A 144,179-nucleotide genomic window follows, 5' to 3' on the forward strand; every position below is an offset into this window, starting at 1 on the left:
TTCTACACTTTTCACAAAGGCTGTATATGCCGCATCGTAAGGTTACAACCATCATATAATCCCTCTTCGCGGACGGCGATGTGCGGGCTTCTCTATGTGGCCCATTGATGGCCTCTCTGGCAGCTTGTCAGCTCAAGTGACACCAAAATTCCAAACTGAACTGCAGATGGCAATCCTATTCAGAACCTTCGATGAAGGAAACACGACACAAAGTGCCTTCCTTTTGAAGCTATGTAGAGTTTAACGAAAACCTTTTCATAAGTAACCTTTGCTTCTGCATAGATGGCTTGCTGGAGCATAACAGAAACAGATTCACTCCCGAAAAATGTGTAGCAGTCCCACCCAAATTTTATTTTTAGACGTTTGCTATGATTACATAAAACAAAGAAAACTAACGAGCTTTGCTGCCTTATCCTGTTACGACCAGGATTCGAGGCGCAGTGCTAGAGAGAAGAGGAGGAGGAGGAACCAGAAACCTCAAGAATTGCGAAGAGGAATAAGCCGCAATAATTCGGTGAGAACTCTAAAAAGCCGTACCGAAAAAGTAAGACTCTTAAAATAGTGGCTGACAACATGGAATTTTGTGGCGGCTTTTCCAGTCGCGATGCCAAGCTGCATCGAGAGCTCCAAAAATGTCGTAGTACTCGTTTCTTCTCGGATGTAGTTTTGACACTTCTAGAAATGGGGTTGTTGACGGATTTTTTTAGCAATGCTCGTAAATTTCTTCAATTTCTTTACTTTCCGAAAAATATTTGGATTTGTTTTTGAACTCCTTCTATTCTATTCAACTTGCAAAATTAAAGTAGGTGCAGTAATTTCTTGCCAGGAACTCCCATTTTAAACGCGGGGGTATAGGGTTGTCCACTTATAGCTATAACACGCTCACTGCTTTTGAACCAGCATTGCGTCCGACGCAGGCCAATATCGAAGTAATGCCATACAACAATAGGGGGACCGGGACTGGAGCTTCGAACTGTCGGCTACTTAGCTTCATTGCGTGACTGGGTCCGACGCAATGACACTTTGGAAGGATTCACCGTATTTAGTTAGAAGTGGACGACCCTGTACAATGGTTTTTCCGTACCTTGCGCCAGAAGCAACAAAGCCTTGCCTCGTACGGTGTCAAGGGGTTTTACATGAATACTGGCTTCAGGAGGATGAGAAGAGGACAATAAGAACGCTATGAATGGACCGTTGGTTTTTTCAGTTGCTAGTCACCAAACAAGTTTTCCCTGTATTTTCACGTTTGGATTCGGGCAAAGATATGATGTGGAAATGGGCAAAAAATCTTTACACATCTGACACAACATCCTGGTGAAGGTTAGCATCATAATGTTGCTACGAAATAAATAATTATTTTCGCTTACCAAGGTGTTTTTTGAGCATGATCAAAAAATATATTACTTTCTTCAACCAAGGCAGCAAAGTATGTAGGGGCGCCAAGGGTTCCACATAGGCATATGGAGCTGGAGCAGCAATCATATTACCTGCACCTGTTCCGGGTGCTGCAGAATCGTGTTGTAGACCAACCTAAATATGGACTCAGTGGGGAAAATTCCTCATCTGGCTTAAATGAGGCCACATCCCCATTTCATCATCAGGCGCCACAGCCTTTAGCCTCTGCCCCTGCAGAAGATGCTGTATTTGCTCTGCTGGAATAACAATAAAAACAATAAAAAGAAGTCTCTCTTCTCGGTTTTCGGGAGTTCAATCGATGATTAGCTCTGTCAGCTTCATTTTCTAGCGAAAATCTACACGATGCCGGGCAGAGCCAAGTTTCACGTGAATCTTGGAGGCGAGATATGCACATGCGCGAAACCCTAATGACGTCACGCAAAGCTCAGGTGCGTCGCATCTTCGCCACAGCCGATCGCCGCTACTGCCGGCGCGCGCGCGCCTCTCTGGCGCGTGACTTTCAGCCGGAGCCGTGTTTACGACAGCGGCTTCGCGCGCTACTGGGCATGCGCGAGGACGGTGCGCCGCTTGTATATAATGCGCTCGACGGTGAACAGACAGACGCGCTCGATATGGAAGCCAAGGAAACTTTATCTGCTGCCGAACGACGCAAAAGACTGGAGAAATTAACTTCTGATACCGAGCGCCTGGCAGCTGAGCAGGTGAAGAGAGATCGAGCCAAGGCAAAACGTGCAGCAGAAACGCCAGAACAACGTGAGGAACGGCTAGAAAAAGACGTCGCCAAGAAGCTGAACGACGTGCTATGGCCGCCGCTGCAACCGCTAGTCAACAGCAGCAGCTTGTCGCTACGTATATCCAGGCATAGCAAAGCTAAGCCATCAGCCAAATGTTTTTCCTTCGTGCTGCTTCTTCCCGGCTAGCGATGTCGACAGGATGAGAACATTCGGCTTGTCGGCGAGAGTAGAGAGCGCTTGCACTAAGCGTTGCTGCCTCATCCATGGAATAGTACTACAGAATCGCCGCAATTTTTAGCGTATATATAAGCCTTCGCAAGCAAGCGTCTGCTCCACGGGTTATGCCCCATTCTACGTCGCTGCAGCTCAAGAACAGAGCAGCACAGCGCATGTGCAGTGAGGCATGTAGCTAAATTTTAATGACATGCGCGGCGCTCCGGGAATACCGGCTATATGTGTAAGGGAGTAATTGTTATTAATCAATGGAGATGACACGAAGGCCTATTCAAAGAGCAGGGTTACTAGAATCAGGGAGGTCACATTTTAGCGTGAATGCCTGCCTCACTCGCAAACTTCGAGAGAGGCAGCACCGTGGGTCGGGCCTGAGCGCCGTCGTTGATCAAGCCCTGAATGGGGTGATGTAGGCTCGAAGTTGGGTTCTTCTGATGCTCCGTAACCAAGGGCAGTCCCACAACATACGTTGCACTATCGGGCGGGCGTCCATGTTGCATTTTCTGCCTATAACTGCGACCACGTGTTCATCGTCATATTCTTGCCGACCTTCTGGCTTAGTTACAAGGTCATTGTGCCTGGACATTGAATTCGACAGCCATTGGCAATAACATCTGTGATGAGTGTGTAGCCCGTGCGCGCCCTATGTATGAGAATTTGGGCACCGCCTTGAAGCCCAGGTGGTAGGTGGTCGGGATTAACAGGAGTTTCACCTCGACGGCACGCGCCTTTCTTGTCCAGCCGCTTTGACACATGAAATCGGGTGCAGGCTGGACCGAGTGTGACGGGAACGAGTGGTAGTGTCTATAATTACGACGTAGTGGTGTCTATAATCTCGCTCTCCAACTCGTGCGCATCTCCACTGCCGCGCCGCCCGCGTCTCACGCTACCCAGTCACGGTCTCAGTCCACTCCAAGGAATAGTCTAAGAGTACGTAGCGCTATCTTTTGCTGTTGTCCATAGTTGTGCCGATTCTGAGTGTATCTCCAAGGCGTTTGAGGGCTTCTCGTATTTCGGAATATATAACTTCTTGGCCTGCGGATCGTCGCAGTCCACTGAATGCTTCCCCAATTATTTTCTGAATTTAGGCCAAGATCGCTGAAAGCTCAATTTCAACGGAGGTGGAAGCTTTGCCGTAATGATGCGGAATTTCGCGGTCACCTTGAGGCAGCACCACAGGAAATGTTGCGCGATTGGTCGACGGGTCCAGGCCGAATCTGTAAACACTGTTCTTTTTTTTTCTGGGCCCGCGGCCGCCAGTTCGCATTCGTTCCGATGATCTTGTGTGTTGCATCTCCGAGTCACCGGTTTGGGAAGCCTCACCAACACGTCCAACAATGCTAAACAGTCTTGGGATTGGTGGCTCATCTAGTTTATGCAGTGTTGATGCATCCGGTAGGGAATCTTTAATGAGCAGTTTAGAGCAATTTACGCCCCGCCACTGTGTTTCGTCACCGCATTTATTGGCCCTTATTACGCGACTAGATGGCGCCTCAATTGTAGCCTTCAATGGTGTCAGGCCAACTTACCGATGGCGTTCGCTCATTTGTGTCTGTCGCAGCAGTCTTGTGATTGCAAGCAGTACACTCCAAATGATGGGTCTCCAGTTGAAAGTATTGTGCTTTGTTCAGATAGAAGCATGTTGCTCCGTGCACGCCTCAAAAGTGAGGGTGGTCAGGCACAGTGTCTTGATACTGCGGACAGCGGCGCCTCCAAAGCGTCTGGCGATGCGCTTAATCAAATGAAGCTATACCGCCGCCAGACTGGTCGGAGCTGGCTCAGCCACTTCTTTGGCCCTCCGGTCTCTCTCAACGGCAACCCCAATATTCTCTGACTGGACAGGGTGAGAGAAACGTTGTGTCCTTCCGAATCTTCACTACCCACTAGAAGGAGTTATATCTTGTCCGGCAAAAGTTGCATACCGCGGACCATGAGGTGTATTTGCAGGGCGTCGAGTGCTTGCTGCATAGTATGGCGTACTTCTTCTCTGGTGAGATGAGTAATCTTGGGGTCTACCCTCACCGCGATGTCATCTGCGTAGAATGCCAATCCGAGGTTCGGTATGAGGAGCAGTTTCACCGCCAGGTTCCGCCTCACCAGATTAAACAGGATTGGGGACAGAATTGTTCCTTAGAGCACACCACTCGCGTTCTTGAAAACTGTGGGGTCTCGCTGCCGGTTGAACGTCGGTTCACCAGGAACGACTAAACGAAGTTCACAATGCATGTACCCGCCCCGGCTTCTTGCAGAGCAACAAGTATTGTTTGGCGCTTAAATGTGTCAAATTCTTTTGTAATGTTCACTGCAACCAATTTACCGGAAGTCTCATCGAATGCCACCGACGATAGTTACGGGTACGAATCAAGTTTGTGAAATGTGCGAAGAAGGAAAAGCAAGCGTGTGATCAAGAAGAAGCAAATTAGCAGCAGGAGGTGAATTTAGCGCCGCCTGCCTCGTGCACCTCACTTGTGAAGAAGCGGACGGCCTGCTGCTATAGGCACGCGGCTTAAGGTCGGCTGACGATCAAACAGCGGCGTACGCGAAACGCGCCGCAGTTAGCATAGTGAAGCTTTGCTCCAAAAACCAGGCGTACCCGCATGCTGACCTCTCTGTAGATTCTTGCGCACTTGAGGGCACGAGGAATATAAACAAGAGCTCAATATGGGCAAGCCCTTATGAAGCCTAAATACGGCCGCACACGCTCAGAATTCCCGACCACACACACAACCAACCATTATTCTCACTTCGGGTTATTGATAAATTCGCTATCGCCCTACCATCTGCTCTGCTGACCATTCTGGTTAACGTAGCTGGTAGAGCGACTTCCCGGAAAGGTGGTGGCTCCAGGGTCGATCACCGGAGCAGGACGAAGTTTTCTTAACTACGAAGTTTTTGTAGCCTTATGGCTGCGTTTGGGTAGATCGGCTGTAATGAGCCGGAAGGCGTGTGTGCCCAGATATTAACAAAATTATTCCCGTGTAGGAAGTTTGATGATGTGCCATGACAAGGTCGGCTTAGGTGCGAATAACACCTAGCCCAATTGGAACTGCCCAGACATAGCCGCTGTAGGTTCTTTTCGAAACAGTAGCGCTAGCCCTAATCGAGCAGCCCACCCCTGTAGGACTTAATTGGCCGTAGCGGAGCTGAACACACCGAAGTTCGAAGTGTCTGTGTGCGCTTTTATTCCATCCCCTATTTGTTTAGATTTAACCATAAATTACGATTACAGATGATTTGCATAATAATTGTAAGCATCCTCAGTCGATTAAAAATTATCGCAGGTTTGTTTCACGTGCTCACCTGAATTGCGTTAAAATAACTGGACGACACAAACGCGGTGGCTCATTAAGTCGCAACAATTGGACAGCCTGCAACTTTCTGTACATTATTACCTCTCAGAACACAAACCTCGATGGCCTGAATTAGAGCAGATGAAAGTCGGACTATATCGATCATATAAAGTTGTGAAATTTCATCTAGTCCGCACACAAAGGACGCATATGTGAAAATAAGAGCTTAGTTATGACCACAAGGGTTCAGTGCGATGATTTCTTCTGGACCCCAACCCGACCGGCTCAGCCCTCACAGCCAATCCTTTTCCCAAGGTTACGAATCCGTTTTGCCGACTTCCCTTCCCTACATTGGTCTAGAGACTAGAGGCTGTTCACCTTGGAGACCTGCTGCGGATATGGGTACGGTCCGGCACGAACATCACACTCCCTCACTCGGATTTTCAAGGGCCGACAGGAGCGCACCGGACAGCACAGAAGAAACAGAACAAGCAATTGACCAATTACCTCTCTTCAAAACACCTGACACTGATGGCATCTCATGTTTGCTCTACAAAGCTTTTAAATATTTCGTGAGCCCTGTCCTGCTTCATATTTTCACTTTAGGTTTTGATCTAGCGGTCTTTCCTCAGTCGTTTACTAGGAATCACACAGTCTTAATTCCAAACAGCACGGATAACGAAAGGTTGCGCTCAGTCGATAGCTACAGGCCAATCAAGTTGGCAAATGTAGACTACTATATTTTCGCTATAACTCTATCAAATCGTCTACAGCATGCAATGGCTGTTCTCATTTGCTCTCATCAGACGTGTGGTTTGAGGTGCCACTCCATACAAAGTAACATACATATTGCACGTACAATTCTCGAATATTGCTCTGGCTGTTTTAAACATATCTTGCTCTACTACAGATTGACCTTGCGAAGGCATATGAGCATGTCCGGTATTCGTTTCTGTTTTCACTTCTAGGGCACGCCAATGTTGGATCACGAACGCTGAAAGTGGCGAAACTTTGTTACGGCAACTGTTGTTATACTCGCTTGATTGTTAACGGTCACCGCTCAGAGCCTGTCCCCGCTACGCTTTGCTCTCTGCGTACAGCCACTTTGAGTGTAGAGCAAAACAATAATATGCGTGATTATGTTGTCTTTAGTAATGAAGTAAAAGTACTTGCGTACGACGATGATTTGGCATTCTTCTTCACTAATAAACCCAGTATCGACTAAACTATAACCACTATTGAGCTGTTTGACATTTTCTCTGGAGCTCAAATGAGTAGCTGTGTCGTTCGGGTCTGTGATTGAGTTCATAGGGACCTATGCCACCTCATTATGCTGGAATTGAATGGTGTCGTGTTCCCTATAAATACCTTGGAGTTTCCTTTCATGTATTCAACTCTAGTGGGCGCTACTGGAAAGAGCGGGTTCCGGCCCTCTAATGCTATGCTTTGGCTTTTATTCCGCACCGTATATCAATTTTGCTGGAGCACAGGCCGTCAGCATCTGGCGACAAAAATGTATTATGTTTTGCAGGTACTCAACTGCGCGAGGCACTATATCCAAAGATTTCACCGAAGGTTTGCGACATTCATATGGTCCTCCAGTTTTGAGCCGATGCGGCGCGATAATCTATTCAGGCCTGTTTCGGCTGGTGGACTAGGTCTGACACATCTCTATGTCAGACAGTTAGTTGCTTGTTTCTTCTTCTTGCATAAGAGCAGCCATCGAAATAACAGAGCATATCTCTGCAAACTAACTTTGTGAACCTTCTTCCCAACTTAGTGGTTTGTGAATCTTCTTCCAAACATAGTGGTCCCGGCAAAAACGAACACAGCATTACCAAGCTGAGCAGGCGGATCCCAACGATTGCACTTGCTGACTCGTTGCTAATGGGTCAGCTAGACTTCAACATCGTCATCATATTCACCCGTAAACGTGCGGGGTTTACAATGGGGCGGCCAACACCTGGGTTGATCGGAAGATTGTGTCTGAGCCTCTTGAGCTGATATGATGATGACGTTGGTTTCCGACTGGAGAGGTGGCAAAGCAGCTAAGCGGCGGCTACGACGAATGGCCAGGGGATCCAGAGCGATGTACCCAGCCGACTTCCACCAAATATTGTTACGGATGGGATGCGCTTATTCACAGATGAATGTTGATGATGGGCGGTGAACTCGAGGCAGAACAGGTAGGCAGACCAACGGCCCTCGCACATCATCAGCCTCCTCTTCTCACCCCCGTCGCTTTCATTTCTTTCCATCAGTCGCAGCGAGCGTGTGACAATATGATTGAAACCGCATCTTGGCCAAATTTGTTCGAAACTCGTTCGACCAATTGGCTTGACGTCTGACTGCAGTTTCCTTTGCCTCATAACATTACCGTGTTACTCTGTAATTCATTTTTCTACACTGATTTACTGTGTGCTCATGTCGAGCGCAACTACGCAAACTGATATTAAGAATAAGAATATTTGGAGGCTACAGAAAAGGTAATACATATCATCAGCAATGTTCAATTTGACACCCGTTCCAGAGCAATCTTTAATCAGCTAAAACTTTTGCCTCTGAGCACCTTGCACAATTTCAATATTCAGTCACGCTACAGCAATGACATAATAATACATATCTGAAAGACTTTCCCTCATTAGCATTACGAACAAAAGCACACAATGCACGTAGCTCTAACCATTGGATACAGCCTCACTCCCGAAGAAATTACGGATGAAGAATGGTAAAATACTGTTTACCAACCTCTCTTAATTGAGAATGTATCTTCTCAATCTGACAGCGGATTGCATCAGTTGGCCACGTTTTCTTTATTTCTAGTTTTTTTTTTAAGTTTTTCTCAATATATTGTGTTCTTACCCAATACAGTGATCATCACAGCTGCTTCTGCCACTTGTCTCGCAACAGGGTATACAGGTCCTGTTACGCATTCGGAAAGCTTTTTGCCTGCACCTTCAGCATTGCGTTTGGGGTGCTTAAATAAAATTTATTGAAAAAAAATCGTGATTTATTTCGCCCTGTACGATCAGTACAGTACCCCTTACAGTTGCATAGTGCTATAATACTTGTCCAAAACTCAGGAAATGAAGAAGAGTTGGGAGATGCGCAACCCTATCAAAGTCTCGCTACACATCTCCGCAGTGGTATTGCATCGGGCATGGGTTTTAAGGGGCAACAGTAGACGTCAGACCACCCAGGAAGGACGCCAGGCAATGGAACTTTGTAAGGGGCTTTTGCGGTTTCCAGTAAGTAATAGTTACATGGGCTGTTAGATGGAAATTAAAACGAGCGGGCAGCACAGACACCCTCACAGATACCCTACGCAGTAGACCAAACGATGCAGCCTTTAGCCCACTCTGGGCTCATAGCTGCACGTGTAGACAAGCGAGTACAGCTGCGGTAAAAAGTTGAGCAAATTTGCACACGCTGGTCGGGTCCTCCGCGGAGCTGGCCAGCAGCGCAGTGATAGAGAATTGGGAATGCAGCCGCTGAGAGCAGGGTGCAGCAAACATATGTTGAAGGACAATCGCCAGCGAAAACTGCTCAGCGGAAGTGAGGCGGAGGAAGATTGCTGCGTCTCAGAAGAGTGGTGTCATGGCTATTATTGCAAGCCGTAAAGCATGCCCGGGCAGCGAAAGAACCGTTCGTACGTCAGTGGGAACCCGACGAGCCCGCTGGGAGAAAATCCCGCCTCCGTAGTGTGCCCCGAACAATGTTTTGACCGACACTTTACCCGATGCACCGCTCCTGCAATCGCGGTTCCAAAACGCTTAGAGCTCCCATAAAACCACATTAACCTTTAGCTTACAAGTAAATAGCGCTGTTATTCCAGCCCCTCGAGTGCCATGCGCATAGGCTATACCTGCCTCTTTGATTTTATATACTACACTCAAAGCTACTTTGTGACTCTACCGGCTTCCTTGCATTTAATGACAATACCCACACGGCGCTTCACGTCGTCGCATGACGCGTAATAGAAAATGGCCGCACAAATAACTGCACAGTCGCAGGTGCGAGCAACCAGATCGGCACATTGGGGTCGTTTTTATTTGTTTCTATAATCTCCAGACTTTTTATTGTAAGGCCGATTAGTTTCTGCACAATAGATGAAAATTTATGTCAAGATAAGAATAACGGCTTGCAAAATGTAGATGAAGCTGGGGATATGTAGCCAAGCAATGTGCCATATTTTACGAACAGTGATAAAATCCGTGCAATAAGAAGAAATCGGTGACTTGCCCCAAGGAAATGAACCGACCTGCCTAATATGAGGACATCTGGCTATCACAAATGTTCTTGACGTTGAACGAGGGCAACATTAATCCGGGCAGCCGATCGTCGATTTTAAAACGATTCTTGTCGCAGTGCCAATACGAGAGAGGTTATTGATTTCTCAGTTTTTCTGTGCATACCAATTAGTGAAAAAATGCGACAGTAATGATTTCTTCGACTCTCTGTTGCTAGGGATTGTTCGTTGGTTGTTTAGTTATTAATCGTGAAAGAAGGTGAAATGTTAGACAATAAATGGGCCACCTTTGCCGTATTCTCATAGCTTTATTTCTACCATGGTTGCCTGAAGAAGGCTAATTTAAAGCAGTTTAAGCATATTCCAACTGACATGAGGCCTGTCATCGGTATAATAGCCGATTTGATTTGGAGTTGTGGAAAAAATTGCTTGAACATGGGAACTGAAGCTGTATGCATCCAATTGAAGCCACCGTTTCGGTACATATATCTGTGCTTAATGTACAGTCAGGGACAAACGTCTTGCGGATGCGGATTTGTCGAAAAACATTTATTTTTTCGTTGCTTCGCTAGTTGCTCTTTGGTATTTTTTTTTTCTGAATGACACACGCATATCCCTTCGTGATTCAGTCTATTTCATTCACGGGAACTTCACGCAATGCAGGTAATTATACAAAGTGAAGAATATGAAAGGACTTATTCAGAACGTTAATATTTCAAATATCGTTTCATTCATGCAATCCTACTAGAATTGTGCAACAACATTTTGTGTGTGTGAAGGCGGCTAAACAGTTACAGGCACTATGCTTTTTATGCGTTGAGCATTCCGTAGATGCGGTCCTCTTGTCTTCACCATGATCTCTTATATTCTTCACTTCACTGCACTTTATTACCTTGAAGACGCCCCAGTTCTGGTGTACTAATAAGAGGTATAAATATATTGCATACAAAAGAACTTTTTATTGGTTAAAAGTCGCATTTATACACTTGCAAAATGTGGATGGGCAGGTGATTGCACAAATACTGTGTTGAAAGTCACTTAGTCTACGGCTGAGTAAGGGAAGACTGATGTAGAAATATAAACCAGTAATTGCTCTGCAAATAAAAGTAATAAGAGTCCTGAACGTCAATGTGCACAGAACTTAATTACATTTCAACGGCGCCCCTCAATCTGTGGCTCGTACAGATGCACAGTTCATGAAACTTCCCAAGCAACATCAGTATAACATATACAGTTTTATAGATTAGGAAAAAAGAAACCGTCCATGTATAAAAGAATTTATTGGGTACATACATACATACAAAAACGCACAATACTTACACACCGAAGGTATATACAAGGGTTACACATCACACTGTTCATAAAAAGTTTTATTAGACATTCACATGAGCAGCGACCAATGATCAAAACAGGAAATACACATGATTAACAACAAAGTGCACATAACATACATCCTAAGAAACAAATGCATCACAAGTCAGTACTTACATACAGAATAAAACTTGGCAGTTTGTGATGATGATATTGTAAGGCAACGCGAAGGTCGGACTTGGGGAATCAGGCTTTATTACAGACCTGAAGCCTTGGTCGCACACTGCAGCCAAACACACTCCGCGATGACGATGGGTATCTACAAGAGGGAGCAGGATGAAGATGAAGCAGCACGTTCAGCAGTGTGGAAGATGAAGCGCCACACAGTGCTCACACTATTTCGCCCGCGCAGTTCAAGCGGCCAACCTGGCCGCAATTAGTCCGCAGGATTGCGCCGAATAAAAGGTTTCATACGTGAAACGTGGACAACTTCAGTGCCACGGTAACGACAGTCCGGAGGAGGGTAAACAGGGGAGACGCGATAGTTGACCGGGGAGGTTTTTGCAACAACTGTGTAAGGACCAATGTAACGGTGCTGTAACTTGTCACAAAGGCCAGGAGTGCGTAATGGGGTCCAAAGTAACACCTCGTCGCCGGGACGGAACGAAACTTGGCGATGGGTTGCATCATAGCGGTACTTGCGGTCTTCCTGGCTAGCTTCCGTGTTGACGCGAGCAAGCCGGCGTGATTTGGCCACTCGGGAAAGGAACTGGTCAGGAAGAGAGGATGAGGAACTGGCATGTGTAGAAAGAAAAGAGGCGTCAAGAAAGGTAGCGGGAGAACGGCCGTAGACGAGGAAAAACGGGGTGTAACCTGTGGTCCGCTGTACAGCCGTATTGTAGGCGAACGTAACAAAAGGAAGTATTACGTCCCAGTTTCGGTGGTCCTGGTCGACATACATAGACAACATGTCAGAAAGCGTGCGGTGGAACCGCTCAGTCAACCCATTGGTCTGCGGGTGATAGCTGGAGGTCAATTTGTGATGTGTGGTTGAGGCCTCAATAACTTCGGCTACAATCTTCGACAGAAATGTCCGACCACGATCGCTGAGAAGCACTTGAGGGGCCCCATGGCGCAGTACGAGCGATTCCAAAAAGAAGGTCGCGACCTCATGTGCTGAGCCATTAGGCAGGGAAGCGGTCTCAGCGTAGCGTGTTAGGTGGTCGACGGCGGTGACGATCCAGCGATTACCTCGTGCGGACAATGGAAGTGGCCCGTATAAGTCTATGCCAACAACGGTAAAGGGAGTAGCAGGGCAAGGTAGCGGCTGTAGTAGGCCAGCAGGAGGAGAAGTGGGCCGTTTGCGGCGCTGACATGGCAGACAAGAGGCGACGTATTTTGCCACACTTGAGGCGAGGCCTGGCCAGAAGAAACGGGCTTTCACGCGGTGGTAAGTTTTATGAAAGCCTAAGTGACTGGCTGTAGCATCATCGTGGAAAGCCGCCAGGATACGGATGCGAAGCGCTTTCGGAATAACGGGGACCCAACGGGTGCCTTCGGAGCAATAAATATAACGGGAGAGCACGCCGTTGTCAAGTTTGAACTTTTGGAGTTGCCTGCGCATCCTAGCGGTAGGAGGGTGAGAAGCACCGGTGAGAAGGTCGATTAGGGAAATACAGTAGGGATCTGCTCGCTGGTTTGAAATAATGGCGTAGCGATCTGGAGCAGCGGCAAGAGTAGCACAGGTTAAGGTTGGGGCTCTGGAAGACATTGGGACGTCGAGGGTGCACACAGGAAGGCTCGAGGAAGCACTAGGTGGTGAATCTGAGAGCGGGCAGCGGGAAAGAGCATCGGCATCTCGATGTTTGCGTCCCGATTTGAATATGACATCAAAGTGGTACTCCTGCAAACGCAGAATCCAACGGCCCAGGCGTCCAGTCAAATTTTTGAGGGTTGATAACCAGCACAGAGCGTGGTGATCGGTAACGATCGTGAAATGGCGGCCGTAAAGGTAGGGGCGGAATTTCTGAACTGCCCAAACGACGGCTAGGCACTCTTGCTCAGTGATGGTGTAGTTGCGTTCCGCTATTGTTAGAGTTCGACTGGCAAACGCAATTACCTTTTCCCGAGAAGCTGTATCACGTTGCAGAAGTACGGCGCCGATACCGAGGCTGCTGGCATCGGTGTGAAGAATGGTGGCAGCAGTGTCGTCGAAGTGAGCGAGAACAGGGTCCGAAGTGAGGGCATTCTTTAGGGTTTGGAAAGCTTTTTCGCATTCTTCGGACCAATTGAAAGTAGTACGGTCTGTAAGGAGGCGGTGGAGCGGTGCAGCAATGGTAGCGAAATTTGGAATGAAACGGCGAAAGTACGAAGACAGGCCCAAGGAAACTGCGTAGTTCCTTAGTGCGCTGAGGGCGTGCAAAGTTCAAAACTGCAGCAAGCTTGTCAGGGTCGGGTCGAATGCCATCGCGGCTGACGAGGTGGCCCAGGATCTTGATTTCTTTCTTGGCGAAATTACACTTTTTTGTGTTCAGCTGGAGACCGGCGGATGCCAGGCACGTTAATACTTGATCAAGGCGGCATAAATGATCAGAAAAAGTCGCAGAGAAAATAACTATGTCGTCTAGGTAGCACAAGCATGTTTTCCACTTAAGTCCTCTAAGAACAGTGTCAATCATGCGCTCAAACGTAGCGGGGGCATTACAAAGTCCAAAAGGCATGACATTGAATTCGTAAAGCCCATCGGGAGTAGCGAATGCGGTTTTTTCTTTGTCGGCTTCGTGCATCGGTATCTGCCAGTAACCGGAACGCAAATCCAAAGTGGAGAAATATTCGGCGCCCTGAAGACAGTCGAGGGAGTCGTCAATTCGTGGCATAGGGTAAACATCTTTTCGAGTGACTTTGTTAAGTGCGCGGTAATCAACGCAAAAACGCACGGACCCATCCTTTTTTTTGACCAAGACGACCGGAGATGACCAGGGGCTAGCTGATGGCCGAATAATGTCTCGCCGGAGCATATCATTCACATTATCTTCTATGATTTTACGTTCTGATAAGGAAACACGGTAAGGGCGGCGGCTAACAATAGAAGTACCTTCTGTAATAATGCGGTGCTGTGCAGAAGACGTTCGGCCCAAGGTCGGAGAAGTGACATCAAAGGAGGCTTGGTGTTTTCGAAGTAATTCCTGCAAAGCTTGGCGGTGAGTCGCAGGAAGGTCAGGATTGATGGTGCCAAAGAGAACACAGAGAGAAGCATCGGAAGAAGCTGCTGGTGAGGAAGAGGGGGCGGTAAGGGTGGTGAGGGACACCGGGTGAATGTCCAGGACACAAGGAAAACATGTCCCTTTAGTCAGCACAATGGGCTCTGGGGAAGTGTTCGAAGCAGCGACAAGCGCTGTGCCATGCTCAAACCGAACAAGACTTGGTGGTAGCGCGATTCCGCGGGTCAGATGGCGATCAGAAGGCACGATTAGCACATCTCCGTTATCAATGTCAGTAGAAGTAAGCGCGACAAGTTGTTCGCATCCAGGGGGCAACACTGAGTTAGTAGCGGCAAGCAGGCGATAACGGGGCTCGGGAGGTTCAGAAGACGGATCGCTCTCGTTCATGTAAATGACCCTGTCGCGACACGAAATGCTGGCTGATGTGGCAGACAGAAAATCCCAGCCTAAAATAATTGGGTGAGCGCACGGTGACATCACGGCAAATTGTACATGGTGGCGGACACCATCAACAAAAACTCGCACAGTACACTTTGCAGAAGGCCGAATTATTGCACCATTAGCTCCGCGGAGTTCAGGTCCATCATAAGGCGTTTTCACTTTTCGCAAGCGGGAGCACAAGTCAGTGTGTATCACAGAAACAGCGGCGCCCGTGTCAACCAAAGCCTCAACAGATAATCCTTCAACCCGCACTAAAATAATATTCCAGGGACGTTCCGGAGGATTTTTGGGATGGCCGAAGAGTGCAGTTTTCCCTCCTAAAACTGCAGTGGTCAGTTTTCCGACAGGCGGGGAGTCGTCAGAGAAGCTTGACGGAGAGGCGAGGTGGAGCGGCGAAAAGGCGAAAGAGAACGGCGTCTTGAAGGCCTGTAACCAGCAGGCGGAGCGGGGCTTTCTGGCGGGGGTGATGAACGTCGGGGATAATCAGGGAATGAACGGTGGTTAGAGCCGGAAAAGCGAGGAGGGTAGTCTGCTTCAAATGATTCGTAGCCGCGGCGTTCATTCTGGAGCCTGCGACGACAGAAGCGGGAAATATGGCCTCGGTACCCGCAGTAATAACACACAAGGCGGGCTGGGCGCCAGTTGGGGTAGTATGTCGGCGCGGCGGCAGGTGGTGCCAATGCAGCGACATGAGCAGTGGTAGGCGCCGGTGGCGTAGGTGCTCCAACTGCGGGCGGCAAGGACGTGATCTGGGCGTACGTTGGCACCTGACAGATGGTAGGAGCGACCGATGTTGGCGGGGAATGGGTCATTGAGGCCAGCTCTTCTTTAACAATGCTACGCAGGCCGGCACTTGAATTATGTGGCTCAGATGCAGGGCGGCACAAATTACCTTGAGCCGAGAGCTCTTCACGAATTAATTCGCGAATAAGCACACGGAGGTCAGCTTCGGCAGTGAAACCAAATGAAGTGGGATCAGGCTGCAGGCGTATTGACTGTAGTTCTTCAAGGCGTTGACAAGTCGATATGATGGCGTCAATTGTGGTTGGGTTCTGCACGGCCAGGGCGTTATAGGCGAGTGGACCAATACCTTTAAGGACGTGCCGAACCCGCTCGGCCTCTGGCATGGTGTCATTTATGCGCCGACAAAGTGCGAGAACGTCTTCGATATAAGAGGTATAGGTCTCATTGGACCGCTGAAGTCGGGCTTCTAGCTTCTTCTTGGCGGACTCCGTGCGAACAGTAGGAGCGCAGAAAATCTGGCGTAACTTTTGTTTAAAGGTAGCCCAATCCGGAATCGTCGACTCATGATTTAGAAACCACGTTTTGGCCACATCCGTCAAATAAAAGGACACATTAATTAATTTAAGAGAATCGTCCCATCGGTTGAAAGCACTGACCCGGTCGTAGCTGTCGAGCCAGTCATCAGCGTCGTCGCCGCGGAGACCGGCGAACATCTGAGGGTCGCGCTGACGGCTACTGACAGTCCAAGTGGCAAGGGGAGCTGGAGTCGAGTTGGTAGCAGCCGGAATAGCGGAGTGGCCCTCTTGTGTCATGACGATGGTGGTCGGGATCAAACGGCGGCCAGAGCGAAGCTCCAGGTGGATGCAGGTGACGAAGCAGCGGGGAAATCAAGGCGCACCTCCACCACGTGTAAGGCAACGCGAAGGTCGGACTTGGGGAATCAGGCTTTATTACAGACCTGAAGCCTTGGTCGCACACTGCAGCCAAACACACTCCGCGATGACGATGGGTATCTACAAGAGGGAGCAGGATGAAGATGAAGCAGCACGTTCAGCAGTGTGGAAGGTGAAGCGCCACACAGTGCTCACAATATATGTAATTTTGAATGGCAATTTGTACATATGGTATAAACAGTGTATTCCAAATAAAATAGATATAGCATATACAGCAATCGCATCTACAGCATGTATTGCACATGTGGGTTGCGATGTGAACATAAACACGGCCGCTCGATGGAAGCGCACTAGGTGCGGCCTGCTACGTCGCCCGAGACCGGCGGGAGGCGCCTACTTCCAGTCGCCACCGCCGCCGCGCCACCGTTCGGGGACAGCCGCGCGCGGAGAGCTGCGCCTGGCTGCGCTTTGAGGGAGGCGTCGGCGTGGTAGAAGCCTTTTATTTTAAGGATATAAGAGCTCCGCTTCACACAATTTGGCAACAAGAATTAGTATATACTGTCATGTCTAGTGTGACCATGTCAGCACTTAGCACTTGCTCGGCAAGGGTGTATACTGGAGTGTACCCCGAAAAACATATAGTGACGGTGGTTCAAGGCCACTCGATCGGACAGCTCGCAATAGCGTGATGTTGCATTCGGATCCAGTTGTGCGTCACATTAAAATGTGACCCAGCTGTGAACAATTCGAAGTTGTTCAGCTGCCATGGTAGCCTAATGCATAACCACTTAATTAACTATGTCGCGAATTCCGTGTGTCATTTTCATACCATTTACTCATTCCTGCATGCAGCTTTTATACACAAATTGATGTCAACCTGTTCTAAGCTGCCAGCGCTATCCAATAAAAAAATGTCCTATTATGAGCAACCTCTGTGAAAGCGTGACATGAAACCAACCTTTCTATCTCATTGTGACAAATGTTACGGTGGAAATATGAAGACGATTATTAGGTTAAATCTAGATGAAAACATTGGATCTTCGACTCAGTTGGAGACCTTAAACTTTGTACGCCAGAACACTATCCGTCATGGCTTCCCGCATTTTGCATGACCGGACAAAGTAAGCGCGCTTGATAGAGCCGGTCTGCCTCAAGGTGCTACGTATATGCGCCGAAAGGTTTTATTACTATTTTTATTGGCTGGCCGCAAGCCCATACAATTTTGCTGGTTCCTAATTTTCAGTGGAAGAACGCGCATCGAGTGTTGCTGTTGTGAACCTCTTAGCTTTGATCACAAGAATGTTCACGCTTCAGAGTGCAACTGCAGCCGAGATTCAGCGAACAGCCGAGTACGCTTATTTAATGGCCACACAAAAAAAGGAAGAAAATTAACAATTGCAGACGGAAAACCTTTCTTGAGAGAAGTTTATCCCATACCCATAAACATCGCTCCACTGTTGACATTTCCAGCCCAGCTCGCTATCAGTGGGGGCAGCAACTTAACGATATCTTGCATAGCGCCTCAGCATGGGCACGATCATTGTTTTTATAGATTAGCTGCAGGTACTCTGTACAGTGAGAAAACAATGATGAAACCAAAAATTTACACAGCTTGCTACTTCGCCGGACCTCTTCAGACTTTATCACCCTGCTAATGAAGGTGCTCGTAAGCTAACAAAGCTTGATTGCTTTCTTTGAGGGGTACATCAAGCCTCCATTGTCCTTGATTTTCATTAACCTGTAACTAGTCCAGTTGACTCATATTTCCTGCAACAGGCTCTTGCTCGACTGACATTTCGCCTCAAAACTATTACTAAATGTCGCATAAATTAAGCAACAACCTGGCAGGGATAAACTAAACTTGGGGTTCTTAAGTTTTCTTGAGGAGCATCGTTAGAGTGCCCGCACTTTGCTACCTGCTTATTCACCGTATCCCGTAATTACTGCCTCTGTCGCATATCATTAGAATGCAGCCTCGCATTATATGAAATAGCACCCTACACATAGTATGTAAAGCCCCTGTTTACCGAAGCCGTACGAACGTGCCCTATAGGAGTATAGTGTGCCTGACTTGGGATCTAAGGGTCCTGCATTCAATAATTCCCATTTCACCCTTACATCTTATTGACTCTCTCTGGTTTAGCAGCTCCTGCCACATTGAACATGTCATGTGTTCTCATTGCGTCAAAGGTGTCTGGCCATATCACGAAATAAAGTGCCTCTTACCAGAGAGGTTTTTTTCCGACTTTCCACAACAGAGCGGGCGCTGGAGTTTCTTGGAGCGTGGATTTTCATTTTATCGCATCGGCTCAAACAGTCTCAACAGTATAAACAAATGTTGTATGCACAGGCTCCTTTACTTGCAAGGCCACGCAGACTAGCGCGGCAAAATTGCATGCTTATATAAAAAAAAACCTTCGTAGCTTTTTCTTATATGTTCTCACAACATAACATGCGAGAAAAGCTTCTGGTGCTACCTCATCATGTTCATCTGCTTCACAACAGATTGTTAAAAATCGTTGTTCACTGGCCAGCTCCCTGATAACTAAATAGGTTAAACAGCGTGACGGGAACACAGGAAAAGAGGCCGACACAACTAGCGCGGTTGTGCCGTCTTCTTCTCCTGTGTTCCCGTCACGTTGTTTGCACGATTAACCTATAAATAATCACCAACAAGTCCAATCTGCTGTCCCTTGTAGCAAATTCAAAGGCAGCTGAGAGGGCATTATGCTTCAGATTCTGGACTTTTTAATCTCAGCGCCGCTTTCATTTCAGAGGAAGCGAGTGCATTTCCACTCCTCGCTGCTGTCTTTGCCTGAAGCGAGCTCAGCAGATTATATTAGAGGGTCTCTCAGATGTGTCTTAAGCGGAAGACGGCGAAAACCTACTCTTCTCCTATCATTTGCCTCTCATCGTTTGCCACAGTTCGTCATTTCAAGTCGTCGTTTGATATACTGGTCGTTTCTAAGTCATGATGAGTCTGCCTGCGTAGTCATTGTAGCCCTTATCACACATAACTAAGCAGGTTACTTATTTAGAAACAACAGTGGTCATTTCATGTCGTCGTTTCATATATTGGTCATTTCGTAGTCATTAACAGTAATAATGAGTCATGCCTAGCTATTATAGTCATTACCACACATCGCTAAAAAATTTTACTTATTTCTAATCAGTTGCGGTCATTACATGTCGTAGTTTGATATACTGGTCATTACAAATCATTTATCTTTATTATCCATTATTAGTCATTAGCATTAGTCATTACCTCTATCAATGTCCATTTATAACTTTTATTGATTACCTATCACCATCAATCATTTTCATTCTTAATCTCCCTCTTTGCACGTCCGCTTTTGCGACTGGCACACCAGTGCACAGATGCAATGCACAGATAACAGGCACAGCTTCTGCGCATAGATTTTCGCTCCATGAGCCTAGAACGGCTTTCGCCTTAAAATCCAAACGCATCCAGTCTCAACGTTAACGTGCTTGCACACGCGCACACAAAAGTTTGCGTTTACCACGCAGACGCGAGGCGAACCCGCCCAGAAAGGAAGCAAACCGCTCGCTCAGAGCCGGCGACCCCGGCGGCGACGTGTCCCCGAACAGTGGCGCCCTCAGCAGAAATAGCGGGCGCAACTGTAAGCTCCCCAAGGACGCGCTTGCCCATTGACAGCGGCGCGACGCAGCAGGCCGCGGCATAAATATTTACATTATATTACAGGTCTCCCCAAGGACGCGCTTGCCCATTGACAGCGGCGCGACGCAGCAGGCCGCACCCAGTGCGCTTCCATCGAGCGGTCGTGGCATAAATATTTACATTATATTACAGGTACCAAGGTGGGTTAAAACCACCCGGAAGCCATCTAAAAGAGACCACAGCACTGCTCACACCAACGAGTGAGGACCAATGGCTCCTTCTTATTCCCTAAAGAGCGCACAATTTGCTTCCCAAAAATTTCACAAATATGTAAAGTGCACTGACATCGCTCATTTCTTAATTTTCAAGCAGCTTAAACTCTCGTAGTTCTGCACATGGCATTCGTCTATTAACATTGCGCAGAGCGACAATCTGCATATTGGCCTTCCCAACAGCAAATCAGGAGAGAAAAAATGAAGCCGACGATTACGTTACTTCCTAATGCGAAATATGAGCGCAGCTAATCAGCTATTTCACCTTTCCGATAGATTGAGGCAAGACGTTGAGCAAGACATGTATGTGCAATTACAGAAAACATTTTTTCCCACGCATTCCTTCAAGAAACACTCCACTAACAGTTCTTAAAAATCAAAAAGGAATGAAGGCACCTTCGTGATCGTCCGAAGCCTTCCACTACCCCGACACCTCTTCCTCTCTTTTTTTTTTTCCACAGCCATCTTTCTCCTATTTTTACAGCTCGGTTAAGGCGTTCGCGCAGAATTGTGACATGCGGCAGCGGCGTTTCGATGGAGGCAGAATGAAGAGGCGTCCGTGTGTTGTGCGATGTCAGCGCACACGTTAATTGTTCCCAGGTAGTCGAAATTACTCCGTAGCCCTCACTACGGCTTCTATTTCAATCTTTCCACTTTCACTCTCACCTTCCTCTCTTCCCTTATGACGCGCTATAGGTGTCCACAGAAACAAGTGAGACAGATACTGCTCCCTTCTCCTCCTGTGAACCAATTATTATTAATTATTATTGTGACAGATACTGCACCTTTTTTTAAACACCCCTACGCGTACACCGTTTACAAAGACCGTCGATGCGAATCGCGCTATAACGCCGTCCCAGTTTACACCCGCATCTAGACCGTCCTCTCCACTATGGAGCCTGCATAAACCAGACGTGCTTCTTTCATTACCCGGGATCAGGAAGAAGGTCGAGCTATCGACGACAAAACTGAAACAAATCACTCTTGAGTACTTCCATGAGTACCATGCAAATCGTTTGCACGTCTACACCGATGGTTCAGTGAATGCCGTGAGTTCTTCAGGCTCCATGGTCATACCCTTACTTAATACAGAAATAAAAGCTAGGACAATTCACCAGACTTCTTCAACAGCTGCAGAGCTAACCGCTCTTCGTGTCGCAATTAGGCATATCAGTCAGCTGAGCCCCCAGTGGTGGTCTATTTTCACTGATTCAAAAGCAGCCCTGCAAGAATTAAAAGCGGCTCTTCGCCGTGGAGCTCATGAACAACTCGTGGCGGAAATACGACAAATTCCTCACTGCTCAATTAATGGAGGACATGGCATCATCTTCCAGTGGCTTCCAGGACACGGCGGCATAGCGGGCAATCTTCGAGCGGACGAAGTCGCACCAACAGCCCACCAAGACGGCGATTGTGTGTTGATTCCAATTTCCAGGGCAGACACAGCGGGCAGGCTTCGCGCACTTGCGCGGGAACACACACTCTCGTGTAATTCTGGCCAGTTTGCGAAATGCTGCCTAAAATCCCTGGGACCTGACCTGAAGCTCCGCCTTCCACCTGGCCCACCCCGACGCGAAGAAACTTTGCTGTGCCGCCTGTGGGTTGGTGTAGAATTCACAAACTGTATTCTACATGTACAAACTGTGGATACGACAAGTCTATAGGACACATTCTTTGTGAGTGCCCAATATACAGTGAGGAAAGGCAGTGTCTGTGCCGTTCGCTGGAGCATCTAGATGGACGCCCATTGAGTGAAACTGAGATTTTAGGTCCCTGGCCACGGCTATCGTCTGCGGCGAAGGCCTCCCAGACACTGCTCCGCTTTATGAGAAGCACAGGCCTATCGAAAGACTATAAGTTTGCTATGACATGACTGTAACGTGACGTGATGTGACGTGTCTGTTATGTGACTGTATTAACTTCTACTATCCCTCTCTCACAACTTTTATATCCACTCATCCCCTTCCCCCAGTGCAGGGTAGCAAACCGGTTGCTTTTACTGGTTAACCTCTCTGCCTTTCCTGCTCATCTTCCTCCTCCTCCTGATGCCTGCTGTACTGCGTCTATTTCTATATGCTCTGAAACGAAGAGGCGTAGTGTGCTGTGCGATGTCAGCGCACGTTAAGGATCCCCAGGTGGTCGAAATTACTCCGTAGCCCTCCACTACGGCTCCTCTTTCTCTCTTTTCACTTTCACATCTTCCTCCCTTCCCTTACGGCGCGGTTGCGGTGTCCACAGAAAGCAAGTGAGACAGTTACCACGCCTTTCCCTTCCTATAAATATAAATAAATAAATCAGTTCTATATGCTCTGTGGCGCGGCGTTTGAGGAAGCGCAAAATGAAAGGCGCCCCATAAAGATCGACGCCTGGATCGAACGCCTGGCAGGGTCCTGAGTACGTCATCACCAGCCGTGACGTCATGACCAGATGTGACGTTAATCGCTTGCGGTTATTAGATATGGCCTGATGATGACGTCACATCCTGTCATGACGTCACCCTGTGATGGCGTCATAGCCATGTCATTACTCATGAATATTTAGTCATGACTGATGACTAATTACAAGTGGTTAATGAGGAGTTCATCATTTTCAGCATTGGTTGTGACTGGTTAGTCAGTATTAGTTAATGCCATGGAGGAAGAGGGGGGCTGCGTGGCTGAGCTGGGGGGCTGAAAGGGGGTGGAGCTGAATACGAGGCCGACGCCGACGCCGCGAAACCCAGGAACGGGCGCCAAAGAGCTGCGCTATCAAAGCACTAAACCCGGTCTGGAGACGGTTCGCAAGGAATGTCAGCGTGGTAGCGAGGAGACCGCCTCACGCAAGGAGCTGCAACACAAAGCGAAGCCACTTAAGGAAAGGGAGATTCCAAAATGTCTGTATAATGAAAATACGAATTAGCTGGAGCAATTAGCTTTGGTTAAGCCTGGTAAGTTGCGAAAGCAATGCAGGGACCTGGAGTAATCTTTCTTTCTCCTTGTCCATAAAGTCTGTCTAACGAGTTGTTGTTGTGGCTGTAGGAATAAGGAAAAGAAAATGCATGGACCTGCTACTGGCTCTGTAGCTAGCCACCTCCGCTGCCTCGTGCGGACAGAAGAGGGAAAGTAGAGAAGGAAAATAAGAAGAGGGAGAGAAATACGCGCACCGCAACAGCCGTCGTCCACCACCTAAGCGGTGACCGGCGCAATGACGGCCTACAACAGATAAAAATTCGATGGCAGGCTAGCCCCCGCCGCAAGCGGTGTTGACTTATCTATCCCAGCCCCATCAGGGCTAGGAACAGCCACCCTCCGTGCTGTTGTTGTGGCTGTAAGAAGAAGGAAAAGAAAATGCACGGGCCTGCTACTGGCTCTGTAGCTGAGCCACCTACGCTGTCTCGTGCAGACAGAAGAGAAAATAGAGAAGAAAAAAACAACCGTCATCCACCACCGAAGCGGTGGCGGGTGCAATGACGGCCTACAACAGATGAAAATTCGGTGGCAGGCTAGCCCCCGCCGCAAGTGGCGGCGACCTACCTGCACAGCCCCAACAGGGCCAGGATCAGCCTAACTAGGCTGCTAGCATCAGCTAGCACCCTTCGTGCTAGCAGCGCGCTTGTTTCATACTCTCATTCAAAGTGGTAGCGCAGCAAGCGCAGCATGCCACAAACGAACTACCAAGCGACCGCTGTTGGGTTTTCCTGTCTGACGCTCTTGAGGCCCTCATGAAAGAATTCATCATTCACCGCAAAGCTACTGCTAACTGCGCCTAGACGAATGGCTTGACAGAACGTTTCAACCGTACTCTGAATCATAGGCGGACCATGTATTTGAACGATGCTCATTCCAGCTGGGTCCAGGTTCTTCCTTTGTCCCCTAAGCGCATAACACTGCGACATAGACCACCTTTGGATTCTCTCCTTTCTTCCTTATTTACGGGCGCGAACTAACCATAACAATAAACATGCTTCTTCCTTACCACCCTCGCGTTTCTGAATAGACGTCAGTGTCGCACGCCGCCAAGTACTCAGAAAATGCCGTCAGCTCACCCGCTCGCTTACAACGGAAAACGTGTGGCCGCAAAAACACCACCGGCACACCGGCGCGGGTCGTTCATTTTTCCCGAACTCTCTGGTGTGGCTCTGGGTGCCTTCAACAGCCCCTGGCATTTCAAAGAAGCTGCTTGCTCGATATTAAGGTTCACACCGGGTCCCTCAACAAACATCTGTTGTCAGTTACACAGTTCAGCCCGTTGTGCCTTATGCGGACTTGCGTCGCAGCGGCCGCGGAACGGTCCAAGTCCGCCGACTGTAGCCCTACTACGACCCTTCTGTCCTTTCGTCCCCATAAGTCGCCAGAATGGCTTATTCTCTAACGGGGGGGCTTTAGTGCGCTAATCATCATCGATACAGCCAGCGGCCTGCACCAGAGCGCTGGCGTGCCCGAAGACGAAGATGTTGGTCGCTATCTTGGTGGTCCTCTATGCCTGACGCTCCACTGCAAGTTCCTCCTGGGCCGCTCGCTCCATATGTATTTTCTTAATAAACGCACCCCACCCCTACGGTGTATACTTCTTTTTATGCGAAGTATGCTAGCCGCACAACCGAGCTCTTCCTTGCTGCGCCGCGCGCGGCCGCGTAGCTACCACTTGACCTACATCGGCGCACCACGTGATATGACGTCAGAACAGCTGTGAAAGCTGGGGCTCAACTCGTGCGCTCGATTGCGGACGCGCAGCCTCCGCCGGCGGCCTAACTCCCGCTCCTACCGATAGGAGATACTGACGTCACGCAATTGTATAAAAGGCGAAGCACTCGTTGAGTCAGTTGAGCAGCGAGGTGTCGGCCAGCTAGAGGGCGGCTCGCCAGACCGCAAAGCGCAAGTTACAAACAGCCACGGAAACGGGAGAAGAACGAGAAGTACGGCTTGCCAAGCGACGTGCACAGTATTCAGCTAGACGGCAGCGTTCGACAACCGATGCCGAGGTGAAGGATGAAGCTTCGAGTACTTCTACTCGGTTTGAGCGGCGAAATGCTACCAAACGGAAAATGCGTGCTGAAGACTGATCATCATAGTGCATTTATTGGTTTGAGAAAAATAAAGGAAGAAGCAGAGTAACACATGAGTTGTTCTTGTCTATGAAATGGCTAACCAGGTATATTCAGGTAATGTCTTGTCTATGAATGGCTAACCAGGTATAGCCAGGTAATGTTTAATTTTTTAGGCTAGTATGCTTCGCATCCTAGGCTTAACCATAAGCTAAGCCAGACCAATTTTTTATCCTGAAGTTTTCTACCTTCATCCACGAAATTGTGTTTGGATAATCACCTTTCTCGTATCTAAGTCGTCATGTTAGCAGACGCGATAGGTTTTTTATACCTGTAAACGGTATGTAAATACGGCAATGACAAGAATTTGCAAATGCTTAATTTATTTTGCACTTACTATCAGTCCATCTGGACTAAGATAGGAGTGGGTTTGACATCAAAATTTATAAACGCAGGCCAGTACGATAAAACAGCAATTACAGTCAATAAACCACAGTTCATAAAATACAGTCAATGTAATGTACAAATTATGTGCACTCCTGCGTTAAATATGTGCATATAAGGGTAGCAAATTGCTCTCGGGATTGAGCATTCACAACGTGGTTAGGAAGGCTGTTCCAGTCGGATTATGTGGCAGGAAAAAAAGAGTATTTAAAACAGTCCTTAAAATATTTTTCTACCTGGACGTGTTTATTATGCTTATTACGAGTGACGCGCGTCTTTGCTTCGTTTATGTATTGTTCTTTCTTAACCAGGACTAAACCATTTATTACACAATAAAACAAAGTCAGTCTTTTTTATTTTCGTCTGTGGGAAAGAAGAGACACATCGGCTTGAGCATAAAGAGGGGTCACCGAATGCAATCGTCGATACCGGGAGAAAATGAGCCGTAGCGCCCGTCTCTGTATCTGCTCAAGCTTAGTGACAGACTTTTTGTGATATGGGTCCCACATTTCGCATGCGTAATCAAGCAGTCTATGTCAATGTAGGCGGGTTTCACACGGACGTGACCTTCTCGGCGCTGTAAAAAAGAAGCTGGTTGGTATATCGGAAAAAGAATGGTGTCTTCGAATAGAGCGCCAAGGAAAGGTGTGCAAATGACAACGTGCTTTATGTGAGTTAATTAGGTAGTTTATTAGAGGCAATTAAATGTGTAATTGGGAGCCAAGATGGCCGCCAGCCAACTGCCGGTTTGAGTTCTCAGCTTTCGGTCACGTGTCTCAGAGGATTCCACGTGTGTAAGTAGAACGCTCCTTGTCGTTCCTTTGAAAGCATCAAAGTTCACCGCGTTCTATAATTGGTTTATAGGAAATGTAACGCGCAGTTTTGCTTTGTGGTTTGGTTTGTGGGGTTTAACGTCCTAAAGCTACTCAGGCTATGAGAGACGCTGTAGTGGAGGACTCCGGAAATTTGGACCACCTGGGGTTCTTTAACGTGCACTGACATCGCACAGCACACGGGCGCCTTGCTATTCGCCTCCATGGAAAAGCTGCCGCCGAGGCCGGGATTCGATCCCGCGTCCTTGGGAACAGTAGTCGAGCGCCGTAACCACTGCGCCACCCCGGCGGGGCTATTGGTCATATGTGGAATCCCGCTGACACATCTCGCTGACCACAGAGCAAAGTTCGAGCTAACGCCTTACTTCAGTGCAGTTTCTGCAGCGACCTCGGAATTTTTTTTTTATTTAAAGTGGCATTGTAATCTATAAAACCTAATAAAAGAGATACAGACAGTTGAGAGATAAGACGATTTCTGTTGTCTCTTTCAGCTGTTCCGACATTTTTTTTTCTGTTTTTGCTCGAGGTCCTTCGGGGATGCTCTGAATCTGAGCTAGTTGGGTTATAGTGCTCTAGAATATTGGGCAGTGTGACGACCGGCGCCGGAGAGCGGGCCGCTTTTGCGATGACAAGAACCGACTCCCGCGAGAGGGCGCGACGTGCAACAGGGGTGCCACGTTCGCCGCTCGGCGCGTAGCGGCCGCGGGATAGCGGGGGTACAGAGGAGGTGTGCGGTTCTCTTTGAAGCGATTTTCAGACGCTACGCAATTAGTGTGATAATTAATAAAGAGGCGACTTATTCCAGGTGCTTAAACTGATCCCTGCCGTTATCTTACGTCTATCTGGAGACATTGTGCACGCTTGGGTAGTCCTTCGGAGCAGCGCGCTATGCTTGAATCGCTATCTGAAACTCTCGACATTTCTTCCTGCGGACAGTTACAAATCGTCCAGATGAGCAATTTGTACTTAATGTTTGCAGCGAAGCATGCTGTTTTGCATTCATTTTGCCCGTAAGGGAATAAAGGCTACTGCCCATGAGCGCTATTAACACGCGGAGAAAAACAGTGCACATGCGAATCAAAGCTTGTGCTTCGTAAGGCCTCCTTAGGAACACTTATTTTTTACAAACCTTATTTACAAACACCTGCTTACATTTTGCAGCTTACGCTTATTAATACATAACAACGTTTATCTTAAATCGCCAGTAATCTGTAATATATCTCTTTATTCGGTGTTCTTTATGTGCCCTAATCACCGCTTATATAAATTACAAATACAGTGTGCGAGCAAAACACATTTATTCACTACCGTACTAATTTAAAGCACTGTGGTATTTACCGGCAAAAAATAATAAACAAGGTATACGCGACTCAAGCATTTATTCTTTGTTCGTGATTAACATATACGTATATCACGGACATTTGTTTGCGTGCCACTAACCAAAGGGTGAACCAGTTGTTTAGATGAACAAAAAAAAAAAAGTCAAATACAGCTACGGCATTACTTCAAATAAAATGTCAAAAATTAAACCTGTCACATACGTAATACGTTCATAGTGGGCACTTGAGTGCGGACGCTTTACTGGCAGCAAATGGTACAGAGCAAACAAACAAAAATAAAAGCACTGATAATTACGCGTCGATTTGGCAGGTATGATGCAGTTCTTGGCGCGCACCGAGAGAAAGCGGAAAAATGCGAAAAAGATGACGAACACCTAATACGCAAGCAATTAAAATAATGCCGAAATGAAATGCGGACATAATACGTGTTTATTATTTTAGTGTGTGGCATGAAATATGAGTAATCGACTGGATATACTTGCAACTACTGCTTACCGGACTATATATGCTACTTGCCGCGGGTGCTCTTTGCAGTACTAACCAGACTATAATTGTTAACAAGGTTGATATTACACGTGAAATACTTCCAAGGGACTTTAATTATTCTCCCTTTGGGAGCTCTTGTCGTGATTCGCTTACTTCGCAAAGAGCGAAGCCGCAAAAACACTATAAATTTCATTGATTCAAGTGGGAGCTTTTCTGGTGCTCCAAGTAGGTAAACTTTTTGAACCTTCACATTTTACAGGAAGTTTGCAAAGTGCAAAGTGCAAAGCAGTCGAAAAGGACCGTGCATCGAGCCAAATTTTTGAGTAAATTGCGACCTAGCCTCGAACCTATCGCGCTATTTTTGTTCGTGGTGAGAAACCGTGCCGGCCTCACAACCTCTCTTTCGCAGAAGGATGATCTAGCGGAAGCGAATAAGCGTATACCCTATAGCCTCTGCGTCCTCTATTTTCCGTCATTATTTCTTTTTCAAAGCTATTCATTTTTTTTTTATTTTGTATGTACATAAAACAGGACTAGAGCGATCTTCTGGAGGCAATGACTTGCATATTACTGGTGGCTTGCGTACCCTAGAATGGAAACATTTTCTTGAATAATTAAGTCATCTTTACCTCCATGCGGGGTAGTCCACATTTAATTCATTCCAACTGAATGCCGACTTCTCTTGTGGCTTCAGTGACTTACTGTAGTCGGCATAGTTGGCGTGGGAAACAACGGAATATACCATTTTGGACTGTTTTGATAATGGAGTTACTGTGATAAGTTTTAGTCAGCGCTCGAACGCACGCTTTGTACGTTTCACTTCTTCATACATCCTGCCTCCAAACTGCCCTCTTTTCAAAACGACTACATTTCTGGACGTGAATTAGGTGCTTTAGGAATGCTAAAGCAAGCTGTACGGCGAGTGAAGCGTGCTGTGCGAGTCGTACGCCGGCCCTCTCCAAGCTGTTTTCTTCGGAGCCAACTCCTGTCATGTTACTTCCCCGAGGTGTTGCCGACGGCCAAAATGGAAAATAAATTAGGTGATTGCTAACAGTACTGTGCACCGTTAACGGGCATATTTGTAAAATCTTGTTGCGAACAGCTCGAGACGACGCACAAGCAAACAAGAACGTACAGTCCGCGCGGTATCCGCCCCGCCGCACAGCGCGCATACGCGGGCGCTCGGACGGCTGACACACCAGTTGCTGGTGGCGCCCTCTGCGCTGCGGCGCCTCCGTCATCGCAAAAGCGGCCCCTCGCTCCCATGCATTTCGCGGCGCGGTCGACACACTGCCCAATCTTCTAGAGCACTATAGTTGGGTCAAGATAGTATGTAACTACAGCCTAATATGTAAAAACGCACAGAAGGGAAGACGACGCGACGCTAATAATTCAGTTAATTTGTTGAAATCCATCCTCAACAGTAGTTTTGAAACGACATTGCACTTTTTAAACCATTGTGCTGCATAGGAATGAAAAGTTGTTTAGAGACATAGGAGTGGCATGCATGCATCAATCAGATTTGATGCATTGTCAAACTGAATAAAATCACTGGTCACTTAAAGTATTTCTTTAGGTAAGTTCCCTTAGCTTCTCAATGCAATACATGTCATGGTGGATGCTGACCTGAAAGACGAAGCCATGAAATATCAGTACACTAGGCTCATATTTTAAGGATATGTGCTAAAGTTTCAGAGGTGATCAACGTGCGGCCTTCCAGTGTTATTGGCTTTACGATCGCAGTAAGTTTCTTGTGCGTCACCAAGTGGCGTTTTTGCACCAGTGTAGAACTATATGCGCGGAATTTTCATGTTTTCTGCGAAAGGTTACACACGAGTTTATGTGGAGAAAATGCGCAAGGCTGGCGCTCGAAAAAATTATGTAGTTTTGTGGAGTATACTTCTTCACGCCCACCTCTCGATGGATCGACCGACTTCAGATGGTCATGCATTTCACGCATGTGTGCTTAACCTTGCAGGAAGTTAAGGTAATTGAATTCATAAGTTTTAATCTTACTATGTCTTTATGGCAGGCACGTTCCTTCTGCTCTACCATGAAGTATTTGGCCGGAACCGAGTTCCATCAAGCTATTAGTCTCCTGTTTTTCACTTTCTTGTGCCTTCCAAGCCATAAAAGTCCGCATTGAAGTTTCTAACTTGAAAACTAGTCAAGGCTTTTCAACTTATGCGAAACACGTTGAAAGTTAAATCTCCTGAAATAGAAGCAGCCTGCAGTGCATATTCTTAAAGGGGCTCTGGAAAACTGCCTGCTTTTATGGGAAGAAGCAGTTTTTGCGTCCTTAAGAGATACGGCGTTTAGAGCGGCTGCAAAATGTGCCCACTTATATTTCCTTTAGAATCCGCTAGGGCGACAACAGCTATGAAAGTTGTTTTATGGCCTCCTCGTAATTCTTAACCGATGAAGAGACAAAACTGTATGCACTGCTACACCTGCACACGCAAGACTAGTGCAGCCTTAGGAAACAGCGGTGTTGGACCTTTATCTCAGCGGTAACGTTTGGAAAAGTGCATAACACCAAGGGTGGGGCTTCACATGTGCATCCAAGCTTGCGGGTAATTTATTAAACTCAGAAATATTACAATGGCCCAAGCAAGGCCCAAGCACATCTAAGGTGCTTATATAAATCGGTCAGTGATAACGTTTCTTGTTTGACTTCCCTCTGTTTTGTCTGTTTTGTTTACGCATGAAGTTGAAGTTAGTGACTCAAGGCGCAAAAATGGCGGCGAGTGGGCCTCCTTTTCAGCTATAGGGCCACATTTACTGCAATATAAATTGAAATCAACCATACACTATCCACCTTCGGGAGACACATAGACATAATTTATTCTCCCTAACTTTCCCTCGCAAACGTTTTTCATCTAGCTGCGCAAAGACTATATACATCGTTTTACCAGCAAAATTATTTTCAACACTATTGCGCACTCCCTTGTCGGAACAAGAAATAAAGCAAATTTGTTTTCACAACAGATGATCTAGCAAGAAGAGTAGAAATCTGACATAATTTATTGTTAATTAAGCCATGTACTATTCGGATCTTTGACTGGATCTGTACAATGTTTCTAGCGTAAAATCTCCTAATGATGTAATTATTATTTCTCTCTCACATTGTTCGCATAATTCACAATATTGTAATGTGAATACGGCATGCTTATTTTCTTCGTTAAGAATGGCAACAATGGCGCAACCATGGGCTTCCCATGCATGCAAAACGCAGAGACGGTAATCTTGTCACGTATTTCTTTTAAATTCGCTCAACTAACAGAATGAATTCCAATAAATTTTATTTGGGAAAGTTTGACACCAAGAAGATGGGAGGCACTTCCTCCCATCATCAAAAAGAAAACAATGCAGTTTCCATGCTCTATTGTCTAAGCGCTGATGCTCCTGGCCAAAGCCGCAGCAAAAATATTGCATTGGAGACACCCTTCGTCGAACGTCTGATGCGTTACATTTCAGGTAGGCCAGCAACATTTGTGGTTTGAATTTTCGCAACAGTCATCAGTAAACATTACAAAATATGCAAGATCATTATCTTTTGAAAACTTGTCACGCCCGTAACGTGACCTAGAAGACCTTCTGCCAGGTTCAACAGGCCAGGTTCCCACAGCCAGCGGGACAGTAACACAGGCACCACCAGACAAGGTCCTACGGAACGCGCACCCCTCCAACTCCTCTTCTTTCTTAATTTGCCTGCATTTACTGAACGCTTCTTCTTCGCCATAGCAATATCAACTCAAAATTATTATACCTAAAAGGACACGTAGGCTATTTTCCTCATCTGCGCGAAATCAAGCGCGCTTTGTTCCCTTCTTTGCAGGTTCTGGTTGAGTTTTGATGTCGCATTTCTCTGGTATTGGACCCTAGCTGTGGGAAGAAAAATATAGTGTATGTTTTGTATGCTGTATGCGCATCTCTAGCAGTGTGTATGCGTTTGCGCACTTCATAAACTTCCCTGGATGTTAACCCACTTCCATCAGGAAAAGTAAATTAATGCCATGATGAGTAAGCGCCTAAGTAAGCCGTTTATTCAGGCTCTCGTGGGGAATTACAACAACCGTCGGTACTTGAGGGCACTCGAGCGTGGATATGAGCGGTGCTTAGCTTCGAACTAAAGCCATGCAAATGAATTGCTCCGCATTAGTTATTTACATTAATACGCGGGAATTAGAGGGAGGACGATAATATATGCGTCTTTCTGAGTTCGCTGCTGCACGTTCTGCTGCACAGAATTCAAGTGAGAGGTGCATTGCATGTAACTGCGCTGCTATTTCATCACAGAGAAGAGCTAATTCGTCGTGCCCTGTCTCAGAACAATTAACCGAGTTAAGTACTACTGCTTTAAGAGTTCCCGTGTTAGCGCTTAGCTACTCAGCGATCATTATATGTAGTTTCTCGAAATGAGCATGTTTTCATTGGTACCTCATAGGTGCATTTATCGGGCTAGTGTGAAAATTATGGTCACTGATGACAAGTGCTCCGCAAATTATTTGGAGGTTGTAAGTGGCAGCTGCATTTGAATATTCTTGCTCGAAACGCTAGTGGTTCAGTTTGCAAGCTTGTAAATGTTCATGCATACTGTGTTGCATGGTTTGAAAAAGTTTCCAGTCGGTGTCGCAGGATACCCATTTCTATTTAACACTGCCATTCTTAGCGTTCATATCTTCAATTAAAAAAAAAGAACCTTTGCGAAACTTAATAAAGCGTAGCTCCCGTAGACATCGCAGATATGACTTGGTAGCAGCTCCTACTTTGATTTAATGAATCAATTGGAGAAGTAAGAAGACAAAGCTATCAGTACGATATGATGTAACTAATAACAAGGAATAGTATAAATCATTTCGAATTTACCCCAGTTTAAGACGCTGTGCGAAAAATGTTCTTTCTAACTGTGCATGGTGCTCCAGTGCCCTCCTTGCAAATTTCATGGGCGGTAAGGCGGATATTTTTCAAGCCACAGAGTACCATAAAAAGACTACTAGTTAACTAGGCTTTTCTGATTAGATTAGAATTACCTGGTCATAATAAAGCTTACAAGTCCATGGCTGCTAAAAAAATGCTACAAATGTTTAAAATAAATGATTTAAAATTTCTAATATTGCAACGTACATCGCAGTATCGAACTTAAATATGAGCTTTAACAATCTGAAAGATGCCCTTTCTGCGCTACATATACATAAAATGATACTGCCTAAATGAAATACAGACAGTTTCGCCATTTATGACTTCAGGGCATCTACCTTACCACTCTTATGATATCGCGCCAACGAGTCAAGCTTAACAAATTTGGCCTACGGCCAAGCCAGTTCGGCGTGCTACGAAAAGTGCATTTTTCGCAGTCGGCCTTTCGAACCACTATGCAACTAGACGCACCATCACTATTGAGTGTCTTCAATTAAGACGTATAAAATAGGGTCTTGAAGCATGAACGTAAACATGACATTAATTATTTTTCAAGCTATACAGGAGGATAGGAGTTCTAGCTAATCTCTGCAAGTTTCCACCAGTGGTGAGTTTCAGGGAACATTAATTTGACAGCAGTGAATGATGATGTAACTACAGCTCTCCAAGTTCCTTTTATTGTGAACTTCAACAGTGGTGCAAACATGCCCGTAGCATGCACGAGAATAGCTAGCAGCTTCACGTTGTACCGGCATTCCTTTAGATTAGCTTAACCGGCAGATATAGTTCTCAGTATAAGGATTGATCTCTTTCGCACCACTGATAAATCACGGGTAAACACAGATTTACGCATTTGTAAAATAAGTGAAAGAGGCTTAATTGCAGTAGTGGAGAGGCAGGGGCGACCGTAGCCACATGTATTTGAGGAGAAGCTGACGAGGCGGCGTCGGCAGCGTCCGGCCGAGGTGAAGATCCTGAGCGTTCCGGAGCTCTCGTGCCGACGCTGTTTCCTTCTCTTCGGCACGTACCGGACGCATCTTCTCAGACGCCAGCGCATGTGGTTGCTCCGGCGCCTCATAGATCCACTTCGTCTTTTGGCGTGCGGCGGACGCATGACATGCAACTCTCTACACAGTCAATGTTATTGGTTGGAGCTTGATGCCGAGTAAGAGGGAGACACTTTCTTCTATCATCAAAAGGTGCCATCGCCACGCGCCATGGTCTAGTCACTAGTGCGACTGACCATGAATGGCGCTAAAATATTGCATGTCAAATGGCTTTTTTTGAACATTTGCCGGAGTACTGTTTAACTAGCTCAGATAAAATCTAGCTCGGCATTTTGGCATTAGGTCAGCAGTAAACATTACGAGATAAATATTGTGCACGCAGTGCACGGACGTATTGCGTGTTATGCATGATGATCCAACTTCTGGGCATTTGGGAGCGGTTCGAACACTCCACCGTGCTCAAAAAAAATTTTACTGGCCCAGAATTCGGTCGACGATTGAACAATACGTTGCCAGTTGCAAGCAATGTCAACGCCACAAACGTCAACTGCAACTCCATCTGGCTTGCTGCACCCTGTGAAGACCCAGACAGCTCCGTTTGATCAAGTAGGCATTGACCTGATAGGTCCGTTTCCGAAGTCCGTGGATGGAAAACGCTGGATTGTAATCTGCATGGACTATCTCACACGTAACTGTGAAACCGCCGCTCTTACATCTGCTACGGCGCATCAGGTGTCGCTTTTCTTGCTGCACTCAGTCATCTTACGACACGGGCCGCCACGAATTGTAATCACTGATCGGGGCCGACAATTCACTGCTAATGTTGTTGAAGACCTCATGCGTTTATGCGCAGTAACTTTCCGACACTCGACGCCATACCATCCCCAGACAAATGGCTTGACTGAGCGCGTCAACAGAACGCTTATCAACATGCTAGCCATGTACGTGGACGCAGGGCATAAGAACTGGGACACCATACTACTCTTCATCACGTATGCGTTTAATACCGCCACGCATGAGACGACTGGGTACAGTCCATTTTTCCTGCTCTATGCCAGACCGCCACGCTACCTCCTGGATACTATCCTGCCCTTCACAAGCCGTGAAGACCCCTGCCTGACTGAGACCCTCTGTCTCGCCGAAGAAGCTCGGAGAATCGCCCGATTACGATCTGGTGCTTCACAAGAACGTTCTAAAGTGCGATACGATGCCAGTCACCGGCGGATCACGTACTCTGTAGGTGATTTAGTCTGCCTGTGGCGTCCAATTCGGCGCCGTGGCCTACATCAAAAACTCTTATCCCACTATGACGGCCCATATGTGGTTGTCAAACGCATCAGTGATTTAACTTATGCAATAGCCCGCCTGACAGCATCGGGTCGTCGGTCTGCCAATACCGAACTATGTCATGTTGCCCGCTTGAAGCCGTGTCAGCCTCGCACGACTCACGAACATGCCTAGAGTGGTTAGGCTGAAGAGGGGGGAAATGTCACGCCACTGACGACGAGGAAGAATTGTGCTGGTCTGGGAGAAGAAGAGGAGAAAGCGTTGGTGCCTGGGGGCTAGTAGGCTCCACCTTATCCTTGATCCAATTGCCATATCACTGTAAATAAACACCCCTTTGCTATTTCACCGTAACAATATATTTATGCAGACTGGTCACATCTTGAATACCCGAAACATGGACTCCACACCATTATATACCTAACACAGGTCTTGGACTATTTGAGCAATGTGTACAAAATATTTCGCAGTTTGTGCCATATTTGGCAGATTATGGTCAATATTTTGGGTTGCACTTGTCTGTTATTGAAGCCTAGATCTGGCTGCGGCAAGATGAATGTACAGTATTTGTCAAAAGTATACGGCTCGAGGGTTTTTCTTTCCAGGCCCGTAGCGGCGTTTGTAACGCAACTCTAGCGTTCGAAATCTCTTAGATGACAAATCTCGTCCTCATGTTTCTTTAGTTTGCATTCATATTCCAGTATTCCTGTTAGGAGCTGCGTTACGGGGCTTGGACGCGAACCCCTTTGGCTGTATACTTTTGACAAAGACTGTACCTCATGGTTTCTTTCCTGATGTACGTCCCTTGATGCATATGTATTTTGTACGTCGAGTAACCTTTCCTGGACATTAACTGAAATCCATCAAAGAAAAGTATATTCATACCTGGAGGAGTGCTAAGTAACCCATTTGTTGAGGCTCTCAGGGGGCAATTCATCAGCAACTTACCGGTACTTGAGAGCGGTTGAACGTAGTCGAAAGCGGTGGCTAACTTCAATCGAAACGCCATGAAAATAATTGTTCATTAGTTATTTATAATAATGTGCGTGGATGGACGGAGCCTGATAATGTATAGACCTTTACAAGTTTTCTGCCTCAATTTCTGCTGCCCAGAGTCCAAGTGAGAGGTGCATTGCAATTTGCAAGTAACTGAGTTGCAACAACTCGGTATAAAGAAAAGCTTTATAGCGTGCTCTGTCTGTGGACAACCAAGAAATGCTCCTATGAGAGCTCACATGTTCGCTCTTTGCTACTCAGCGCTAGTCATTTCCACTTTCCGGAAATGACATACTTCACAGCTTCATTTATCGCGAGAGTGTGAAAACAACGGTATCATATAAAAACTGAAAAGAGCGCTCCATAAATATGATGAGTTTTTGTGTGGCCGTGGTATTCTATAGTTTGCTGATCGAAACACTAACAGTTAAGCTTAAACGCGTCTTCTGCTTATACATGCATAATATGTTGTAAATTTTACAGTTTTCAATTTTCCTTCACCATTTCCTTTGCGTGGCCTTATTTTGTTCAATGAAACTACCCTTTTCTAATTTGAGCATTGATCTCGCTGATATGAGTACAAAACACGTCCTACGAGTCTTTGTTTTAAAAAATTGATCACCAAAGTGAATATAAAAAATATCAGTAGTGTCTCATGCGATGTAAGTACTTGGAACAATGCAAACAACGAACAACAAAAAATATCCCGAATTTGCCTCTGTTTGTGATGCTATGGGGCAAACATGTTTTTCTAAACTATGGAAGGTTTCTCCAGTGCACTTTTACGGGTGCCATGAACTGATAGGTGGACAGTAGTTACGTGCAAAATGTTTGTTGAAAGACAACTAATTAACTACAATTCTCTGACCGACTTTCTTATTGTCTGCAATCGAGCCCATGAAGTTTGCCAAGTCGAAGACCGCCAAATCAAAGTCGGCACATAATTTAATATATGAAAAATTCCATCTTGATTTAATGTATGGACCAGGAAAAAACACGCTCTTTAACCTCTGCATTTCGGGTTTGCTATTCTATGCATCCATAAAATGGCGCCGCTTGAATGAAATACAGAACAGTTTAAGTCATTTATTATGTTGACATTTGCGTCACCCCGTCTTGATAACGCGCCAACGTGCTGCGCTTTACCAATGAAGAAGCCAGTTCGACGTGCTACAAACAAGTTATTTTTTTAATTCGACATTTGGAATCAAGATACCGATTCAGCAAGTTTTTCAACTGGACGAACTTTCAACATTGAATGCCTTCACTTGCTCAGTATGAAAAAGAGGGCCTTGAAGCAAATTATCAAATAGGTCAATAATACCTTTCACGAACTGGAGGAAGATGGCAATTGCACTCTGTGCTAGTTTCGATGATATTTCAATTGCAGAACGTTCTATAGCTACAGTATAACTAGTACCTAAGACCAGTGGTGAGTGCGAGAGGCTAGATAATATATTTGAATAAATTCACTTATTTATCATAGGGCAAAAAAAAAAAAGCTTGTGAAACAAGAACAGGCCAGGGAATTCCCCCTATGTAAATCTGGGAAAAGGCGATTTGATTTCGGCCATTGCTATTTTTTTCGGCGCCTGTCCCCATCTATCGTATCCTTTTTTGACACCCTTAAGCGCAGTATTTAGCAAGGCTTCAATACAAGGTGAGCGGATCGTTTATGCAGCTAGATAAAATCAACAAAACATTTCTTTTAACTCTACGGATCGGCGCAAAACTGTATCATCAAAAAGAAGTAAAAGTTGCAAGACGCTAAGTGCACTTTCTAGAAGGAGAGCTCAGAAGCCAGAAAGGGGGGAGAAATAGGCGTCGGCAATCTCACAAGATATTTGCGTTATGGGATATTTCCCGACGTTTCAGTTAGTATCAATGCTATAATATTTCATTTTATTGAAATTCGAGGGACAATTTATTACGCAGGACCTTATCCAACATCTTTGAAAATAAAGGAACCGTATCGATTAATCTGGAGTCATCTTTTTTAGAAACATTATGCTCCAACTGCCTGATAGTAAAATATCGTTTTCAGAGGCTGCGTTAGAAATGGTTTATATGTTTGTTTTTAAGATCCGCAAAAATAGGGTTGGTGGCAAAATGCACAGGAAATGAAAAGAAAAGGATATACGAGAAATGGGATAATATTCGTGTATGCAAACGTTGTATGTTTTTTTTAAGAAAAACTTGTACCGAGAGCTAATAGAGATGAGACGAAAACGACAATACGAAAGCGTTCCATGAATTCTATTCGAGGAATTGCTTACCAGAGTAGTATTCTGTGTGTGTGAGGGAGGGGGGGGCAGAGGGTGAGATGGGAGAAAAGAATTGAGGTTATATTGAGTCGTCATTGTGAAGGCACTTTCCCAAGATAACAAGCTTAAACTACCAACCGAGTGACTTTCATTGGTGCAAATGATAATCCCTTGTTGTTAGCATATCAACATAGAGTATCGGGACACATGATATTTTTTATTCGAAAGTACCTGAATAACAGCTATAACAGAATCTGGAAGCGGCCTCTTATTTTTATGCCCCTCACTTTTAATACACTGCAGGCGGCTTACAATAAAATAATGGTGTTCATCCTATACCTTCATAGATCTCAGCTTAGCGTTCTTTTCGCTCAAGAGAAAAAAATCGCCGCTGTTTTTTTCCTTTAACTGTTCCATATTTCTTTTCAATTCAGCATATTCATTTAAAGCAACGGATTAATTTTTACACGCTCGTCCGATACAGTACTGATAAAAGCCTCAACTTCTTACTACACTTTTGACATGCTCTTAATCGTAAAACTCACTAAGCAAAAGGCCAGTTGCCAATTACTTATTCACGCCTTGCCTGTGAATAATTTTCTGGTCATATTTATAACCAGATCTTCTTTTTGCCCCGCGACAGAAAAAAGGACGCAATGGCAAGGCTATGGTCTGGCATGATTCCTTGTAAAACGTAACGAAACTGAATATTACTAGTCTGATGTCGACGAGCCGTGTATTATTGTTAGCTCCGTAGTAGTTTGATGGAGATTATGAGTAAAAATATAATATCAGCAGCGATGTCAGGGTACTTCACTGTAAAATGTTCTCTTTGGCCAGCCAATGGAAGAATTTCCAACAAGGACGTTTTCTTTTTTTATAATTGTGTGCTTGTGATACTGTAGCAGATGTCAGGGTTCTTCACAGCAAGATGATGTCGTTAGCCATGCCCATGCTAGGGTTGCTACAATCACGATTAAGGACGGTTTCTGTTTTAAAAATATGTGCTTGTAATATTGCAGCAGATGTCAGTAATCTTATTCACTGGCGAGGGCTTACACACTCCGCTAAGAAAAATGTGCCCAGTGTTTATTGCCCTCAGGAAGAGACTGTGAATCTCTCAATGATCTGAAAGAATGTACAAAATCTTGCCCTTCAAACTTTTAGCACTGACATCCACCTCAGACAAGGCTTTCGTTATGCAAACCAAGATTTCAGTTGTGTCTTCCCTGTTGACCATTATTTTGAGCTTTAAAATTCAAAATACTTAGTGGACCAGGGGATTAACTACTGCAGGCACCTCATCAATCTGAAAATCTGTAGTCGAAGAAAAGAAACAGCTGAGCGTAATCGTAGCTGGATCACTGAAGGAAACTGCTGCTTATTCGCATTCAGCTTCTCGCTAGTTATTATTTTTTTATTTATATTTTTAATAATTTTAATAAACGGACATTTTAACAAATTATGTACAGAAATATTTGTAATATTATTTGCAGCCACATTGCACCCTAAACAAGTATACAAAATTGAGACGCTCACGACCAAGAATTCCAAGAAATCCACATGAACTTTTCTCCTAAGGCAAAAAGTGGTTACCAGCGCTTAAGAAATACCTTTCTCGTAATCAAGCAAGGAGACATTATATTCAAACTGCTGTACTCCAAATAAGAGCTCCGAAAAGAAAAATTATGTATAGCTGTACATTTATCAATTGCTAAAGAGAACAGTGCAACGCTCAGTGCCACAAGCATTCAATCAATTGCTTTACGAACTCCAAACCCCACGAGCTTAAATGAGGAATGCCGTCCAAGAGTGGGTTTGGTTATTCAAGTTATTGTCAGCGAGTTCCATGCAGAGCGACTTAACACATCTTCTTAAGGGAGAGTTGTGGATGAAACGAAGGAATTAATCGAAACATAGACCGTGATTGTTTTCTCCTTAATAACCGTTTTTTTTAATACTAGAAGAAATAGATCGGTGCTCCCTGTGCGCGAGGGATCAGCAGCATTGCAAATCGCGGACATCATGCTCCGGATAGAGCCTAAAATTTGCAAGATATGAGTAAATAGCGTAACCTATCGAGCTTCTCATATATAATGTTATAGGAAAATGTTGCGGAATAGAAGGCGTAGACATCAACGGTCTGCCCAGTTTTCATTATTTTTGGCCCATGGTGTGGTCTGAATTACCTAACATATACACAATTTAAAAAGCATTGCGTTTTCTTTCCTACGTTGCACATTCATAAATGAGAGTTTATTTCAGCTTCTACGCAAACTATACATTGTTTGTGTCCTTGGTAAGCATGAGCGTTGACACTTGGTGACATTAGCACAGGCAATAATATTTTTTATGCAATGCCACAATGCCAACTGCGCCAGCTGTAAAGTGCCCATTTATAACATTCGATATTTTCAATAGCACTGCTGCTGAACAAAATTTATAAATAGTAATTTGCTGTTGCAGTAACGGCCTTCAATTTCACAACATATTAGAACGCTAAATATAAAGATAAAATAATGGTCGAAAGTGCAATCGGTATGTTTGGGTAATCAGTCATTTAATCAGCAATCGCTTTCACCTACATAATGTGCACTGTGCCGAAAACCGGAATATTATTCGTCATTTACAAAAAATATTGCAAAGAGATAAAATGTTATGGAGGTATACTAGGAACCAATATTACTATTGGAAAGCTGCTTCTACCGCAACGGTTGTGAAAATCACTGCGGGAATAATCGATGCATTTAGCGAGACAAGATTCGTAATGGCTCTTTTACAATTGTTAGGTCACCTTCGCCTCACTGCGCATGCCTACTATTGTTGTGGAATTTAAGGTATTTGAGCTGCTTTTATGTTCTGATTTCCTCAAGTTTGCGCACCGTAATGTACTATAGTGATTCTCGTCACGAGTTTGCAGGTACCTGAAAGGCGGTACTCGGGTTTCATAATAATATTCTTTTCGCACTTACAATCAGTGATGCCATGATTAGGCTAAAATTTGTGCAGGCAAGGTAAGGTAGTGAATTTTGAGATAGGGTTATATTAGGTAATGCGCTGCATGTAATGAAGGAAGCGTATGGCTCTCTGGATGGTGAGTTATTCTCCAAAACGTTGGATGCTTGTACTTCAGTTGACTTATCAGAAATTGCCTAAGAACATGCGTAACAGCCAACAGACTGTGTCGATACACGGTTACAAATTACAGTTAAAGTTTATAATAGCAGAAGGTCCTCTGATTCTCATCTCGCTACTTAGTCCTTTATTTATGACCACATCATTAATTTGACTGATTCTATAACCGAAGAGAATCTAGTTACCAGTCCAGAAGGCACATCTCTATTACTATAGCGCCAAAATACTAAAAATCTGGAAAAGCTCTAAGTTTATCTTTAAATTGCGACGTTGTATGGTTTAATAAAGAACGCCTTCCTTTAAACCAGAAAAGTAAATAAATTGATATACTTCACCTGAAACCTTAACCTCACCCGTCTTGGCCAAATAAATATTGTCGAAGGAACTTTCTTAACTCAGGCATTAGAAAATTAGCGCTACTAAACGCTTATAAATAATATAACGTAGCCCTGCACTTAAACCTTCCATTGCAATCTTGACAAAAATGTCTATGTAAGAGACCAACTTTCATGTGCTTCGCTGAATTTGTTTGCCTGACAACTAGTAAATTGTGCGGAAACGATGCATAATATCGCTTAATCGAAATCATTGTGTCCTAATGTATACTGCATGCCAGAGTAAGATTAGCATTTTGCTTCGTACTACAGGGCTTTCTATAATATTTATGACGAGGTCTAGAAATCAGACCAAACGTTTTTAACATAGATGCTATTTAAGCTGGAGGTTGTTCCGTGTAACAGCTGAATGTGTTCGAAGTAATGATGTCAGCATGACAAGACATGACGCAATGATTGGATGGGATGTCATCATGGTGTTACATCCGGTCATGATTGATTTGTAATTGATTGATTTATAGGAAGGGAAAGGCGTGGTAACTGTCGCACTTGTTTTCTGTGGACACCTCAACCACGCCGTAAGGGAAGGGAGGAAGGCAGGAGTGAAAGTGAAAACAGAGAAAGAGGAGCCGTAGTGGAGGGCTACGGAGTAATTTCGACCACCTGGGGATCTTTAACGTGCGCTGACATTGCACAGCACACGGACGCCTCTTCGTTTCGCCTCCATCTAAACGCAGTCGCCGCGGTCGGGTTCGAACCCGGGCACTCCGGAACGTAGCCGGGCGTCTTACCACTGCACCACCCCGGCGGGGCCGGGTCATGACTGATGACTTCACTAGGCGACTCACTCATACACGACGTTAACCCCACCGGGCGTCCGATCTAGCATTCGTGCTACGCCTTTCATTTGATGCTTCCTTGAACGCCGCACCACACAGAATACAGAAGCAGCAGGAATTAGCGGCGTTTCAAATTCGTTTGCAAGTAAGAAAAGGCGCACTATATACCACACTTCTCCGCCGACGACCACAGATAGAAACTACGATTCTCGAAGTATAATGACTGATAATTTAGTCGAGCCAAACACAAACAGCATTGCTGTGTCACCAGTCTTGCACGCGAGTGTAATTTGACCTAATTATTTGGTACCTGTCACTCAAATTTCAAACGCATTATTGTGTTATGTCACGATTAGGATACCTTAAAGGTTACAGAGCAGTTATTTTAGCACAGAGGCTTCCATAATATAAAACTATCATCACAACTTATGCTAAAACATCAATTCGAGCAAGCCGACGAAAAGGACGACAATTTTTCGCAGCTACATAACGCCTAGAAATGCCTGTTAAATAGTTTGTAGGAACACAGGAATAAAAAACTGAAAAATACATCTCCTTTCTTGCTCACCCCGTAAAGTTTATTGCATTATGACATACGTTCACTGCATGTGTTTATCGGCCCAGCAAAGATTTTTTCTGGATACAGCAGTGCTTTTACGCTGCTCGTAATCCAGTTTTCTTCATCATATTTGTTGTTTTATTCTTTTTTACTTTTTGCTCTTTTGTTCTCTACTTTTTCTGCACGATCCTTCTGAGTTTCTTCACATCTTTCTTGTGTTGCTGAAAATCCAACTACCTGGCTACGCTCCCAGAGATGGTGCAACGCCTGTTAACATTATATATGTTAAAACCCATCCTCACGGTACCGCCTGTCCTTCGTCACTTCGACCCCACAGCGCCTACTGAGGTCCACACAGACGCCAGTGGTATTGGTCTCGGCGCTGTGCTCGCTCAGCGCAAATCAGGTTATACTGAATACGTGGTCACCTATGCTAACCGTACACTCACGAAGGCTGAATCGAATTACTCTGTCACTGAATAACAGTGCTTAGCGATTATTTGGGCTCTTACTAAATTCCGCCCTTACCTCTATGGCTGCCCTTTTGATGTAGTGACGGACCACCATGCGCTTTGCTGGCTTTCCTCACTGAAAGACCCGTCCAGCAGACTGGAGAGATGGGCTCTTCGCCTTCAGGAATATGATGTCCGCGTTGTTTACCGCTCCGGCCGCAAGCATCACTGAGCCGATGCGCTTTCCCGCTGCCCCCTTACAGCTGAGGTCACAAGCCTTTCCTCTTCCGACGATTCCCCTCCATCGCTTCACATCATTGACATACCGTCAGCGCAGCGGCAAAATCGTTGGATAAAATCTATCCTCGATTTTATCTCCAATCCTACAGCTGCTTCTCCATCGCGTGCTCTCCGCCACCATGCTTCCCACTTCGCCATTCGTGATGACATCTTCTACCGCCGCAACCACTGCGCAGGTGGCCGCAAGTGGTTGCTAGTTATTCCCTGGCAGCTATGTTCGCAAATCTGTAACTATTTCCACGCTAACCCACAATCCGGTCACACGGGTGTCTGCAAGACATACACTCGTCTCACGCTGCGTTACTACTGGCGGGGCATGTCCACCTTCGTACTCAAGTACGTTCGCTCATGCCTCACCTGTCAACGTCGCAAGACATCTCCTCAACGTTATGCTGGAGAGTTGCTGCCGTTACCCAGCTCACCACGCCCTTTCGACCGCGTCGGCATTGATTTGTAGGGGCCGCTTTCCTACACTGCGGCCGGCAACCGCTGGGCTATCGTAGCCGTTGAGCATCTGACGAGGTATGCAGAAACCGCCGCACTTCCATCTTCCACAGCGTCAGAAGTAGCTTCCTTCATTTTGCAGTGATTTATTCTTCGCCATGGCGCACCTCGAGGGCTGTTCAGCGACAGAGGACGCGTTTTCTTGAGGGACGTTGTGAAAGCCTTGCTCACCAAGTGCAGCATTATTCATAGAACCACCTCCGCCTATCATCCCCAGACTAATGGCCTCACTGAGCGTTTCAGTCGTACCCTTGGCGACATGCTCTCATGTACGTCTCCTCCAACCACTCAAACTGGGACCTCGTCCTTCACTATGTCACGTACGCATGCAATACCGACACGCAGTCTACTACTCGCTTCTCTCCTTTTTTTCTCCTCTACGGCCGTCACCCCTCTGCTGCAATCGACACCATACTCCCGTATCTGCCAGACATATCAGAGTATACTCCTGCGTCTCAAGCAGCCAAGCTGAAAAAAAAAATTGCCCGCGCTTTCACGGCTAACACCCAATACCGCCATAAATTCAACCATGACAGCCAACACTCGACACCCGACTTCTCGTCTGGCGCTCTTGTGTGGCTGTGGATACCTTCCAATGCTCCTGGACGTTCTTCAATATTTCTAGCTAAATACCATGGCCCATACCGAGTTCTGGAGCGCACCTCTCCGGTTAATTATGTGGTGGAACCTGTTACGCCGGCACATGATCTACGCCAGCGCGGACGCGAGATTATTCACGTCCAGCGCCTAAAACCCTATTACGACTCTGCCGTCTTGCTCACGCCATAAGTCGCCAGGATGTCTCCTCTTCGCCCCGCGGGTAATTGGGAAAAGGAAGAAGTGCACCAGGAACATTCCAGTCAGTGACATCGGGATCGCTGCGCGAGTTGGACCTGGCTGTGTTCGCTGTCGCTGTGTTCGCCGCTGATCTGCCCAGTTCTGCTGATCGAGTCCTGCTGATCTGCTCAATAATCCCCTATCTTACATATGCTACATATTGTAATGAGAACTGGCGTTTTGAAACCACTCTTCATACAGTAGTCCATATATAATTCGCCCATTGAAGGTTAGAATGGATTAATCAGTTTGCTTCACTTGTGATACACTATATATAAATCAGAAAAGGAAACATATTGCTGTAGAGCTTGATTTGAACCCAACCACTCGAATCTTGCTTGTAAGATACGCTACCCATTTATATGCTTTAAAAATTTGACAGCACTGCAGACCCAGAGCTGGAGAAATCGGAGCGCATAACGTTGCGCTTGCTGCTGCGCTACTATGCACTTTTATCACTCTTTGGCATCCTTCCTCTCCCTTTTACTCTTTTTTTCAGACCCGTTACTTGATGATGTCATCCCTTTAAAGAGTTGACTTTACGTCTTAATGTTGCATTATATAACCAGCAGGGAGCCACGGTCATCTATCTGTACCTCAGCACCACCACAATAGTGTAAATAACCTTCCCAGGTAGGGGGACGCATTGTTTGTTATTCCTTGTGTGTACCGACAAGCCGTCGACAATAAACCCGTTCCCACCGGCCGTCTCGACTCTACCAATGGTGACGAGGATATCACGAACCTTCCGGCCCTGACTCAAGCAGCAAAACGCAGCCGCCGTAATGAACGCCGCCCAAGAATCAGCACCGTTTATCGTGTGTCTGTCGGAATTCTGCACCATTACAATCAACATGCCTATCTACCTTAAACGGGCGAAGCCTTCGCGAGCGTGAATAAGCTGGACGAGCAAAGCACAACGGACGTGCTTATCATTATACTGGGTGACTGCGCAGATACCACTTTGCGGAACTTCACGTTCCCGGATGCTCCCGAAACGAAGACTTATCAAGAGATAAAGCAGCGCTTCTGTACCTTTACGCCGAAGCGTTCAGTAGTCACAGAGCGGTATACTTCCATAAACGCACACGGGGACCCCGGGAGACCGTTGATGACTGCATCGTAAAGCTGAAGCGATCGGCGAAAAACTGCTTCTTTGGAACGTTTTTTTCTGAGGCACTCAGGGACCATCTTGTCGTGTGTGTGCGCAGCGAGGCTATTCGGTGCAAGTTTCTGGGTGCTGAAGACAACAAGGGCTTAAAAGCGTGAGTGATCACCACGTCTATGGAAGCCGCTGAGAGCCACGCGAGGGAGATGCTACCAGGACTCAGCGTGACACGAGAACCGGAGGAGGAGGTCAGGTGGCTACGTGGCGACAGTGCAGGGACTATGCAGTCGACCAGCTGTGATCGTTGACGTGGGACGGCGGACGCAAGGAATGTGCCCTTTGACAAGGACAGGATACCGTCGTACTATCGTTGTGGGGGTCCCCACCACCAGCAGGACTGCCGGCACATCAAGGCAAGGTATTACGATTGCTCTCAGATTGGACATTTAGCACAAGGCAAAGAGATTTCACTCGGAGGAGGTGTGTACCTTAGAATTGTATGCGCTAGGAGAAACAATTTATCCGTATAAAGTTGGCATGAACGTAAACGGGAAGGCATTGCTATGGAAACAGATACAGGCTCAGTAGTATCTATTATTCCTGAAGAGGAATATTTAAAACAATTTGGGCATTTGCCATATGAGTGCGTGCCATTACGAATATGGACACACAACGGCTCAAGTGTGCCATTGAAGGGGGGTCACTGCAACTGTAACTCATGAGAGCACTTCTTTTAGACAGCCACTAGTGGTAGCTGCAAATGAAGAAGGGCACACGGTACCGGCATCGCTTGCCCGAGACTGGTTGGATCACATTCGCCTAAACTGGCACAGATCTTCAGAGTGAACGCAATCACTAACAGGAAAGGCTGATAGAGAAGTAAAAGGACGTAATCATGGGCCCAGTTGGAACTACAAAAGGATTCGTGAGCTGTATTGTTTTGAAGCAGGGAGCACAACTGTATTCTGTAAAGCCAGGCCAGCGCCGTACGCCCTGAAAGACAAAGTTGAAAAAGAGTTGAATGAATTGAAAGCGGCAGGTTTGTTGTACCCGGTACGCGAAAGCCAATGGGCAACGCCTGTTGTAGCAGTTTTGAAGAGTGACGGATAAACCGTCAGGGTATGTGGCGACCACCATGTGCCTCTAAACACCTGTATAACCGTATCTCATTACCCGGTGCCGTTGCCGGAACATGTGTTCGCGTCATTGGCAAGGGGGACTTGTTCCAGTGTACTAGATTTATCGAAGGCGTACTTGCGACTTGAAATTATTAGGCTTTCGCAAGAGTTGCAAACGACAAACACAAACTTCGGCCTTTTTCGCTTCACGCGTTTACCGTTTGGTGTCGCGAGCGCCCCTACATTTTTCCAATCGGTAATGGATTGAATGCTGGTTGGCTTGGAGGTCACAGTGTGCTATCTCGATGATGTTCTCATAACAGGAGAAACCGAACACGAGTGCCTGAGACGTACTGAACAGGTGCTACAGAGACTGCGAGCACATAACATACGTATCAACATATCTAAATATCCAGTTCTGAAACAACGCGTCCGCTACATAGGTCACGAAATTGACGAGGTCGGCATTCATTCCACGAAAGATGAAGTAGAAGCCATATTGAAGGCTCCAACCCCGACTAGCGCCTCCGAGCTAAATGCTTTCCTAGGACCAGTGAATATTTACGCTAGGCTCCTTTCTTAAATATCATCATATTCATCCTGAATATACCCACTGCAGGACGAAGGATTCTTCCATATTCCTCCAGTTACCTCGGTTCTGTGCGAGCTGCATCCACTTGACCCCTGCGAACTTCTTAACCTCATCCGCCCACCTAACTTTTTACCACCCCCTGCTGCGCTTTCCTTTCCTTAGAATCCAGTTTGTTGCCCTAAGCGACCATCGGTTATCCTTTCTTCGCGCTACATCTCCTGCCCATGCTCATTTCTTCTTGATTGCTACTAGACTGTCAGTGACTTGAGTTATTTCTCTGACCCACTCTGCACGTTTCCTATTTTTTAACGTCGTATCGCTACCATCTTTTTCCATAGCCCTCTGCTTTGTCCTCAACTTGAGTAGAACCCTCTTGGTCAGCCTCCACGTTTCAGCCCCATCGGTAGTGCAGGTAAGAAGCAACAGTATATACTTTCCTCTTGAGCGATACCGGTAAGCTGCTAGTCATAATCTTCTCAAACAACAACGACCTAAAAACCACTCTACAAACTGCTCACAAAGAATGTTTGTGGGAGTAGACAAAAGGGTGTGAGAGCAGATTTCATAAATGCAATTTACCTCTAACCGAGGAGTCAGTGCTAGCTTTGTACGATAGAAACAAACCCCTCCGCCGGACGTGTGACACATCAGCCTATGGCCGCGGAACGGTGCTCGCACATACTGAGGGTTGCGACGAGATAATGATTGCTTTCGTGTCCCGCCCGCTTACAGCGACCGAAAGGAACTATACACAAATTTAGCGCTGGCTTTAGCCGTAATCTTGGGCATTAAAAAGTTTCACAAGTACTTGCTCGGTAGGCAGTTCGAAATAGTGACTGATCATCAGCCGCTGACGCAGTTGTGTGATCCGAGGAGACACGGTAGTCAAGTAGCGATTGCAAAAGTGCAGCGATGGAACAATTTCTTGGACTTTTATCAGTATGTGATCAAGTACAATACGGGTCAACAAGTAGGCCACGCAGAGAATTTATCAAGGCTTCTATTGAAAACAACTGCTGGTGACGAACAAGCCATAAAATTTTTCTCGTCACTATTGGAGGTTTCCTTCACAGTCGAGGAAGTAGCTGAAGAAACAAGCAGGAATGAGGTTTTGAGAACAGTAGTCGACATGACGTGGCGGGGTTGGCAGCAAGAAGAAGTACAGCGGTACCGCCGTTATTTTAATCGTCAACATGAGCAGTCAATGGAGCAGAGTTGTTTGTTGAGGAACAATCGGGTTGTTATCCCAACAGCCCTCATTCCAAGTGTTTTGTCTTTAATTCTAATGCGTGAGTGCCACCCAGAAATGAAAAAAATAACAATTCTGGCCCGTAGTTTAATTTGGTGACCATATCTTGACACAGATTTGGAGGACATAGTACGGACATGTGAGGTCTGTCAAAGTGTGCGGAATTCTGCGCAGTCGATACCGATTCAGCCTTGGCCAATACCTCTAAATCCTTGGGAAAAAGTTCATTTGGATTTTGCACATGTAGAAGGAAAATCACTACTGCTGCTGGTAGACGCCTGCTCTAAATGGCTCAAAATAAAAGTATTGCATGTGCAAATCAGCCTTGGCCGCGGTGGAGGCGGCAAGGAGCAATTTTGCGGCGTTCGGCCTAAACAATGTTGAGGTGACATACAACGACCCGCGATTCAGATTCAGTGAATTTCGACACTTCTTAGAGCAAAATGGTGTAAAGTCAATTTTCACGCCACCATATCACCCTCAATTCAAAGGTGTAGTGGAAAGGCTTTTGCAGGCCACAAAGAAGAGTATCTTGAAATTGCAGCTCGAAAATGAGAGAGCCGGCCGAAGGCGGTCCTTACAACATCGCATTGATAATTTTCTGTTTTCATACACGAAAACTCCTCATTCATTCATAGAATCAGCGCCCTGCGAATTGTTTCTCGGAAGAAAATTTTGAACCAGATTGTACACGCTGAAACTAGACAAAATGACGGTGTGGAAAGACAAGTGAGAAAAATAAGCGCACGGCATCGCACCAAAAGGGCGAATTGGTGGTTTGGAAAAAATTTTAAGGTGTCAAAAGTGGCTTTGCTGGTACAGGTAGACGAAGTTCTTCGGTTGTGTCATGCAGAGTGCATAAGATATATAGTCGAATCGTCAAGGGTTCGCTGGTCTGAGATACCGCTGTCTGCGAACGTAGAACCTCAAAGCGAGACGGTACCAGACATTTCACTGAGTGAATGCACATTAGACATGGGCACGTCCATGCAGTCATCGGTGCCATCCGGAGAAAATTTGGTAAGCGAACAGACCTTCACATAGCAGCTAGTAGGACCACGGCCTTTGCTGTGATCCACTATGACCCGGCGAGTGGCTGAAAGGTATGGGTACCAATTATCATTTGGCGGCGAACCAAAATAAGGAGAGGAAAAGTGTTGCATATTATAACCAGCAGGAGGCCATGGTCATCTGTATCTCAGCGCCACCACAATGCTATAAATAGCCTGTCCAGGTAAGGGAGTGCGCTTTTTGGTGTTCCTTGCGTATACTGAGAAGCCGTCGACAATAAACCCGTCCCCACAGGCCGTCTCGACTCTAATACTTGCGCGTTTCTCGTTATTTTGCGTTATTGCCTGACTTTGTACCTCATGCGGTCCACAGATGGCGCCATGGGCACGACGCCAAATGTTGCTTTATCTCGCGCTGAGCAGCGATAGTCGTGCCCAGGCACGAGAGCGCAGTGTTATCACCGCATCCAATCACGCCTCGTGTAAAATTGCAACGAGCTTACGCACTGAACCGTAAATATTGTCGCCTTCATGAAGTTCCAAATTCAAAACTGTTGCGTTGTGCATCGATCATCGTCGTCATCACGAGCTTCAATCTGCACTGCTTCTGCATTTAACCTAGGTAAATTCATCATACACGTAGGCCATCTCACTAGAGACGGAGACTATAGCCGTGCTAGACAGGCTGCCGAGACCACCGAATAACTAGAAGCCAAACTGGCTCGTTCACGGGAAGGTTACCAAATGCGGAAAACACTCAAGATCGAAGAGGCAGCAAGACGACGACTAACGCTCGTGCAACTTGGTTACAGGCTAGTTGAACTATACTTTTTCCATGTCATTTGGCTTTCAAGTTATTTGATGACAGCATCACTTTGCCGTCATCCTTTTTTTGCAAGCTATCCTTTGCATGTGACTGTGTGACATCACTGATTATCCAGTCATCCTAATCATGTGGCTTTCTAACAATGTCTTGATGCCATCATCGCTCTTTTTTAACAACATACGTTTCCACTCTTTCCAGAACTCACCCATGCAATATGGATTTATCATGACTATAATGACGTCGTTACTTTTTTGTAGTTCTTTGTAATCCTGAGACAATATCATGATGAGTTGATGATGCGGCCAATTACTAGATGGTAGATACTACGCTACTATTTGTAGGCCTTATACTTGTCAATAGAGTTGGTAATGTTACTGGTAATATCGTTGCTGCAAGTTATCGCTCTCATGAGATTATGTCTAAGGTTTGGCAATGTCATTACTTACTAGTGATGGCATACTACGCATCTCTTTACGTCATATTTTTCGGAATCACAACCCCCTCCTTATCTTGCGATATCATGGCTGAGACCACTCCTCGCGAACGAATTTCGCAGACAGGCTATGCGAACAGCTGCCAGCCTCAGATTTTGCACCTGGTGAGCAATACAAGGATACCGCCTTATTACAATATGCATGCCTTGGTGCTACAATGCATAGTTTGTATTTGCGTGAACATCTAACGTGCGAACTTAGAAGCTTATACTCGGACGTGTCAGAAAAAGAGAAGTACAATATGCAGTATTTTATTCTTCCGCTTAGTTCCCCGGTTGTGGCCACCGTCCAAACCACTCAAACAAACATCTGCAGAAGAACCAGAAAATGTGACTTCGCGAATCACGTACAAGTGCTAGCGGGTACAAGTGTCAAAGGTCAGCGGGCCACGTAATTTCGCCTCGAAAATGCAGGTCCGACACGAACAGAGTTAGTCGCGCCGGCACTTGCGTTTTTCTTCCCGTTCGCAAGGTGTTGCGGATATGGCCCTTGGTATAAATATTAGATCACCGCTCCTCTCTTGGCACAACCGCGGCTTTTCATATATGAGAGCCAACAGGCTGGTTTAATGCCTCGGACGGCGCCCTCTCGTCGGGACTTTGTATCTCAGAACGACTAGAGACGTGGCAGGAGTTTTGGTAGCAGACGCTGTCCAAAACGCACAACTTGATTACCACCTCATGCTCTAATTATTCGACAAATTGTAGACATGATGCAGCAGTTATGCATTGTTTTCGGCATTGAACAATGATTATTAAGTTTCTTGGATTTAAACTCTCAGCTTAATCTTTGAGTAGCCTGGTATGGTTGTGACGCTTTTTGCTCTTTTACTATAATTACCTTCTAAGTGAAGCAAACAGCATGTACACTTTTACTATGAGCATTGCAGCGCATTTCAGGCCCAGTACAAAGGAAAGTGCTATATAATATCTGGGCAATTTCTAACCTAGAAACAAAACCCTTTATTCAAAACACAACACGAATAAACATTACGGCCTTCCAGTATTTCCATGATATTTCGTCCTTTTACACTAAAACGCATCGGGACACTGTAATAAATATGCCTCTTTTTCTACGACTTACAACCACAGCATTCATTAACACGTTTTTCACCGCTACTATCTACCAATATTGCTTCATTAACTAAACCCAAAGGCCATTTTATAGTCTTACTGCGTAACATAACTATAGTTGTCTATCACTGTCTTCGTAAGGCGTCGCCTCAGTTTTGTCGCTCAGATTTAGTGCCGTGGAAACCGCTTCGCCACGGATGCCCTTACATTTGTGACATGTTTTGTGCGTGATCTTGCACGTGGATTTGACATCGCGGCACCTTGTATAGAGCCACGTCCCCTTGACCGCTAAACACGATAGTATTGTCAAGCCACTTGGTCTCCCATGAGAGCTCCATGCCTCGGATTCGGAAGTCCTTTATTAAGTGCTAATTTATAGAACAAGAAACAAGTTTAGTGCATTTTAATAGGACAGCGTTCCACGGGAAAGAGCTCAATGTAGATGAAAATCACCCACAATTTTGCGTCATTATCTGCATGTTTCTACAGTTTTTGTTAGAATATTATCATAGCCCTTGAGTTAGTGGTGGATGTGTTCTATGTCCTTGAAAATCTCCCTTTCCTGCAGCGCAATTCTTGCATCGTATGTAATTCGTCAACCATGACATTAAATATGCTTTCTGCACTGAGCAAAATAAATAATTCTAGCCTGCTTTCCAAGTACCTTATTCATGTGTCTCTGTGCAAATCGTACTGTCCACAAAATTTTATACATGCCCGCATCCAAAAACTCTTAAATTCTGATCTCTTGTTCAACTTACATCGTTCATTGGTGAGAAGTGCAATTGCGCAATGATGACACTTGGCGTTGTCGCTGAACCAAGGCTTTGTGACTCAAAGTAACAAGGGCTGGAAAGACCAGAAAGCCTTACTGCGTACTGGCAGCGTTGTCTAAGCTTGCTCCAGGTGTCTTTCTAAGGAATGCACTCTTTAACTGAAAGCACTCTCTTCGCTCCTGCAACCGCTTCCTTCTACCCACCTCACAAAACGGGCACGAAGAGAACTTAATTACATCACGTGCGCTCGAGCGCTCGAAAGCGAGAAAATTGTTATGCGGCATCTTTTCAAAAAAGGGGTGTCCGAAGCGGAGACAGTCTAAATAAAGCGACTGGAAAAGCGCCCGCGCAAATCGATCGCATCTAGGCGCCACCGGGTGTCGCCGTTAAGGAGGCTTCCTTGCCGATGGGCCTGAATTAAGTCACCGAGACGTAGAAATACTTCAAAGACGGGCGATGAAGGGAGCCAGTCAGGAAGCCCAAGCGCAAAGTTCCCTCGACACACTTCTTTGGCACACAGTGCTGTGAGCTTTGGTGGCAGAGTTGACACGGAAACAGCTGGCGTTGCTGCGTTTACAAGTTCCGTCCTAGTGAGCCCCCTGATATAGCGACACATTTATAACACATTGATAATGAAGTCACCGTATTTATCAAAACGAATGAAAGATCTTCCATTGCTGTGCAAACTAGTATTGACTAAACTTTGTTTCTTCCTTTTTCTATTCTTTCCTGGGTCAACTCAGAAGACCGTGAATGCAAAGCTATTCCTCGTGCTTTGAGATACAAGCCCACGTGTAGTAGCGAATATTTCGAAGGCCCTTGTCAGAGCGCCCTCTTTTTTCTTCTATGTTTCGCTCTGTACTGCAATCCTTACCCCTTGTCACGAGACACGACTTAGGTAGTTGCAAACACGGCATACATCGGCTGACTGGCCCTGCTTTTTCTGCAAATCAATTTTCATTCTTTTTAATGTGTGTCACAACAAATAGTGTTTCACGTTTATGGCCCACAGGAAAGTCGGCGTTTGCGCCTAACCTGAGTAGGATTGTTTTTCATATATCCGCGCTTATGGTCACTGATATTTTCATCAAATGGTTTCAGTTTTTCTCCTTTCTTTCTGTGAACCGTACCACAATAATTCAACAGTGGCTGTGTTCGCCTATTTCAGGGCTATATATAAACATCTTTTAAATGCACAGCCTCTGTTCAGAGCTATATCTGTTTCGAGTTTTATTAATAAAAGTGGTGAAATTGGTAAAGAAAGGTAAATTATTTATTATTCCTTATATATTGACCAATTCTGTTCGGCAAATTGCCAGAAGAAAAAGGTGAACCTAAGATCCAATTTATAAGCCTGAGGCTTGCTTCACAAATGGTATTGCACCATCTGGCAATGCGTTACTGGAACTATATAGATGATAGTAATATTGAGAGATTACAAGGCGTTATCACATGAGTTCATAAACCTTTGCATTGCCTTACGAGTAGGGGGGTCCTATACTGTGGTTGCAGGCTTCTCTTCTGCTGCCGAACTTTCCTGTGTGTCGGCATCCTCCAGAAAAGAGTTGAGTCAACCGTTTATGCAGCAAGCAAGCAAGTACCACAAAACATGTCAATAATTATAATTATTTTTGCGAGAATGTAGTTTACAAAATTCTGTCAACGTGCGGTCATGTATGCATTGCTCTAAATATTCACTGCTTAATAAAGCACGTCATGAAATACCACAAGTAATTGAGCAGAAACCGCTCTTGAAACAAAGAAGACCACGCACTGCCGCAATTAAACCTTGGATAGTGAGAGTGACCTGGGCGGCATTACTGGAACACACAAATTCACACACCACATAAATCTTATTTAATCATTTACAACAGAAAAGCATAGTTCGCGTTGCTAAACCTGTTTGAATATGTGCAAACACTCTGTCATACAAACTAACACAAAATGTAATCATCATCATCATCATCATCAGCCTGAATATACCCACTGCAGGACGAAGGCCTCTCCCATATTTCTCCACTTAACCCGGTTCTGTCCTAGCTGCATCCACTTGACCCCTGCGAACTGCTTAACCTCATCCGCCCACCTAACTTTCTGCCGCCCCCTGCTACGCTTTCCTTCCCTTGGAATCCCGTTTGTTACCCTAAGCGACCATCAGTTATCCTCTCTTCGCACTACATGTCCTGCCCATGTCCATTTCTTCTTCTTAATTTCCGCTAGAATGTCGGTAACTTGGGTTATTTCTCTGACCCACTCTGCACGCTTCCTATCTCTTAATGTTACCTCTACCATTTTTTCGTTTCATAGCCCTCTCGGTTGTCCTTAAGTAGAACTCTTTTGGTTAGCCTCCACGTTTCAGCCACATAGGTGAGTACACGTAAGATGCAATTGTTGTATACTTTCCTCTTGAGCGATACCAGTAAGCTGCTAGTCCTAATCTGCGAGTGCTTGCCAAATGCGCTCCATCCCAATCTTCTTCTTCTTGTTATTTCCTTTTCGTGGTCCGGATCTGCGGTTACTACCTGTCCTAAGTAGACATATTCGCCTACTACTTCCACTATTTCGCTACCTAATGTAAACTGCTGTTCCTTCCTGAGGCTGTTGAACATTACCTTAGTCTTCTGCATATTGATTTTCAAGCCTACCTTTCTACTTTTCCTTTCTAGGTCATCAATCATTATTTGCAGTTTATCCTCCGAGTTGCTTAGCAAGGCAATGTCATCATCAAATCGCAGATTCCTGAGGTATTCTCCATTTACCCTTATTCCTAACTGCTCCCATTCCAAGTCTCTGAATACTTCCTCTTAGCAAGCTTTGAATAGTACTGGCGGGATTGTGTCTTCTTGCCTAACACCTTGCTTTATGGGAATTTTGTTACTTTCTTTATGCAGAACTATGGTTGCTGTGCAGCCACTATATATATCTTCCAGCACTTTCACGTACGGCTCGTCTACCCCCTGATTTCGCAATGCCTGCATCACCGTCGAGGTTTCAACTGAGTCAAATGCTTTTTCGTAATCAATGAATGCTATGTATAAGGGCTGGTTATATTCCGAACGTTTTTCTATCACCTGATTGATGGTATGGATATGATCGATAGTAGAGTATCGTTTCCGAAAACCTGCTTGATCCTTTGCTTGATTGCAGTCTAAGGTTGTCCTGATTTTATTAGCGATTACCTTAGTAAATACCTTATTTGTAACAGACAGTAAGCTATTGGTCTAATTTTTAATGTCCTTAGAGTCCCCTTTCTTGTGAATGAGGATAATGTTTGCATTGTTCCATGGTTCCGGTACCGTCTATGACACCAGGCACTGCATATACAGGGTGGCTAGTTTTTCTAGCACGATATCCCCTCCGTCCTTCAGCAAATCTGTAGTTATCTGATCCTCTCCAGCTGATTTCCCCCTTTTCATAGTTTTTAATGCTTTCTTGACCTCGTCCTTCGTCACAGGTGGAACGTCTGACTGTTTTTTCCCTACCACCAATCTCATTACGGTCCTGACTACTTTGGCTACTGTAGAGATCTGTATAGAACTCTTCGGCTATTTTGACTATCTTGTAACAAACTGTAATTGCTGTTAAAAAATCATTTCCACCCATGCCTTGTCTTCTTTTGCCTTGTGGGATTACTAATCCGTTTTGTGGATGCAATCACTCTGCTGCATATCTTCCTATTTACAGGCCTGTATTGGGCTTTTTCTTTACGATAACGCTTAGTTGCGAGTGACCATTTGTATTGTTTCATCTGTCTAGTTAAAGACCTTTTTCAGTGAACTTGCATAGTCTCTTTCTTACGAGCAGAACAGCAACCATCGGATAAGAATTTTAGCCGGACAAGCTTGGCTACGCCGGATAAAAGTACTCAGCAAGCCTGAGGGACCTTCTCCAACCTTTTCAAAATAGTCATGTGTGGGCTACTCGGGCACCGAGCGTGTCCTGTACTCTGATGGTGTTACCGCATGACCAAGCAAGAGGCCCCTAGAGAGAAAAAAAATCTTCCAATAAGCCAGTAACTGCGTTATGCAATAGGACGTGGAATGAGTTTTCTCCAGCTCATCGGGGAAAAGAACCGCAGTTAGATGCATCCCCTCGCGGAAAACTGTCAAGGATCGTCTACTCCACGCTCATCTCGAACGACACGAGATTCTTGGAGGAGCTATAGCGAGGATCCTGGGCATGTGTTTCTAATACATTTATATATCCCACCGCTTGCTATTACGATTTACTTACCTCCCCAGCCAAAGTAAATCAAATGATCACGCGAGTCTCAAAGAAAACAGAAGACTTCAGCAAAGAGGAAATGGTCACGTTGATAGAAGTTCTAGTTGTCAGTGCTTCCTGCCATATATCCCACTTCTAAGGCACGACCAGTCTCGCCATTATAAGCTATGCTTCGGAAGGCATATAAGAGGACACTGGTTTTATCTTTGAGATTACTTGCCGTTGCTTTGAGATCTACCGGTAAAGTAAGGAACCTCCAATTCTCCACCGTATACCTAGACACTCAGAAAACGCCCCTTGTTGCTTTTAGAAAAAGCATCTGGTATGCGCATGTGCTTAGGAATGGCTGCAAAACGTGCTGGTCGATCGACCATCGGCGGGTATTCATTCTTTTGAATCTTTTGTCTGCCATGGTAGCGATATGTATCTGAGTAGTGCTCTTCCATTGCTCGTATTACCCAGTTGCTTTTTCTAATAATAATACGAGCAATGGAAGAGCACTACTCAGATAAATATAGCTACCATGGCAGACAAAAGATTCAAAAGAATGAATACCCGTCGATGGTCGATCGATCAGCATGTTTTCAGCCATTCCTAAGCACATATGCATACAGATGCACCGAGGCAAGAGAAAAACAAGAGCCCAGTCGTCGAGAAAAACGCGTCGCTTGCTGCACAGATAACGTTTGTGCAGACGCCTACCAAAGAGACCGCACGATGGCAACAGTCCAGGTGATAACGTAATCTGATACCATCAAGGAATAATTTCAGCGGTAAAATATTTGGCAACATGGAATCACTCAGAGCTGAAGAAGAAAACTTGATAAATTCAATCTCAGAGTACTAACTCACTCATACAAACTCTCTGGAAATAGTAAGCATTTAGCTGTGCATACATAGAAGCTTTATCCTAACTAAAGAAAGGAGCAGAAATAAAAGCGTCATTTTTCCTTGAAAACCGCAAAAGGCATTCCTCAGTTTCTAGAAGAAATGACTTCGTGGCCGAAAGCATAAGCTGTAAAGGTTAGACGGCATCATTAGAGATGGCTTTTGAGGAAGTTTGGTGGGTTTTGCAATGGCATATTCATTTCATACATGCACATGGGAGCAAAAAAAAAAAGAAAGCGAAACAAAAAAGGGTAGGCGACGTGTTGCTAAGCAACCTGAAATCCAATGGCAGTTTTTTCTCTTTTTGTTTATGCATACTGCGGGTTTGCTCAGGTCAATAGCATTGTTAAATATAGCACGAACTGGCGATGATTGCGTAAATGCTCCTCTGGTTCGGCCTTCATAATACGATATATTCGATCCTAAATCGCACTCGGAGGTTTTCAAAGAAAATTCACTGGAAGGAAAATTTACATTGATCATTCTGTGTTAGAAAGCTCGTAAGATCAGGTAAGGAACGCTCATGTAAATACCAAGAGTAAAAACCGCTGCTTCCCGCATTAAATAAAACCAGTTTAAAGGAACTGCATCGTGTGTATTCCTTGTTCTAATTTATTTGTCTTCTTGAGCGCTTTCGAAACCCAAGATTTAACAGGGTGAAGCAAATGAGGATCAATCAGTGTTTACCGAAAATAGTTTGCGTAAATTGCGCCGTCTATAACGTGAAATAGGTATCGAAGCTTAATATTGTCAACCTTGGCATTTATAGTTTCTACATACTCAGTATATCCGGCATTGTTAGATCGTTCTGCTGACGACGTTGATTGCGCAGATGCTCGATATTTCTTTCTGCGTGGTCATTAGGAAACATATTATGCATGTCATGTACATACTCACTATCGTCAATATCAGAGCTTAATATTGTTTTGTGGAGAACTATTCCCAAGCCCTAAGATAATTGGTAAGATTCAAGAACAGTTACTTACGAACACTATGGCAGGTACTGTTTAAGACTATATGTATTGTATGCTTCCTCTTCATAGTTATTATTATTACTCGGCTAGCATTACTAGTCGTACTGAGCGCTTTCATCGCTGTGGCAGCTGTGGTCCTGACGCATTAGAGAAGCAGAACAATGTTCCAAAAACAATCTTCCGTAAAAAGAATCCAAATCCTCGAATTTTTCAATGAAAGCTATGGGGAGTCGTATAGATGTGACCCCAGCTGATTACCCCGCGTATATATTACACGTCGTCGCTTTTATTATCTTCAATCCGCCTGGAATAGATACAAACTCAGCATATCCGATTTTTTTCTCTGAAAGTGCATTAAGGGTTCCATATTTTTAAAGGGCGCTTCCACTAAAGCACTCAGTTCCCGATTTCGCCGATCTTTGCCTTAAGCACTGACCTTGAAACCCTATCTTTGAAACTCGACGCGCTAGCGCACAACGGTGCATTTGTCCAACTCAGCAAAATGAGCTGGAATATTTAGAGAATTTTGAAATGCCTATAATTTTATTATTGCCATGCACATATGTTACAGTCTATGTCTGGAATGGTTATATGATAAGATAGCGAGGCCAACAATTTAGCCTTCGCACGATTTTCTGTTTTCTAGGCTGAGCTCTACCAATATTCTCTTAACAGACTGCTAATCCCGCTGGAAAATTAATCAGTCCCTGAACACTTGTATCTTTGTAAGTCTTTAATATCAGGCTTTTATGTCTGTAATTATCATTTAATTGAAATAAAACGGTCATTGCACTGCGGGTTTTCTGAGCTGTAGCACCGTTTTGTGATGTTTACTTTTGCTGCTGGCGTCCCATGGAGTGCATGTCCTCGGAGCGCTTCCCAATCTTCCCTGCAGTCTTCCTGCTCTTTTGTCCAACCAATGAACTATCACATTATTTTGACGCTTTGAGTTGCTATGCAATCGACTTTATTGATAACATATGAGACGTTAGTTGGGATGTAGTTAAATTCTAATCACGTATTTTATATCTTATTATGCTCTTAGCTGTGACCTGGGGCCCAAACCCATAACTCATTCTGTATGGCGGTACGTTTCCTTCAAATGCGTTCTGTCTCGACATAAGGATGTTCATAGAAGCAGTCATGCTGTTCAGGCACCAAAATGCTGTTACTATATTTCCTCCTGCGTAAGGCCGTAGTTAGATTGAGATGTGCTTTAGATAAATAAATGTTTAAATATTACATCAGAGAAACATTAACTGACACATCTTCAACATGAAAACAGCAACAAAACATCGGCTGTCACCGCGGTAACATTGAGATGAAATTGAGTCACTAACCTGTGCCACGAAAAATATTTTGTTTGATTGGCTAAATTTACATGGTTAACATCAAAGCGACTCAGGCTATGAGAGACGCGGTAGTGGAGGGCTCCAGATATGTCGACCACTTAGGGTTTTTAACATGTACTGACATTGCGCAGCACCCGGGAGCCTTGCTTTTCGCATCGATCGAAGAGCGGCCGCTGCGGCCAAGACTCTATCCTCGTCCTTGGGTAAAGCAGTCGAGCGCCCAGACGCTGAACTACCACGGCATGGTCCCATGCAATATAGGTGGGTGGGTAGGGAGGGGCCCGTTGCGCTTTTGCGAGCACCGCTTATCTAAAAGTCGGATGCGCTGCATTTTATAGCCTACCGAAGTTCGATGTCACGTGACGTAGCAGAGGTAGGCACTTGTGCAGATGGTGAGGCGACAGGCGTTGATATTTACGGGAACCTCGTACCAGTGCCAGCGCTTAGAATCGCAGTTCGCTGGTTGGCATGATAAGGATTTCCTTCGACGGAATCATGGATGGGATGGTTGCATTCTCAGCGCAGCCCCGAAGACAATGACGCAGAAGTGGCATTTTGGGCTCTTGCCAAACGTAGTGTGTGCGCTTGACAGGGGCGGAGCTGAACTTGCAGCACTATTTTTATTTCTCGGTAGTCTGTGCCAAACAATTTGAGAATGACACGCATATATACGCTAACGGAAAAGTTCTTGTAGTTTTCCACAACATTTAATGTTACTAGTGCTAATAGCGATACGAAACAAAGTCCAGCAACAAGCACGCAACAGCTACCGTTCTTAAGAGCCGTAGACATCTGCTGCTGTGCTGCAACTGTGCATTCCTAATCTTGAATCATTTCATCATGCCTGTACGGTATTCCTTTTTCTGTTCTTTATCTCAACAGTAGCAACCATCCGAGTGGATTTCCTTGCAAGCATCGTCAAGTTGTCCCAACTTATAATGCTATCACTGCACAGAAGTTAAACACGAAAGTTGACTACGAACATCAGGTGCCGCAATGAGAATGTTTTATAACAATCGTGCAGCTATAATTGTATACAAGAGGTTGTCAAAAATTCTCATTTTGACGATGCATGAAGCATTGTCATTCTGACGGAGCCCACTGGTTTAGACCCGTTGTCAAGTACACGTTGGTAGTTTAGCTGCACTTGATGGAATTTGGCGCTGTTCCAAGGAAGCAATAAATATCAGCCTCAAGATGGTTGTCGCTTTATACTGTTTCGTTTTAATTTTACATGCTTTAATGTACACGCTGAATATAGTTACCTAGCCGTATGTTGTGACCGTCTGGAATGTTACAGGCGAGACAAAATCACCTCTTTTTATCCTCGTGCAGTTGAAAAAGCTCCTCTAAAATAAACGGGAGGAAATACAATCTTCTTCCATCGAGGCCAGTTCCCAGATGTTAGCTACTGTGCGTTGCTCACGATGTCCGACAAGAAATAATGGGGCATGTTCACAAGCGTTGGACTGCACTTTGCTTTGAGACCCGCTGAAAAAACACTCCGTTCTCTCGCATATTTCAGCGCGACGCCGTAGTCGCTATCTATTCTTAGATCCCGGGGCAAACTTTTGTCGACGCAGCTGTCTGATCAGCGAAAAATGTCGAAAGGGTGGCCGCTATAGAATGCTGATCGGGTTTTCCGAAAAGCGCTAACGAGACGATGTATATCACTACCATATTTAACGCAACCCCTACGAAAGGCGGTTATCCTTTGTTTCTTGACGTATGTTTTATGTGCGTTTCCAGGAAGCGCAAGATGGTTTGTAATTGATAAATGCGACAGCAACTTCAAATAGATTTGGAGCTTTTTTAGGATATCACGTATTAAAAACATCATTGTACTTGTCGCGAGAAACACGGAATTTGTAAACGGCGAATTTTTCGAAGGCAAACTCTTTTCCACAAATTGTATTTGTTACATTATATTGTTAAGTGGATTAAAAATCTTTAATGTGCATCTTGATATTGCCTTGCCTTTGCTATGTTTTATTAATAGCCCCTGCTGCATGAACTTTGGCAAAAGACCTACATATGAAATTGGGGGTTTGATAAGTCTCGCCGAAGTGCAATTAGCGTACACAGGAGTGCTTTGAAGCGCAGCTGTGTCAAAATTCTGTTCAATCATCCAAATATCGTTTAGGGAGCGTAAAGCACTGTCTTCATTTTGTTTTATCTGTACGCTTGACGAGTGAGAAATGTGAAATGTAAAAGCTTTTACAAAATAAAATTGCTCAGAAATCGGAAGAAAAACAAATATATGTCAACGACGGGATCCGTACCTGCGACCTTTATGTCATGTTCTGTTCTAGCACCTGAGTTTCGGCTGCACCATTTCTTTGTCATACTTTAAAAGGCAATTATGTTACATGTGGCCTAAACTCAAGGGTGTTCATCAGCTCCACGCTCAACCATAGCGGCCGACGTGGGTATATCCTTTTTATAGCCTGTGTCACTTTGTGATCGAGTGATCAGAACTCCCTTTGTCAGAACTCCTTTAAGATTCCATGGCATCAGAACTGCCAGAAATAAGGCACTAGTCCTCAGAGCCCTGTTTCTTGTTCTGCAGGCGACATACTCAGGTCGTGGTTTAGAATCCGCTTGCCATTGTGCAGTGTTTTTAGTTTTATTCTCTAACACACATTCATAAAGAAAATAAAACGGTTACAATGCACATTTCGCATTTCGCATTTCGCATTATTGGCGGAGATTTCAACGCACATCACGCAGCCTGGAGCTCATCTCAGCCTAACCAACGTGGTAAACACCTATATGACGCCCTTGATCAAACTCTTCTTACCCTGTGCAACGAACCTAACGTGCCGACCCGTATCGGTCTCCATCCCTCTCAAGCAGACACTACACTGGACCTTACATTCTCATCACCGCGTCTTATTCGGCGCTGGGAAGTCCTTTCTAATTCTTGGGGTAGTGATCACTTGCCCATCTTGCTCACTCTCAATCGTAAATGTCTTCGCTTTCGGACAACACGTTCGTTTTTCAACTGGGACAAGTTTCGTGCTAATACTACGACCCCCTTCTCGGATATTGACTCCTTTCTGTCTGTACTCCGAGATGCCCGCACTCAAGCTCTCGAATATATCCCCTGTGACGATTCCACAGTTGGCATGGATGCTCACCTGGCTAACCTTTGGCGTCGCGCAGATCACCTCACGCAACGTTTTCGGACACGCGGAAAACGTCACAAAGATCTCGTGCTTCTTCGACGACAATTCAAGCTTATCCGGGCATACCAGCTTCACCTGCAAAGTGAGGCTTGGCACTCTACATGCGACCGTCTTGGACAAGTACCGGGCCTATCACAACTTTGGCGCATCTTTCGTGGCCTAAATGGCAAGGCACGCGGGGCACCACCTCTCGCTGATCTCCTTCTCAATGGCAACCCGGCTGATGTTGAAGATGAAGTTATACGCACCTTTTTCCCACACGCCAGCCTAATGCCTCCACCAGCAGTTTCCATTTTCCCAGTCGGAAACCCTGATCCAGACCTGGATCGCCCATTCTCAAAGGGAGAACTGCAAGCAGCCCTCGGAAGAGGCCGAGCTCGCGCCACACCCGGGCACGACCGAGTTAGTTGGCAGGAGCTTAGCAATCTCGACTCGGCAGCCCAGGATGCCCTTCTCGACATCATTAATTCTTACTGGGAGACCGGAACGGTACCGGATAACCTCAAGCTTTCTCTTATTCTTCCTATCCCTAAACCTGGCAAAAACCCTCGACTTCCTAGTAATTTGCGTCCAATTGCACTGACTTCACATCTCTGTAAACTCATCGAGCGCCTGCTGCATACCCGGATTAGTCACTACATTGAATACGTCAGTCCTGGATTTCATCCAGCTCAAGCCGGCTTCCGCCCTAACCTTGGAACGCATGACTGCCTTTGGCTTTTGCGAAGAGTTCTGAATAGAGCTCATCGTAAAACGCTACCTGACTATCTCCTGGCTGTCGATATACACAAAGCTTTTGACAATGTTCGCCATGAGGTTATCCTGGAGGAACTCGCCAAACGCTTTCCTAGTAATCGTGCCCAAATCTGGATCCGCAATTTTTTGACATCTAGACCCATTCAGCTACATGGCAAAGCTCCGGGATGGGTGCCCAAAACCTATTACTTGGATAGGGGTGTACCTCAGGGCTTCATTCTCGGACCCATATTGTTCAACTTGGCCATGACACGCGTCGCCGAGAATCTGGAAATCAGCACAAGCGCAAGATTCGCTATATATGCCGATGATATTACCGTCTGGACTGAGGCAGCGGATTACGTAGACAAATATTCTATGGAGACTGAACTTCAGGCGGCCCTTCTTTGTCTTGAAGATACGCTAACCAAAATTGGCCTCGAACTCGCACCACATAAAACAGAATTGATTAGTATCGACGGAAAACATAAAACCAACCCCAGTATGCAGATCCATCTTCACATCGGAGGCAACACCATCACCTCCTCAAATGGGCAAATCCGCATTCTTGGCCTGCCCATATCAAGCTGCAACAGCCCCCAGAAATGGGTTCGTCAGTTACAACGCCTTTGGCCAGCACTGCTACATACTATTCGTCGCCTGTCCAACCGGCATGGCGGTGCGCGGCAGCATGCCTGCCGTGCGATGGCCAGAGCAGCGGCGGTCGGAAAAATCCTCTATGGTACACCGGTCCTCCAACTGTCGAAGACTGACTTCGCTAAGGTCGAACGCCTTCATCGCGCTACACTGCGCACTATTACCGGTCTACCTAAGCACACTCCTATAGCCGAACTTGAGCGTTTGGCCGCTCTTCCACCGCTCACTACCATCGTTACCGAGTCACAGACGCGTCATCGAATACGTCTAGAGAACACTGTCCAGGGGCGTCGCCTGCTGGCCTGGGATGAACAGCGTAACGACAAAACACCAGCCCTATATGCATCACTTCCCCCTTGGGAGATGCCAGTAGTCACACGCGTCCATCGCCGACCTATAAACCGCGATTTTGTCATTCCCCGGGAGCTCCTAGCTGCCCATCACCGACAAGAGCGAATCCCCGATACGACTGACATATACACCGACGCATCCATTACAAGCGAATTCGCATCTATGGCCTGGGTATGCGATGACAACCCTTCCCTTTCAGGCGCTTATGCCTGCCATCTACCTCAGGGTACCCCTCTTCACGCTGAACTCCTCGCGATTTGGGGAGCCTTGTCAGGAGTGCCTTGCACCGGAACTGGGTCACTACGTATTCTTACTGATTCCTTTGAAGCTTACAAGGAAATCGCTACTCCGGGTTCACAAGATGCAACAGCTACGGCTATACAGCGCCTCCTTAAACGCCACCAACTCGCGACCAGAACTGTCGCTATTCACTGGACCCCAGGTCACTCGGACGAATCAGGGGGCAATGCGGCGGCACACGCCGCGGCTGCCTTGGCAGGTGGGATGTCCACATTTACTTCCCCACCCCCCTTGCTTCATCCTTATTCGACCTTGGGCGGGCAACTCACCCCTACTCTTGCCCTTATGCACTATACTCGGACCAGTCTTCGTAGCCTCAGTCAGCATCGCATGCAGGTGGCCACACCAGACCCACCTTTTACGAGAAGAACCCACCTCACCCGAAGTCAAGAAGTCTTTTTGAATAAGCTCATCGCCCATGCGGCTTACACGCCACATATTATGGCCCGCTGGCGTCAGTATAAAGAGAAAATGATTACGTGCCCCCACTGTACGACTCTAACCTGCGGCGGCATATCTCATTTACTTTGGGAATGCCCTGCTTTTTCTACTGGACGCCCCGAGATCGAACCCTACCGCCTGAACTACCGTTCCCTTCTAGAAACTGATGCAAACACACAGATGATATTTGCCAAGTATGGCTCGCTTAGTGGCCTGGTTAGAGCAATGTGATTCGAGTGACGACCTAAATAAACAATGAAGATTATGTCTACTCCCCTTTATCCCCATCCATGGCCATGAGCCTTCCCATTCAATAAAGGACATTCAATCAATCAATCAACATAAAAATGAAAGCAGTGAATTATGGTCTCCTTGGTATCGGTGACTATTGGTGTTTTTTGTAGTTGTTTCGTCAGTAGCCCCGCTATCTTCTCTCTTCGCTTCCTGACATGCCATCAGTAAGTATGGGAATGTTATGTCCCAAATTACGTTCCCAAAGGTGGACCCCTGCCTCAAGTGTACGCATAATATTCGCGAATCAATTACATTTATGTATTCAATTTAAAAACAAAATAAAGCGTTCATTGTAAATTTCAGAATCTTCGGGACAAACGAAATCATATCTCTGTAAGATATTTATTAACCTACACCTGCGGTTTGAAATTATAATAATACTATCCTAAACTAGACTAATTTTTCCTACCTCTCCTGACTGCGATTCGAGAATATTGTGAATCGTGTGTGATGCTGTCTATTGTAGCATGAGAAAGCATGCGAAATGAAACTTTGCATCAGTTGTGTTATATTTGTTTTGCGAGCTTCTCACAAGCCATCTTTCAGTACTATCACTTTGGCCGAAGGAAAACAAAAAACAGCCCCAAAGAGCACTAATCATAATGGAAAATGAGGAAACACCGCACTAGTACACAATGTTTATTACTACCTGCTCGAAAATGTGCACGAAATCTCATTCAGGAAAGTGGCTCAGGATAAAATATGCTAGGCGGAAAGATCAATGACGTGACCCTCATTTTTAACTCAGTCATTCATGACCACACAACCTCGCCGATCAAGAATACAAGCGGATAGCTGGCATGTGTTGGACTTATATGCTGGGGGTGTCTCTGCCCACTTCTATAGTGTATTTTTCAGAACCGCCAGTGTTGGTAAACCTCGAAGCTCACAGACTCGAAAAGAATTTAAGTTGCACGAGTAAAGAAGGCTTTGCATATTGTAAATTTCCGTTTAGACCTAATGGGCCTGACAACCATTCGTTTCTTTCATTGCGTCCTTGGCGCTGCCGTAATCAGAATTTTGGGCTACTTAGTTCGCCCTCTTTTCCATTTCTTAAGTAAGACCACGTTGCACCCAGACGCTCCTTGTGTAACGAATTCTGAGCACAGTTTTCTCGCCTGCCCTTAAGGCTATAATAAAAGCAGCTGGCTTTTTACAATGCGAATAAGACCCTGCTGAGACGTCGTAGTGTTTTGGTTTATTTTTGCGTCGGTGCGGAGCAGCTATTCACGCAGGAATCGGAATACGTGTACGTGTGGCATCTCAATGAACGTGCCGCGACAAGTACACGAATATCTTTATAAACCTAGGTGGCCTTGAAAATGATGTAGATGTCTCTATATATCGGCCATGGGAAATACCCCATTTGATGTACAGGACTAGTATAAGTGCACAACCCAAATCTCAAAGGGTATATAGAGCCAAGTATAGTATCTTTGTTTCGATGAGCAAGTGTCTCTATAATAGCAAGCGAGCGACGGAGGCTAGTCGATTGAAACTTTTGATGGAGATTGCGTTGTACACTAGAAAACAAATTACAAGACAAACGAGAAAAAACACGACAATCGAAGTACACGAGAAAAGTGCGCTTGTCATTTTGTTTTCGTGTTGCTCTGGTTTTTCCTGGTGTAGCGCGAAATTTCCATCATTTTTTATTCCATCTCAATAGGCACTGTGGTACTATCTAGATTCACTGTATTAAAAACTATAGAAACTATATAAAAACTATAAAAAGGAGGAATGATTGAGGACGATGTTCGACGTTTAGTTCCACGAAAGATGGACATCTTCCGTTGAAAAGACATTGCATAAAAGTAGAATGACATTTACCGGCAAAACTTGATCCTTAATTCTCGTATTGCCGCATAGTCATTTCTTTGTTTCAAATACGGAAAAGTAATTCTGTTTAGGTTAAGAATACTGTAAAACTGTATCGCTCAAGAACCCACTGATTTGACAAGTATAAAAATGAGAACCTTTTGCTATCGCTAATACTGTAGAGAGGCTGTAGCTCGAATGGGAATACGATTACTGGATGGGCAAATAAATATACATAGAACAGTACGCCGGTTCGCCGTAAATAGTTTGCTCTCATGCAATACACCGCGAGTCCAGCTTTATTTTTGGTCATGTGTCTCGATTTTTTTAAGCAATGTTGACTCTCCTGCGCCAGCTTGGAATCAGTTCTGACCATATAAACGCGGTCTACACCCGCTCAATTTAGAGCGACCTACGGACAGGCATTTTATACTGAGGTGTCATCAGAGGCTGCAAAGCGTATCAAAACTTTGTCTACCGGCTCCAATTAGAACACAGCGAGGCAAGCGCAAAGTCGCCACCGAGGCCTCAGCTATACGCCTTGGAACACGCTACTGTAAAGGCGGTATCTGGCAGCCGGCATGACGAAGCACTAACTGTACGTATAGGGTTAACTGACGTTACATATGGCAGCAGTTGCCAACTAGACTTCTACTTTCATATAGGATGGTGACAACAAAGTCAGTCTGCAGGAAACTTGCATTTTCAGCCAGTCGTCAACGTAGGCCACACAGGTAAGTGCATACGGGTTGCTATGTTCGGGCACACTTCATCTTGGCAACAGGCGTAAAGGTATCTTTAAAGGTGTCACTCTCCGATGTAGTTCGAACACGCGACTATCGGTTTGCATAGACGTTACAGATCATTTCCTTCGTTTGCTTCGGGAGCCAGCGTCTCTTGAACTTGTCTCAAATCTTGTCTATTGAAAACGCTTCCTACCCTTGCGGAGTGGACGACCGGAACAGGCAGCTGTGGTCATCTTGTCTGCAAAGCCGGGGCTTCTCGAAAACCCGCGACAGACATTAGATGAGAAACCCCGGTGGAACCAAGAAAAGTGCTTAGGCATAGCAGCTTCATTTAGGAAAATCGGTTCCGTGATAAAAAATATACCGTAAATAACTAGCGGTACGATTTCAATTTGTTTTCGCAGAAATCGATCATGTAACTAGGGACTATATTCAGCTGCGCAGGAATATGAAACCTTTCGGCTCCGCAGCTTTGGCTCCATTGCCAAGAAAATGTGTCCCCGAGTATAAATGCGGGGTTTACATACATCGGGCGGTAGCCTGCGCTAGGGCTTCATACCCTTAAAGGCAGAGCTTACGTGTCCCCCATAGTTAAAAGAGTGGCTTAGGTTTAACAAAATTTGCTCTAAACATGCAAGTCCTTATCACGTACTTAGTAACGGCAGCTTTGAAGTTTAAAGGTGAAATTTGCTAAAGTTGAGTAAATCCCCTATCCTATGTCGTACTCTTCGCACCTAGTCTCATTGCGACTGCCGTAGCCCGGATTTCATAAGAGCCTCTGCCAGCTTCTGTTACGCAGCGCTTAAGCCATGGCGAACAGCTAAAGTATATGTCATGAATGCATCACGACCGCGGTGAAATGCATATGCCGGGCCATTCAAGCAGCAGGTTCGGCTTGTTAGTGATTCATTATGTTATTAGCACCAGCAACATAACAGGAAAGAGGCGAGACTTAACTTGTCTCATGTTGTCGTTATGTTTTTAGCGCCGTTAACTAATAACGGGCTATTTAGCCAGCGCATGAAAAAAAAAAAAAAAAACTTTCGATGTCCATGCAATTTAACAACCGGCCCTAATGCGTGGCTTGGTATCAGCGACTATAGCCGAAAATGCGCATTGTCAACAGAACTGAATCTGAGCGTCCTTGTCTAGTACTTATACTTGACCCCGTCGCCTTTGCGAATGCACCAATAACATAAAGTGAGACAAGGTTAACAAAACGGGTATGCTTTTTTCTGGCTCGCAGCGTGGCTGGGCAAAAGATGAAAACTGTACAATGACTAGACATTCGGCACCATGTCGACTCGCATGCTCTGGCAATGAACCTAATTTAGAGTTGCTAAACAAGATTTGATTTGCGGTAGTAGACAAGCTTCCACAATGAAACATGCTTCCTGCGCACCAAGAGGACAGGTTCACTTAATGGAGGCTGTCATGCTGACCCCGCGCATGTAAATGTATTCTTTACTTCCACTTTTACGTTCTTTAAATGCTGGCTTCTTTTCAGTGATCATTGCTAACTTTGAAATAGTCATAAGACTTTCCGGAATGGGATTTTCAAATCAATTCTTTTGGTGGAAAGGCTAGATAAATTCGATGGCGTGTAGGGCAAGCACAAATACAGGAAAATATTTTTCTTCCTAGATGGTACATAGATGAAAAAAAAAAGCGCAACAACGAGGCCAGTTCTGACTAGCAAATGAAGCTTTTATTGGAAGGAACACACATATACTCTATTTACAACCGAGAGCACGCGTGAGCAGTAATAACAGCACGGATACCTTATAACATGAATCTTTACGATTAACATACCGCTGTTCAGTCATGAACGAGAATAGGTGGGGTGCTAACGCATGCGTCACGTTTTTTGTGAATGCGAAATTTCTCGCTGATTTTTCTGTTTGGTTTATCGTGGTGCTAGTACAGAATGTTATCATCTTTAAAGAGCTCTCTACATGGTTCTGCGTTAGAATAAGGAGGGTTACGGTGGCACTCTTTCTAGTGCAAGGCCAAGTTCGAGAAAGGTGCCCCATCTAAGGATTTATTGTGCTCATGTATGGGGGTATTCCCCCACCTGCCCATCTGGCTTATATACCTTTTTCCAAGCATGAAGGGAACATCATACACCGCACCTCTGGTATAAGGGACAAAGTTTATACCATGATTTATCTGGCATGCATTCTTTGTTTTTCCTGTTTTTTGTATTCGTTTTTTTTCTTCCTTGAATATCTTATCAACCACGGAAAAAATTATTCCTAGCTTATTAGGCCCAGAAAAGAGTACATCGACACCATATCTTTGCCCTACCTGTTTTAAACGATGGGACAACTGGAAAACGTATACAGGGCAGAACAGCGATTTTCTTTTTCGCTTCACTTGAGAGTTCGGGGCTTCATGCCTACGGGATTGTTTATCTTTTTTATTATCTTATTGCATACTAGTATTATGGCTTCCTTTAGTAATTCTGCTGCCCTGAGCCTGTGAACTCGATGATTTAAAGTCTGACCAACAGCACGAACACATGACTTATCAATCGCAGACCCTATAGGCAAGAAACATCTATGCCGCTTTTGACTACTTTGGAATGCCTAGAACGGTAACTGAGCAAGAGTTTTGTCGACCTCTGTAGGAAGGAACAACAAACGTGGTCGTGCTGTAAAACAAACTTTGTATCCAGGAACCGCAGCTCATTGTTGTCCGGAGTTTCAAAGGTGAATTTTAAGCCTTTTCCGCAATTCTGAAAAGCCCTTAAAATCTCACGTAACTGTCCCTGAAGGTCACCGTGTTCACCAAAAACCAAGTAATCATGTAAGATACATAAAGCTGTATCTTGCTCGGGTGTCGAAATTATCTTTAATAGCCTTAACAAAGTAAGTAACGAATATATTGCTCAAAGTAGGAGCTACTTTTGACCTAGTAAGTACGAGATTCCGCCTATCAAAATGAATCATTCTTCATTACTGCCCTTGTTTATGTAATCGCTGGCACGCCACAGAAGTGTATCATGTGGGAGAGGATAAAACGTGGAAGATTCTGTGCAATCACCGCGATTTACCAGAGGAATTAGTGCGGCATTTCACATTCCTAAAATCCATGCCACACGAGTTAGCACCCACCTGTTTTCGTTCATGACAGTGAAGTGCGAAATCTTGATCGTTAAGATTCATGTTATGAGATATCGGTGCTTTTAGTACTGCTCACGCGTTCTCTTGGTTGTAAATGGACTATATGTTTGCGCTCCTCCCGATAAAATCTTCAGTTGCTAGTCAGCGCTGGCCCCGTCTTCTCTCTTGTCTCCGTTGTTGAGCAGTTTTTTGTTTAAATAGCTCGCACTGGGCATAACCTGGGCACTGGGCAATAGCATAACCAACTAGAGCTGTTGGTTTTGGTAAACGGCCAATGTAGACAAACGATGGTATCAAAAATCGGTTTAATATGGCACCTTTGATAACCTACCTCAAGTTACAATTGCATGTGAAAATTTCGTCACAATTTCAATCATTTCCAATCATTTTGATTTTATTTTTCTTTCTACAGTCCCCGCTGTTGAAATGAGCATTAAAAATTCTTGTCTATCTGTTTGTGTTTCTGTGCGATGTCAGTGCACGTTAAAGAATCCCAGGTTGTCGAAATTTCCGGAGTCCTCCACTACGGCGTCTCTCATAGCCAGAGTCGCTTTGGGACGTTAAACCATACAAAACAAACAAACAAACAATTTGTGTTTGTGAGAAAATACGGCACGTCCAATATCTTTTAATTTTGTTACTATAGTGCCAGAGGTACGCAGTTATGAAGTTTAAACAAATATGCCCATTAATGCGCCGGACGGGAGCTATAGCACATAAGATCGTAGCTCTGTCATTCGCTCCAAGCATAGCAAACCCAGTAAGGGTGATTATATTATCCTCCCGGGAAGGAATGTAGGCAGCACAGGGTGTCGGTTTTGGTTCTTACCCAAACTTGGATCAAAGCAAGCATCTAAAAGAGCTGGCTTTATTCAAACTTGTAGAGAATAAAGTACGCTACGCAGCATTGTATGCGACTCAAACACGAATGCTCTATTTACAGATGAAGAAGCCAGGCAGAAAACTCTCCTACTTCTCCGACATTCGACAGCACGCGCTGCCTCTTCACTACGTGACCGCGCATGCCGCGAATCACATCTGAACTTTTTAGAAGCACGGAGGCCTTCTGAACAGACTCCATTATGCTCAAGGCTAGTAGTAAAGTTAGTTCTTGAAGCCCTTTTTTGGTCGAACAAAAATTCGATCCGCGCTATGTAAAGCATGCTATACGAAGTTCAAGCAAGCATTTTTGATCCTTTTGTTGTGTATATCCTGCGCAAGGAGTCTTCCTCTTGCTATTTTGATGCATCCGGAGCGTCTGGTTTCTGAGAGGACGTGCTGCGATGCCATGTATTCTAGATTCAGAAAACCGCATTCAAAGTGTGCATTGACTACGTCGCGCGCATATTCTTTTAAGATCATATATGTCTGCATCGATTTTGAAGAATGTGTTTAAAACTTTTTTTCGCAGTAACCTTTACAAAGCTCCCGGCTAACATCAGGTAAGAAATTAAATGTTTCGGAAAATATGGCTAAATTTGCTAAATTTGGGGGTTTAGAGTGCATACATTATTAGCAGCATGGCGGAAATAAACTCAAGGGCCTAATTCGCCTGATTATAGACGTCTTTGTCCAGCATGCGTGTGGCAACATAATGCTCAGGAAGCAACAGGACGTTCTCTGTTCAATGGATGGCCAGTGGTATACCAGTCGAAAAAAAAAAAAGAATTACAGAAAATGTTCAGTTGTTGCGATAAAATTTATGCGCTATTTTTCACAGGAAACGTGTTGTGACAACATAACTTTCGGTAATAACATTAGAATGTTCTGTAGTTACAACAGAAAACTACCACAGAACCATCTGACATTCACGACAGAACTACGGAGTATTTTCTCGCATTTTTGACATGGTTTGCACTTCTTTTTTGACAGGAATATTTGCGTTGAGTTTCTTTATTTCACTCTACTCACCCTGCATTGGATCACCGCCTATTGGCAAAACTGTGAAACCTTTTCGCGTTTCCCTTGATGTGTATTTGCCGTTCGGTAAAGCTTTTAAGCGCCCACCTGTAGGACATTGAACTGGCGCACTAAATTCAGTACTCCACCACGACACTGTGAACTACTGAAAATGTCACTACATATTTCCACGAGTCTACATCGTCGTGGCGTTTTTGAGCACTGTTTAATAAGGCGTACAAATGAAGAAATGCAACTATGCTGTAGTGAAATATTATCATCCATGGCACGTAACGCTGTCCCTAAGATATCAAAATCAGTGCGGTACTCCCTAACAACTGCACAACGTTGGTCTTGTATGCAACACTTTGGTTCCATATCATAGTTTGGGGGTTTTAAGCAACCCCATTATGACGTATATTTAGCACCACTATCGCCGCACACTACTGATCCTAGTTGCTCGCCAAAGAATTATTTTAAATTTGTTTGGTTTGGTTTGTGGGGTTTAACGTCCCAAAGCGAAACAGGATATGAGAGACACAATAGTGATGGACACCGGAAATGTCCACCACCTGGGGTTCTTTAACCTGCACTTGCTTTTCGCCTTCATCGAAAAGCGGCCGCAGAGGCCGGGATTCTATCCCGCATCCTTGGGAACAGTAGTCGAGCGCCACAATCACTGCGCCACACCTACGGGGCTATTTTCAATTTGGAGGGCTATTAAAATATTAGTGTTTTTTTTTCTTGTATTTGCCTCACTGACTTAACATAGTATTCATGACACTATGTGGAAAATAAGCGCGGTAAAAACGAAATGTTAGCTTCGAAATGTAAACAGCGCGAAGGGAGGTGAGTAGACATGTACGCAACACGTCATCGCGGCTGTCACTTGAGTATTTACGAGCGGCGTAGTGGTAACAGAGCATAATTCAATATGATAATCTAAACGGATATCATTACATACGCATGACACGACTACTGTTAAGTGGATATCAAATTGGCAACTCTGAGCAGGCACACTCGGATATGGAACATTTGGTGTTTTGCGAACCCTCCAAAAGAACCTAGCGTAATTATTAAGTAAAGGTTGTTTTTAGCTAACGCATATTCCCCTTGCTAACAATTCTTTTATCTCTTCTTCAACAAGCATGTAAAAACATTCGTGGTATCTGTTTTCTCTCGACTTCATGGTTGTGTTGCAATTTAAACTGGTGTTCAAAAAATTTAGACTCAAGAGTACGTCTATCACTCAATTCTTCATTTATAAGGTGCAATATTTAAAGATGAATTGTGGTGTTTTATTTGAACACAACCATTTTGTTACAGCTTACGTCCTTCGCGCCAAAATACAGTTCAATACTTCAATTTAGTCTTCGCCCCACAAATATTTAAAATTATATTTTGCGTACATTTTCAAACAGTGCATTACCGTGTCGATGGTATACTGATTCCACGTCTTCTGCTAAACGTTCGGCGAATTGCGCGGCATGGTGTGGCCCCACTAAAATATTTGGTGTTTTGGGTTTTCAGATAAATGTCATTTGCAGATAAATGTCATGTCAAAGACTCAGTCGTACATGAAGCAGCATAAATCACTTTCGAATGTCTGTTCTGTTTCGCGCGTTCTTACTACCATTTAGCTAGAAGCAGCCTTGCAGTATGAACCACATAGCTAAGTTAATCACCCTTCTTTATATAAATTAAACTGAAGGTGTGCTGATACTGCTCAATGTTTTTCGAATAATTGCCACGAAGTTCAAAGAAAACTCGTCATATTTTTTTTTTCTTCAAGAGTATTTTTAAAAATAGGCCCCGAACAATCTCCGCTTACCACTATTCGGCCCTCAGTACGCGGGGGATGGACGGCTCAGTGCCGCTATCCAGCCCAACCTTGTCGGGGAGTTCATTGTGCTCGAGCATGGCACTGAGGCTGGACGGTGCGGCAAGGCTATGACAACGACCAAATCATCGTTTATGTCAAAACTCGGCAGCCACAGATTACATGACTTTTCTTCTCTTGTACAATTGTGTCAATGGTTTCATTTGTACAATTGTGTCTCAAGTGAAATTTCTTTCGTGGCGAATGGTAAGGGCTCATCTTTCTATAGTCTAACTTCACGGTAATCAATTTTATGCGCTCACTTGCTATTAAGGGTCTTTAGTGGATCATTTGTCTTGCGTGGTTCGGTAGCTGGAGCTTTGACTCCGAAATGTTGATCCCCAGAGCACAGGACCACCGCAGGCGCTTAATGGTTACGTACTGTTCCTAATTCTCTATTAATATTCGCAGATGCAACAAATCTTACTTTAAAAATTTCATTCTAATTAGATTCCGCAGGGAATGTAACTTATTTTTTGGATTCGGATTGGAGAAGGTACGTTTTGTATAGAAATCTTCACAAAAGCCAGGTTCCTTATGTTTCCTTATTCTGGTCGCTTTTGCACTAAGTTAAAGGGATTATAATTTTTAAGGAGTATTCTTAAGATGCCTGGAAATATTACATTAGAAGTAATCTTTTTGAGAACAGAACAGGGTTAGACTGAGTCTTATATATAAAGCAAAAAATCAGTGTCTCATATTTTGATTCTAATCAAATACTTTGCGGATTTATTTAGATTTTTCTAGAGCAGGAAGAAGCTGTACAAGGATTTGTGCGACGTAGTTCTACCCCTACCAATGTACAGGGCCTTATACAGTGGAGGACCAGGACGCGACGTACTTCGGGTGAAGGCGATGCAGGTGCCGTCAAATGCAAAAACGTTTTTCTTTAAGTTACACACGGAAACACTGCCAGTAAAGAAGTTCTTGGAAAGGAAGAATTTATTTTTACCATGGGGTTCGCATTGCTTAATTTGTAAACAGCCAGAAACTATAGACCACGTTTCCTGCATTGTTGGGAAGGGGTGTACTTTTGGGATATTTTACAAAAGGACTTTAAAAAAGGAATTTCCATTAGACTCGCATGGTATTAGGTACTTGCCAGTAGAGAATGAGGATGGGGTGCCATTTGACCTTATTATGCTAATGGCCCTCCACTGTATTTGGCGCTCGAGAATGGCAGGATACCATTGCGATTCTGACGCACGGCCAGCACGGATCTATTTTCGGGAAGCCATGAATAGATATATTGAAATTTAGAAACTTGCTCCTGAAGCTCCCGAGTGGCTCGGAAGATTGGAGCCATTAGTGACCCTGAGAGAATTTTAGCACGACGACGCCACAACCCTCCTGGATGATTGTTGTATTAATGAATGCTCGTTGTGCCCTGTAAGTGGTTTTGTGTATTGTGCTGAAGTCAGGCAATAAAGGAAAAAAAAAGGTAAATCATGTAAGTTACACGTCAAATACATTCCAAGTAACTTGATATTTGCTGTTCTATATGATTCATTCTCATTACAATCTTCCTGTGTCGATGATTTACGCTATTCTCAAAAATAAGACCGTACATTTTGTTTTCAATACTGTAAAGCGAACCGACAGAATATTACGATGCATGATTACGAGGAATGGTGCTTTTAACTTTGCTATAAAATAGCAATATTGTTTTACGAAAGTTTTTCACTGTCGCCTAAAAGAAGGCAAAACCAATGTCGCATCGTCCCAAATGCCGTATTATCTATATTGTTTTTCTGCGCTAAAAACTTTCTTTCAAAGTGATTTTCATCTATTGGCAAGATATTGAATCTAAATATATCTTGTTTCTACAGTTCAAGTTAGGATAAGGTTATGAGACAAAAGAATGGTTTTGGTAAGAGAAACAGGTTATCGAGGTCAAATTTTATAGCCTGTTCTTGCATAACGACGAGTAAAGTGAATGGTTAAATGAACAATTGTCAAATCTATGATTACTGCAAACATATCTTCTTTTTTCAACGGTTAGGGACAGCGACAAAGAGAGTGCAAAGTGCACTAAAGGGTCACCTTCCCGAGCGAGGCGGAAATTCCAAAAGAAAACACTACATTTGCTGGAGTTTTCTTTGGAAATGTTGAGATATCTCACGGCTGTCCTTTGGTGTTGCTACCGATAAATTTTATCTGCTGTTGGTTCCATGCGTTTTACTAACGTGAACGCGGCAGATACGGATGGTAGCTTTGTCATCCCACTCTATTATACAAACATAAAACCATGAATGAAAGATATAACCGAATATTTTGTTCTAAACGAATAAGATGGCCAATTTTTCTGCAGTTATTCTTCCATCAGCTTCCAAGGCCTTCTACTTTGACGATTCTAAGATTGGTTCTCTTTTTGACATTGGTTAAATCAAGCGCACCATAGCAGCCACTATGTTCTCAGGTCTGGAGAGTAAAATTTCTACATCGCTGAAAAACACGCATTTACAAAAGGGTTCTCAATATGTCTCTTCTTTTCCTTTCGCAGGTAAGCACCTGGCAACTTCAATCTCCCCTCAAAATTCGTGAGTACTCCCGAGTACGATAGCGCGAGTGGAAAGCTAGCCACTGTTTTCATTTATTTGTTGTTGTTCCTATGTTATTGAGCAGAGTTTATTTTTAATCACAATTAGAAATTAACTGCTAGTAATTGCGACGCATAGGTATTAAAAGTCCATTCTTAACGTCAACTATCTAAATATACCTCACTTATGGTGCACTATACTCGACGTAAGTTGCATAACGATATAACAGTTGTGTTGCTAAAGCTTGAATCGGATATTCGTTATCGCCACAACTGAAGGCGACGCCATAAAAGGCCTGTCGAGTCTCCCGCCAGGAGCATGAAAACTAGGTCGGCAACTTGGAACACATAATTCTGTGAATCCCGGTATACAAGGGAATCTACGAAATAGCTCGAGGGCATACTTTCTGGGTCCGTGTAACAGCTGCCTTAAAGACGTCCACCCTTCTCACGTATGATTGAATGCTTCAAATAAAAAAAAAAAGGAACGATACTCAGAACTACACAACGAATTCAGAAGACAGGAGGCAGTAGCCTGGAGAAACATACAGGCTATGAAGCTTCCAAACCTAACAACATACCGCAAAATCTGACCAAACAAATTCAAACACAACACATGCATCGCATGCGGAGAAGTCTCTGACAACATTCACTAGATATGAAATCGCGAAAACATTATTAGATACATATAAAGCTCGGGCACTTGGCCGAATGGAAAGGGAGGCGGGGCGGGCCCACGTGGGTCTCTGAGCAGTGCGAGCTGCTTACCAGTGCCCGGCAAGCAGCCCAAGCCATTGGAATCTTTGACTGAGGATACCACCCTAGCATTCCGTAACCAATAAAGTTTATTCTCTCTCTCGCTCTATCGCACTAACAGAGCTGAAATCCGTAAAAAGCTCAAATAAAAACATTTCGCGACAAAATAAAGAAGGCTTGTTGGTTTATAATTATATTAATAGGCAAAATAGATTCGGAAATAACTGCAGCCTTGAGTGCGCGTTCGTCTCTTTTCCGTCCTCACCTGCTTTGCGCTATATATATATATATATATATATATATATATATATATATATATATATATATATATATATATATATATATATAATTTATTTTTTCAACATATTTCTGGTTGATCTTTAAGGCCGGTATATTTTATTTAGTTTATTAGTACACGCTGTAAATGCACGACATTGACTTTATACATCGCATTGGGAAACCACAAAAAAAAAACCACTTATTTTCATAAAAGGTGCTAAATTCATTTCATCAACTAAAGAAGCCAAGTAGTATCGTAATCTAGTAGTATTACGATTGATCAGTTCTTGCATATTAATGTACTGTAGACGGTCACGATTATTTACCAGAAGATAAACAAATAACCTAAGGTTAAATTTTATCAGCTTTGTAATAGGGATATTGAGGTGAGGGTATAAAGAACGAACGGAGGAATCCCTTTTTGACCAAGTGATTATACAGACTTCTTGGTTTTGTATAATCTGTAGTGCAGAAAGATGAAAATGATATGTCTGACCCCAAGAGGTGATGCAATAGATAAGATAGCGATGAATGAAAGCATAATGAAGTTGAATTAAATATGTGAAGCAATGACGTGCCTTTAGAAGAATTTTGATCCCATATTATATTTTATTTGGAAGTTGTTGAATGTGGGTGGTGAATTTCAAGGGGTGGTCCAGTTCAGCACAAAGAAATGTACAATTATCTGAGGAATATATATGCTAAGAGTAAATTGAAAGAAAAGTTGGAACAGTAGTAAGCTTTGAGCTGAACACAATGAATTTAGATTTGGTAGGGTTAATCAGAAGACCAGAGATATGAATTCTGTCAAGATATTCAGAGATTTATGTGAAGTGATAAGGTATCATCTGCATAAAGGATACAATTGGTTGTAGGAGAGAGACAGTTAGGAAGATCATTTATACAGATTAGGAATCGAAGTGGACCAAGAATGGAGCCTTGCGGGACACCCATGTTAATAACTTTTATTAGAAAAGAAACCTGATATACACACTGTTTGGTCGCGGTTAGATAAACTACGAAATAGTTTCAAAGGATCCCATTAATGCCATAAGACGTTAGTTTAGCAATAAATATATTGTGATTAATTGTGTCAAAAGCCTTAGTAAAAGCAAGGAAGACAGAGCCGACATAATTACCTTAATCTAATTCAGGTTTGCATTTGTCAATGAAGTAAGTAAAAGCAATGTTAGTGGGAAAACCATGCTGAAATACAAATTGTTCCGCATGGTGCATGTTAAATATTTCTAGATAATTAGAGAGTCTTAAGCGAATCAGCTTCTCAATGATTTTGTTGAAAAATGGAATAGAGATGGGCCTATAGTTATTAATGAGGTTTTTTGTTCCCTTTTTTGAAAATAGGCATGACTTTCCTTTAGCTCTTGAGGAAAAACACCATATTCAAAAATTAAGTTATTTATATGGGCGAGAACACCAGCAACGGTATCTACAATCGCTTTCATATTACTTCAGTGAATATTGTCTAATCCAGCGGACGACGTTTTCATATTTAAGATTGTGCTTTTAACCTCAGGAGGTGACGTAGGGGCCACAAAGAATGAATGCTCAGAGAGAGCGGGACAACTAGTGTAGGTCGAAGTAGGAGCTGAAGTTAGAGAGGAAAAGAATTCGCTGAAAGCTTTGGTAATGTCTGCAGGGCTATTAACAGGTATTCCGTCACGAATGACTGTTGATATAGATGAATTAGAGTTCCTGTGGAGAAAAGAGTTAATGAGGCGCCACTGTTTACTAGAATCAGAGCCCAAGCTAAGAATTTCATTTTTGTAATGACGTTTCCTGGCATTCTTCAAAGTATTGTCAAGGTGCGACAGTAATTTTTATAACGTTGATGCAGGCGAGTGTTAAATGGTTGTCTTTTAGTTTTCCTGTGTAAATTGTCTTTCTTTCAGACACACGTAAGAAGGCCTTTGGTAAGCCAAGAGTAGTTGAGAGATGAATAATGCTTGCGAAAAATAACGGTTGATGTACAGGAAGCCAAACAAAGAGTATTTATAGATGAGAAAGTACTATATGCCATTTCAGCGTCAGTCGTCAAAGTTATATTCGACCAGTCATAGAAGAGATTAAGTGAAGAAAGTGTGGACGATCAAATATGGTCTTGGCGAAAGTGCATAATGTGGTGCGAGGACTATTTTGAAACGTGAGCGGCTACAGGGTAGTGATCAGTGATATTTACGCTAATAATAAAAGTCGATGAAGGATAAAGAAGATTGGACAATGCATGAGGAATAAGAGAGCCAGACTCGGGTGAAGTGCAACGAGTTGGAAGGTTGAGTAATTATTCAGTTCCATACCCCTCAAAGCAGCTAATATACTGGTCACTATGAGCATTAAGGTCTAATAAATTTATATTTATATCACTCATAATAACTACACTTACTAAGTTTTGCTAAAGCATCAAGTACAGTGTCGAGAGCTTCACAAACAGCCGGAATATCAGAGCTTGCGGACCTGTATATGCAGCCTATTACAACATTCTTTTTATCTATAAGAAACACAGAATGGTCTAGTTCAATAAACTTACTCACAGTCCGTCAAATTTAAGCCCAAATCTATTCGTAGTTTATATGTTATACCAAAAGAAACAAAAATAGCATAACCGCCAAGGCAAGAAGAAACACGGTGACAATATAATCAGGGTTGTAATTCGGGAAGCAATACAAGTTTTGATGAGCACTACATAACCATGTCTCAGACACACAAATGACTGAAAATATGTTGCGACAAAAGGATAAGAGGCTTGAAATTCATCATGATGTTTACGCAGACTTCGCGCATTAAAATGTATTGCGGAGTGACAGAGATTAGAAAAAAGCACATCGATCTGACCAGAACTTATGTACGGCGTGGTGAAGGCTTGAAGGAAAAAACAAAAACAGAAAGCGCGTCACTTATCGGAACACCCGCAGGTCAGATTCGTTTTGTATCCGGTAAACTGGGCTCACTTGTGTACCTAGCCAGTATGACGCAGTCCTTACTGCACAAGAATTCCCAACCGTTATCTCTTTTGAGCTGTTTAGCCTTTGCGAACAGCAGCCTGTTTTTGGCCGTGAGGTGATCATTAACGTAGACCGAGGTGGTTTCAGAAGAACTGAAGCCAAGATCCCTTACGAAAAGGAGGGCTTGGTCTTGGTTCAATTCTCTTGTGTGTGTAGTGTTTTGTGTGTATAGCCATGCAGCGCTGGAGGTCGTCGGAGTCGTATAGCCAACTAGCCCGCTAGCATGTACTACTACTTTGCTGATAAACTAACCCTTTTTCGACCGGGAGTGGAATCGGACGATCAAGTTTTTAGTGTTCGATTTCTTTCCAGCTGGGACACGGTGAACAGCGTCTACGTCTTCGGCAGTAATGGGGCAGTCTATCCTAGAGCCGATTGTTAGCAGAATAGACATAGTCATCACCTTGCGAGCAAGGAACGCCCTTGATTTCAAGATTGTTCTTCCTTAAGTGCGGCTCCATATCAGCTAAACTCTTTCCAAGGTTATCGTTCTGCGTTTTCGAAGCGTTGTTTTTTCTTTCAGTCTTGTTTTCAGAGCTTTATGTTTTTTGCTTCAGTCCCTCGTTTTTTGTCTTCAAGGTTTCAACTGTGTCATTTAAAAAGCTAAGGCTGGTTTTCAGCTCTTCAATTTCTTTCTTTAGGTCATTGACCACCAAAAAAGGTTCTGCATTAAATTTAGAGACTACACTGTTTGTTACTCTCTCAGCCATATCATCCGGTTTAGCTTTGAAAACTCTTTCGAGCTGTTGAAGTCGCTTTGCAAGTTCGCACATTGCTAGAAATAGCAGGGAAGCTGTGACAACGGTAGCGGCAAAGTACTTAAGAATGTCAAGAAGACTTGGCGCACAAATCTGGGAAAACAAGAGGTAGGATTCAGGAAAAGGCTTGCTTCTGCCGCACCAAAGCCTCTGCTGCACAAAGTGATACAGGCCAACGATTCAGGCGGTATATGTAGATGTTCTAGGGGCGTTTCAAGCGTGGCGCAGGGGACCGGCTACCGAAGACGCCGCAAACTGCAGATAACACAACTGAACTAGTCACGGCAGGCCATGCGTGTTGGCGGGGAGGCCAAAACTGTGCTGTCCGGCAAGCTTGTCGAACCTGGGAAAACAGGAGGTAGGATTCAGAGAAAGGCTTGCTTCTGTCGCACCGAAGCCGCTGCTGCACAAAGTGACGCACTTCCCGGTTCAGCACTTTCCTGGTGGAGTTCCAAGATAAGCCTTTTGAGCATTGCTTTCATGCACAAAGCTCGACTTTCAGTGTCGAAATAAACTATTCGGAACAAAAGTCGCTCCGCTATCATTCCGCACAGAACAAAGTGAAATATATAGTTTACATCCTGATATTATCCTATATATTTCCATCTTACACATACACTACTTCGTTGTGTACAATTTTTCGAACTGATATCTGAAGCCTATAATAAAATGGCTCGGACAGGGCTACGGTTACCTCTGAAAATTTCTTCCATACCTGTATGGACGAATATCTGATTACCAGACCCAACTCTATAAGCGTTTTGCCACGACCTACCGGATGCACAGGGCTTTCCAAAACGAGTGCGCCCCTGTATTCGTTATTTTTCCCTGTGCTGAGCGTTTGGACTGCCTGCAGCGCTTTTCTTACATGATTACTATCCGAACTTATAACTTCTCTGTAGCGACCGCATGGCATATAGTTAATGCTTTACCACGAGCACTTTTCAAGGTCTCTTAAAATACCGACCCTTCGGTGGTGAACTCGAGTCTTTGTGCTCCTTCATTTCAAATGTCTGCAACAAATCTTTTGTCTGCAATGTACCTGATGTCATAGCTCATTATTATTTAGAATATATCCAACTTTCACTTTCCTCTGTTCGAGTAGACAATATGCAAAAAGCTCCATTATACACTAATCTTTTGAAAGCTATAAAGGTGTGGATAGTTTTGCCGACATTCAACCAATGAGCGCATGCGTCAATGGTGATTACTTTAACACCTTTTAGGTAAATGCACAAGGTAAATAACGAGTTGGCGGAGTAAAAATCAGCTGGTTTTGGAAACATCAAATTCAAGATATAAAGAGAGACCAAAAGATTTGTTTTCTTCTTAGACTGCTTATTTCTTTCTGCAACATGTCTAGACAGAAATTTAGTCTTTGCAAATATGGAGAGGATGTCAGGTTGAATTTATTGGTAAACATTGACAACGTCCCTTCACTTGTGAGGGCGTCTTGACTCTTTTAGTCGGCGAAGGATAAAGTGAAAAAGAAAGAAATGACCATTTACAATGCCACGCGTGATGTGCCATACCACAAAGCATTGATTTTTCAGTTATGTATGAAGTACTTAAGTCTATGCTTGTCACTAATGACATCACATCGGATATGCGCATGACAACAAGGTCTTGGAATGGCCAACAACATCAACCCGCCAAAAAGTCAAGGTAAATCCAATATTATATTTGTATTTGCAATGACCCAACTGACCTGGAAGTCAGCCACACAACCACGAGACATAACGAGAGACCAGATCGATCAGTTGAACTCACTGACCCGAGAAGCTGACCAGAAGGTTCTGGCGACCCAAGACACCGCCACACCTGACGACATCACCAATACTCATGTCAAGCGCCGCGTGCCTGGGCCTTGGTCATATGACGTTGATGACCTGTGGCCTGAAAGCACCTAAACCAGGCTTCATCCGAGAATCATCATGGCGACAAGTCGTTGTCTTCCTTCCTTTCTATCTTCACTCATTAAGCCAGCAAGTAATCATATGATGCATATGATCGCCGTGCACATTTTTCCTTGTACATCATCAGGTCAATCGCTCAGTGGTTCCGGGGAGTATCAAGGACGAGGAAGAAGAAGCGGCCAGTGGCGAGGGCAGGAGCGCTATCGCTAGGCCTGTCGATATTTATTAAACGTCATCTCTCACCGCCATCGTTTATGTTCTGTTTAGTCTCTTCTTCGGGACGGTCGTGTCAGCTGCCGTGGCCTTGTAGCAATACGATCAACTACCAATATAGGTACTCTTGTTGGAATTTAAGAATAATATATGAGCATAATAAAATAAATTGTTAGGCCAGATTGCCTCCCTAATAGCACCAAAAGACCACCAGTGGGATGCGAGGTCGGGTTCCGCATGAGAAACTGGAAGCTTAAGGACACCATTAGTACAGAACATGGCTGCGTCTAAAGACGCTTCTATTGCTAGCATTTCTACTTCCCCTTTCGATGCAGAGTTTCATGACATACCTCTCGGGAGGAAAAAAGCTATGTGAAGGTTTTATTGGGGACTGTGTTTGTGGTTTTGCTTTGTCAATCGCCCATATGACTTTTACGTTTCTTTCTCTCAGGGTGCGTGCCTCTTTCAGAAACTACACCTTCTTTACCGCACGTATGTATTAGACAAGAGTCAAGGCTGCAGTTTATATTTATATTATCTGAACTCCCCATAATTTTCCTAGAAAAACAAAATCAATTATTTGCTCCGCCTCAAGTATAATGTAGACTTGCGCAAGACAGCTCCTCACCAAAATAGACCAGTGCGCGCTTCTCTGATAACCTTGGAAAAAGTAATCTCATGGAAGCATGTTGAGGGCAGATATATTTTCAGCCCCGTTTATTTACTCTAAGATTGCACATTTTGTTATTACAGGGAAACCGCAATAAAGGTATGAAATGGACCAGGCAAAACTCATATCCCTTATAATTTGCTTGCCGGTTGCAATAAAGCGCCCTAGAAACTTGTCCAGAGAAAATTTATTTCAGAATAAAGTACTTATTTCATTTACCGTTTCAATTGTGCTTGATAAAACTACATCTTATGAGAAATGTCAAATGGCATGCCCAGCAAATGTTTGAGGTAAGAGCTCAGATTAGAAAACCTTTTTTTTTCAATACAGAAGAGACACATCAAGGAATGCTTTGCTTGAGGTGTATACGACATAAAAAAGACTTGCTAATTCCTATTTCTTTTTATTCAATATAACAGGCGCTATAAGTTGTCGAGAATAAAAGCAGAATTGTTTTTTTTTTTTTCTGGAGCCATGGATCAGACTCTCCCCAAGAAAAAAAAAGAAAGAAAATTGAGCATCGTTGGGCTTCCCCGCTTGGGTTATCGTTTCTGGTAGCCTAGTGAATATTCCCGGATTGCACAAGTGATCCCATAAGGTTATTATGAAAACGAAACTGTTTTCATTCTTCCGTGACCAAGCCCTGCAAAATTTATGAAGAGGCTAAAGATTGTTCTTAAAAATAAACGCGATAGTGCTTTAACACCACCACTTCATTTTTTAAAAAACTTTAATTTGTATTTATTTAGTTTACGGTGACAATTAATGACGTGGTGTCTCTTTTTTTTTCTTGGTAGACACCTACATTTGCAGTTAACGGCATACATTTGCGGTAAACGTCCCGCCGGTGCGAATCCCTTTCGCAAGCTAGCCTGTAATTTGACTTAAACATGAACGCTAAATGGTAAGCGACGTGTTAGGATATCAACTTAAAGGGTTTTCAAAGAACGGTTGCATCAAGATATCCATACTAAATCATACTTGTATTGTTTCCGAAATGTTTTCTGATATCTCAAATCTGGGTTACAGTGAGGGCGAAAGCGTTTCGGCTGAACAACCAGTTAAAAAATTAGTCGGGGTTTAACTGACCGGTTAAGCCATGCGAAAGCAATGTTTCTCATGGTTATTATTGGTGATTCATATATGAGGGACTGGCATAGAGCTTGGAAAAATGTTAATCGTCTCTAGTTCGTTTGGTTTCATAGCGAAGCTCCGCTGCTGCATGCAAAACTCAGGTTCGCCTGGCTCTGATGTAATGACCTTGCAATCAGACCGAGGCCAATCCAGGCACACACCCCTTGACTAACAATATATGTCATGCAATACTACACATATCACGCTGACTTTAACTTGACCTTCATATGACCTTCAACAGAAGGTGCAGGTGTTGCGACGACGTTACATTGACGTACCGCGAAGGTTGATCACGTAATACTATGCGTGAACAAAAGTTCGGGATTTTTGGAGACGCGGCCAGGTTAGTCATGGAAGTAGAGCGCGCCAGACTTGTCAAAACTTCTATAGTAGAGAAGCGGCTGTCGAAAAGACCATTCCTCCTCCGATCTTCCGTCGGATGTTCCTTTCGCTCGTTGCAACCCGGTTGAAGTATAGGGTTAAACCCCCGCCATTTTGGTGAAAAGGACGGCGTGGTATGTCTTAATTTTCGGTGGACACCTGTCAAAAATTGACGGCATAGAAGTGGAGGTACAAGCGAATCGGTCGTAAACTATTCTCCAACCTGATTAGCTGGTGGATCTTGAATACGAAGAGAAGGTGAGGTAAAGCACCCTTAATGTTGAGATAAAAGACAGTCGCGCCACAATGTTCTTATAAAAATTTGCGTTTTATTTTTTATTTTTGTTGCTACTTCCTCTCCCCACTTTTTGTCCCATTTCCTACTCACTCCGCTCATGAGGCAAGTAAATCTTCCGCCATAATAAAGGTCAGCTGTCAGTACATTAGTATTCAGCAGGTATCTTTGATGGCTTTTATCTGACCCGTTCTAGCAACGTTCCAGGTCTAACAACTTATTTCGCTTTCCTACTGCCGCAGTAATTTTTTTTTTCGTGTCTATTGCATTCATGAAGTAAAACTTTCCTGTGAAGATCATGTAGGTATGTTCTTAGAACTAGGTAATATGGCGAATATAAGAAACTTTAAGGGGAAACCTATTTATAAAACTTACAGACGCGGAAAGGAAGAGAATTGGAGGATGCTCATTATGATGATTCTTTGATTTCATTTTTTGTGTCAGTTCTGCCATTGAGGCTACAATACCTGGCACGCTTTCTTATTAGAGACGATAATTCTCATTTCTCACAACACTGACTGGGACGCAACCAAGTTGAAGCGGGCAAGTATCGCGTGTACAATAATTAGTTCACATACGCCGTGCACTAGCTGCTTGGGAAATACGATGCGGGGATCTTGGGAGAAACCCCAGCTGCGGATGCAATTAATTGCAGTTGCTGTGTGGGAGGCTCCTTTCTCGTTTCTCTGGGAGCGGGGATCGATTTCTTAGCCGCCGAGGTTCATTAAGCGTCTCGTAGAAAGAGAAACAAATGACAAACCTAAATATTACACATTCCTTTGAGACTTCCACGAAGCTAGATGACTGCGATTCACTGTAGCAATAGGAAGTCTGCGTTCGAAGGGGCCATATTTGCGCATGTAAGCAATACGCAGCGGTGAAATATTGCTGCGAATGATGGCTAAATGTTAGTGTCACAATAGAATGAGAAGCAACAATAATTTATCTACACGTTAGTCTTTAGTGCCGCTTATTTATTTATCTCAGAAAACAACGCAACACGGGGAGCAGGACTGCTAGAAAACACCGCCGAGGTAAAAATGTAGCTTCGTCGCGTCTTGCACTGAAACACTCAAAAGGAAACTACTGAGATGTTGATTACATGCTACAGTGATCTCGAACAAATTACAGGGCACACCTAAGCACCGTCTTAAATAGTATGAAGGGTTATCGTAGCCTACCACTCGAAGTATAAAACCCGCTTTAACCAAGCCGTATAAGCGTGCTTGCCTGGACTTAGAGTAGCGGGCCTCATTCAACACCCAATAACACTGGAAAGGAGTTTACTACTTCCCTTTCCTACCTCAAATCAGTTCTTCAAGTCTTACCCACTTTTTGATACCATGTGGTCTCGTTAAACTGCACAAACCAGCGAAGCATCACTGCTCGGCAATGCCAGCTACCACCTGCCAACGCCATGCTTGTGCTTTTTGCTCACAATATCGACACCCACATCGAAGCCGAGGCTGACGCCGGATTTTCGATGTAACGCGACCTTTAATACTGCCGTCTGAAACATGGGACGCTACCCAGTCTTTATCCTCTTGCGCCGCCTCCTTGGGAGCAGCCTGTGAATATATATCTTTTAATAATGCTTGCCACTCGTTCACATTTCGAGGGAGACTACGAGCCTGAAAGTGCACTTCTCCCACCATTGTTAAATAGCCAGATTTGGGGCAATGAAGAAGTGTATCTTCTCTGAACACGTGTACACATATTTTGTTCTTCAGTGCTTAATATAGAATTTCATAATTCTAAAAATCACAATGGAACTCATATTTATGCTAATTGCGCCAAAATGTTTTATTATGGTTTGCGAACCTTTGTACTTTTTCTTCACTCTATAACGGCAACTATGGCAATATTTTACGCAAGCAATCTCGCCCACATTAAACTGCTTGAAAATTCCTTGAAAGCTTTCCAACGTCACTAATGACGCCGCGAATCAGACGTGCACTAGGCGTAAGAAGGCCCAGTAAGGACATAGTATGAGAAACAATAATTTTCTATCCTGACCTAAGGCAACTTCAATGAAATGCTCCGCAACACATTCTGGAACATCAGCAGAATGAATAATCTGAGCTAAGCTAATCAAACGATACCGCACTGCCTAATCTCAAGCAATGGCCTGCATCTTTTGTTGTGGTGATGCTTAAATGACTGAAGAGAAGAGTGTCAAGTTCGTTATGCAAAGCGCTGAGGAGCTGATTTCAAATGGTTGTTTATGCAGCCTGTTGAAAACAATTACTGATTTCAACATTAGAGCATCTATTATCTAGTGCACTTTCGATAACCAACCTCACCAATACTACTGAGAGCTACATTCGTTCGGAATAAGCTATGCGTACCGTACGACGCCAGATTTGTTTGTGGAAGGATATCTAGAAATATCATTTCGTATGGGCTCATCATCAGCTCTGCCTCACAGAAAATTGACAGCTGATGCAGATTGCAATAAGTCGCTGCAAACTCCAGTAGTACCAACTGTCAGGCAGCCCAACTATGGTCCTATGAGAAACGCCTAACAATGCACACGTATGGAGGCATGCTAAATGGCGGCTACTCTGCTTTAGTTGCGGTGAACCGACATACGCTCTGCTGCAGAACTCCTAAAAAAACCGCCCATGTGGCTTTTAGGTTCAGGCCTTGCTACCTTGTTTTCCTTTCAACCGTTGGTGAGCGAATTCTGCAAGCTTCTCTCAATCAACCAAACACTTTGCAATTCGTCTTTGCTCGTACTCTTCCCTGATTTAAAGCAAAGTTTTATCAGACCCATCTGTCCATTGCCACTGCACCTGATATTAAACACTAACGAAATTGAGGTACCAAACACACTACCAAAAAAAGTAGCATGCTTTGTGTGCTATAATCTACAATCGATTCATTCGATACGAATCGATATAATTGTGAATTCAAATCGCTGAGCTGGATCACTTACACTGCTCTTTTCGGAGCAACTGTATTCAAATCGCAAATCAGGAACATGGATCGAGTCTTCCAAACGCAGATGGGGAGCAATCGCTGAGTCAAGGTCGCTGCGTAGACTGCTCCGCCGAAATCGGCGGAGCCGGCCGAACGTTTGCGTGACATATTCCTTCAGCGGCTCTCTTCATTTCCGGCAGCTTGCAGTCATTGCTGCGCCAGTTCAGCCCTGTGCGCTTTGTAGCAGACGATCAGCACTTGCCGCCGCTGTGATGCAAATTCCCGTCGCTAACTGGCGCTCTCTGTTATGGACCGCGAGTCAGAGTGCAGCCTCAGTTTAGAGAGAGCCTACAAACCTATGCACGAAAACTTTTTATGCGCTTGTATTTCATACACTTTAGGTCATTCAATCACTGCGTCTGTTTTGTTCTACGGTACCCCGCGACATTGTTTTATTCGAAAAAAGTGTCAAACAACTCTTACCGTACGTGCGCGCCCACGTTCGGCTGCGTGAACATGAAAGAAATAATCGCGCATAGACTGCTGATGGCAACATTTTAAGAAACAAGCGGGAGTAACTTTGATTCGTTATAGGTCCGAAAACGGACGACACGCGTACAAGTTCAGCTAGGCAAGCGCAAGAAGTGATGGATTTTTCTTCTGCTAGTTGGCGAGCGCAACCTACTTGCTCCGGCCGGAGCACTAGTGTTTCAAACGTAGAATCTGAACACATGCTCTCCGCCAGATTCAGGCGCTTTGTCGCGGAGCGTACCAACAGGTCTTGTTCTGCTATTGAAATTTACCATATGTTTCCGCTTTATTCGGGGCGTACAATTAGGCATTGGTGGCCTGAAGATAATATGTCTGAAACGGATTCCAAAGGTCCCGGATTTAGTTTTCAGCGTATACCCTCCCCCTCAAACGAGCTGCCTGAGTTGGCGGCTTCTCTTAACTTCGCTATGTGAACCCCGTGACGTCACACAAGCTGCCGAATAATCAGTGTTGGCCTTATCACCTCGAAACTGTTGTCTTCGAGACGAACGGCTGTGATTTTCCGCTCAAAACGCCGAAAAAGGCGACTCCCAACTTTTGGTACAATCCGCACTTAACGCCTAATTCGAAGTATCATGAAATGCTGCCCTGCTGTACATCATACTTGAACTCAACAGCGTAGCGAACGGGTCTACCAATATGACGCCGCTTAAAAAGTCGCTGACTATAAAGTGTAGAAATTAAACAAACAAGCCTCGTGCTTCGACCAGGTATCACAGACAGTCCTTTTAAAATACTACAGCAACGTGCACATAGGAAAGCAGCAAAAATACAAATCAAAGCTCTCACGCTCCCTTTCGTAAAGCCAACCTCCTAATCATCTACGATCAACCCTCGAGGCATGGATATGACTCACCGACTATGGCGGCATGCATTGCTTCGCTTGTCTGACTGACGCGTGAACGGCGTCTCCTCGCTTACTTGGCTCGTGCGCGTTTTTCGTCACGCATTTCCTTCTCGCGTAAGTGTTTGTTTCGAAAAAGTGTTTTCTTTTCGTTCCAGGCTCATGGGCGCTGTGCCATTCATACACAAGCGCAATCGTGACCACAGGAAAGACCCAAACGCGCAGAAGTACACAAACACAGAGAACACAAGTGCACCGGCCTGAGTTTTTAAGAGATGCCGAAGAGAGCAACTCGTTTGCGTTTCAGCCGCCGATTTAGCTCAGACTGCTCGATGAAAAGGCGAACGAGCCTGCCGCCAAAAGTTCCCTTCTTTATTTTCGACGAAAGGTCGCCTAGAAGCTTACGACCCCCGCATCCCAAATGCTCGAGTAGAAAAAAAAAGCAAAAATAAAAAAAGCACCAAAAGTGATGTCATGACAGACGGCATATGACGTACTGCAGCAGACTACTCACTTCCTGATAAAATCTTAGCAGGAGGACCACTTTCGCTTTCAGGCGCTAGCCGACCAGGCAGGATAGGGGAACTTTTTGGGGAGAAAAGGGAAGGAGCAGAACATGACGCTGTTGATTTATTTTGGTGGTTGCAACTCCGCTATTAAAGAACCTTCTGAAAAAAAAAATATTTGAGGTCGCTCGTTCGGAAGGCGGCGCCTCAGAATGACACGTTGAACACATTTTCGAACTTAGCTGGTCCGTGACCTTTTATGAATATTCGGGCCCAACACGAAACCACCGATCACCGTCAACGTATAGCATGCCTATTGTCGCATGCTGGTGACAATACCGCGGGCACAAAAGGACCTCACAGGAGCTGATGCAATGAAATTAATAATATTTGGTCTAAACCGTAGGCAAAATGATCAAGCGATTGGGCGGCAGCGATACCAGAAAACGTGCTCGCTGGTCGCGAATTACTAATACCATTTGCCCTTGTCGGCACTGAACTTAAAGTTGGCAAAGAACCATCTAGATAAAACCACCAAGCGTGACTTGAACAACATAAAAATGTATAAACCGACGCGTGTGGCTGCAGTCATTCCAGGTACATCTCGGCGCGGCTTGCGCGCGAAGGAAAAAATTGATAAAGTTGCAACACCTGAAGGGCATGAATAATAAAGAGATCAAGATTGTTCTGCGTGGTTAAAATACAGTTTTTAAAATGACCAATCAGCGTGCTGGCGGGTATTGACTGCAACAAATTAAGATTACAATATTTCGCGGCAGTATGAAGCCCGGTGATTAAATGGCTTAACAGTGCGTCGAAGAGCATCGACATCATAGTCTATAAAAAACGATAACGCAAAGCGCAGTAAACGCCAGAACACAAGGTCTGGATTTGTACGGCCATTCAGTTCTGAATTTCTACGATCGAATTGAGCGGGAATTTTTTGCGACGCTATTTCATCCGGTGCAAGCATTTCCGCCCACAAGAACTGGGCTATGGCGTCGTCCTTGAGAAAATATCATCCCAGCGGCGCAGCTCAAGAAAGTTCACTATATCGTCGGTCTTAAGCCGTAATAAGTGCGCTTAAGTCTGCCTTGTGTTCCCATTCATAAGTGTCCCTTTTAGTAACTGTTTTACCTGTCTTTTTATTTTAAAGGATCGCTTCGACCATCTTTTAAGAGAGGATGAATGAAAGCGAAGCATAGTGTTATTTGGCCACACTCAGAGGTGATGGTAAAAATATTTTAATGAAAATATGAGGAGGTTGTAGCGGCGGTTGGAGTGCTCAGTCCCGAACCCCATTGGCGTAGGCTGCTGTCGCGCTCTTGCGATTAGTTCTTTTTGACCCCTTGCTCCCGAGCTGGTCCGAACTGCCTCCCACCACTTCTGCGTTGGCTGATTATTAATATCGACAATCTGATTTCGCTGTCATGCCCACACCATATGGTACAGGTCCGCCTTCTCCCCGCAGAATTTCCATTGTGAGTCAAATGACTCTGGATCTATGGCGTGTAGGCTTCGTGGGTTGTTTGAAGTGTTCGTCTGTGGCTTGCAGAAGGTGTACCTCCTCCCCTTTGTCTAGTGTCTTTGCCGGTGGAGGGTAGACCCGGCGAGATAATCTTAAGCGCTGAAGTATTGCAGTGTAGGTTAGCAATGGGGTAGGAGGTTCCACGAGATCCGTATTGGGTGCCCGGGGGACAAATGCTCGGGCTGAGGCGTGTGCGCTCTCGTTCCCTGGGTGCCCTGGTGACCCGGTACCCATACTAAGTGTTTATGCGTGGGTTGGTTGAAACGGGTGTAACTATTTTGCAGGATTTTAGCTGATAGCGCTGCAATCCTGCCCCTGAGGTAATTGCGATATGCTGTCTGTGAATCTGTATAAATGTATTCTGAGGTAGTGTGTGTTGCAGCTAGAGCAAACGCCACTTCTTCCGCAGCCAGAGTGGCTTGGCTGGGCAATATTAGTCCATCCACTGTTTAATGTTGGTGCACTACCGGAACGGCCGCCATTCTGTGTTCAGGATCCGCAGCATCGACATAAAACACGCCCTCTCTCAAAGCCGCCGCTAAGCGTCTTCGTTGCATTGGAGACGAAAGCCGCCACAAAAGTTTTCTTGATTGATTGAAGCCGCAACAGACTTCCTAACGGACTTATTGAAGATTCTTTCAGGTGGTTGTACTCGTTTTTATCGTGTTATTGCGTAGGTTTCTTACGAGCTTAGAATTGAGCACGGTGTAGATTAAGAGGAATTATTTTCGCTTAGGACTGCTGATCCCACGTGTTGTGGCCGCCACTGTGGAATTGACCCTTAGTTTTGAAAGAGGAAGTCAACCCAGAAAATTCTTCTCTTTGGAAGCGGTTTTCTGCCTTTATGTCCCCTGGACTACAGTCTCTACTGCATGGCAACGTTCCAGGTTACTTAAATAAAAACTATCCCTCCAGATGTCAACTTTAGTTGTCCTTTCTTTCTATGTTTATTGTATAGTTCGGCTGCAGCGCCAAGTAACGCAAACTTTTTCGTTTTTCTTTTAGTACTCTCTTAATAATTATCAGACTATACCTTCATTGCCCCTGTTCCAGTTATAGTGCTCTGTGTTTTTCTTGTCAACTTCAAGCTTTATGTTATTCTTCATGTGATCATCTCAGTAACCTAGAATCAAAGGCCCCCGCTAGTGTGGCGCAGTGGCAGGGCGTTCAACTACTGTGCCCGGGGAGCGGGCTCAAATCCCTGCCAAGGCGGCCGCTTTTAGGTGGAGGCGAAAAGCTAGGCGCACGTGTGCTGTGCGATGTCAGTGCACGTTAAAGATCCCCAGGTGGACGAAATTTCCGGAGCACTCCATTACGCCGTCTCTAATAGCCTGAGTCACATTGGGACGTTTACCCTCATAAACCAAAGCAAACCAAACCAACATCAAACACCTAAATGCTTTTCTTTGCGAAGTGATGAAATGTTCCGCCTTCTGACGCAGGAAAAGAAACACAATTTTAATTTCAATGCCGGAAGAAAGTTCTTGTCGTTCCGTCTGCTTTTCGTTTTTTTTTTTTTGCCTTGACAATGACGTGTTAAACCCGTGCTAAATTTCACGCAGGACTCGGAATTCTGAAAAGTTTAGTAATTTGGTTAACAAATTAGCACTGATCTGTTTGAGAATTTGTTTCGCCTACGCAAATGCCGTCGCTTTTCATTTTTTCTACAATTCTCCTCAACGTCAAGTGCCCTCAACGTTTTAACCAAACCTTTCGCGCTGCTGCTGACATTCACATTGCTACAAATGCTCACCGCCTTCGCAACAAGGGCTTCGACGGTGGATCCTGATGAGCAAACATGCGACGGACGCAGACTTACGCAAGTGGCGAACAGCGGCTGTGACACACGCCCGAAAGCAGCGGCAGTAATTAAAGGCAGCGTCACTGTAAGCATCGTTCCTCTTGCTAGGCGTTTCCAATTAGTTTGTCAGTCGCTACAAATACCTTCGCGCTGAGCTAAGCTGATCGTTAAACTGTACCTTGATGCCTGACTCTCCGGTGGGCTAATTACAAGGAACATCCTGGAACTCAAAAGCTTATCTACGCTGTAGGAGGGCTGTTCACGGTTGCTGTTTCTGCGAACTGGGACACCGTCACGTTCTTTTTCGTTTACTTCTTTTTTACCAAGAACTTTCCTACTTCAACGGAAATCCTATTATGCCTTACACCAGAAATTGGCATCGGAAGCAAATAGGCTTTAACTCAGAAGAAAACTAAAATTTTGCCACACGTGGTAAACTTCTTATACCTATTCATCTTCGCTGTATGACACTTGTGATCTCGTACAAAGAATTATTATTTTACGGTTAACCTCTCTTAAGTGACAGCAGAGAATAGAAGAAAATCCAGCGTCGCCATTGTGAGTGAAAACAAAACCTGCTGGTGGTTTAGTCTTAGTTACAGTTAAACCTGATGTGTACACGATAGCTTCCTTCGCGTCCCTCTCCTCGGGCTTCATGATTCAGCAATGAACGGCGCGCTGCGCTCTCCTCTTTACATACTCGGTCACAATGTAACCTCAATTATCACGTGACACCGAACCATATCACCATGTTGAAGTTCTTCGCTTTGACTTTTAAGCTTTACATTTCACCTTCACATTTGTTATCATGAGGTGCGGCACCACAAGTGCTTCGTTTGTGACCTCTGACTCACTTGAAGGTCATTATCCTGTGCGCGCCCCGCCGTGGTGGTGCAGTGGTTAGGCTGCTCGATTACTGTGACCAAGCATGAAGGATCGAATCCCGGCCGCTGCGGCCGCTTTTCGATGACGGCGGAAAGCTAGGCGCCCGTGTGCTGTGCGATATGTCAGTGCAAGTTAAAGAACCGAAGGTGGTCGAAATATCCGGAGTCCTCCAGTACGGCGTCTCTCATAGCCTGAGTCGCTTTGGGAATTTAAATCCCACAGATCAAATCAAATATTCCTGTGTACGGAGACATTGTCCTTGCATCGCTCAGTCAAGTTCAAAATCAGTAGCGTAGTACTGGCTGGTAGAAGCTGCAAGTGACATGGACAGGCACTGACTAGCCGTAGCGTCATGCGACGTGACGCGGCCGAGTAGTACAGCCGATTTGGCGGCATGACCTGCCAACTCGTGCTTCTCAATCGAATTGTGAAGGCTGAGTCCCCAGAAATAGAACACCCCAGGACCTTCGCATTTAGTGTCACACATGGTTCCATTAAGCCACGCCGAAGCGTTCGTACGGCTTCGTTAAGCAGAGATTTGTATATATGTCGGTGGTGCTTTATTCAAGAAGGTAACACGACACCGTGCTAAAACTGCTTGTCAGATGATGGTTAATAATTAGGGGGGGGGGGGGAGGGTTAAAGTACACGTACGCGAACTGAGACGCTCAAAGGAATCTGTAAACGGGAGCACTAACGATTTCGTGCTTCCGTTTGTTCTTTTTTTGTTACGCATAAACATTGCTTGTCTATGTAAAGAAGGTTTCCCATGGGCGTGAGCTTGTCGGAGCTGTAAAAGCTGAACAGGTATAACGGAAAAATAATATTACGATCAGATAAAGCGTCAAAAAAGGAGTGTAAGTGACAAAATGTTTTATGTGGGTTTATGAGGTAATTCATTATAGCCTAACTTCTAATGACGAGAAATTTATTATGTTTGATTTCAACGAGCAGGAAAGGTTGTGATTTGCGTGCACAAATGTACGGGAATAGTTAGAAAGTGCGTAAAGAGAGGCACCTTATCACTCACTTTTCAATCCGCGGTTTTCTCATAATAATTGGTTCATAGGAAATGGAAGGTGCATTATCTGTCACACTTGTCTGTGGACACCAGACCCACGCCATAAGGGAGGGGAGGAAGTAGAAATTCGAAAGCAGAAGTGAAGAAAGCGATGCAGTAGTGGAGACCTACGGAGTAATTTCGCCCACTTGAGGATCTGTAATGTGCACTGACATCGCACAGTAAAGGGTGGCTGCTCCAGGCCCTACGGGGCTGGGACTGGTGGCAACGCCGCTTTCGGCGGGGGCTAGCCTGCCACCGAATTTTTATCTTTTGTAGGCCGTCATTGCACTCGCCATAGACGAGGGCTGTTGCGGCGCGCGCCTTTCTCTCCCTCCTCTTTTTCTTTCTTTACTTTCTTTCTTCTGTCCGCACAAGGCAGCGGAGGTAGAGCACTAATGCAGAGGTGACTCAGCTACAGAGCCAGTAGCAGGCCTGTGCGTTTTCTTTTCCTTCTTCTGCAGCGACAACAACAGGACGCCTCTCCATTTCACCTCCATCGAATAATATAATAATTGGTTTGCAGGAAAGGAAACACTTACTAAATTAGTTTTGGGGAAAAGAAGGAGCCTTATACTTTTGAGCTGTTGCTATTGTGGCTGTAGGAAGAAGGAAAAGAAAATGCACGGGACTGCTACTGGCTCTGTAGCTGAGTAGAGAGCTTACATGTCCATGTAGGCTCTCTATAGCTGAGCCACCTCTGCTGCCTCACAAGTACTGATTGATTGATTTATAGGGATAATAATAATTGGTTCACAGGAAGGGGAATACGCAGTATCTGTCACACTTGCTTTGTGGACACCTGAACCGCGCCGCAAAGAAGGGATGCAAGTGGGAGTGAAAGTGTAAAGAGAGAAAGGGGAGCCGTAGTAGAGGAGTACGGAGTATTTTCGACCACCTAGGGATCTTTAACGTGCGCTAACTTTGCACAGCACGCGGACGCCACTTTGTTTCGCCTCCATCGAAACGCAGCCGCCATGGTCGGGATCTAACCCGGGAACTCCGGACAGTAGTCGGGTGTGTTACCACTGCACCACCCCGGCGGGGCGTTTATAGGAAAGGAAAAACGCGGTAACGGTCTCACTTGTTTTTTGTGGACACCTCAACCGCGCCGTAAGACAACGGAGGAAAGTGGGAGTGAAAGTGGAAATAAAGAAAGAGGTGCTGCCTCGTGCGGACAGAAGAGAGAAAGTAGAGCAGAAAGAAAACGAAGAGGGAGAAAAAGACGCGCGCCGCAACAGCCGTCGTCCACCACCCAAGCGATACCAGGTGCAATGACGGCCACCAAAGAATAAAAAATTTGCGGCAGGCCCCGTACGGCTAGGAACAGTCACCTTTCACCACCTTTCCTTCTTTTGAGTGGACACCATAGGATTGTGAACACAGACACCTAACCAGGTCAAGATCATGTTTTCATTTTAAAGCGAAAGCCTTTAATGGCTCATGCTGGCGTGGACAAAGTGTGTTCCGCTTTTGAGGCGTTCTGATTGGCTGAAACGGGATGCGTCCCTGCCATCTACAATGACACACTTGAACGGGCGCTCTGTGAAAGGTGGCTGTTCCTGGCCCTACGGGGCTGGGACTGGCTGGTCAACGACGCTTGCGGCGAGGGCTATCCTGCCACCAAATTTTGCGGCGGATTTCACGTGGCATTCCTTGGCACACGTTCAAATGTGGGATTGCAGATCACAGGAACGCTACAGATGACATTTCTGAAGGAAAGGCTCAGTATCTGTCACACTTTCTTCAAGTGTACGTTTGGATGGTGCGCCAGCGCTCCTGTCGCGTGGCGTTGCTTGGCGCGGGTTCAAGTGTGGGATGTCAGATGGCAGGAACGCTACACAAGAGACTTTTGGAGGGAAGGCACAGTATCTGACACACTTTCTCTGAAAAGCTTGTGTTTGGACGGTTCGATATCGCTCCTATCGGGTGGTGTTCCTTGGCGCGCGTTCATTGCAGACGGCAGAAACGCTAGACAAGAGGAGACTTCTGGGGGAAAGGCACAGTATCTGTCACACTTTCTCCGACAAGTGTGCGTTTGGACGGTCAGCCATCGCTTCCCTGACGCGCGTTCAAGTGCAGGATTGCAGATGGCAGGAACGCTAGACAAGAGACTTCAAGCTTTCTCCTTCCACTAATTTGGTCGCTAAAGTCCCTCGTAATTTTTCTTTTATATTGTAAATTGCTTTATAACAAAGGGGGAGAGAGGTGCTTCCCTGCCACCGAATTTTTATGTGTTGTAAGCCGTCATTGCACCCGCCACCACTTCGGTGGCGGACGATGGCTGTGGCGAGGCGCGTTTTTCTCTAACTGCTTTTAAGACGATAACCTTTAAAACAGCGCACGTTGGAGGTGGTGAAGGATGGCAGTTCCTGGCCCTACGGGGCTGGGACGGTAGGTCAACGCCGCTTGCGGCAGGGGCTAGCCAGCCACTGATTTTTATCTGTTGTAGGACGTCATTTCACCCGCCACCGCTTCGGTGGTTGCGGACGACGGCTGTTGTTGCGGTGCACGTCTTTCTCTCCCTCTTCTTTTTTTTCTTCTCTACTTTATCTCTTCTGTCCGCCGAGACAGCGGAGGTGGCTCAGCTACAGAGCCAGTAGCAGGCCCTTGCATTTTCTTTTCTTTCTTTCTACAGCCACGACAACAAAACAGCGCACGTTAAACATCCCCAGGTGGTCGAAATTACTTCGTAGCCTCCACTACGGCTCCCATTTCGCTCTTTTCACTTTCACTCCCACCTTCATTCCTTCCCTTACGGCGCGGTTCAGGTGTTCTCATAGCAAGTGTGACAGAAAATGCTTTTCCTTCCTGTGAACCAATTATTATAATTAATAACCGGGTACTCCGGGCCCCACCGGGGTGGTGCAGTGGTAAGACGCCCGACTACTCTGCCGGAGTCCCCGGGTTCGAACCCGACTTCGGCGGCTGCGTTTCGATGGAGGTGAAACGAAGTGGCGTCCGTGTGCTGTGCGATATGTCAGCGCACGTTAAAGATCCCCAGGTGGTCGAAATTACTCCGTAGCCCTCCACTACGGCCCCTCTTTCTCTCTTTCCACTTTCATTCCCACCCTCCTCCCTTCCCTTACGGCGCGGTCGGGTGTCCACAGAGCAAGTGTGACAGTTACTGCGCCTTTCCCTTCCTGTGAACCAATTATTATTAGGAAACGCGCAGTATCTGTTACACTTTCTTCGGCAAGTGTGCGTTTGGACGGTACATCATCGCTTCTTCCTTGGAGCGAGTTCAAGTGTGGGATTGCAGATGGCAGGAACGCTAGACATGACACTTCTCAGGCTTTCGCCTTTCGCCATTTTAGTCGCTAAAGTCCTCGTAATTTTCTTTATTTTCCGTTCTGTCCGCATGAGGCAGCTGCGGTGGCTCAGCCGCGGAGCCAGTATCAGGCCTGTGTATATTCTTTTCCTTCCTACGGTCATAACAAGGACAAATTTAGTGCAACACGAAGACCTTTTATACTTGCGTAGTGAAGTTAGCGCTTCCACTGCAAATTGGTTTATAAAAAACACCATTCGCAGCATCTGCCAAGGTCACTTGGATGTGACAATGTCCTTGACGCTCATGGCTCGAAAAGCTGACGTAGGGAAGCTTTCGCTCTAAAGTGGCGGGACCACTGTAGATGAGAACGTCTGGGTGTTGCTGCTGCACACGGTACATCACGCGCCCCTAGTCGAACAAACCAGCGTTCCGATGACCGCACCAAAGTGCGCCGGCGTTCTACAATTTGTTTACAGGAAAGAAAAGGCGCAGTATCTGTCACTCGCGGAATCCTGCTCACACTTCACGCAAACACAGAAACGCTCAGGCTTATGCATTTCTCCAGTGCAGATACTGCAGTGACCTCGAAAACAATTTTACCGCTTGCACGCCTCAAGCGATGGGAAGCAAAGCAGCGCATTCCAATTAACGGTGCGGCTTTCACAGCGTGTACTGCCGATCCTATCAGGTATTACATTCACTACACTTCAAAAAACGAGGTGAAGGAAAGCTCTACTGCAGAGGTAAACAACGCCATTTTAGAGTTTAACCTATGTGTTTTTATCCCTAACAAGGCAGCAATAAATGACTTCCTAATGTAAATCTCTTTCAATAAGTACCTGTGCTGAAAAGGTTCAGTGAAGCGTTCGCACGTGAGATTAACGTTTACAGCTTTCAGAAGACAGGCGGGCCAATTGAAGGATGCCAGACTATGTAACGTAGCCGCTAAAAGGTATGAGGCCCACAGCTATGACAACAGTTTTAGACGAACGCCTGACATCATTATCATCGTCAGCAGGAGTATACCCGCTGCGGGGCAAAAGCCTCTCCATTATTCTTCAAACTAACCCAGTCCTGTGTTAGCCACATCCACTTGACCCCTGCGAGCATTTTATACTCATCCTCCCATCTTACTTTCTGCCGCCCCCTGCTGCGCTTTCCTTCCCCCGGAAGTCAATTTGTTACCCTAAGCGATCATCGGTCATCCTCTCTTCGCATTACATGCCCTGCCCATGTCCATTTCTTCATGATTTCCACTAGAATGTCATTAACCTGAATTATTTATCTGACCCACTCTGCGCGCTTCCCATTTCTTAATGTTACACCTACCATGTTTCATTCCATAGCCCTTTGCGTTGTCCTCAACTTAAGTAAAACTCTTTTCGGAGCCTCAACGTTTCAGCACCATAGGTGAGTACAGGCAAGATGCAACTATTGCATATTTGCCTATTTGGCGCTACCGGCAAGCCGATAGCCATAATCTGCGAGTACTTACAAAATGCGCTCCATCTCAATTTTATTCTTCTAGTTATTTTCATGGTCTGGACCTGTCTTTAGTAGATATATTCGTATGCCACTTCCAGTGCGTCGCTACATATTGGGTACTCCAAATCCATCCAAAGGACATTGAACACTGTATATAACTTCTGCATATATAAGCCTACCTTTCTGCTATACCTGCCGAGATCTATAATTATTATTTGCAGTTCATCCCATATGGGTTACATAGCAAGGCAATGTCATCAGGGATTCGCAGATTACTGAGGTGTTCTTCAAAAAACAGTATTAGAGCACCTGGCCCGGACACATCTTTTGAAGTCCGAGCCCAGCCCGTGTCCATGGCTCCCAGTCCGAGCCCTGCACGGGCTCGCGCTGATATGACGCAGGCCCGAACAGGACTCACACTACAAAGACTCGACCCGGCCTAGGCCCGGCAGTCAGTTTGAGTGGACTCTTTAAATATGTAGAGTTAAAGAGAAAATAAAACGTTTAACGCTTTTTTATTCCATCATAATCGACCCAGTTGCGATTGACATGCAACAGTATATAACAGAGCCCACATCCCGAGTAATGCGGAACAAAACTTCCAACCACATAGAAGAAAAACGGTTTTCAAAAGACTGCATGAAGTATTCCTTTTTTATCGAAAAAGCCTGAGACAGACCTACCAAGGCTCTTATTTGGGTTTGTTGGTTGCTAGAGCCAGATGTAGTGCCTGTCACATTCTGTAGGTGTCTTCCACGTGTGCTAGCTAACCACAATGTCCGAAGCGAGATTGTAATAAACTTACCAGTAATATTGTATACGCTAAGAGCCGTGAGTAATTTTCTCTGTTGTCTCAGCTGCTGAATTAGCGATATTAGGTCGCTGTTCAGATCTTGTTTTCCTTTGGTCACAACTGTAGTTTATTTGCAATAAATTAGTTTACTATTATGAATGTAGTTTTCATCTAAGAAATGCACTCCTATCTTAGCCCTGAATAGGACTGATAGTATCGCTAAATTAAAAATTAATGCTGCTTAATAACAAACCGAGATAGGAGAAAGTGTGACAAAATATTCTTCTGAGCAGAGGAGGGCACTGTTAAAGTACCGTCAGAAGCAAATGATTGGTCAAAAAATTTCTGGCATGTCACTTTAGTTAAAGCTATTGTGCTCAAGCGCGTTTAAAAGCTATTTATTAGGTGTGTTTTAAATAAGGCTTCTTATTATCAATTAACTCTTGAGGCAAGTTATTGCTTAATCACACACGAAGAGACTGTCACCGGCCACTAGGCCACAGGAGCCTGTGTGATCAAGGTCGGAGAATGAAAAAAATTGCGGACTCTTGTGCAAATATTCTTTGAGGAACTCATGGCCGCTCTTCACATCTTTACGGAGACGAAGAAAAATGCCTGCTTATGTGCTTAAATGTGTTTGAATACTCCAAAATTAATAATGCAATATACTCTTAATCAGTGGCGTTTCTCGCAACATAGAGAATATTTTTTTTTTCGGCGAGGGGAGGCGGGGGGAGGCGAAATGAAGAATTAAAGGTCCTTCTCCAGTGGTTCTTAGGAAGCTTCAAATATTCACTCGTTGGCAGTAACAGGAAACCGAAATGACACAAGAGTGCCTTCTGTTAGATGCGACGGAGTGTGCTCACTGATGGCTGAAAATATCAAGCTAGCGGTGTTTTGTGCTTTAGTAAGCGCGTGCTCATGTTAACAAGCCGTGTGTCATGTTTTGTAGCGCTCGATAAGTTCTGCACTTTAGTAGATAGAACACGCCGCAGAGTTTTGCGTATTTTCTCTTCATCTGTTTTTCTTGTGTTGTTGAATGCCGGGCTCGGGCTTTCAGGCCGGCCTAAATCCGTGCAGTGCTGTAGCCCTTATCCCTAACTACTCCTAATCCAAGTCTCTGAATATTTCGTGTAAGCAAGCGGCGCATAGTACTGGGGTGATTGTGTCTCCTTGCCTAACACATCTCTTTATGGAATTTTGTCACTTTCCTTATATGGAACTATGATTCCTCTGCAGCCGCTATATATATCTTCCAGTACTTTAGCGTACGGCTCGTTAACCCCCTGATTTGCAATACCTGTTGACTGCCGAGGTTTCTACTGAGTCAAATGCTTTTCGTAGTCAATGAATGCTATGTATACGGGCTTGTTATATTCCGCGCATTGTTTTATCGCCTGGTTAATGGTATGAATATAATCTACTAGCGCCCCCTTTCTTATGAATTAAGATAATGTTAGAGTTTTTCCATGATTCGGGTACCATCGATGTCATCAGTCATTGCGTATACAGGGTGGCCAGTTTTCCCAGCAAGATATCCACCCCATCGCTCAGCAAATCTGTAGTTACCTGGTCCTCCCAAACTGTTCCTGACGTTTGAACCTCAAAATGTGTGACACATCAGCCAACATGCCTGTAATATACACATCCATCGAATTTGGCAATTAGCTTCTCCCCCCAAAAACACGCATTGCTACCGATTTGGTAGAAATAGGTGTTCGTTCTGATATCAATCTGCTGACGAAGAGGACAAAAACAAAGTGTAGTAAAAACATTTATCTGAAAATCATCCATCTGCACAATGTATTCACTGGCATAATATGAGTGCTGTATATACTTTTTTCAACTCATTGCTGTTATGAAAACGTCTTGTGCTATGTACCAGAAAATTTAATCACATATATAGGATACATTTTGTGAGCACGGACCTACGCGGGACCTACCGTACACATGGAGACATCCATGTTTAATATTAATATTTCAATGCTTTAGATGTACTGCTTCAAATGTTGCTGTGAATAGTTTTCTTACGTCATAATACTTTCATTGCTTCCACATTTGTGGATAGAGCTGTTTGTAAATAAATAGCTGACCTCGTGTACGGAATAGTTAAATGGCTCCATTAGGCGCACATTTTTGCAATATTTTAAACTGTCGCCTATACGTTCAGCACTATACAGACTGCGTAATCGTAAAGACGAGCTTCTCTCTGAATGTTGCTGGCATTTAGTATGGCCTCTATAGTTAGTCGGTAGAACATAATCACAGAACCTCCATCGCAAACCCAGTTTCGATATACACAATATAAAATAGAGCGCGAAACCAAGCCAACAAACAAAGGAAGAAACACACACCGCAAGTTCTGTCAATTGTCTGGGTTTTGCGCCCTCTTCTATATATGGATCAATACCGACTACGCCCAATTTCCACCGTTCTCGATATACATTTTGGGTCACAATGTAGAAGACATCGATGACTGTTCCAAAGACTCAAAACAAGAAAACTAACCGTAAATGCTGAAATAGCCAAGCAATTACATTCTCCCACCCCTTCGACGAACAGCAAGTCTGTCCACATCGAGTTTGCATTTGTTGTTGCGGCCACGTCGCTCACAAAGAGGAATACCAGCGGTTCGTGGACGGACAATGCTGTTCCGCCGCTGAAATAGGCTCCTCGCCGAAAATATTTTACGCCTGAGTGCGCGAAGCACCAACGCCACCACGCACGAGTGTTTGCGTGCCCACAGAGTCCGAGAGTTCAGCTTGGCTTTGCTGATGAACTATGCAATATTCTGAGAGTGCTTTTCCATGCAATGTTGTTCAGGCCGGCGCGCGACAACAAAATAAAGCAAAATATTACATACACAACTTGCCACGTGTCGTGCTTGTCTTGCTCTCTACCCGGAGGGGAATTTAGGGGCTTTGTCCGTTTAAGTGAACGAAAAGACGGTTTTCAATCCCCAACAGTGTAAAGAAACTTACAAACAGTACAGGTTAATCTCCCGTAGAGTAAATTGCCTGAAGCATGCGCTTTACAGTGCTCCGGGACCGTATTAGGCAGAGGTATGCGAAACTGTTTTGTTTTAGAGGAACATATATTTCGATATCCTCGTGGTCTGGCTTTTACTGGATACGATTTAGTATGGCTTTTTGTGCGACATGTTTACGCCGGCGATGTCTTATGTACTGCCATACTACGCCTCGTAGAATCTTCAGTAAATACAAAAGGAACTACTATTTGATGTGATCAATGGCAGTGCACGTAAACTAATTACATCATCTCGCTGTATATTAACACCCCTATAGAATTGAAGGCTGCTACTTAAAAAGCGACGTAAATACGTTGAAACACACACAGAGATGTTTTAACTGTTTCCTTGGTGAATGTCCTGCCGACAATGGCCAACCGTGTGGCATGTTAATGTAAGAGTTGGAACCATACCTTAAGCCCGATCAATCGCCACCCACCTTATGAAAAGGATTGCACAGCAAATACAAAATAGTTGCTGTCGGTCATGACACGCTTTCACCCATGATTGTTTAAGGTAATTTTAATCTCAGGAAAGTAACCAAGGCTCACCACCATTCAAAATTGTGATTACATGTGAGTCTGTTTTGAATTACTGAACTTCAAATGTATTTTTATAGGCCATTGTTTTGACAACGAACATTCATGCCATATTGAAGAACGTGGGTACCAAATTCTTCACAAAAGTATACTTCCACGAAACTGAAAGAGCTTTTCTGAGCACGCGTAAACTTTACCAATGAGTTACAATATTTATTAGTGATGCACAAAATCAGAATATGCTAAGCCCGAAGAACTGTGCTTCTTTTGTGTCCTATATGTTGACAGCTCGATATAAGATTCCCTTCAGTGTACCGTTGACGCTCCGCCATCAGGTCGAGGTACTGTTCCGGAGAAAACCCAATACGGGCATCTGCAACCCTTGCATGCATTGCCTCCAGCCCATGCACTACGGATTTCGTTGTACTGGCAGCGCCGCTCGCTAGCAGCGCGGTAGAATGCAACCCGAGAAAAGTGGTCCCTTCCGTGGAGACGTCGAGCTGAAGAGGCGTATTCTTGTGCCTAGCTGCTTTTTTCGGCCGTTTGTATTCCTCCCTCGGTTCAGTGTAAGCGCATTTGACCTACCTAGCTTTAAAAAACCTGCTCGGGTTCATAAGGAAAAGCACTTGCATGTGTGTTTGTTTCAGTGGGATTCTTGAGCACAAGCAGGTTCCCGATTGCGGTGTTTTCGGAAGAAAAACCGGGTTTGCTAGGTAGGAAATTGAAAACTGGAGCTGACAGAGCACAGCCGGTTTTATTGCGCTCGAATGCCACCGCCGTACCTTCAGGCGTCATGTTTCCCGCATGCATATACTTTTGTAGGAACGTAATAGATATGGCGATTCTTTCTTGAACCAAGAGAAAGTCCACTACAATTGTTACTGCCACTGCTCGGCAGACGAGATACGTTTGAATCTTTTACCAACAAAAATCAACAAAGACAAAATTGTTTATTCACGAAGAAAGGAAGACAAAATTTCGGATTGTTTTCGTTAACTTTGGGGAGGCTGCTTATAATAGAAAGCGGCGACTAAATCCAGCTTTCGGTTTTTCAGTGAGAAAACGCCAACCTTTCATAGTTTATATCAAATTGTTGATGTTATACCTTTTGTTGATACGAAATTAGATTTCGAAATAAAGCGTATTGTTGAAACGATTCATTTTCGGCATTTATTGGTCCCTCGAGCACTTAGATGGTCTACCTCGCTGGGATGATCTTAAAGTCTAATCTGAATTGAAGCTGCTGAATTTATTCAAAACAGATGATGCCGTGAGAAACAAAAGTCCAGGCTGTTCAGACGAAGAATGCGACGCTTTCTTTAACTCGTATATTAAAACTTATATTAGGACCCTTGCCTCTCCATCCCGCCTCCCACACTGCCCCCACCGAATTTCTCACGTGTAGGGCGCATTCTTACTCGCACCCTTTCTGGATTTTTTTTCGCCATTACCTTGAGCGAACGAGAACAAATTTAGAACCTTATATTTTTATAAGTACTGAAGCCTCCGGTATATGAATACTTTAACGCGTGGTAATACAGACCAGTCCATGACCACTGCCTTAACTGCCAGGGAATCCTTTTGCTACAGCGCATGCAGAAATTAAACAACTTCCAATGGTTGCCAGGATTAATTCCTTTATTAAGATATAGGGGTGCGCAAAACTGAAATACATGAATCTAAATAAGCTCCTCCTGATCATTTTTATCTTTTTCTAATGTGTATATAGTATTCCAAAGCTCAACATAAAGCGTATCAAATATCTCAGAAAGTCTAAAAAACCGCTGTAATTTATTCTGCATTCTCCACATTTGAAACGACCGCGTTCATGTCTCAGACGAGGGACAAAGCATTTCAGAGCTCTCCGATAATCCCTGCTTTAGTTAGTGCGTAGCAATGTCTCCTTCAGGTTAAGATCCAAAGGATCAAGCATCCTGAGCTCATCTAGTGCCCAATATTTTTACATTGATAGGCTTATCGTGGTGAATGACACTTTCTCTTCATATGTCGCCTACACTCTGTTCAAGATTGCTTTTACATTCTTACCTTCTTAAGCAGCATTTTTATGTTGTTAAAAGCACAAACATTTTCTGTTTCCTGTTCTTGTTAGTTAATGTGTTTTTTCACAACCTTTATGGTGTAATTGTTTGAAACAAGAAACTGAAGAATGTGTGCAAAACTGCAAGGGCTCTCGTTAAATGGCATAGATGGCATTATGTACTGTATTATATCATCTATATCATTGTGTGTATTGTTCTGAATAAGCAAATAAATATTCTCTCGGGGCGCATGATGTCAGGTGTGAAACGTGCTTTTCGCATAGGTACCGCAATGATCCCTCGATGCTGTGGCCCCGTTCGAATTTCGCGCAGCTACTACTCAGCGGCTTCCGCTTGGCGTCGCTCAAGGCGCTTCCGTTGTCTTCTCCGAGCGCGCGGGTCAAGCCCGCGTCGATTGGGCCTCTGTTCGCCAGTCGGCTCAGCCTCCTCGGCGTCGGAGCCGCGAGAGAGGCGCCGTGCTTCGAACAGTGCGTGTGTGCGCGCGCGTGGCCCGGAGTTACAAGAAGGCTCCAGTCTAAAGCTGGCATCGTAACGAGCAGCGATCGAGAAGGATTCGTTCGCTCAATCGTCGACGCAGCTCTGCGTGTCAGTGTGTGTTTCGTGCGTGCTTTATCTTTCTTTTCCTTATTCTGTGACCTGCGGGGAGAAGTGAGCGGTGTGTTCAATGAGGGACGTTTGACGAGTAAGTGAGTCAAAGCTGGTGATTGAAAAGTTTTCTTCATGCGTATTTTCACCTAGATTCCATTATAACAAACATCACAATGGATCATACTCTCACAAAGGAATTGCTCTTCATATACTGGGTCGGTTGCAAGCGAAACGTTTCGTCACATTTGCTTTCCGTGGGGAACGTGACACGGCGTACGCATCGCTGACTCTCTGGATACTACAAAAGTTTTATATCGAATACACCAATGTGCTGCTGATGAACAATTTGTGGTGATATTTTTACAGACTTATTATTGGACGATGGCAAAACTCGGTTTTCGCGCTCCAGGTGACTGCAATTACTCAGGATAGCTGCGCCTTGACAGGAAAAAAATTGTTCTGTGGCTTTTGATGACATTTTGGGAATGTAGAAAGAAACGGCGCCTCAACAGCTTTGCCCATCCATCTTTGACTTAGGCTTCGCATATTTATGAACTGGTTCACATAAAATCTTCTGATCTTTTCTTTCATATTCAGTTTGTCAGTTTTCGCTGCGTGCCATTCTTTACTGAGTGTAGATCATTATAACCCTCCTCCATTTTATCGCCTCCCGATATATCGAAGTATGAATGTATTCTCTCAAGTCACGTATCGCAACGAAGTCCCGTTTCATTCCATTATCCTTCGAGCATGTGTGTAGACTACGCGCAAGCATCAATTTATAGACTCTGCTTCAATTCATAAGAAAACTCTACCTTCAGAACATAATGTGTGCTGCTTAAAAAAATTTAGCAAACGCTCAGTGAATCATTAATAGGAACGCAGAGCGACACATGTCGTTTTTCACTGGACCTGACAGCCATAATTACAGCCGTTAGCACTTGACCTTTTTTTTTGCAAGTCTTCGCATTTTTTTTTTATTTTCAAACACAGCTAATAACTTTACCATCGAAGCAGTGGAATTATGCCTTTTTAATTCACCCGAACACCTGAATTGTTATTTTCAAATTGAAGCGATCTATATATGCACGTATAAGTTCGGAGAGGTCGCCTTGGTGCACTCGCCAGCCAAGACTTAACTCTATAAGCGCCACTTTTGACAATAAAGAACCTATGCTTCAAAGCGAGCACTTGGGAATCGAAGATTTTTGAAGGAAGTGAAAAGATAAAGTTTGTAGTTTGAGGCACAATGAACACCGACGTTAGATTGCAAAGCGACATGGCGGTGATCAAGAATGGCGGTCTTCTCAACAGCGGCGCTGGAAGCAACGGCGACGTGAGGAGAAACGCCACCAGCGGCAATAACAACCACGCGCCGCTCATCAGCATAGATCCCGCAATGGAGTCGGGTCTTCTCCTCCGTGTACCCGACTTGCCCTTGTCTCGAGGCGCCTCCTCTGCCGAAACACTTACTCCGGCTTCCAACCAATTCCTCAACCTTCCGGGCACGGGTGAGCCGAGGCGCCACTCGATGCAGGACTGCTCCAGCCCCGACCACCATCATCACCACCGCCGGCATCGCGACCGTAAGCGTTCGTGCCCCGATGTGCGGGGTGCATCGTCGGCAGAGCGGCGTCGTCGTGGGAGCCGCAGCCCGCTCCCCAACAGTCACGGGTCCAACCTGGCAGTGACAGTGCCAGGAGATTCGGCCAGTGTGACGCCGTCTTCTTCGCGTCGCTCCAGCGCCAGCAGCCTGAGCCGTCGTTCATCTCGAGACAGTGAGGGATGCCCGCACAGCCGTCGCTCATCCCGTGCCGAGGACGGAAGCCGCAGGTGAGTGGGAACACGTATTCATACATCCGATGTACATAAAACAGCTTGTGGTGGAGGCTATATTACATGCCAGTAAACAGCCGGCATTTCAGCTGTATGTGTGCAGGTTTCAGGCAGGATGTATTGCGAACAATATCAAACTAGTGCTTTCACTAGAGTATATAGGCTAATAAATGACCGGTTCTGGCCCATTTGGAGAAAAAGATGTTTAACTTAACATTTTTTTCTCAACAGATAAATGAGGAATTTAGGAATGGGGGCATGACGAATAAAAGTTATGTCCCTCTAAACTCGGCTTACTCAGGCTTAATGTTCAGTTCTCTGAACCATTTACATGACGGGATCTACCGGTGAGTTGAACTGATACCTGACGGCAGAAACTAAAAACGACTGGTAAACACGCACCTAAAAGCTTTTTCTTTTACTATGGTAAACACAAAGCTTACATTATTTGATGAGTGCATGGACTACAGGGAAAAACACACAGGTGCTCACGGAATGCAATGCGGTAGCTCTGGGCTGCCAATTAGCTTCGTACAACAGGAAATAGGTTGTGCTAGCAATCTGGAAGACAACGTCCTCCGTTTTTATGCAGCAGCAGACAGCTCACTAAAATACAAGCGTAGGCACTTGAGCACTCTGTCGGCCAATGGCAAGCAAAGACGAATTTATCTTTCTCTCCCTCCACAACAGGGTCTCGCTGAATGGCATTTTAGTTTAGAGGATGCATGATCGGTACCATAAATAAAAATAACCGCTTTGATTCTTTATTAACTTTGGAAAACCACCAAATAGTTGAATTCACAAATTTGTTTGGCGAAGTATGGAACGATGGCGTAATCGCCGTTCATAGCCTCGACGTATTTTGGGCTTGGAAGCATTTTTATGGCCTCCGTTTAGAGGGCAGTAATTAGGGGAGGCAGGCGATGGTGACGTCAACAACGAGAGCGTTCACACTTTTCCTGCACACCCACGACCTAAATTGCATCGTCGAGTCTCTAGTGAAGAAGGCAGAGCGGACTCAGTGTTTTGGTGGTGTTTGTCTCGGTATTTTCAACGCTCTACCTACGTGGCGGCCGCTTTTCAATGAAGGCGAAAGACAAGGCGCCTGTGTTCCGTGCAATGTCAGTGCACGTTGAAGAACCCTGGGTGGTCACAATTTTCGAAGCCCTCCACTAAAGTGTCTCTGACACCCTGAGTCGCTTTGGGGTATAAAAACCTATAAATCAAACAAAATTTTTTTGTGGAAAACAACTGCACGTGCGAAACTTCCTCATTAGATGCCTGTTATGGTGCACCAATAAAGCGTATTTTATTTTGGGCGCAGGGATTTGAAATAATGTTTGAAAAGCAGTAGGTAAAATGAAAATAGTAGAAACATATGAGCACACTTCTGATCAGCTCTCAGCCGCATCCTTGCTATATATATATATATATATATATATATATATATATATATAATTGGTTCAAAGGAAGGGAAAGGCGCAGTATATGTCACACGTTCTCTGTGGACACCTGAACAGCGTCGTAAGGAAAGGGATGAAGGTGGGCGTGAAAGCGGAAAGAAAGAAATGGGAGCCGTAGTGGAGGGCTTCGGAGTAATTTCGACCACCTGGGGATCTTTAACGTGCGCTGACATCGCACAGCACACGGACGCCACTTCGTTTCGCCTCCATCGAAACGCAGCCGTCGTGGTCGGGTTCGAACCCGGGAACTCCGGACAGTAGTTCCTTGCTGTCAAACACGTTCTTACCAAGGTCAAGACGGTACCATGAGTTGCACTTTTCACGGCATCTAACCGGCCTGTCACTATCACTAACGTATCTAACATGACGTGAAAGAAAATAAGCAATTTTGCCTAAAATATAAGCGCGCTGAATGCTGTGACTAGGCAGTCATAAAGTCGCCTTGGTTTTGCGAAAAGCACTACCAACGTCATCTGCTACCTCTACTCTGTCGCTATAAGCCGTACGTTCAGATTTACAGTGCTGTATAAAAGTGGAGAGATCACGCGATCCGCCGCGATTGCTGTCGTTTTATATGAAATGCGCACGTGGGAAAGCATATCATGGAAGTTGCCGTATGCAAATTGTTAAAACAGCCGCAGCGCCGTCAGCAAACTCTGGCGTGCAGTTCAGGGCATACATCTGCAGTGCACGTGGTATCGCGGACAGTATCAGTAAGAAATATGGGAGCCACACCGTCTGAAATCTTCGCACCATTTAGGTACTTCCGATAATATAAATGTATTGTAAATGGTAGGGATTTGCGAGTTCTACTAGCGTAGTGGATATGTTATCTCTGCTGTAAATATTCTTAGAGCGAAAAGAGGGCATCGTTAACATTGACCATTACCGAGTATGCAACAGTAGGAAAGAGCATTAAACACGAGTTCAGGGGGAGCCTAATTTCGCAACCCAGTCGAAAAAAACTACAGAACTGTGTTAAAAATACGACAAAATATTCTGTAGTTTTGTTGTAACCATCAGATTTTTCTGTAGTTCTGTAGCACTTTTCTGTTCTAACTACAGAAATTTCTGATGACACTACAGAATGTTCTGTTGTCACAACAGGTTTCCCGTCAAAAACCGCACAGAAATTCTGTCGTAATATCAGAAAATTTTGTGTAGTTTTTTCCGACTGGGAAGCGGAAGCAATAATTCGAGAAGGGGACTTGTTTTCATCTGGGAAAGTCACCTTGACGAAATGTTGGCTCAGGTTGCAAACTTAGGCTCCCCTTCAACCATTTTTCAGTGCTCTTTCATAAGGTGCAGCAATTTTCTTTTCCCCGTTCAACCTTGAGTATGCAACAGTAATGAGACGTACCGTCGTTTCAGACGAAATACGCTTCCCAATAAATGGAAAGCTATGCATAGTATGCCTAAGGAGGAAAACATTGTATTTATTACCTGCACCTCTCTCAGAAATCTCGCATTTGCGACGACGTCATTACAGGTCTTCCAAGTGCGATACCAGTCGACGCTCTTCGCGGGCGACCGACGACACTGGCGGCCACAGCAGCCGACGCTCTTCGCGCAGCGTCGCAGAAGACGAGCGCCGGTGCTCAGAGGATCGGCACCGCCACCACCACCATCACTCGCACCACCGGCGTGAGTCGTCACTTACTGGACCCGAAATGAACTACCGCAAAGGCAGCTCGCTGCTTCCTCCCGACGCGGACACCGGGAGCCGTAGGGCATCCAAGGTTCCGGCGCTTCTTGTTACCGACGAGGAGACCGGTCAGCAGAGCAAGCCGGACGAGGAACTGGACTCGCCGAAGCGCCGGATTATCATATTCGTGATCAGTTCAGTGGCGTGCTTCATTCTGCTCATGAGTGTGGTGCTCATCGCGGTCACCCTCACCATCTCGCCGGCCATCGACAACATAGGTGAGTACAGTTGAAGAATTTTGCACTAGTTTTCCACGCGCTCTTCAATGCATTCACTTCATTTCACCTGTAAATGAGGAAGAAAAGACATCTACTGTAAGAGCGGATTAGAAGCTAGTTGTGTACATCTGGATATACATAAGCGGAAATGGAGAGAAATATCACAACTACTGTGCATCAGTCCGCTACCTCGTCAGCTTCATTTTTATTATATTGTGCGGGCATCATATTAATGAAACAGCTGTGCATCTGTTGAATAGGATGCATAGAGCCCTCCCAGTATGAGTGGTTGAGTTTTCACATCTTGATGTTAGTTTCTCAATATCTACGGACTCATGCTACTACGGAGCGATAGGAGGATCATTTGCCTAACACTTATTTTCACTTTTTCCTCACTTTTTAGTTCCTTGCGTTGCGCTGCTGAATAATTCCCGTCATCATATATTATCAGCACTGCAGTTGCGGATTCCCATTATGATGAAGACTATTGCTGCGATTTTACCGAATGCCTTTCTCTCCACGCATTATCTATATTGAAGCCCAATGTTTGACGGAATTCTGCCTGGCGAGAGAAATTCATGTTGGTGTCACAGAAAATGGAAGAACTTGGGATCTGTATCATGTAAAAGTGACCTCATTATTGTAAACTGTTAGACGGCTTATGACGGGATTAGTGAGCATTATTTCGCAGATATTGTTGCTTCCTCTCTATTAACGCTAATTAGCAGAGCAGCAGTAAAAAATGAGGCGCATTTTTGGTGTGAAAGCGGCAAAACCAGAACGACACGAGAAATAGACATTTTGTTTTTTTTTTTTTTTTGCAATGAAGGGCATACAAATATTTCGATGGGAATAAACTTCGCAGAGCATAAAATCATGGAGTTAAGTCCCCTAGTTTTGCTGAAACGCATGCTACATTTCCTCTTCCCGATGAAATAAATTGTGCTCTACTTTTAGGGGCCAGTATATTAACAAAACAATTTGCTGGCCAGCACGCCAAACAGAAATGGGCCCTAGAAGTGACTGTGAATTTCAATGTTGGCGGACATTTATGAAGTCTGTGTTTCAGCATTAAGGTAGAAGGTAGGCAAACTTTCTTGAGAACATTTCGACCGAGTTCATATACTTAACTTTTATATTTTTAAATTCACTTCAAATGATTGCAGCGGCCCATCTCAATAAGAAAAGCCAAACGTCTTTCTCCCTGCATGGCTTCCCATTCAGGCTGCTTGCAACCAGGCAAAAAAAAAAGGGGTATCGACTCCGGCGATGCCGATGCACCTTTGCAGAGAGCCGGCTATAGTTAGAACGTGGGACAGGCTAGGCGATCATTAAACGTTCCATCCACAGACAGAGGATGGGTGATATTTAGGGAGGCGCTCTGCTTTGATCAGATACTGCTCTTCTTTAGGCGTGATTTATGAACCCCTCACCAACATGCTCCGTTGATGAAAGGAGGTTTCTAAACTTAGTCGCCCCACAGAACACAGCTACGTTAACCGCGCTTCATTCGTGATGATGCGAGGGCTGCAGCTCAGTTCCTGCTTTATTTGCAGAGGCATGCATTCGGCTCATTACATCCTCAAGCGAGCCCATTCTATCGGAACGAACTACGAAAATTGGGAGAGCCGTCCTGACTGCGGTTGTAGTTAAGTGTAATACGTGAATGATGTTGCGTTAAGTAACCGTTCCTGGGGTCATATCTGACTTGGATGAAAAGTGTAGGCACCCACACTGGGGTTACAAAAATTGAAATTACGTTTTAAAATTGTGAACAAGGAACAATGTCTTTACGGGTGGCCTTGTTCCGGGGGTAAAGCATAAATATGGATCTAAATTTCCTTTGAAAGCTGCTGAGATTCTCGAATCAGCAAAAATTATGGGCAATAATGTCATAATAAGGCTATAGTTTTTGCAGAGCTCAAAGAGAATGGATTGAGGTTGTTGCATATGTATATACTCTCCTTATGCCGTGTGTGAAAGCCCTCTCGGCGTCTCGCATTTTATAGGAGCACATTACATAACTCTAATGTTAAGACCAATCTTTATCCTCACTAAAGTATTCGCGAACACTACACGCTGCTCAGAATTTCTGACTTTTCTATCGTTTAACCCTTGGTGGTTCCTTTTATATTCTCTTTTAATCGGTCGCTTTCCAGTTGTCTGTTTAACTTCTACATGCTCCATATCCTAGTTGCAGTGTGGTGCTCAATGATTCATTGGTTCCACTCTATGTGGTATTTATTAATTAGTCCGTCTATGTGGATACTTCTCCATGATACACTAAGCTTGACCTCGCTATCGATTTCCCTTCACCCTCTCTCGAAAGCAAAATCTTCCTTACTGTGTCCTATACCGTAAATAAAACGCTTAAATGTTGATGCTAAGCTGGAGGGAGGAAGATGGCAGCTAAAACGTCTTGCGTTTGAGAAGTTCGAATATTTTTATGAATTCTGCACATGTATAATAAAATTACAACGTTCACTTAAGTATCCATAAGAACGCAAATGCGAAAGCATTTCAAGTTCCGTTCCTAGTTATTTCGAAGTCTGATGTCATCAAGACGTTCGAAACATCTTGTCTTGACATGTTGCTACATTAAGGCTCTCTGACGGACTAGTCGGTATATTTGACGTGAAAAAGTAAAACTACGCAAAGAAGCCGAAATGAAAGACACATGCAAACACATACAAGGCGCAATCGTCCAACTAATTTTATTTTTGAATAAGCAGACTCATAAGGCCACTGAACATAACAAGCCACTATCGTAGAAATTGTTCGATCATATGAGGTTTTTATGACAGCATCAGCTCGTTGTTAACATTCTATTTCGGCGTCGGATGTGATTTGAACATTCAAAACATGCCTACACTTGTTTTTCTGATGCCAGGGGTACAAGTGGCCTGTATGAAAACTATCTCGACCACTTCATAAATAAAATACATCAATAACTATCACTATCACTGACCATACATTATAACTAGCAATCATTATTAATCTAATGCTATGGGGCTGAAACGTGGAGGTTAAACAAGAGGGCTTTGAGGACAACGCATAGGGCTATGGAACGAAAAATGGTAGCGGTAACATTAAGAGATAGGAAGAGTGCAGATTGGGTGAGATAAATAACTCAAGTTACTGACATTCTAGTGGAAATCAAGAAGAAGAAATGGGCATGGGCAGGACATGTCGTGCGAAGAGAGGATAACCGATGGTCGTTTAGGGTAACAAACTGGATTCCAAGGGAAGGAAAGCGTAGCAGGGGGCGGCAGAAAGTTAGGTGGGCGGATGAGGTTAAGAAGTTCGCAGGGGTCAAGTAGATGCAGCTCGCACAGGACCGAGTTAATTGGAGGAATATGGGAGAGGCCTTTGCCCTGCAGTGGGTATAGTCAGGCTGATGATAATGATGATTTATCTAATCTGGTGGCGTCATAAATTTTCTTTTAATGGTGACCATAATTCCTACTGATGTGTTTTGACACTTGACACTTTTACTTCATTCTTATTAATATTGTCACGTAGCCGTTTAGGCCCGTAACCAGAAGGTTGGTTTTAATAGGGGGGGTTGACCTAGAAGGCACAGAAGAGTAGGTCCAGAGAGAGCACTGAGAGACAGCAGCCGACTTCAGCTTCTTCTCGAACGCCACGAGACCACTTCTTCCAGTCCGCGCACGAGACTCGATGAGCTGCCGCCTAGCGGCTGCTGTTGCACACGCTACAATATGACTATCATGACTGTGATGTGACTAAGTCTTATCTATATTGTATCACTATCATTACCAAGACTATTATTGCTGCGACTAGTAATCAGTGTACTACGTTGCCCTGACTTATCTCATTGTCGTTGACTATCAGTTATTAATTACACAATTAGCGTCACTCATCGTCATTTTCGTCTTTATTGAGCCGAGAAATAATGCCCTATATGAACAAGTTCAAAGTAGTACAAAAGCCATATGTATTAACCAACAAATGTGAAAAACATTTCTGGCGTTAGTCTATTTTCTATTTTATTAATTTATTGTGCCCCTTATAAACCATTACTACTGCCCTCTTACTACCGATCATCAGCTTCTTGTTGCCAAAATTAAGCTTCGATTGAGGAAAACGCAGAAAACTAGAAGGCCTTTCAGGTATGATCTGGATCAGATTCCATTAGAATATGCTGTGGAAGTGAGCAATCGATTTCAAGAATTAGATCTAGAAGACAAAGAGCCCGAAGAGATGTGGACTGATGTTCGTGATATAATACAAGAAGTTGCTACTAAGGTAGTTCCAAAGCAAAAGAAATGCAAAAAAGCAAACTGGTTATCTGAAGAGGCTTTGCAAATAGCTGAGGAAAGGAGGATGGCAAAAGGTATGGGGGAAAGAGAAAGATACAAGGTTCTCAATGCGGATTTTCAGAAAATAGCAAGGAGAGATAAGAATGCCTTCTTGAACATACAGTGTCAAGCAGTTGAGGACAACAGCCAATTAAGGAACACAAGAGCTCTGTACAAGACAATCAAAGATATCAAAGGAAGCTTCTGTGCTAAGCTGGGCGTGATAAAGGACAAACGAGGCAAGGACCTCACTGAAGCCTCAGAGATAAAGAAGAGGTGGCAGGAATACACAGAAGAACTGTACAAGAAGGACCCGGATGTGCAAACCCAACATAGGACGGTTGTGATTACTGATCTCGAGCCGGGCATCCTGAAGAGTGAAGTTGAATGGGCCTTAGCCAGCCTTGCTAAGAACAAAGCTAGCGGAATTGATGGTATTCCAGCTGAGTTGCTTCAAAACCTCAACCACGACGCTGTTAACACACTGCATACATTATGTCAAAAGATTTGGACAACCCTGCAGTGGCCACAAGATTGGAGGAGGTCAGTTTACATCCCCATTCCAAAGAAAGGCAGTGCCAAAGATTGTTCCAACTACCGCACGATCGCGCTTATTTCGCATGCTAGCAAGGTGATGTTAAAAATCCTGCAAGGTAGGCTGCAGCAGTATGTGGATCGGGAGCTTCCGGACGTGCAAGCTGGGTTTCGCAAGGGCAGAGGAACTAGAGACCAAATTGCCAACCTTCGCTGGATCATGGAAAAAGCAAGAGAGTTCCAGAAACCAATTTACTTCTGCTTTATTGATTATGCGAAAGCGTTTGACTGCGTAGATCACAGCAGATTGTGGCAAGCTCTCCAAGAGATGGGAGTTCCAATTCACCTCATCTGTCTCCTCAGGAACCTTTATGAAGGGCAAGAGGCCACAGTCAGAACTGGGCATGGTCTTACTGATTGGTTTCCGATTGAGAAAGGGGTGAGGCAAGGCTGCATACTGTCGCCCTGCCTATTTAACCTATATGCAGAGTGCATCATGAGGAAGGCCGGTTTGGACGAGTCTTCAGCTGGAGTGAAGATCGCTGGAAAACGCATCAACAACCTTAGATATGCGGATGATACCACTTTAATGGCAGAAAGTGAATTGGATCTCAAGAGACTTCTGATGCGCGTACAAGAAGAGAGTGAGAAGTTTGGGCTTAAACTGAACATTAAAAAGACAAAGAGCATGGCGTCTTGCCCTGCCAAGTCCTGGAGCATCAATGGACAAGAAGTGGAAGCTGTGACAGATTTTCTGTTCTTGGGCGCCAAGATTACCTCGGAAGGAGACTGCAGCCATGAAATTAGGAGACGCCTGCTTCTGGGAAAGAGAGCAATGGTTAGCCTTGACCGCCTAGTAAAGAGCAGAGACATTAGTCTGCCAACCAAGATCCGTATAACCCGTGCTATGGTCTTTCCAGTTGTGATGTATGGATGCGAGAGTTGGACTGTGAAAAAGGCTGACCGCCGAAGAATTGACGCGTTTGAATTGTGGTGCTGGCGAAGACTCTTAAGAGTTCCTTGGACTGCCAGAAGATCAAATCAGTCGATATTGTCGACCATAAACCCTGACTGCTCATTGGAGGGTCAAATTCTAAAGGCATTCTCGAGGCATTGCAGATGAAGCTATGTGATGTTAAGAAGATAGTGAGAGACCGGAAAGCGTGGCGTGACATGGTCCATAGGGTCACGAAGAGTCGGACACGACTGAACGCCTGAACTGAACTGAACTGCCCTCTAAGTACGCACAGCTACTATATTGGGGCTATGTGCGCAATCAACGCGGATGCGATTTCTTCCCAGAAATTTCGAAGCTAACCAAAATAAATGTTCCATAGCCTTCCGATTGCTGCCAGAAATATTGATCTGGGTCAAAAACGCGGAAGAAAGCAAGGATGCCAGATCGGATCCGAAAATATAGAAGGGGTAGAAGCAGCGGAAAGGAACTGTGCTATCATCAGAAGAAAAATGGCGTCGGCAAATGGGTAGCTGTGGTAATAAGTGAGTTGAGGGCGAAACAGAGCAGATAGGCAGAGAGAGCGGTGTGGTGGAACGCCCACGGGAGATGCGAGTGACTGAGAAAGAAGGCAGGAAGAGAAAACGGGCGGCAGATTGTTTCAGGCCAGCTGCTCCAAATCAGCGTACTCTGGTGGAAAGAAACAGATGGTGTAGGAGGAAATGCGGAGGTTGAAGCAAGGAGGTGGGGCGTGATGAAATGAGACGTGCATCAGTGCATCTCTAGGAGGCAATATGTTTGGGAAGAATGTTATGAAGGACGTTACCGAGAAAACACGATCTATCAGGAGACAGACGAAGAAATGAAACGTTATATTCCTTGCAGTCCATTTTCCTGCACACCTTGGTGAGGTGTGCTGTTTGCAACACCTTTAGCAGCTGTTGAACGGTCTGAGACAGGCCTTGCTTCTGATAGGCAGGACACTTGTCATTTCCTGTCTGAAAAAAATGCTATACAAGAACAGCAGATTTTTACGTTATATGTACGTTAGAGATCGTTTCGAAAAGCAAAGTGGAATACTCTAAATAGAACGGAGAGCTTTACGATGAGGGCGATAGTGAAATACCGTCGTCCATCAGCTCTTAATGAACTGACTATTCGGAACTTTTTGGTACATAACATGGAACAAAAGAGCTCTTCTCTTCGTCAAGAAGATAATTTCATAATATCTGCGCCCACGCAAAGCTAGCCTTAACAAGACGTATCCATGTCACAAGGAATCTATCAACCATGGTGGCTCAGTAGATAAGACGCTCGCCTACTGCTAGTGGCCAGTTTCTAACATCACCGCGGCGGCTGCACTTGGGTGAAGGCGAAAAGCAAAGGCTTTCATGTGCTGTGCGAAGTAAGTGCAATTTGAAGATTCCAAAGGTGCCGAAATTACGCCGGAGCCCTGCCCTAGAGCCTCTCTATTTATTTCGTCTTTCACTCCCGTCTTCCTCCTTTCTATTATTGCGCGTGTCCGATGTTCAGCGAAAAGTTTGACAGACACTGCACCTTTTCTTTTCTATAAACCAATATATAGTTTTACACAAAAAGTTTGAGTACTCGAAGTTGCGGTCGCAGGTCCCTTTCCCACGCGTTTCACCACAACAATGTCACACACGTGCTAGTCAGATTTGGAGCGCAGTTTCCTGCATAAAACGAAACCATCGAAGAACTAGGCATTTTTTTCAAAGTCAAATTCCCGAATTCTTGATCTGAGTTTAAATAAAGATGCAGGTCTCGTAATTATACCATGATTTACAGGTACGATCGTCACTACACTTGAACAATATTTTGAAATCTATTTGCGGTATATATACCAGAGAGGAATGCTTTCTGGAACAAAAAGAAATGAGATCTGACAATCCCAGAGTAAAAATTGATGCCAACACTTACCGTTGCCAGAGCGGCTCTCATGCCCTCAACGGACATTAGATCGCCGTTATCATTTTAGAAAACGGAGACTACCGAAATAGACAACTGCATGCCACCTTCTCAGTCACAAGCAACGTCTACGTCAAATCTGAGTAGCCTGCACACGCATCTGCACCTCTCTCAGCCAAGAAGACGTAAGTAAATCACATCCTTGAGATGACTCTTGCGACGGTGAATATGTGGCCTACTGGTAGCCTAGACAGGCGCTGCAACATCGCTGAAGTCTCAGGTACATGCGCTCAATGTCCACAATCAAGCATCATTCTACCCATAACAAAAACGCAAGGGTTCCCCTATGGCCAAGTGCTTGACAGCTGAGTTCAAACAAAACGCCATCTAAGATGCTCACGTAATGATGCATTTTCCTAAGGAGCAATCTGGAATGCATAGAATATTACCTTCATGCAAAAAGACTTCAAAAATACTCGCAGACACTGAGGAGGACGCAAACTCGAACTGTTGATCGAACTCGCCCACCCTACCGCGCGCTTAGTATATAACAGATAAATCTTCATAAAACGCGTCGGTTTCCACGGCTGCAAGGGGGAAGAAGAAAGACCGCTATAAATGTCATCTCGACGTGATAATTGAGCGACAGTTGACAAATACGACAGCCGTATAAAAGCGAGTCAGAACTACGGGATCAAAACTAACCCCATAAGTGCATCTGAAGCCCATCTGTAGAACCAGATGCCCACGTTAAACTTAAAATTTTATTATGTGCATGGTCAATGCTAAAAACACATAAAAAAAGGTATGTGGTCGAGACCGATACTATAACTTGTCATCTCTTGTTGGCGCATCGCATTTTTTCAGCGCTGAATTGAAACGACTCGCCGTTCACTGCCTATAAAAAAACGCTGCTGACCACGGCCGAAACTAAAGACAAAGCGTTTTTACACGTCCAATATAGAGGAGGAATTCTTATGTGGCCCCACGGAGCGAAATGTAAGAATGAGACGACACAAATGGAGGCTGTTTATGCAGACGCTGCGAGTGCAATGCCGCCCTCAAGGTGCCCGTTCTGCGTGAACACATCATTTTTTCTAGACGCACATAATGAAAAAACACGGCCCTGCATGACATTATGCGGGAGTTCGTCGGTGCTTTGGAGCAGCCTGCCATTTGCTAGGAGTTGGACACGGAGGCGGCGCCATAAGCGAGCCAGGCTCCGCAAAAGGCTCGTAAACTGCTCGAATTTCTGCAGTGGTGGTTAGCGCAGCATCTCAGAGAAATATGGTGTCGTACCACCGTAAGGCCCGTACACACAAACAAACCACACCTGCGCAACTACAGGGAAAACCTGAACAGTAAACAAGGATTCCTCGCGCATGAGTGCGCTTGCTATCTACTTTTTTATTCACCTGTGCTTTATCGTTCTTTCCATCCAGCAATCTCTGGCATTGTTGCGTTATTGGTGTCTGCTGGGAAAAACAGACAGCCTTCTGCCGTCACTTCATACTCGCCGCCCGCGCCGCCGCATATTCAGGAGCTTTGCCCTATTTGCCGGGGAGGTCTTGGAGCAGGCTGCTTGCAGTTTTCGCTACATATGCAAAGGTGCTCAAGTTTCCAATGCCAACAGACAACCGGATATGGCACGCAGAACGCGCTCAGCACAATAACGGTAGTGGCACGCAGGCATGAGAGAAAAGATGGACTTATCATCCCTACTGGCAGGCATGGCAACAAGTATGGGGCGATAAATGCATGCTGGCTCCTCCCAATTTACACCGAATATTTGGGAAGTTAGTCAGTTAGTTTTGCAGTGGTTGGTGCGTTCTCCAATTATGAGCTGAACTTACCGGCTGCCAAAATAAAACACGCTGAAACGCAACTAGAAAAATGTGTAAATTGGCAGCTTTAAGTATGTTAAGTTTATTTCAAACGATGTACAGGTGTGTCTGTATTAGCAGCGTTTACGTTGGTAGCAGGAAAGGGGGGGGGGGGGGATTATGGTAACCGTATCTTGAGTCCATTATGTAGATCACAAGGGTGAGCTCGAAATCTTTAAGCCCACTTTTTAAAAAGCGTTCACTAATACAGGCCAACTAAATACATACGTATATTGTTATAGGCTGTTGTATTATATTCCAGAGAAGAAACTTTACTCTGCGCCGTGGTTACGGCGCACGACTACTGTGCCCAAATTTGGGGGATCGAATACCGGCCTCGGCGGTCGCTTTGCTTTGGAGCCGAAAGCTAGGTGCTCGTGTGCTGTACTATGTCAGTGAACACTATAGAACCTCAGGTGGTCGAAATTATCGGAGGCACTTTATCAAAACATCTCATAGCCTCAGTCGCTTTGGGACGTTAAGCCCCAAAGCCAAACCAAACCAAATCAAACTACTGCGAACTCCTCGGTGCAGCATTGCTTTGGAACTTATGACAGGAAGTGAGCACAAATTATGGTAACAACACAAGCGGCACCAGATTCCTTGTTTATTAATTGCACTGAAAAACTATTAGATTTCAGAAGCAAGTTCGCAAAAAAGTGCTTAGGAATATACTAATACGAGAAAATATTGAGTTCATCTAATTTTTTTTTCTGTGTTGCTTTGTTTATGCGGAGCTGTTTCAGAGTTGTTGCTTTTGCCCGTTGCTCTCGCAAACAAATGATGACATAGTTCTAAGACTGTGCTATATCTTCATTGCGTAATAGACCGATCCCACCTACAGATCTGCGCATGCGCCGGTTTCCCGGAAGTTGCACCGCATTCATTTTAGTTGTAGTCGGCTGGTCAGCGCGCCACATGAACCTGACCTGCTGCAACCTGCACTTCACACAAACTCACCACACATTTTTCACACTTCAGCATCGAGAAAACTCCCTCCCATCATTGCTTTGCAAAATTACCTCACTGTTGCATGCAAGGCTAGCGTTCTAAGGGTACTTATGTCTTTTAAAGGAAGCTTATACAGTTCTCTAGGTCGAAAATGCGCCGGCGTATTCGGCAGCGCGTTCGGAAATAATCGAAGGCTGCTTAAAATTATCATATCATAGTAATTTTTTGTTCTAGTGAAAAATAATTTACTTTTATGATAGGCGATGATGAGTTAAAGAAATTGTTGTAATTATTATTTTAAAAAATAAGGAAGTAAAATGAAAAATAGTGGCGAAAAGAGGGCTCAAAGCAGTTAGAACGCTGAAAATACAAAGGCAATGCTGGATGAAGACAATTACGAATATTTAGACTGTGTGATCAATTAATTGCGATAATAGAAAAAAATTTCAATGAGAATTTCAGAGCTGTCAAAATGATCATAAATAAAACCAAGCCAATGCTTGATGATGCTAAATAAAAAAATTTACAGTGTGTAATTGATCGATTGAATAATAAAATATTGAATAAATTAAGAAACGGAAAAGCGGATTCAGAGGTGTTAAAATGATCAATTACACACTCTACATTTTTCTTATTGCCGTCATCAAGCATTGGCTTTTCATTCTGAGCATTTTTAGACCTTTGAACCCCTTTTTTCAAGTTTTCGAACTTTTGCAATAATTAATAATTATTTGCTAAAAAATATTCAAAACTTTTTATTAGCATTCTTATCTTTTTATTCCAAGCTTTTTCGAACCTTTTAGGCGATTTTTTTAAATTTTTTTTTGCAATTGTTTAAATAAATAATTGATTAATTACACTCTAAATTTTGAAAATTAGCATTATCAAGCACTGAGTTTTTATTTTGGGCATTTTCACTTCCTTGAACCCCCTTTTCCAATTGGTTTTAATTTTTTTCACTATATATCTATCAATTATTTAATTCGAATGTTTTTTAACCCCTCATCGCCTATCGCACATCAATGAATCATCAATCCGTGGAATGAAAAATTACCATAACACGACTTTTTTTAACGCATCCCCCAATTATTTCCGACACGCGGTGCTGACAACTACTACTACAACGACGCCGACGGCTTTCACAGCAAATGAGCTGCATAAGCTATGACTTACTACATAAAGCCTCAGTCATTTGCCCTTTGTGATATTGTTATAGCATCCAGGAACATAACAGGTGAATTTTCTCAATGCACTGTAGCATACACACGAGCTATAAATCGTTCGGAAGCGCGGCGCGCAGGCACTTTGGGCGGCTTGATTGGCAGGATGACTACTTATACCAGCATACAAGTGGCAACGGTGGTTTCGTGAAACAAGCCCGTAGGGTCGGTTTATTGTGTATTGTGCTCACTGCCATTGATACTGCCAAAATAAATTCATATTTTGTCACACAGTTTGCATGTTTTTTTTTTTTTTCTGAGAACGTTTTTGACATACATGCCCTTAAGCTCTTTTCAGGTGCTTGGAAGATATCCAAAATTATTCTCCATGCATTAGACATGTATTTACATTGTATATTTCAATGAAAGTAATTTATTTGCAATTTTGATTGTACAAGATTATCATTCTTGTGTACCGAACTGCACACGGGGCAAAGGCCCTTTTTAGGCTTCGAGCCTTTTGCCTTTGCGTTGGTTTCTGTAACCAGAATAAACTAAAATAGAAACTCAAAACTAATTGACGCAATGTGTCACGCAGAAGTTTCTCAATAAGGTATTTTTCGTGGGAACGCACAGATAACCACCTAGCCTCGCTAACATCCCTAATATCTCTGCGCTAATTTGATTTGCATAAGCCACTGTCAGTCTTTCTATACAGAGCGTGTTTTTAAGTCATGCGGGACGGAAGAACCATCGTTGTCTATTGCATCGCACATTATAACGTTTTACGCACATGGTTTTCCGCGCCCAGCCAAGATGTGCAGGAATGCACCGTAAACACAACACCACCACTGAAGAAAGCAAGCCACCATGTTTATAAATGTATGGTGGCATTTTACTAGCAAATGATCTCAGTTTTATTAACATTATTACTATGGTACTGCATCGCTTGCCAGCTACCTTCCACAACGTGCAGCTACCTAAGCAAACACTGCAAGGGTTCGGCTAATGCGTAGACGCTTGTGCGCCGTTCGAAATAAATTTAATATGTTTAAAACTAGCAATAAGTGGATCTTTATTTCTTGGGTTTTGAGCATGTTCTGTTTAGGTCGCCGTAAACTCCAGGTTAGATCTGGAGAACGCACTGGTACACTAAGTGCTGTGTATGGGTGATAGGGCCCTCGTCAGGCAGAGGGCATTTGCCTTTTGCCCTGTCATCCAAGGCCAACTGTGTCTGAAAGACTGCCTCGAATAAAAATAAAATAAAGTACCCAAACACTCCGTGTAAAAGAATAACGACAGGAAGCGTCACTTACACTCAAATTGTCGCTATTTTGTTAGCTTCCAGCAATTTACTTAGCATGTTTTCTTCAAACCTGGTCAAAAACTATGCAATCAATCAGGTAGCAAGCTGTACTATCCCGCTCATCGCTGGCTACCGGACTCCATGTCGCAGTCTCATCCACTGGATGGATGGTTGTTTTCCAGTCCCTCCAAAATTGCTAAAGTTTACTCCTATGTATTTTCTTGCATGGGGCGCGCGTTCAGGCGAAACGCCGAGGAGCGCTTGGAAAGCTCACTGAATTAAGGGGTGCGTTGTCGGCACGGTTGTAAAAGCACTCTAGCCCTTCATATTTCAATGTCTGACCATTATTCTCTACTTGCTCGGCGGAGTCTATTCTTGGACGCGCCAGTCCTCACGCTTCCGCTCTGCGCTCCAGCTCCTGCCTGAACAACCTACCCCATTATAATGCCTTACCCTAGTCCTGAACCACAACAATACTTATATGCAAAAGGTTTACAAGCACCGCATTTTCCTTCTTATAAGAGGAACGCCTGTAGAAGATAACGCCATCTATGGGTCCACCTAAGCTGCTAAAGACTCTGGGGAACAGCGTACTTCTCTTACACAGAAGTTAAAGGCTCGATAGTGAAGAAATGGATGAAAAGGTTGACGAAGAAAGTGTAAAGGACTAGGCACAACAGGCCTCTGCGAGTTGTTTCTTTTGCAGGTGTGCGCCCAAAACCTACAGAGTTATCTTTCCATTCCTTCCCTTCATTTTATTCTAATTCCAAACAGCATTTCAAGCCTTGAGTTACCCGTGACACCCCACATGACCAAGAGATGAGATTTTTATAGCTTTTGATCAATTTCAATACAAACCACACTTGCCGGCGCAATAACCCTAGGTAGGAATATTCCTGAGATATAGCGCGGTAATCTACTAAAACAATCGAAAGCAAAGGTGTTCGGTTATTATCTTGGTCGATGGCACATGAAAATGATGTTGCCGTCTTCTTGCCATTACGTACCATGGTGCACACTGCTGCGGAGGAGCTTGATGAACCTTTGTAAAGTTCCTAGGAGCGACTTCGATACATATACAACGCTGTACTCGTCTCAATGTTCGCCCATAATCCTTAGTTTACAGTTCGGGCGTTTCGGTGACGCGAGGAATATGATCCGGTTAGACTTCCTGAAGGAGTGCTTCGACACTCAAACCATGGTTACATTTTGATTCCGGTCATTAGAGGATAGTACAATGGAGAGTTACATTGCCCTGTCTACTGCCGATCAAAATGTTCTGCCCTCAGTCGACTATGAATACTCTTTATCAGCAGGTCGCACAATTCAAATCGAGCAGGTATATCTCGTCAGTTTGTGTCCGAATTTGCTGAAACTTCGCGAAGAATTCGCAGGCTCTAAACACGACAAGGAAATTAATATAACGACCACAGAGTTGGTGTGCCGTATATGCAGAATGGTGTGCGCAAATTAAAGAGAATACGGGCTTACAGGTTACAAACGTGATGTTTCCGGTTCCACTTGAGCCGATCGGAATGAACAAATTATAAATGTCTAATAAAATAGCTCCCTAGATTTATAGACAGTACGTGGGCCTGACCGGTTGCATAAAGATCTGTCCTGCGAAACAAAGTTCTTTCCAAATTTACGAAAGTCTTTATAAAGTACCTTGTAAACATTTATTACAAAGATTATTTGCTTAAACGCGCCTTCTAATACACTGCAGTGTTTAAAAAATTGTAGATAACCGTACCCAAGTTGTTTACGTTAATAATGAGTACCATAGTTTCCTTCGAGTAACATCAAGTATCTTCAAACTCTCACTCCTTTGGCCACTACTAGTTTAATGTAGCCTAATAACCCAAGTACGCATGCGCACTATAACTTCAGTATGTTCGTGATTATTATCACACATTATAAAACTTTCCGGTCAGTTCGCTCTGCAAAACTACATAAGTTGTATACAGTATCGGTGCAACCAATGGCAAATAGAATATAATTATGCTGAATTCAAATATTCATATCTTATAACGTTCCCTCATTTTTTTTACAGTTTGACTTAGTTTTCGGGCATTTAGGCAATAAAGGCATGGCTTGATGAAGTTTTGGTGCCAAGAGTCAGTGGGTCAGTGCGTAGCCTTGGTCATCTTGCAAAGAAGAGAGTTTAAATATTTGAAGAAACCTAATTTTATCCCTGTTAGAGGACGCATGTAGAACGAATCGGTTCTCCTTTTTTTCTTTTCTCTCTATTTTCTGTGAGACACTATTCTCTTTTGCAATGACAAACTGAATGTAAATACAGTGGTTAATATCTACGACTGATCACGTGACACCTTGCAGGAAAGAGCTAAATGATTTTATGCAGCGCAGACAACAGCTCCGCAATTCCAGCGAGGATTCCCAGGGCCTAGCCACCACGTAAGGTCCGGAGTCGACGCCGGTGCACGCGGGCGGGTACATTTTGTCAAACTGTTGAGAAGTGTAAACGACTGGTCAAAAAATGTGTCGTAAATTTGACGTCCACGCTTAGAGTCTTGTATATAACCCCAGGCTGTGTGCGGTCCATTGAAATCTCCTCCAACAAGTATGGGTACACCTGGGTATGAGGTGCGTAGATGTGTGAGCCATCCAAAGTTGAGTACAGTAGATATCGGTCGTGCGTAAAATGATACCAATATAACTGGAGTACGTTGGGGCTTAGTAATAATGGCAGTCACTTCTTGACGGGTATTGCACCAACGGGATATGTCTATTGGAGAATGAGCAGTGACCTGGGGCAGTGACCACTCCCCCATTCTAATCGATTTTACCTCAAGCACACTTCGTAAAATTCGCCGCAAAATTCATATTACTTCTTGGGATACTCTACGTACAGATGCTCGCCTCATCTCAATAACTCCTGATTCGGCACTTTCTACTTTCATGCAAGTTCTAAATCAGCACACCATGTCTTCAACCATCAATGAAGACCAACCAAACCCTGACCTTCACCTCCTTAACCTCTGGGCACGGCGCAAGCAAATGGACATATACGTCAGTCAGCATCCGGCCAATAATATTGCCATAGCAGAACTTCATAAACTAACCGCTAAAGCCCGTCGGTATTCTAAGCACCTTCTACACAAACGTTGGACAGACTGGTGTTCTCACATAAGTACTCCGATCGGAAACTGCCACCTATGGCGTGTGTTTTATTCAATGGAACGAAAACCCTCAGTTAAAGACTACGCAGAGAGTATTCGAATAGCCCTGCGTCTTTCACCGCAAGAATTTGCCAAGCAAGCAGCTCTTCAGTTCTTCCCCAATTATGACTGCCAACCTGCACCGGTTCCACTCAGTCTCGACAACCATCTCCCAGAAGATAAGATCACGAACCCTTTCACCATGGCTGAGCTGATCGCTGCGATTGAAGATATCCGCCCAAACACCACACCCGGTCATGATGGTGTGCCTTATACACTATTCCGCAATCTAGAAGGTGAATCATTGACCTCACTTCTGAGAATTTTCAATGAAATCTGGATTTCCAGTGAAATGCCACCAGATTGGAAACATTCTGTAGTAGTTCCCATACCAAAGCCAGGAAAACCACCTACAACCCTTGGTGCTCTACGCCCGATTTCTCTTACCCCAACTATCTGTAAATTGTACGAAAAGCTACTTGCCATTCGAATATCCTGGTGGCTTGACCATCATCACAAATATTCGTCTTCACAGATTGGCTTTCGGCCTGGTTACGGATCTGAAGATGGTCTTCAACTTTTTGCCAATGAAGTAATATATTGTTCATCTCACAGTCGTCTCGTCCGCACAGTCGTGGCAACAGATATCACGAAAGCCTACGACAACATCCTCCACACAGCGATCCTCAATACTATGTCATCACTTGGAATGCCCTTACAGCTTTGTCGTGCAATTCACGCGTTCCTCTCCCGCCGAACGTTTGCTATCCGTGTAAATGGAAAACCAACAGGACATTTCATTTCTAATCGTGGAGTACCGCAGGACTCAGTTTTAGCCCCAACTTTGTTTAATATTGCATTTATTCCTCTCATACATGAACTTGCCTCAATTCCTAATATTAAAGTGCTAGCCTATGCAGATGACATTACTATGTGGTCTACAAACCGCTCAGTGCAGGTGCAGCAAGACTCCCTGCAAAATGCCATAAATATCCTTCAAAACTTTCTCAACAACACAGGCCTATCCCTCAACCTCACTAAAACATGCTATGTCCATGTGGGCAATAAGGCCGGCCGCAGAAGTTTCAAAGCTAATCCATTCGCGTTGACAATTGACAATACACCCCTCCTTGAAGTGGAACATACCAAGGTGTTGGGTCTACATGTGCATTCTTCAGGAAAAGGCACAGTTTGGCTATCCGATGTACGCAAAAGTGCCATGAACACACTGGGACTAATTCGAAGAATAGCAAATCGTTCTGGTGGTGCCCGATCAGATACCGCTCGCCGACTTGTCCGTGCTGTCTTTCAACCGCGGTTTCTATACCAGGCACAGTTTCAGAAACTGACAAAACAGCAATGGTCTACACTCGAGGCACTCAACCACGAGGCCATGCGAATCATTACGGGACTGCCTCGATCAACTCCTATCCGTCTGCTCCAGGAGTACGCCCACCTTAACTCGCTGGCAGAATTAACTGTCCAAAGACAGACGAACAGAGCAAGAAAAGCTTCCCTTCGTCTTGAATTAGAGAACCAACCACATCCATGGGACTACTGCCACCTTACTTCTAATGAGCCACTACTCACCAAGAAGTCGCAGCTCTCATCATCATTCCCAATAACGTCTTGCGCAACACATGATGACTGTATAATTTACACAGATGCAGCCGTAACCCCAACAGGTGGTTCAGTTGCTTTTATAAGCCCAACCCACCCTCACCTGAACACCAATCGAAGTTACCTTACCGACGCCAAATCAACTCTTGCATTCGAACTGCAAGCTATCTTAAACGCCATAGAAGCGTTACCTGCCGACCCTACGTTTAAAAAAGTACAAATAATGACTCACTCTAAAGAAGCCTTAAAACATTTAAAGAAAGTCCATGGCACTCTTAGGGTCTGCTTGTCACCGTTATCCAGTGACTATAACCATTCACTGGGTTCAGGACAACAAAAATTTGAATACCATAACAGCAGACGTGTTTCCTCATGCAGATGATGTGTCACAACCTATTCATGATTCCTTGCCACCGGATCCACTCCTGACCCATTTGACATCATCAGCATCCCTCAGGCAGCGTACACGTGCTCTAATCCCCCCGTGTACGTACCCCCTTCCCCCCAATCTAACAAGGGTGGAGGAGGTATCTCTGAGACGGCTGAGGGTCGGAGTGGCTCTTACGCCCGCCGTTCGACACCAGTGGCAAAGTACTACTATTCCAGTTCCCGACAAATGCCCACACTGCGAAGAACCGGCTTGCGACACCACTGTACGGCATCTAATATGGACATGCCCAGGAACTTCGCATATGCGCAACACCATACTACAAAAAGCTGGACTTTCACCAAGTAATGACTCTCATTTCCACTTATGGACAACAAACAACATTTATGCACGCAGTTTGTGTGACTTCTTGCACATGGCTGCGCTCCACACATTCCTGTGACGCTATACCACCACCTTTTATGCCGTGTGGCAAACTCAGCGCCATAAATAAATAAATAAATAGACAACAGCTCCGAAAAAGTTCCCGTCAACAAAAGTAGGGCCCAGGCCTCAAAAACTAGAAAGCATGAAATTACGAAATGGCCTGTTGTGCTAAAGTTTCCGTCAATACAGCCAACGAACTCTAATGGCATGTCCCACATTCATGTCCTGTTTAGAAAAATCGGCGTACGAATAAACTGGACCAACCCAAAGGAACCCTAAAACGATATTCATGGAAAAGCTCTACTATAACTAGTCTGATAGGTGTTTTATTGTTTAGTGAAATTCAAAAGTTCAGCGTGGGCTATATACTTTAGAAGCTTTTTTTTTAATTTAGTCTTTACGACTACACGCAATGATTAGCGCGACACGTTTAGGTGAGTTCGTATCCTCCCTCTTCCCGCTGAGGTCAGATGGGTTTCCTAGGGGCGCCCTCTTGTTAGGCGCTACGTAGGGATCCGGGTGGGTCGGGGCGCGGCGCGCCCCACTGCGGCCTTGTTTCTATATTTTGTCCTGTGCGCCGGTGTGTGTTGGCTTTACGGGGAGAGGAGGAGCATTATTTCTGATCACCGACACATTTTCCACAAGGAGGAAGGAACTTATTGTTAGTGCCTTCTATCGAGTTATATTAGCTTTTCATGGTCCCTTTAACGTTTTCGTAGTATCTATTCACGCAGACCTGATCATAATATCGGAAACCTGATTGAGCAGAAAAATTAAAGCTGTGAATTTATCTAAAGCCCCGAATGACACTATAATATAGGCAGCGTTACGACACAATATGCAGATACAGAGGTGCTAACTGTTTACGATAACAGGCAGCATCCACTTCCTCCTGATATCCCATTCTTCCAAGTTAGAAATTGTGTCTGTCTGCGTCCCGACGGTCATGCATTATTCGTAATTATTTGCTACCGTCCTCTTAATTCTTCGACTGCGTTTTTTTTTTCTGACGCCTTACACGACGCCCTGAATGCAATTTGTTCTCCTTTTTGCGCAGTTGTTTTGTTGGCGATTTCAAGTGTTCCCAATCTTCATATGTCACACCCTTTTGCTGTTTAGAAGAATCTTTATCTCATTTAAGAAATTTTCAGACCCGTCGCACTATGCTTAATACTCCGAGTTCACCGCTACTCAAGTTTTACTTGACTTTTCGCGGCTGCATTCGGTTTAAGTAAATTATGTGGGAAGCTCAATAGCAGCAGAAAATAAAATGTCCAAATGAGACCACAGGAGCATACCCTGCGTAGGCTACTCCTTCGTTTCAAACATGGCAGCCTGAGAAATAAAACTGTCCAGCACCGCTTATTGCTGTCAGCATTGCGTAGGAAATCCCAATAGCAACACCTATTATATGTCTAGGCATAGCTGAAAGCCATTTGTAACGACCGTTTAAGGTCCGCTGAGGGAACGTCACCTATTTCGGTAATCATCTGTCTATCCACTATGGAAGGCATGATCATGCACATGAAATGAAGTGCGGTACGTTATATCGAAAGAGTTGCCCCGCCGGGGTGGTGCAGTGGTAAGACGCCCGACTACTGTGCCGGAGTTCCCGGGTTCGAACCCGACCGCGGCGGCTGCGTTTCGATGGAGGCGAAACGAAGAGGCGTCCGTGTGCTGTGCGATGTCAGCGCACGTTAAAGATCCCCAGGTGGTCGAAATTACTCCGTAGTCCTCCACTATGGCTCCTCTTTCTCTCTTTCCACTTTCATTCCCTCCTTCCTCCCTTCCCTTACGGTGCGGCTCGGGTGTCCACAGAGCAAGTGTGACAGTTACTGCGCCTTTCCCTTCCTGTGAACCAATTTAACTTATTTAACTTATATCGAAAGCGCGGAAAACACGGGGAATGCTGTACAATGAGATGCCGCGAGAGTTGGTACTGTGCAATGGACTTTCATTGCCTTTTGACTAAAAGAACATCAAGTATCACCTAGTTTTCTTTAGTCTCTAGTTTCCTAAGATGCAGCAATGCCCCATCGCGATTTTTCTAGCACGCGCTTGCAAGCGTATGAATGCGTTTCCTATTCCGAGAATAACACTGACAACGGCAAACAGTTTCACCCATCTCTTTTGCATAACACTATTCTTGAGTAGAATAAATGAAAAATGTAAGTAAACCTTCGGCAGTATGCTTTAATGAAAGTTTTAAGACCAAATGTCCTGCCCTGTGTGTACACGCTGAATAACATTTTTATTGAATTTGTAACGTTATACCTATATTTGAGTGTGCTTATCTCCTTTTTAGTCGCCTTTTAACCGAGCACGAAAAAAATTAACAGTGCTAATCGAATGTCAGAATATTTACGTCGAAATCGTAGCAAAGCTCCTGTCTCTATAAACTCAATATTTTATGAAACACTTACTTTAATTTGGAATACTCCCTATAAATAAGGGATCCTCGCTAGGTTATCCCCTAGTGCTGCATTCGAACGTGTTCACAGCAAACACACCGATTTTATTCTTTTCCAAAAGAAGGCTACTTTTGCGTAGCCAGTGATAAACGCGGCGCATTTTCAAAATCATTTTGATCAAATTAGACAAACATATAATTCAAGATGGTATAGAAATGAAGAACTATAGTAGGCTATGCCGAACTTCAGTGTAATTAAACGAGCCAGTTACCCGTTAAAATCATTTTACAGGGTATGTTTACCGTTTCAACTGTATATACATAATTTCTAAACCTACGAGTTTTCCTGTACAGTTTTACCGCTTTTCGTTTCATCTCCGCTCTGTAATGCGTCGTCTGCTCTGGAAGGTAACAAAATAAGTGAACAAATTCCGTTTCAGCTACCACTACTATAAAAATCACTCAAAACCCGCTATCAACACCGTCCCCGCCGTCAGTACAACCAAAGTAGTGCTTGTATGTGGTTCGTGTATCCTCGTTGCGGTTGCTTGGCCACTGAGGCGCTGGCTGTGCCAGTTGTCCGTGTTCGTGAGAATTAAGTTCAGAGCTGACGGAAACGTGTTATAGACTGGGAACGGGTAGAGAACATCAAGCAACGATACATCGGCGACGAAACGGATGCCGACTACAGCTCGCCATACACGGGAGAAGCAAATCCCGCTCTCGACGAACCCATTACCATGGAAGAAGTCAGACACGCTGTGCTCTCTGCCACAAAAGCACAACACCAGGCCAGGATGGCATTACCAACGCCATGATAAGGAATATGGACGAGAATTCAACAGATTTACTTAATTCATCAACTCACATTGGAAGGCAGGGGACTATCCCGAAGGATTGGTCTCATGCGGAAATAGTAATGATTCCTAAATCCGGAAAAGCTCCCAACCTGGAAAATTTACGACCCAGTTCATTAACGTCATGTTCGGGAAAGGTATACAAAAGAATTGTGCTTCAGAGGTTGCAAACCCACCTGGAGGGCAAATACCTCATTCCGCACACTATGTTAGGATTCCGAAAACACCTCTCAGCACAGGACGTCCTCCTGCAGATCAAGGAGGGGGTTCTTAACTCTGTCCCGAAATGCGGAGAAAGCATTTTGCTCGCGCTCGGCCTTAAAGCGGCGTTGGACAATGTCAGTAACAGGGCAGTGCTAGACGGACTCTGCAACTTGTATTGCGGGCAGAGATTACACAGCTACGTGAAAGCCTTTCTGAGTAACTGAACAGCCACCATTGGAATAGGAGGAATCAGGGCAGACATCTTCCGCACCCCCAAAAAGGGAACACTCAAGGCTCAGTGATATCCCCTATGCTCTTTAACATTATTACGATCTGCTTAGCAAAGAAACTCGAAGAAATTGACGGAGCCAGGCATGCTATCAACGCTGATGACATCACAATCTGGGTGACCAGGGGATCGTTAGGAGAAAAACAAGACTGTCTGCAGAGAGCAGCAGATACTGTCAACGCATGCGGCCGACATTGCGGACTTGAATGTTCCGCGGAGAAACTTGAGGTACTCAGACTGCACAGAAGAGGCTAGACGTCTTTGGAGAGAACTCCATAGACGTCTACATAGGGGTGAAGAAGATCCCTGAAGTGTCGCAAATCAAAATCCTAGACATGCGGATACAAAGCAACTGTCGAATAGATCAAACAACCAGGCAGCCAGCAGTTACCACACCGCAGATCACGCGAAAAATTGCAAGAATCTCCAACAGAAGACGAGGAATGTCCGAGGAGAGCACGTGTAGGTTGGTACAGGTTCTCGTTGTAAGTCGCATTGTATATCGTGTCCCCTACCATATTGCGCTCGAACAGGAAAGGGACAACTGGAGGCAATCCTGAGGAAAGCCTACAAATGCACTCTTGGACTACCAGTCACCACCTCGACGGAAAATATTCTCTAAACTGGGCATAAACAACACAGTGCAAAAGCACATCGAGGCCACCTTCTCGCGCAGAAAATAAGACTCATGCAGACGAAAACGGGAAGGAACATGCTAAATATACTGGGCATGAAAGATGCTTCAAAGAAATAAATAGCACAGGGAGCATGCCGAAGGAGATAAGAGAGATCATTAAGGTCAACCCGATTCTGAAAAACATGCATCCGAAAATACATAAGGCCAGAAGAGAGGCAAGATCGGAGGCACACGAAAGAAGCTTCACAGAGAAAAAAACATATTGTACGTCGACGCCACCACATACAAAGAACAGTACGGAGCGGTAGTCAGCGTGGTTGATCACAAGTTGAGGTTAATCAACTGCGCCTCAATCAAGAGCAACAACATTCTCGAGGCTCTTGAAGCGGCAATTACGGACTCGCAAGAAGCATGCAGAAGGTATAGACCCTTTTACAGAGAGCAAGTAGGAGAGGGGTAAAATGCTCTCTAACAATATTCATTGCACCATCACCCATTGTTGCCAGTACAGAGTGGGCTGTGCATTCGCAAGCTTCATGCATGGCAGAGCGGCCTTGCACCTCGGTATATTGTCGTTTGAGAGCCGTAAATGCCTTCATTAGCGCCCCTTTCAGTGGTAAAGTCATCGGGACAGCAATGCGGGATTGTGAACTGCACAAACAATCAAAGAAATCGCAAGATGATTGCCGAGAGCGTATGCGGGAAACGCGCAATGACAGTCCGAGTGCGGCTGTGATATGTTTCTGCTTCACCGCTTTCCAGTCTATCCTAATTTAATTCGTCTATGAACTTTTGTGTAGGACAGACTTAGTAGCAGTGACGAACTCAGGAATATGATGCTCGTTTTACTTCCTCCGCTGTAGTAAACACGCACGCCGAGCAGGCTGTGTCTCCCACAAGCCCTCCGCGCCAAGGATAGGGTAAATGATCCGCTATACCGCCAGAAGAGCGTGCTAAAATCTGTTCTTCACTTAAACAATAAGCCGACAGCAAAAACAAAAATCTTTCTTGCGGATTTCTGCCCATAGCGTGTTGCTGGTAGCTGCAGTACAAACAAGTTTCTCAGCACAGCCAGCTACCGCTGGTGCGGCGCGCGGCTCATCGTCTGCACGCTGGCTCAGGCGCCATCGAAATTTACATAATTCTTTTACTGATACAATGAGATCGGCAGTAAGGCAGTTCCACGAGACCATTTACTCTAGCGCTGAGCAATTATATAGCGCCGTCGGATATGCCTGCCATGCGAAACAATTTAGGCCTATCAACGACTATGGAGCAGCGCTCGGCGAGAGTGCCGTCGTCCTCCACGCCAGCGTGCGACGCCGCTTTCGTAAGTGCTGCTGTATGTGCTGCAAATTTTTGTCTTCGTTCATGCATGGTGCAGCTGAGAGCACATGTTTTTCGATGTTTTGCTCAACAATATGTCGTGCAAACGATGCTGCTACGATGGGACGGGAATACGAGGTTACTGCGCCGCCGGACGTACACCAAGGCTGAATAAAAACGCCGATAGACGGTACTTTAGACACTACTTCTATTACATGCGGTTTTTGAACCGTGGTTTAGCTTGAAAGTATATATCGTTGAAGTAGAACAGCTCGATCGTATGCTTTTCGCACTCGCAGTGGTTAGCGGCGCAACCGCGGAGAGCGCTGCCCGTGCCTTTAATAGGAAATGAAAGCAGCCCAACATCGAATATAAATATGCACCGTCGAGAGGAAATAAACGACATGAAATTGGTCGCAATTCACGCTAAATCAATGCGGAGATGAAAGCATCTTTCGTAGTGTATTCCGCACTCGGTAGCTGCCCATACGGTTCACTCACTGTGTGTTGGTGTGTACAGTTACCTCTGCGATAATAAAATATAATTGAAAATACATGTATCGTAAAAGGTACAACAGATAGATTTTCACAATTAACTCTGACGAGTTCGGCCTGCGGAAGCAGAGCATATTTCTTCGCAGTCACCCCGGCCGCTACTGCTGTTTCCAACAGCTGCAGCCGTGCCAAACGGGTGGTATACGGTTTGCTGGTGCGCTCAAACAAAACAAAAAATAGCACCAATGTGTCGGATAGCTTTCACGAGCACCGCAAAAAAGCACTTTTACACTGCCGTATCGCAGCATAAACACGCACGGCACAGCCCAAGATGGCGTCAAGAGGAGCCGGAGCGGACTTTCCCAGTTCGGCTCATACGGGGCGCCACCATCAACCTAAGATGGCTGCTCCCAGGCATCGGAACTAAAATCGTCTAAAGCAGCGGACGCACATCCACTGTGGCCATCCGTATACTCAAGGCAAGAAAAATCACCTTTTCGAGATGCTTCATAACGTGGACACCAGGCCATGAGACTGTCAAATGTAACCAACCTGTCGACGCCAATGCCAGAGCATACACCAACCGGGAGGCGTACAACGACTGGGAACTGGACGCAGTCAATAGACGCTATGGAGCCGTCCTTGAACATAAAATAGCCTTATGGAGGATCTACCCACCTCCCCACGAAGACCTTAATAGAAAGCAGCCGGTTGCCTGGGGACAGCTACAGACTAATACATAACCCAACCTGAGTCTACTCAGTACAGTTTATTCCACAACATATGAGAATGAATTCCCACTATGCGGGGAACCCCCTACACTCTACCATGCTGCATGGGCGTGTCAATAAACAGAGGTAGCGCCAATAAACACCACACCAACACCGGAGCAGTGGACGATGCGCTGTCTTGCTCGACGCCTGACGACCAGCTCAAACTGATCGACAGAGCGCGCAAGATGTCAAAGGCCACTGGGGCCCTGGACTCAGGGCCCCACCCACGCTGAGAGATTTCCCTTTGTCTAAATAATGTTTTTTATTCATTCATTCATTCCGCGGACAGATTTATACTGAGCTTTCCATAAGCAGTACTCAACACCACTGTTCACTCCAATGTGATAGGACATCATTAATGAATGCTCTCTTAAGACATGCTCAATGACACTCCAATAACATAATCTCTTTGACAAAAAAGCCAGGTACTTTCCACTATTACTTTCTACTGACTACTTTACCCATTTAGTAAGAACGAATGAATAACAACGGAAAAATTAATATAAATACTCAAGCTTTCATTAACATCAACATCATCAACGAACTATACCTACCGCAGGGCGAAAGTGCCTCCCAATTTCCTCCAATTAACCCGGTCCTGAGCTAGCTACATACACTTAATCCCGGCGAATTTCATAATTTCACCCCCCCCCCCTCTAATTTTCTGCCGCCCACTGCTACTCTCGCCTTCTCTTTGAATCCAATTAGCTACTCTTAGAGACCATCGGTCATCCTCTCTTTGAACTACATGTCCTGCTCTTGCCCATTTCTCCTTAATTTCGATTAGAATGTCAGTAACTTCGGTTATTTATCTACTCACTCTGCACGCTTCGTATCTCTTAACGTTACACCTATCATTTTCCGTGGCGTTTCCGCTGCGCTGTCCTCAATTTAAGTACAACCCTCTTCGTTAAGCTCCACGCTTCAGCCCCATAAGTCATTACCGGTAGGATCCAACTGTTATACACATAAATCAAAAATTATCTCGAGGGCTCCTCGCATAACTACTATTTCAGCTAATGTCTCCGGTCATTAGGCATCTTGTGCCGCGACTTATATACTGTCCTGTGAAATCTGCGTTAACAAACCTATTTTTTACATATGTTACATCTCAACCAGAATGTGCCCATTAAATTTGCTCTCGCTGTTAAGAAACCTTAGTCGATATTTTAAAATCGAAACATGACTACACCAATGCTTCCATTTTACTAAATATAATTATAATCCAAGCTTAGCCCAAATAGAGCTGGAACTTTATTTTCTTTTTTCAAAGGCCAGCTCCGGCGATCTCTTATGTCACAGATATGAATGAAATTTGCATCAAACGTTTTTCTCAACGTCAACGTTGCGTGTTCCAAACAAGCACTGTTGAGGACGCTTTGTTTTTCCGCAAAGTAATTTTAAATATATCTCCGGAACCCGCGACTCTCGCTGCCAGGCAGGAAAGTTTTACGGCCAACACTGCGCTTGATGACGTCACGTCCATGCAGGGCTTCTCGAGCAGATGACGGCGACATTGCAACGACCCTACTGGGCGCGGCTTGCGTCGCCTCTACGATCCTATGAGGTGCTAGTGGCACGGGGCAGGGCGACGGCGGCGCTATTCAGAAACAGCCTGGCACGAGGCAGGCACAGCCGACAGTTTGCTTGCAAGCAGCATAAATCTTGGATTCACTGTGTTGTAGTTTCTGCTCACACTTTAATGCATTCCTTTGCAGCGATGGTGGTAGCTAATGTTATGTTGTTGGCCACAAGAGTTATTCTGCGCGAAACGACACAATGATTTACCACTAATTTCTCTAGAAAAGAAAAGCTTCGCGACAAATTGAATCGTGCGATACGGCGTCCCTTCTACACCTGAGAACGCATGTATGTTCGGAACATTTCACGCGGGCCTGCTTCCAACACTGGATGGTTCTGAGAGAACTGTTTGGCCTCACGAGTACTAAGAGATGGTTGAAATCGGATGATGTGTAGACAATTTTTCTGCACACGACATAAGCTAAACCACCTGCCACAGTCCGCCGGTGCCGGCAGGGCGGATTGTTTGCGAGCCAGTCAGAAAAAAAAGCGTGCTAAAATCTGTTGATTACCTAAATAATACCCAAATGGATAAATTATTGTAAAAAAACGTCTTACTGAGGATCGCTGATCTGCAACAAGATTCTGGGAATAATTGCAATACAAGCGAATTTCTGCTCGCAGCACACAGCTGCCGATTTGTTGCTCAGCTCATCCGATCTCGTACTCTTGCTCCGCTGCTAAGGCGTCGCCGAGATTACATCTTTCTTTTACTTTGAGAGTGTTAGGTTAACAGTAAGGCTGTTCCAAGAGCAAACCATTTACTATAGCGCTGATCAATTCGAA

General features: G+C 44.7%; 1 protein-coding gene across 1 annotated transcript; it reads left to right on the top strand.

The window, feature by feature from the left end:
• Positions 1-47,314: 47,314 nt before the first annotated feature.
• LOC146186729 (uncharacterized) lies at positions 47,315-116,603 on the top strand. The gene is made up of 4 exons (XM_084608102.1): positions 47,315-47,356; positions 47,426-47,526; positions 112,258-112,776; positions 115,732-116,603. Exons 1-4 carry the CDS (start codon positions 47,315-47,317, stop codon positions 116,177-116,179), a joined length of 1,110 nt encoding a protein of 369 aa, XP_084464228.1. The 3' UTR covers positions 116,180-116,603.
• Positions 116,604-144,179: the final 27,576 nt, after the last annotated feature.

This window comes from Amblyomma maculatum, chromosome 6 (assembly GCF_055883805.1).
Source record: "Amblyomma maculatum isolate TAMU_Amacu chromosome 6, ASM5588380v1, whole genome shotgun sequence".
NCBI classification, from domain to species: domain Eukaryota; kingdom Metazoa; phylum Arthropoda; class Arachnida; order Ixodida; family Ixodidae; genus Amblyomma; species Amblyomma maculatum.

Excerpts from the sequence above, each read along its gene's own strand:
- LOC146186729 (XM_084608102.1), top strand. The coding sequence starts at position 47,315 with ATGCTACCAGGACTCAGCGTGACACGAGAACCGGAGGAGGAG. Across the intron at positions 47,357-47,425 it reads CACGAGAACCGGAGGAGGAG|GCGGACGCAAGGAATGTGCC; the intron begins GTCAGGTGGCTA and ends TGACGTGGGACG. Across the intron at positions 47,527-112,257 it reads TGCCGGCACATCAAGGCAAG|CGGCGCTGGAAGCAACGGCG; the intron begins GTATTACGATTG and ends TCTTCTCAACAG.